Source organism: Natrix helvetica (assembly GCF_964273705.1).
Source record: "Natrix helvetica genome assembly, chromosome: Z".
In the NCBI taxonomy this organism is placed as follows: Eukaryota; Metazoa; Chordata; class Lepidosauria; order Squamata; family Natricidae; genus Natrix; species Natrix helvetica.
In genome coordinates this window covers 31,549,834-31,694,012 of record NC_138554.1, presented here as the reverse complement: position 1 = coordinate 31,694,012, position 144,179 = coordinate 31,549,834, and the positions used below count along the sequence as shown (strand labels likewise).

The window sequence follows — 144,179 nt, the reverse complement described above, 5'->3', positions numbered from 1 at the left end:
CACTGCTTCCCACCCCTCCTAACCACTCCTTGTCATGCCCAGACTTGCCTCGTCTGGCCTTTCCTCGACTTATGACTACAATTGAGCCCAAAATTTATGTTACTAAGTGCGAAATTCATTAAGTGATTTTTGGCCCATTTCACAAATTTTTTTGCCACATTTATTAAGTGAATCACTGCAGTTGTTAACTTAGTAGCATATCTGTTAAGTGAATCTAGCCTCCCCATTGACTTTGCTTGTCAGAAATTTGCAAAAGGGGATCACATGACCCTGGGGGATTACAACCATCATAGATGTGAGACAGTTGTCAACCACCTGAATTTCGATCATCTGACTGTAGGAATGCTGCAATGTTGTAAGTGTGAAAACCGGTCATACGTCACTTTTTTTCAGTGTCATTGTAACTTTGAATGGCCACTAAATGAACTGTTGTTAGTCAAGGATTACCTGTACAAAAAATACAAAAATACAAAAATACAATTAAGCTGCCCTAAATGTCAGTTTTTGGGTTAGAAATGGCTGAATACACATGGAAGATCAATGACAGTCACAGCCATCATGGAAATCTAAACAATTCTGTTCAAATACCTTCCTTTTTATCAGCAAACCTGCAACCCAGAGTGCCAGAGCATCTTGAACAGTTAAAATACAACTATAACGATAAGCAGCTAACTCTTGCTCAGAAAGCGAAACCCTTTAGCAAAGGGGTCCCCTCCAGAAAGTGGATGTGCATACTTAGGCTGCAAAATGCCCAGCTAAGGAGACAAATTAACAAAGTATTCTCCAGAACTGGTGCAAACTGGCTGAATCCAACCACTGCACTAAACTCTCTAATCATAAGTTAGTGTGGCATATGAAACACCATCTCTGTTAATAAAGTAGGTGAAGAAATTTCATCTATTATACCTTTTAAGACTTGAACAATCATGTGGGGAAAATGTTTATAAAAAGATGTTATGTTTATCCTTAACAGAATGCTGACTTTTTTATCAAAGCAAGAGCTCATACAGATGTTTCCAGGTGGAACTGGAATTTAAAAGACTCTTTTTTATTGAAAAGTTTTAGTAGAATTTAGTTATTTCCCCTTCCCCTTCCCTCCTTCCACCCCAACCCTGTCACCCCTCCAACCCTCCCTCCCCCCAACTTCCCAGAGCAAAATACAGAGTATAAACATTTAACAATCATACACTAACATAAGATAACTAACTAAAACATCTTACCTCCCTCTTGTACTTTAACTCCCCTTTTATTAAGCTAAATTTGGATAAACTATAACATTCCTTATTCATTCATAAGCTAATTGAAGTTCCTTAGTCCAATGTTTATTTGAATATAGTCAATCCATCTTCTCCATTCCAACTTGTGTTTCTCCTCTAAATAGTCTTTCCAATATGCTGAAATTTTAGCCATCTCTGCTAAATTAACTACTTTAATGTCCAATCTTGAATAGTAAGCAATTCTTCCTTCTTCCAGCAATCTTGTCACCATTATCAAATTCAGAATCAAATTAGTCTCTGTAATTGTACTGTCTGTAATTATACCTAGCAAAAACAACTGAAGAGTGAACTTTATCCTCTTTTTGAGAATATTTTAAATAATCCACCATATTTTTATCCAAAATGCTTTAGCTTCTTTACAAATCCACCATACATAATAATACATAGCATCAACACAATCACATTTCCAACATTTAAATTATAAATTTACACACAAACTAACTTTTTAAGATCTAAAGACTGTCTATAAAACATCTTATAAAAACTCTCTATCAAGTTTTAATCATGCATAACGTTTTCATTTCTTACCCAAATCTTTTCCCATATTCCCATCATTATTAGACAAAATTATCAATACCTTTCTACCATTCTTCCATATTTGCATCTTTTTTTCCTTTTTTTAAAATCTTGGTATCATTTAAAGAAAAAATAAAAACATAAACAAGACTTTCATTTTACTATTATTATCCTTCCCAGCAAAAACTATTGTAAGTTCTCCCATTTATCCATCTCTATCTATATTTTGTGCCATAATGGTCATAATTATACTTATGTAATCTCCCACTTAAAATTGTAATATAGAGTCCTAAGTGGATAACCTTTTTTACTATCTCACATCCTGTTATTTTTCTGATTCTTCTTTTGGATTTATCCTGGGGATGGTGGATATCCAGCCTTTTCCTTCAGTACTGCCACCTCCTGTCCTGCCACCTGTAGCTTGCTTTTGTAAGTTGCTTGTAATATTCCATTCATTGTTTTCCTGGTAACAAAGTAGATTACAATATCTCTTGGTAGTTGTCTCTGTCTGGCAATCCATGAATTAACACGATAATTTTTTTCAATCTGCCAATTATATTATGCTTTTGGTTCACCAATTAACTGAGCGAAAGCTTCTGCAAAGATTTCTTTCAAATTTTCTTGGTTATCTTCTTTCAGGCCTCTTATTCTCAAAGCAAATTCCATTGCTCTGTATTGTATCATTGTAACTTCTGCCTCTGGTTTTTCAATCTTGATTTGAATATCATCAACTTTATTCTCCAAATTCACATTAGACTGAGTAATTTCTTCCACCCTGTCATCCAATGATGTTACAAAAGCAAACAAACCCTTAAACGCATCCACTATATCCTCTATTATTTGTTGATTGCAGGTTTGAATTAAGTCCTTAATTTCAGACATTTCATCAGACACATCTTTAAGGGCAGATGTAATTTTTTCTTGCAAAAATGAGGCTTGTGCTTTTAAAGTGCCTTGGAGTGTTTCAAATGTCACTGTTTGTGTATCTGCTAAAGATAATAAAGACTGCAATTTAGGTGGATGGACCGGGTGACTTCCAGCACTCTTACAGGCACTTATTTTGATTTGTTTTGAAGGCATTTCTGAATATTCAAATCACACTTTCCAACAACCAAATTATTGACTCCAAAAAGTCCACTTAATCCCCAAACTTGTTCAATCTTATAGCTCATTAGTGAACCAAAACTGTTTTCTTTAATCTTGAGCTCTTGAGTCTTTTAACAATGTTAAGAAACACTTAACAAATACTTTCCTTTTAAGTTTTGCTTTGATCACACCCTTTGACATGCAGACGCACCCTTTGTTCTCCTCAATCTTCACAGAAGGAAGTGATACTGTGTCTGAGTTAAAGTTTATACTTGCAATTATAATCGCTTCTGTCTTTGCTCTGCCTGCTTCTTATTCAATTGTAGATTAAAACATTGATTGCAGGGGTGGTCGTGGCATTTTGTTTCTGCTGCAGCAGAAGCATCCTGAGATGTGGAGACTTCTCGGGCTGCTGGTGGGCTCTCACCCTTCAAGCCCCAGAATTGCTCCTGGGGGTTTATGGGGAGCTCTACCCTTCTCCGGCTGCTCTTCTCCCCCTCTTTTCCCAAGGGGAGAGTTTTCAAGCTGCTTGACAGCTGATTTACTCTGTTCTAGAAGCTTAAACGCGATCACAAGGCTGGTGTTCCCAAAGGAACGTCCTTCAATGCCTGCAGTGCCACTGGAAGTTGAATTTAAAAGACTTAAAGGAGTAAGGGCTCATTCCTTTTTTTTTCATGTAAAGTGGGAATAGGCGGTTCATGGGTTAGAAAGTAACAAACAAAAAATCAATAGAAATTTTAAAAAATTATTGAAAAAAGCAGATCAGAATATTCACATTAATGGCAAAGTATAATGTAAATGAGTAATATCCACAGGCAAAAAACAAGACAGCAAAATTCAAAAGAGGACTTAAAATGTAGAAGAAAATTTAATAATCTTTTAGCTGAAATTTCCTCACCCTCATCAAAGGAAGTTACTGATGTCACCTTGGTGATTCAATAAGTATATGGCACTTTTCCCGGGTGCACCTATACACAAAGTACTTGATGAATCTTCCATTTTATACACATTTTGAGGGTGGTGGCAGAGATATCACAAAATAGTGATGTAGTATTTGGCTTGGATTATCAACAGCCTGGATGGAATTCATCATTTCTCAAGGACATTTCATTATGATATCATCCTTGGTGAAGATATTGATGTAATAGTCTAAGCTAAAGATTCTAAAAATTTGTTTGATACAGAAGTTAAGTGTTAAGAAGTTAAGAGCCGTGGTGGCACAGCAGTTTGAATGCAGTACTACAGGTTACTTCTGCTGACTGCAAGCTGCCGGCAATTTAGCAGTTTGACTCAGCCTTCCATTCTTCCAGGGTTGGTAAAATAAGGACCCAGATTGTTGGAAACAATATGCTGATTCTGCAAACTGCTTAGAGAGGGCTGTAAAGCACCAAGAAACAGTATATAAGTCTAAATGCTATTGCTTACTGCTAAGGCATCAGGTCAGAAAGCAGGAATGTAGCAAATGGGTGACTTTGGGATAGTGCCCACTTCAGCCCTTAAAGGAAGGAATATCAAAGCCCTTCTGAAAAAACATTGCACAGAGAATTGTCCAGGCAGTCATTAGCAGTTTAGGATAACTGAAAGGTGCAAAATATCAAATTTATGGAATAAATTATCAATTAAGAAGGGAAATGTAATTGAGGCCCATGAACTTTTGGAAAAACTAAGATTTAGCTAGCTATATTATGGGACAGCATTAGAAGGAAGCTATTTTTATACAAGGGAAAACTAGGCCACAGCATTTAAAACTCCTCTAGATTTAAAGTTTTTTCCTCCATTCACATTACACCTTGATCCTCAATTCACTAAACATTCAGAATTGTCACTCTGTGGAATTATAGAGCAGTGAAACATCCATGTTTACCATCTGTAGAGTGCATTGATTGCAATTTAGGATGTTAACTCCACAATTCCCATCTCAGACACATCAACAAGAGCCTTACAACTTATCCCATCCAATTGAGCCTACCACCTCTGGGGATTACAGAAAATGAATTGAAAGGTCTATTTCACAGAAAAAAGTCATGGAAAGCACTAGATCCAGACAACATAACTCCTTCTTGTTTTAATATCGTCTGCTGACCAACTGATTCCCATCTTCACCCACATCTTTAATAAATCTCTATAGATGTGCTATGTTCCTTCTTGCTTCAAATGTTTTACTATCATCCCAATGTCAAAGAAACCCTCTATCAAGGAACTGAATGTCTTCAGACCGGTTGCTCTAACATCTATATTATGAAAACCTTTGAAAGATTAGTGCTGGCCAACCTGAAAACCATCACGGACCCACAGTAGACCCCTTGCAATTTGCCTACTGAGCAAATAAATTGACAGATTATGCTGTTTATATGACTCTGCACTACATCCTACAACATCTTCAATCTCCACAGACCTACGCAATGGTCCTCTTTATAGACTTCAGCTCAGCTTTCCATACCATCGTTCCAGTTATTCTTCTAACTAAACTAAATCAGCTAGCTGTATCTGACCACACCTGTAAATGGATCATAAGCTTCCTAAGAGACAGAAAGCAGCAGGTGAAGCTAGGCAAACCCAGAGCTGTGTGTTCCCCCCATTTCTCTTCTCTCTATACACCAATCACTGCATCTCAAATGATTCCTGCTAAAATACTGAAGTTTGCACATGAAGCAACAGTGATTGGTCTCATTCGAGACAATGATGTATCTGCATACAGATGGGAGGTTGAACAACTCACCTTGTGGTGCTACCAGAACAATCTTGAACTAAACACACTCAAAACCGTAGAAATGGTGGTAGATTTAAGGAGAAACCGTTCTATACTACCACCAATTACAATACTTGCCAATACAATATCAACAGTAAAGAACTTCAAGTTTCTAAAAGGTAAAAGTAAAAATTCCCCTTACACATATGTGGTAGTTCTTTCTGACTCTAGGGGGCAGTGCTCATCTCTGTTTCAAAGCCGAAGAGCCAGCGCTGTCTGAAGATGTCTCTGTGGTCTTGTGGCTGGCATAACTAAACACCAAAGGTGTTACCTTCCCACCAAAGGTAATCCCTATTTTTCTACTTGCTTTTCTGCTTTCGAATTGCTAGGTTAGCAGAAGCAGGGACAAATAACAGCCGCTTACTCCATTATGTGGTGCTAGGGATTTGAAGCGCAGAACTGCTAACCTTGCTGATTGACAAACTCAGCAACAAAGCCATTGAGCTACTGTGCCCCTTCAAGTTTCTAGGTTCTATCATACCTCAAGACTTAAAATGGACACTTAACATCAAAAACGTCATCAAAAATGCACAACAAAGAATGTTCTTTCTCCTCCAACTCAGAAAGCTCACACTGCACAAGGAGGTGCTGATTCAGTTCTACAGAGAATTATTGAGTCTGTCATTTGCACCTCTATAACTGTCTGGTTTGGCACTGCAACCAAACAAGACTAACACAGACTTCAATGGATAATTAGAACTACAGAAAAAACAATTGCTACCAATCTGCCTTCCATTGAGGACCTGTATACTGCATGAGTCAAAAAGAGGGCTGTGAAAATATCTACAGACCCATTACTTCCTGGAAATAAATTGTTTCAACTTCTACCCTCAAAATGACACTATAGGGCACTGCACACCAGAACAACTAGACACAAGGACATATTTTTCCCCAAATGCAATCATTCTGCTAAAAAATTAATTCCCACAACACTTTCAAACTATTGATGAAGACTGTATTACTATTCTTCTCATCCTTCCTATTACCTATCTCCTCCCACCTATGACTATAACCATGTTGCTTGTATCTTTACAGTTTATATTGTTTTATTTGTTTCCTAAAATGATTTGATTGCTTAATAGTAACCTATGACTATCACGAAGTGCTGTACCTTATGATTCTTAATGAATGTTTTTTTCTTTTCTTTTATGTACATTGAGAGCATATTCATTGTGTGTCCAATCATGATTGGCCAATAAAGAATTGTATTCTATCTATTCAACTAAGCAACATATAAAATGATATGGTTCTTCTGATTGGAGATTTTGGATTTGCCTCCATCACAATTATCTCTTTCTACCTTAATTCTTTATTCATAGAAGTAAAAAAAAAGCCAGAAAATGCAAAATTGAGGTAAATATTAAAATAATTTGTTAGAATCTCCACAGTTGATAAAGGACACGTTTGATATTTTTATTTCGCATGCTATAGATAATTGGATTGAGCAAGGGTGGAAGGAGGGAATACAGAGCACTCAATCCAAAATCTAAGTAAGATTGTGTGCTAGGAGGAGGTCTCAGATATGCAATGCATCCACTTAGTAATAACATAGACACTACTGTAAGATGGGGAATACAAGTGGATAAGGTTTTTTGCCTACCTTGATCGGAAGGGATTTTTAACACTGCCTTGAAGATCACTGTGTAAGATACAATAATAAAACTAAAACAACCTAGCGCACCAATGATACCGGTTACAACAATTCCAATCTCAAGTAAATTTAAGCCAGAGCAGGATAGTTTTAGCAATTGTGGAATTTCACAGAAGAATTGGTTAACCACATTAGAACAAAACAGAATGGAAAAACTGCCAATGGTATGCAACATTCCATACAGGAGACCAGAAAACCACACTAGAATTACTATTTCAGTGCAGGCTTTCCAATTCATCACTGTCTCATAGCGCAATGGATGGCAAATGGCAACATACCGATCATATGCCATGGCAGTCAGAAGGGACAAATCAGAAGCTTCAAAGCAGAGAAAGAAAAAGTTTTGAGTAACACAACCAAAGTAAGAGATGTGTCTGGTGTTCATTAGAGAATTGATCATGGATTTGGGGACAATGACTGAAACAATGCCAAGGTCTTGCAAAGCCAAATTCATGAGAAAGAAGTACATGGGGCTGTGTAGTCGATGGTCAAAAGCTACTGCAGAGATGATGAGAAGATTTGCTGTTACACTAGCAAGATATAACACAAGGAAGAAAAAGAAATGCAAAAGCTGTAGATGCCGATTTTTTGAGAATTCCAGGAGTAAAAAGTAAGATATTGTGGTTTGATTCCCCATCTGTCATTTAGGAGAAAGCTGCAGGGCATAACTGCAAGAAAGCAAAAGAGAGAGATGAAGTTAGATACATCTTGGTGACAATTTGATATGTGGTGAGAACACAAAACAAAAAGAATCATAAAGCATGGACCCAATGAATAGAGGATTAGACCATAGACGTGTGTGTGTGTGTGTGTGTGTGTGTGTGTGTGTATACAGGCGCAGAGTATATTCTGTCAATTTCTACCCATCAAAAATCCACTCAAGGACTAGTTGCAAATCTGACATTTTTCCTCCTTTGCTTCTTCCATTTCTACTACCCCATGTCCTGTTCAAAAAGATTAGCTAGGATTAGAAAAAACCCTATTCAAATCCATTTTCAACAGTGAAGATTATTGGAAACATTTGGTATGGTCACAATCCCTTACTACTGGTAAAGGATTATCTTAGTGTTGTAAAATTGTGGGATGTGCTATGTAGAATACTTTGTGCTTCTAATAAAAAGAAACTGTAAATCTATCCTAGAACCATAAAAGCAAACTCTTATATTTTTCACGAGAACTGCTGCGTATGTTTTTCTGTGTTTTATTTGGCAACTAGATGGAAATGTTTTTTTTTTCTCCTCTCCTCTCTTTTAGATAAAACAAAATAAATGCAAAATGCCTTTGGATTTATACATAAACAATAGTGTCCTAAACATGTATTTAATGGTAAATTATTAAAAGGAAGATAGAATTTACTTACAACATAACTGCTATTTTAATATTATTTCATTGGTATGATATACACTATTATCCTACTGTAACTATATTTAATCAAAATAAATCAGATATTAACAGAATAAATTAATCCCCTTGTCCAACTATCAGACAAAAATGAAAGCTTAGTTTTTAGAAACGCAGTCTCTCTTTGAATAGCCATCTATATTCCCTTGAGAGTTTGACTACAGAAAGATAAACAACTTATTATGGATCTAAACTCTGACATATCAGCATTTTTAAAAATGTGAACTTATGTTTTAATGATACTACTAAAATTACCATCCATTTCTTTTATCCGTATGCATGGAAATTGTGAAATGACTTTATAGATCACAATTTACCTATTATTGCACCCACTCAATTTCATTTCAAAATTCATTTACAGGCATGAAGATGTGGTCCAATTTTTTGCAAATTATAGAGGGAAAGATACCATTAATACAAATATAGAAATCTCTCTAGATTCAGTTCTGATTAATAACAACTTCAGAATTTCTGTATTAGGTCCATATTTTTAACAAATAATGTTAAAATTGTCTATCCTAAATAGCTTCTCTATTATGTTAGAACACAACCCTATGCAATCATTTGATTCAATTATCTTCCTAATGGGAGAGTTATAAAACTAACCCTGTTATAACACAGAAAATGTATTGAAATACTGTTCCTTTTCTGTTAAACTTTCAATTAATAAGTGGTTTACTTTTCTGTATAGACTATACATTCTATGCTTGAAAGACTGTTACATATCTTACCACTAAGTCAAAGCTGTACCACCAATTTTCATGTCGTGGAACATCTATCTGCAGTCATAGAGATTTCTAGTCTGAATGTTTATTAATAACTGTTTTGTTTCCCTCAAGAGACTTGTACACTAACATGAATCTGACTTCTACGTGCTTCTTAACATAATTAGCAAAAAATAAATAAAACTTATTTCTCCATGCTGATTAATGCAAATGTTCATTAAGAACACAATAGGTATCTCCAATGCTCCAGTTATAATATTGTATAATAATAACTGAGCTTGTTAGCAGAATTGGAGCCACAGCCATACCATCAGGGCAAATTGTGAAAGGTGAAACAAGAATCAGATGAGAACCATGTTTCATCACTTCTGATTCTCTTTCACTTCTCTTGAACATTTACCTTGCTCCTATTTTACAAAACATGCTTAAGCACAACATGCCTCAATAAGTTGCTTGAAACAGTCGAAAAGCTATGTAGCAACAATGTCAAAAATCATCTTTACACTAAAGAAATGAGGAAAGCATTAAAAAAATCAAAGTCTCCAAACTGTCTCTTTTCTGTATAAAAAGGAGACAAAGGAAAACACAATCAGGCATTCAAAACTATAAAAATATAATTCTGGTTAAACATGAGGAGTTGATTTCTTGGCTGTCCTACATCAAAAAGGGGCATCTGCTCAAATTCAGAATAAGATTTTATATTACAGCATGGATAATCATATGCTATAAATTTGAGGCAGTGGCAGTGCAAATGACCATTGTATTTGGATAAGTTTAGTGACACTTTAATTTCTCCAAATTAAGAAAAGTCAAAAAGTTTAGAGGCCTTTAAAGCTAACCTGTTTGTTTTGTCCTTGTACTTGCTGAATAAGGGGCTGGGAAATATTCACACAGCTCCATAGCTCCTAATTTCTGACAGTCTCAGACTTTTGATTCTTCCCATTCCAGAGTCCTGGACATCCTGAGATGGAGCTGGCATTAAAAAGACTCTAGAAGGATATTTCCTTATTCCTCCATGCTACACAAAAATATGAATCTGAGGTACATGGATTAGAAAGTAATATAAACACAATTAAGTAAAACTAGAGTTTATTGAATAAAGTAATAGCTACAACTGCAGAGTATACCGTAAACCAGAAATTGCACAAATAAAGCATGTAAACAAGAAATCAACTATCAATATAGGTGCATGAATATAGAACAAAATTTTACATTCTTTTAGTTTAAAGCTCCTCACTCTCAAAGGAAGATACTGATATTGCCTAAGTGATACAACTAAGCATATGGCACCTTTCCATAATATGCTCATACTGAGCCATTATTTGGTGAATCTTCATTTAAGAGTAGATGCTATGTACATTTTGTTATGTACCAAGAGCGTCCACCAGCAGGTGGCGCTTGGTAGCTCTACCAGCGGCTCACCCCTGATTGGCCCAACCGAGCAATCTCAAAGGCGGGACGATCCTAGTGTTCCTATTGGTTGCCGGTCTGACAGCTGTGGGTATAAATAGCTGTCAGCCCGGTATGTTCTTGTTCTGTTGTACTGGTGTTAATAAACAGTTAACCGTTGCAGTAGCCATTTCGTCATTTACCTCAGAACCTAAAACTGGCGACAAAGGTTGGCGAAACTGACCCAACACCATCGATCTAAGATGACGACCTCTTTGATGTTTTCGCCATTCCGTGTGGAGGCAGAAACTTGGGAGGCATTTGTTGAGCGATTTGAGTGTTTCCTGCTCGCTCACGACCTTACGAGTCTCTCACTAGAAAGAAAAAGAGGCATTTTCCTCAATTACTGCGGACCAGAAATGTTCGCGACCGCTCGAGCTCTCTCAGCTCCGACTCTCGTCCATACAGTGCCATGGGACGCCCTGATGGCTGTGGGTATAAATAGCTGTCAGCCCGGTAGTGTTCCTATTGGTTGCCGGTCTGACAGCTGTGGGTATAAATAGCTGTCAGCCCGGTATGTTCTTGTTCTGTTGTACTGGTGTTAATAAACAGTTAACCGTTGCAGTAGCTGTTTCGTCATTTACCTCAGAACCTAAAACATTTATCTAAAATACATTTTTAAAAAAGTATTAGACAGATGGTGGCATAGATAACACAAACCTGGGTAAGGCTTTTGGTATATCTTTTCACAAGATTGGATAAAATCCTTCTCAAGCCCATTTCAGTAAAGTATCATCCTGATATACATCTATTTATACTCCTTTTTTCAGATGTTATACAATAGAGTATGTCTTACTTTTTCCAATTTGTATCAATTTGTAATATTACTCAAAACCTATAGGATGTTCTATTACAATTTTGAATTACACATTTCTGAGAATGGTGGTTCTCAAAAAGTTATGGCAGTTAATACCAGCTTTTTCATCCTGCCCACCCTGTTAGGTTTCTCATCTTGCCAAAGGATTCTAACAGAAAGAAAGAATGCTCTGGTGCATGTGTGAACAATAGTTTCATGTAGAGTTCAATGAATGAAGGTTAAAAGCAGGAGACAGTGTGGCCTACTTCTGTGGTAGGAATTAAAAAAATGGTTGACTTTAAGGCACTCCCTCTCCCTCTTCCTCTCCTTGAGTACTAGGAAGAAAACAATGGCAAACTCCTTCTGAAAACCCTTACCAATAAAAAGTACCAATAATTGTGCAGGCAGATGCTATGAATTTAGGCTGACTTAAAGATACAAACTATCAAAATAAAGATAGGTTTGGAGCAGCTAAAGCTTTCATTTGCCATATTATGTGCAAGCAATGAAGGGGAAGCCATTTTATACATGAAAGCACAAGTAGAAAAAAAATGTAAAAAACTTCTTCTCCATTACACTTCTTTTCCACAATGGCATTACCCCCCAGTGCTCGCTTCATCCAAAATCAAGGGGGGTTACCCTGTGCCATGCCAGGGGCTGTCAAATATCCACATTTAGCACCTCAAAGATGTACTAACAATAATTAGCAATGCAGAATAGTTGCTGAGAAACATTTTGCGTTCTATCATTCTTCGGGACTAAAAGAAGTGTCTTCCTTTTTTATTTTCCTTCCCTGAATAAAAAATAAGGCAGGAAAATTGAAAACTGCCATGAACAGAATACATTGTTAAAAGAAAATTTCTAATCCACAAAATTTAGAAATAACATATTTGATATTCTTATTTCTCCTTCTATAGATCATTGGATTGAAAAGGGGTGGAAGAAGGGAGTACCGAACAGTCAACCCAAAATCTAAGTAAGATGGAGTGTTAGAGGGAGGTCTCACGTATGCAATCCATCCAGTTAATAAAAACATAGATACTACTATAAGGCAGGGAATACAAGTGTTTGAGGCTTTTTGCCTCCCTTGTTCAGAAGGGATTCTTAACACTGCCTTGAAGATCAATGCATAAGATGCAACCATAAAAGTAAAACAACCTAATCCAACAATGAAACTAGCCACAAGAATTCCAACCTCAAGTAGATTAATGCCAGAGCAGGATAGATTCAGCAATTGTAGAATTTCACAGAAGAATTGGTTGACCACAGTAGAATAAAAAATAATGGGAAAAGTGCCAGTGGTATGCAACATTCCATAGAGGAGACCTGAAACCCCCACCAGAATCATTATTTTGGTGCAGACTTCCCAATTCATCACCATCTCTTAGTGCAGTGGAGGGCAAAATGCAACATACCTATCATATGCCATGGCAATCAGGAGGAAAAAAATATCAGAATATTTTTTTCAAAGGAGAGAAAGAGAAAGATTTGAACAACACAGCCGAAGTAAGAAATGTGTCTGGTACCAATGAGTGAATTTATTATGAATTTGGGGACAATGACTGAAACATTACCCAGATTCTACAGAGCTAAATTCATGAGAAAGAAGTTCTTAGGGCTATGCAGGCGATGGTCAAAAGCTACTGCAGTGATGATGAGAAGGTTTGTTGTAAGAGTTGCCAGATACAACAGAAAGAAGGGGAAGAAATACAAAAGCTGCAGATGCCAATATATTTGATAATTCTAACAGCAGCAAGTAAGAAATAGTTTGATTACTCATTTTTCATTTAGGAAAAAGCTGGCATAACTGTAAGGAAAGAGAAGAGGGAGATATAATTACGTAAAATTAGGGAAGTGGAACTTTATATTTATTTTATTTATTACATTTATAAATAAATTTATATGTGGTATGAATAGAAAACATCAAAAAAAGCCAGGCATGGACAGAATGAAAAGAATAGCTGAGCATGTTAAACAGAGAAGTAGGATGCAAATATTACATCTTTTATAGATTTATATAATGGACAGAAAAACAAAGAATGGAAAATATAGATGCAGGATGAAGATATGAGAGCAGATTTTTGTCAATTTCTGTCCATCTGTCTAAAGAACTAATGAATAATCACATGTTTTCCCTTCTTTCCTCCTTCCAATTCTTTTTCTTCATGTTCTAATGAAAAGAAGTAGAAAACCCCCATTCAGTTTCATTTTTGTCAATAGAATCTTATTGGGAATAATTGGGCCCATCATAATGTCTCATTACTTCTACAAAATTGTGGTGATGGGAAATTAGAGAATGCTTTTATCAATTTCCCGACCTGATATTAGGCTAAATTAGTAGCATAATTAGTTTTAAACAAATACATAAATACAAGATTATTAAACATGTATTTAATAGTATATTATTAAATAGAAAATGTTAGAACCTGTTACAACATAAAGGCTATTTTGATAATCACATGGTGAATAATATAAAATTATATCACTGTTATACATTTAACCAAAGGCCTCAAATATCAGCAGAATAAATTAATAAATCCTGTTATCCAACAATCAGAAAAAAAATGAAAACTCAGTTGGAAAAAACAGTTTCCTATCAAATACAAACAATGTTTGTAGTAGAGTTTGGACAGAAAATGAGACATAACCTATTGCACCTTTGAACTCTGACAGCATTTTTTTCAACAATGTTGAAACCCATTGTGGAAATGGGTAATATAAAAGAGGTAATATGAAAGTTATGAAGAGGCTATGTGCAGCACACTACCATGTCTTAGTAACTGTTTACCTCAGATGTCTATGAGCTCACCTAATTAGCAGCATCAGGCACCGTCAGGAACTATCAAAATATGTGAGACTCTACCCTGGCTGGGATGTTCTTAAAGATTGACAAGGAGAATACATCATTAAAGATGCTGTTGCTATATGCTCTTTGCTTTCCTTCTTAAAACTGTATAAGAAGAATAAACACAGTGAAGGCAGACAGACATTTTGGATAAACCCTGCTATGACTGGTTTCTGAATCCATGAATCCATGTTAGCACATATTCAACAATAATACTTTTGTTTAAAAACAGAGAAATAAAACATATTGTTTCATGCATTTTTTTTCCATATAAAGATAGATAATGAGATGACTTTTCCAATGCTAATGCATCTACTTGGAATCAATTCATGCATGATGGTTTGGTCCAAATTTCTGCAAATTATAACTGCTTTTTATTCTTCATAATTATCATTATCACAATTATCAGTATCAAAGGTACTAATGTTTAATATGTACTTAATTCAATATTTAAAGTCTATGTAGAAATCTCTCCAAATCTCTCTTTACCACTGCTGTCCCACAAATTTTTGTGTAGTGAAACATCTATATGCAGTCATATATATTTCTATTGCAAATGTTTATTAATTTTCTTCTATTTCACTCAAGAGATTTGTATACCAAAATGAAACTGACATATATGCTTGTTAATATTGTTAGCAAATGTGAATAAAACTGATTTCTGTGTGCTCATTAACATAACTGACCATTAAGAACATTATAGCTTCCTCCAGGATCAGTTAGCATATCACATAGAATAATAATACCTCAGCTTATTAACAAAATGAGGGCTGTGGTGTAAATTGTGAGAGTTGAAAACCAATCAAGTGGCAAGATCTCCCTGGAAAATATTTCATTATTTGTGATTCTCTTTGATCTCCAGTTTTAAAAAATCTCACCCTCTATCCTGCATGCCACATGAAGGGAAAGAGCTTGACTGTAAAGACCTGCCTCAGCTATCTTCTCAGGAAAGCATGACTCTTGAAACAAATCATAGTTCAAAAGCTACTTATACTGAGAGAAGTGATAGCAGAGAAATCAGGCGGAGTCTGGGAGGAGGCTCAGTAGGTGTCAGAGGGGTGGAGAGCGCTTGGCAGCTTGGCAGCAAGGCTTCTCCGCTCACAATGTCTTCGCCTTGAGAGCATCGCTGGCAGCTGCTTCCCGCAGCTCAGGAGGTCTGTGTGTGCACTCTCTCTGCTGCTGCTTCTCAGCCTAAAAACACTTTCCTTCATGCAAGTAGACATTCTGAGGTTACTGCACATGCACTCTTCTCCCCTGCAGGGCAATCCAAAGAATGGAGAGGGATGCTACAGAAAAGGCTGTATTCCATCCGGGCCTGCGTGTCTCTAGTGCCGGCTCTGCAGGGCTCTGGGGAAAAGAGACTGGGCTATGGTGCTGCTTCTCACCACCGAAGAAGCAGAGTGAGAGGTGCAGAAGCTGCCTGCAGGTGGGTGGACAGCAGCCTCTCATGACCGGAGCAGGCAGGCAGCACTTTCCCTTCAGCCTGGGTCAAGCCCAGCCACACCACCACAGAGCTCGTGGCACTTTCCCTTCAGCTTAGATGGTGGCACTTCATCTTGGCACTGCATTCGTATTCCCATGGCCAGATGGAGCAATACATGGCACGGGCAGGGAAGCAACAGACGCCCTGCCCGGTGCCTTGCCCACTTTGCATCTATGCACTGCACTTGGAAGGGACCGCTGCCACCACTCTTGAATCCCTCCCTCCCTGGTTGGCTACAGAGTTCTGCCTGCCCTCCCAGAGCCACAGTTTGCTTTCTTTCTTCTCCCAGAACTTCAAGAAATCCATAGAAACCTAATTGATGTCCAATAGAATAAGGTGCATAATAAAACCATAGAAATCATAGGCATCTGTGGTGAGAGTGCAAACAAGTTGATAGTTCATTGTTATAATCCAAGCCATCCATCTTTTATTGCCTGCATAGACTGCAAATAAAAATCTAAAACAAGGTTCATAGAATGAGTTATAAACCCAAAGAGAACTATAAAATACCTAGAGTAGAACAATACAGTAAATTGATATGATAAATAAATCAATATGAAAACTCAAAGAAGAGGAAGCAAAGAAAATCAGATTTGGAAAGAGAGATTATGTAAACTCTCTTTCTAAATCTGATACATATTTTAGAAAATCAATGTACATATACATTGTTTTCTGGGTTAATAACTGATGCTTTCTGCAATGAATTGTTCCCTGCAATAAGGTAAGGATAGAATTTCTTCTGGGATAATAGTCACTAGCACTTCCCCAGTAGAATCAATTAAAATTCATATGGCAAAGCACCAAGAAATAGTTTTCAATCTTCTCATATTTCACTATTTTTTACTCAAGTAAAAAAAAGAAAACAAAGTAAAGTATAAAATAAATCTTAAAAATTTTAAGGAACATGCAAAGTAAGATACAAGAATAAACAGATCCCTAGAGGCAGATTGTAAGATGGCTGACTTTCTCTGTATGTAGTTTTTCTGTAGTTTTGACTGGGACAAATGGAAAAGGAAGAAAAGCTGAACATCCCAGAGGCAGGGAAGGGAATATATTGGGAAGTACAAGATATATATATATATACTATTGGACCTTATCAAGTCTCATCCAGGTGCCAACCATCAGTCTGAGAACATTCCTTTGTAGAGGCTTAATCAATAAAACAGCTGAATGACCTCTTAATGTCTGGGTCTGGTTATTGGTCCTGACAGCTAAGCAGGTAGAAAGAAAAACAACAATGTCTATAGGTAAGAGTGATCACATTGGCAACATCGGTATAACATCATTTTTATGATGCAAGAACCACTCCTGTTACATGTACACTAAAATTTATAAATCCCATTTATACATGAGAGGGATAATCTTTCACAGAATTTCTTTTTATTGAATGGGTAGATTTGGTTTTCTGCAACTCACTGTGGCATGGATACAATTCATTATTTCTCAAGGACATTTCAGTAAGATATCATTATTAATATAGATCGGTATATCTTCCTTTGTCTGTGTATTAGAGCAGAGAACAGGTCTTATCTCTTCTACATTGTATCAAATTGTAAGAGTTCTGCAATTTTATTTTTATCATTATTATTTTTATCTTCATTAGAAACATGTATCATCCTAATTTAATTTCTTGAATTTTCATTTCTCTTGACTACTAATAGGTTGTGTGATACAGTATCACTTCATACAACCTTTTCACCCTACCAGGTGTTTGGTTTTGCCGAAGCTTTTCTAAGGGAAATAAAAAATAGTCTAAGCTAAAGATTCTGAAAATCTGTTTGATACAGAAGTTAAGGCATTGGGGAACTACAAAGCAGGACTACAATTCTGACATTGGAATGTAGCCAGCTGGATGTCTTTGAGCTAGTCCCCCCAACTTAGTCCTTAAAAGAAGAATAGCAAACCCCTTCCAAAAAATGTTGCACAGAAAAGAGAATTGTTCAGGCAGTCAATTGGTGAAAAATATCAAATTTAGGGAATAAATGATTCATTAAGGAGGGAAATGCATTTGAGGCACATGTACTTTTAGAAAAGCCAAAGCTTTAACTAGCCATATTATGGTACAGCATTAGAGGGAAGGTATTTTATACAGGAAAGGAAAGAGAAAACTAACCCACAGCATTTAAAGCTGCTCTGGATTTAAGCTACTTCCCTCTTTCACATTATACCCTAAGCCTCACTTCACTAAACATCAGGAATTATCAACCTTTGAAATGCCAGAGCTGGCAAACATCCATATTTATCATCTGTAGAGTGCATTGAAAGTAATTTAGAATGCAGGTCATTTACTAAGCTACCTATAGAGTTCTATGGTTCTTCTGTTTTGAGATTTTGGATTTGTCTTCAGATCAAGAGTCACTTTCTACCCTAATTCTGTATTCATAGAAATAAAAAACCCAGAAAACGCAGAACTGTGAACAAAACATAAATCATATTAAAATAATTTGTCAGAATCTCCACAGTTGAGAAAGGGCACGTTTGATATTTTTATTTCGCATGCTATAGATGATTGGATTGAGCAAGGGTGGAAGGAGCGAATATAGAGCAGTCAACCCAAAATCTAAGTAAGATTGTGTGTTAGAGGGAGGCCTCCCATAGGCAAAACATCCACTTATTATTAATATAGACACAACTGTAAGGTGTGGAATACATGTGGATAAGGCTTTTTGTCTACCTTGATCAGAAGGGATTCTTAACACTGCCTTGAAAATCACTGCATAAGATACAATAATAAAAGTAAAACAGCCTAGTGAAGCAATGATACTGGCTATTACAATTCCAACTTCAAGTAGATTTAAACCAGAGCAGGATATTTTTAGCAATTGTGGACTTTCACAGAAGAATTGATTGACTATATTAGAACAAAAAGGGATGGAAAAGGTGCCAATGGTATGCAACATTCCATACAGAAGTCCAGCAAACCACACTACAATTATTATTTCAATGCAGGCTTTCCAATTCATCACTGTCTCATAGTGCAATGGTTGGCAAATGGCAACATACCGATCATATGCCATGGCAGTCAGAAGGGATAAATCAGAAGCTTCAAAGGAAAGAAAGAGAAAGACTTGAGCAACACAACCAAAGTAAGAGATGTGTCTGATATCCATGAGAGAATTGATCATGGATTTGGGGACAATGACTGAAACAATGCCCAGGTCTTGCAAAGCCAAATTCATGAGAAAGAAGTACATGGGGCTGTGCAGTCGATGGTCAAAAGCTACTGCAGAAATAATGAGAAGATTTGTTGTTACAGTTGTCATATATAACACAAAGAAAAAGAAGAAATGCAAAAACTGCAGATGCCAATTTTTTGAGAATTCCAGAAGCAAAAAGTAAGATACTGTGGTTTGATTCTCCATAAGTCATTTAGGAGAAACCTGCAGGGCATAACTGCAAGAAAGCAGAAGAGAGAGATGAAGTTAGATACATTTTAGTTAAGTGACAATTTGATATGTAGTAGGAACAGAAAACAAAAAGAATCATAAAGCATGGATGAAATGAATAGAGAATTAGTCTATAGACAATATATATATTCCTCCTTCCAGTTCCTTCACCTCCTGTCCTGATCAAAAAGGTAACCTAGGATTAGAAAAACCCTATTCAAATCCATTTTCAACTGTGGAAGAATATAGGAAATATTTGTTATGATCACAATCCCTTAAATGAAAGTTCAGTTTAAAAAAGCAGTCTCTATTTCAATACATATTTATATTCCCTCTACGAGTGTTTGAATACAAAATGATGCAACCCAGTCAAACTATCATACACAACCTATTATGGCTCTGAAATACACAACCTATTATGGCTCTGAAATCCTATATATCAGTATTTCCAAAAAAAATGTGAACCTATGTTTTTAATGATTGAAAAATGTTTAAAAAGAAACAATAAAAAAGACATTTAGAAATATTACCATCCATTTCTTTATTCCATATCCATGGAAATTGTGAAATGACTTTTTGGGTGACAATTTTCCTATTAGTAAATGGTTTACCTATTCAATTTCATTTAAAAATCATTTATATGTACGAAGATGTGATATATATTTTTTGCAAATTATAGAGTAAAAGGTAATATTATCTCTCCAGATTGGAATCTGATTCATAAAAACTTAGAATTATGTATAAGGTTCCTATTTTTAACAAATAATGTTAAAAAATTGTCTTTCCTAAATAGCTTTTCTATCAGAACACTATCTGATCCAATTACTTGATTCAATTCTCTTCATTATGGAAGAGTTATCAAGCTAAACCTTCTTATTACACACAAAAGGTATTGAAATACTGTAAATACCAATTTGCTCCTTTTCTGTTAAACTTTCAATTCATGTGATTTATTTGTCTCTATAGATTATTTATTCTATTCTTTAAAAGAGTGTTAAATATCTTACCATTGTCAATGCTATCCCACTAATTTTCATGTAGTGGAACATCTACAGTATCTACACAGATTTCTATTCCAAATGTTTATTAATAACTGTTTTGTTTCCCTCAAGAGACTTGTATGCTAAACTGACTTCTGCATGCTTCTTAACATAGTTAGCAAACAAAAACTGATTTCTCTGTGCTTATTAATGTATTTGTTAATTAAGAACACAATAGATTCCCCCCAAATACTCCAGGATTAGTTATAATATTGCATAATAATATCTGAGCTTGCTAACAGAATTGGGGCTACAGTCATACAAGCAGAACAAATTGTGAGAGGAAAAACATGCATCAGGTGAGAAGAGTTCCCTGAACTATATTTCATCACTTCTGATTCTCTTTCCCCTCCAGCTTTCCCCTATTCTGCATGGTTCACGTGTGTATGTGTGTGTGTGGAGCTTCAACTAAGTAAGCCTGCAAAGTTAATCAAGGGTAAAAAAAATAAGTCTTTCTGCAAATCAAAAAGAGCGAAAGCAGAAAAGAGATATCAGGAAATCCATAGAAACATAGTGAAATGCCAATGGTTAAACCCAAAAGCCAGTGACATTTAGGTGGGTATCCAAAAAAACAAGATAATTATTGCACTGTTGAATTCCAATCCACATTTTTTTTGAAGAGTGCTTTTGACTTCCTGATCAGACTGCAAATACATACCTAAACAAGTCTCATAGAATGTGATGCAATCTAAGTCTACAGATTCTTATAAAATAACTATAATAGATTACATAATCTATAATAAATCCACAGAATTTGGTAAAAAGCTCACTGAACAAGATACACAGCAAATAAGATTTAGGAAGCAAGTTGATATATATACTTGAAGTAAGTGCATCCTTAATTTTAGGTAGAAATATATTTGTGAGTAAATTGTTGAGAACTGTTAATTGCAAATTTTATTTCTTTCCCCTGTGTACAACTTCCACAGGAAAGCCAATTCAAATTCCATTACGCAAAATATCATGAAACAAATGTCAGCATTTTTTTATATTTCAGGATATGAACTATTCAGAAGCATTCACAGTAAGAATATATCTAGGGACAGATTGGTAGAATGACCCCTTTATGCATCTGGCAATTCAGTAGTTTTGGCTGGGTTGAAAAACTCAAAGACATAGCTGGAAAATTAAGGGACAAATGTACATCCCATTGGAAGATCACAGCATGTTATAGAAAGTACAAGATTCTAGTACTCTTCTAAGTTAGTAGAAAGAAAAGCTACACATTATTTGGCAAGGATGACCACAAGAATGGTTACATTGAAAAAAACAGTTGATCAATTTTTTGATACCACTCAATTGGTTAATACATACACTAAAGTCTTATATTTATATATGAAAGGGGTAGAAGATAGCTTTTATGCATGTCATAGAAGTCTTGAATATCTCAAGAGTGTCTCAGTTCCATCAGGTCTTATTGGTTATGATCAACCTCATTTCTTCCTTGTTACAGTTTTGGATTTAACCTTTACCTTGCTCATGTTTTACAAACCATGCTTAACAGGATGCTTGAAAACAGTTGAAAACTATGCAGCAACAATGTCAAAAATTATCTTAACACCAAAGAAATGAGGAAAGCATTAAAAAATCAAACTGTATTCAAGCTGTTTCTCATCTGTATAAATAGAAGAAAAAGGAAAATACAGACAGGCTTTCAAGATTATAAAAGTATTATTTCAGTTAAACTTCAGCAGTTGGTTTCTTGACTGTCTTACATCAAAAGGAAACATATGCTAAAATTCAGAATGGGATTTTTGTGTTACACCATATTCATATTCTATAACTTTGAGGCAGAGTTGTGGCAGTGAAAATGACCATTGTATTTGGATAAGTTTAATGACACATTTAGAATTCTCCATATTAGGAAAAATCTAAAAGTTTAGAGTCCTTTAAAGCTAACGTGCTCATTTTTCCCTTGTACTTGCTGAATAAAGGGGATGGAGAATCTTGACATAGTTTCAAAGTTCTTCATATTTGCAAAAGTGTCAGACTTTTGTTTCCCATCCAAGAGTCTTGGAGATCCTCAGATGAAACTGGCATTTAAAAGACTCTTGAAGGGTATGGGCTCATTTCTATATGCCACACAAAAATATGAATATGAGGTATATGGATTACAAAATGATGCCCACACAAATTAAATAAAAGTTGAAAGAGTTTATTGAATAAAGCAGAACTAAGTAATAACCACAACTGCAGAGTATTTACTAAATAGGAAGTTACACAAATAAGGCACATAAACAAGAAAAGAACCATAAATGCAGGCAGTGCTGGGATTCAAATACTTTAACAACTGGTTTGCCCAAGATCCAGAGGTGGGTTGCTTCCGGTTTTATTACCGCTTCTCAACCCACGTGCTGCGTGCATGTGTACTATTCAATGTAAATTGTTCTTTGTGCATGTGCAGAACAATTTACAGTGAACTGCACATGCGCAGTCACTAAAAACCAAAATGGTGGCGGACCAGCAGCAGCGAGGGAACCAGTTTGGGGCATGGCAGGCCTGGGTCGTTGCTGGTTCTGCAACCCAGGCCTGAATTCCACTACTGGTTTGACCAAACCGGGCTGAACCAGGGGCAATCCACCTCTGCCAGGGTCAGGTTGGCTTTGTGAGAGGCGTGGCCCATCCCCATCCTCCAACTTTGCTGCACATGTGGAATGAGCCTCCTGCGATGGCCAACCTGACCCTAGGTGAACTGGTTGTTAAATTTCCACTCTTTGCCCAAAGGCTGTTTCCTAGGGTGTTTTTCTGCACATTGGTCTTGCAGCTGTTTTAGACATCTGGATGCAGCTCCTTTAAGAGGCGAGATTTCCAAGGAATGAGGAGGGGGTTTACCATAGAGACAAGGAGTTAATGCTCCCGAGAGCTTGCGCAGGAAGGTGCATAATTGGGGGAAGTGTATGGAGGGTTGTAGCTATGTGCAGGGGCTATTGGTCAGTCTGTGGGCGAAAGAGAAAGGGGTGAGGAATTAAGTTGGCAGCATGATCAAAGTTGGGTCCAGGGGGGATGCTAATTTAACAACTGTTTCCCCCGAAATGGTGCAAACCAGCTGAACCCCACCACTGAATTCAGATGCATAAATATAGATAAAAATTTTATATCCTTTTAATTTAAAGGTCTCATTCTGAAAGGAAGGTACTGATATTGCCTAGATGATGCCACTAAGCATATGGCATCTTCCAAAATATACTCCTACTGAACCATTATTTGGTGAATCTTCATTTAAGTATAGATGTTATATACATTTAACTAAAATAATTTTTAAAAAAGTATTGGACAGATGGCGGCATAGATAACACATACCTGGATAAGGCTTTTGGTATATCTTTTCACGAGCTTGGATTAAATCCTTCTCAGGTACATTTCAATAAAATATCAACCTGATGTACATTTATTTATATTCCTTTCTTCTGGTATTATACAATAAAGCATGTCTTATCTTTTCCAATGTCTATCAATGTAGTGTTAATGAAAGCTTAAATGATATTCTATTTTGGTTTTGAATTATACATTTTGCTTTTTAATTTCTGATGTTTCCCAAAAAGTTAAGCTAGTTAGTACCAGCTTATTCACCTTGCCCACCCTGTTTCTCATTTTCCCAAAGGAGTTCAAAGGGAAAGAAAGAATGCTCTGTGTTAAAAACAGTTTCATGTAGAATTCAATGAATCAAGATTAAAACCAGAAGTCAGTGAGGTCTACTTTTGTGGTAGGAACGAAGCGAAATGGGTGACTTTAGGACCATCACTCTCCTGCTCCTCAATCCTAGGAAGGAAATTATGGCAAATCCTTTCTGAAAACCCTACCAAGAAAAAATGCAGGTACTTGTCAAGGCAGATGCTGATTTGAATGAACAAGGCTAACTTAAAGGAACAAAATAACAAAAAGAGTGAGCAACTGATCATTTAAAGTTTGAAGCAAATAAAGCTTTCGTTTGTTGTATTATCTGAAAGCAATGAAGAGAAGCCATTTTATACAGGAAAGCAAAAGGAGATTTTTTTAAAAAAAACAAACAAACCCTCTTCTCCATTGCACGTCTTTTCCACAATGGCATTACTACCCAATACTCACTTCATCAAAAATCAAAGGGAGTCACCCTATGATATTCCAGAAGCTGCCAAACATCCAAATTTAGCTCCCCAAAAGTGTATTAATAATTAGTGATGCAGAATATTTGCTGAGTGACATTTTGAGTTCTACCATTCTTCAGGAATAAAAGAAGTGTCTTCCTTTCAAACTTTTCTTTTCCTTCTCTGAATAAAGAGTAAGGCAGGTGAATGGAAAACTCTGGTAAACAGAATCCAAATAATGTTAAGAGTAAAAATAAAAATAACGTTAAAAGAATTCATTAAAACATCCAAAGTTGAGAAAGGACACATTTGATATTGTTGTTTCTCATGCTATAGATAATTGGATTAAAGAGGGGTGGAAGGAGGGCATACAGAACAGTCAATCCAATATCTAAATAAGATAGAGTGTTAGAGGAAGGTCTCAGATAGGCAATGCATCCACTTAATACTAACATAAACACTACCGTAAGATGGGGAATACACGTGGATAAGGCTTTTTGCCTTCCTTTTTCAGAAGGAATTCTTAACACTGCCCTAAAGATCACTGCATAAGATACAACTATAAAAGTAAGGCAACCTAGTCCAACAATGATACTGGCCACAAGAATTCCAAACTCAAGTAGATTTAATCCAGAGCATGATAGTTTTAGCAACTGTGGAATATCACAGAAGAATTGGTTGACCACATTAGAACAAAAATGGATGGAAAAAGTGCCACTGGTATGCAACATTCCATAGAGAATACATATAACCCACACTAGAAGAATTATTTCAGTACAGTATTTCCAATTCATCACCATCTCATAATGTAATGGATTGCAAATGGCAACATAGCGATCATATGCCATAACTGTCAGGAGGGATAAATCAGAAGCTTCAAGAAAGAGAAAGAGAAATATCTGAGCAGCACAACCAAAGTAAGAGATTTTTCTGGTGTTCATGAGAGAATTTATCATGGATTTGGGGACAGTGACTGAAACAATGGCCACGTCCTGTAGAGCCAAATTCATGAGAAAGAAGTACATGGGGCTGTGCAGTCGATGGTCGATAATGACTGCAGAGATGATCAGAAGATTTGTTGTTACAGTTGTCAGATATAACACAAAGAATAAGAAGAAATGCAAAAGCTGCAGATGCCGATTTTTTGAGAATTCCAGAAGCAAAAATTATGGCACTGTAGTTTGGTTCTCCATCTTTTATTTATGACAAGGCTGGCATAACTGCAAAAAAAGAAAGGAGGGAAATTCAGTTAGATAAAATTTTGGAGGTGGCATTTTAATATTTGGTGAGAATAGAAAACATCAAGAAACATAAATCATGGATGCAATGAACAGAGGTTCTGAAAACAGGGATGTTGGATGGGGAGAGCAGCGTACACTGTTTCCCATTTCTACCCATCTGCACTTCATGACCAATCGTCAACCTCACATTTTTTCTACTTTTCTCTTTTCAGTTGTGTTATCCCATGTAATGATCAAAACCATTGGCTAGGAGTACAACAAAGTTGGTTTAGGTCTATTTTCATCAATGGAAGATTACTCTGAATAATCTGACCCATCATAACGTGTCTGCACTCCTACAGGATTGTGATAGTGTTGGAAAATTGGAGAAATCCAATGTATGATGCTTTGTGCTTCTGGGAGAAAGTGAGTATAAATTACACAATAAATATAAAAAATAATTTGCTATATCTCTTACTTGGAAATCTTGAGCACCCACATTTCCTTTTTGTATAATGTCTCTTTGTGTGTTAAAAAAAAGTGATGGCAATGCTTTTATCTCACTTTCCTTACCAGATATTAGGGTAAAATAATGGCACAAAAATCTTTTAAACTAATACTTAAATACAAGATTATTAAACATACATTTAATAGTATAGTATTAAATAGAAAATGATAGAACTTAAGTTACAACATAACTGCTATTTTGATATTCACTTGGTGAAAAACACACAATTATACTACTGTTAAATACATTTAATCAAAGGAGCTCCAATATCAGCAGAATAAATTAATAAATCTCCTTGTCCAACAGTCAGAAGCTAATGAAAACTCAGTTTGAAAAGGCAGTATCCCATCCAATATAAACCAAACATATTTATAGAAAGGTTTAGACAGAAAATGAGACACAACCTATTGCACGTTTTTACTCTAATATCTCACCATTTTTTAACAATGTCGAAAGCCATGTTTGCATATATTCAACAATAATACTTAACTTGTTTAAAAACACAGAAATAAAAACATATTTTACCATGCATTTGATTTTTTCATATACAGATAGATGATGAGATGACTTTGCCAATGCTAATGCATCTATGTGAGATCAGTTCATGCATGAAGATTTACTCCAAATTTCTGCAAATTGTAACTGCTTTTTATTCTTCAAAATTATCATATGGAAAAGGTACCAATGTTAAATATATAGTTAATTCATTTTTAAAATCTACACAGAAAGCTCTCCAAATCTGTCTTTACCACTAAGTCAGTGCTGTCCCACTAATTTTCATGTAGTGAAAAATCTATCTACAGTCATAGATATTTCTATTCTGAATGTTCACTAATTTTGTTTTATTTCCCTCAAGAGACTTGTACACCAAAATGAAACTGACTTCTCTGTGCTTGTTAACATAGTAAGCAAATGTAAATAAAACTGACTTCTGTGTCCTCATTAATATAATTGACCATTAAGAACATTATAGCTTCCTCCAGGACCAGTTAGCATATCACATAGAATAATAATACCTCACATTTTAACAGAATGAGGGCTGCAGTGTAAATTGTGAGAGTTGAAAAACAATCAAGTGGCAAGACCTCCCTGGTAAAGGTTTCATCATTGGTGTTTCTCTTTGACCTCAGATTTTTAAAAATCTCACCCTCTATCCTGCATGCCACATGAAAGGGAAGAACTTGACTGTATGGACCTGACTCGACTATCTTCTCAGGAAAGCATGATTCTTGAAACAAATCATAGTTCAAAAGAAACTTTTACTGAGAGAAGTGATAGCAGTGAAGTCAGGCGGAGTCTGGAGATTCTCATGTGAAACGTTAAGCTAATTTCCCCTGTTCAACCTACACCAAGTGCCCCATGCCCCCCGGTAGCCATTATGATTCCACAAAAGTTTTATGAGATGGGATAGTGATAGCCTGTCATCCTTAGGGCACCATGGCTTTGGGAACAGGCTGGAACTGGCTGCTGGGAATCCATTATGATGGAACAATCTCCCTTCCTAATTCCCATTCAGTTAAAGCAAAATGAAAGCTTTCAAAGCATTCAACTCCAAGAAATATACCCACAAGAATCATACCCCCTCCTTTTCAGAATAGCAGCATTCCGGCAGGAACCAGATATTGATCTTTGCTAAATATGTCCACATATCTAGAAGTGGATAATAATTTTTCCAATTACAAGGGGGAAAGGCCAAAAGGAGTATATGGAAAGCTACAGAAATCTAATGGAATGCCAATAGTTATTGAAGGGGAATAGTAATAAGGACGAAGCCTCCCCCAGGTCTGAAAATGTTGTTCCATGGTATGTATGTGTATGTGTGCTATCATTTCCAGACCTGGAGGGAAGTTTAAATCCTTTAATAATAGAAAATGGATCTCATTGGCTTATGAACAGCTCCTTGAAATAATTGTAATGATTGCTTTTCATGAAGAAAGAACATGCAGGTGGTGGTGCGGGCTGTTGGCAATCTCTGACATGGAATGAAATGTCCCATCTTTGTGAGTATGCCCACCACCACACAGACCATGGTAAACCCCGAAGACAGAGGCAATTCCATCAGAAAGTCCACGGACATGGCTCCCCAGGGTGTGTCCGGGGCCGGAAATGGCTGAAGCGACCCTGGAGGAGTTCCCGTAGCTGATTTGGCCTGCCAACACTGTACACAAGAGCTGTACATTGTGCCGTAAGCCGGACCACCAAAATGTATGGGAGACCAGGTTCAAAGTCTTGAAAAGGCCAAAATGACCTGCTGCCAGATTGTCATGGCACTGGGAGAGAATAAGTCCCCGGAGAGGCCCCGCTGGCACATAGAGCCTGTCCCAGTACCTCAAGAGGTCATTGTTGAAGGTCCACGGGGAGGCCGGCCCTACCTCTCCCCTCTGTTGCTCCACCCACTCGTCGTACCACTGCGCATCCCGTATCCGAGACCGTAAGTCCACGGGCTCGTGAACTGCAGCAAAGGATTCGATGGGCAAAACTGTCTGGGGTGGAAGTGGGTTTGCAGTGCAATACTACTCAGGTTTCCTGGACAGGGCATCCGCCCTTTGGTTGCCCGCACTCAGAATGTAGGTCATTCGGAAGTTGAACCGGGTAAAGAACAGAGACTACCGGATCTGGTGCTGGTTCAGCTTGTGCGCAGTTTCAGGAACTCTAGATTCCTATGGTCTGTCCAGACCTCGACTTGATGCCTGGCTCCTTTCAGGTGATGCCTCCAGGCCTCAAATGCCTCCTTAATGGCCAGCAACTCCTTCTCCCATATGGTATGATTGCTCTCAGAAGGACTGAGTTTCGACGAGAAGAAAGTGCAACTGTGCAAAGACTCTACCTTGCTCGGCTCCATCGCAATTCCTTCAGGGGAGAAACGATGCTCCAGGAATGCCTCCTGCTCGCTGAAGACATCCGCGAACTCTGCTAAGTCCACCGGCAAGGACACCCTGGGCGAACTCAGCACCTGGCCTGCACAGACATGATGGGTGTGGTCGAAGCATTGCTGGGACGGGAACATGTCCAGGATTTGGGACCAATAAATCTGGGGGTCGTCGGCCCATAGCCAAGCCAAGCCCAGGAACATGGGGAAATGCAGGCCTGAAGCAATGTAAAACTGGATAGCCTCCTCATGATCCCTGATGACTAGGTGCAAGGGCTGCGTGGCGGCCTTGATAGGCCCAGACAGAAGCACCCGGCTGTCAATGGTCTCAACCAGCATCAGTGGGTCCACCGTACATAGAGGGATGGCATACTTGGTCGCAAACATCTCATTCATGAAGTTCGTGGTAGCCCCGGAATCGACCAGGGCATGGGCCGGAATCCCCAGCGGACTCCCAGACAGGGGAATGTGTATTGCCAAAATCAAGTACTGGGCAGGGCCGTCAATCTCTGTCTCAGTGTGCGACTGACCTAAGGTCTCCCTCAAATCAGGCTCCACCTATTTCCCGACAAGTTGTTCTGGAGCTGAGGGGTAGGCCCCAGACCTCGCAGCCCCCTGCTCTTCTGAGGGCAAACCTCTGCCAGGTGCCCAAGATCCCTGCAATAAAAGCACAACCCCCCCCCCTATGCACCATCTGTCCATCTTAGTTCGCGACAAATGGGGTCTGGCAGCACCCAAATCCATGGACTCCTTCCATGGAGCTAGAGTCTCCCATGGGATCAGCCCCCCTCTGGTCTCTGGGATGCGCAGCAACTCCCTCACCTCTGCAACTGGGCGTCTATCCAGAGGCTCAGGTGGAACAGCTTGTTGAACGTCAGTGGCCTATCCACCTGCACTAGCTCATCCTGCAGGTCATCTGATACCCCATCTTGAAAGGTGTCCATGAGGGTTGCCTCATTCCAGGCCGAATCTTGGCTAAGGTGCTGGAATTCATTGACATAGTCCTGCAAGGAACCCCGACCCTGCTTCAGCATCTTGTGGCTGTTTCCTCTTTAATGGGGTCCTCATACATGAGTCTGAGGTGATCGCAAAACCCCCTGAAATTGTCCATCAAAGGGCTGGCCTGAACCAACAACGGAGTAGCCCGATGAGCTGCGGAGCCAGAGAGTAAACTGATGATAAACCCCACTTTAGCCTGGTCAGTGGGAAAGTCCTCCCCTCTCAGACTGATAAAGAGCTGGCATTGTCCCAAGAAAGCTGGAAACATGGCTTGGATGCCGTCAACCTTATCAGGCACGGCAACCGGACATTTCATCTAAGGCGGGGGGGGGGGAATAGCATGCCTTTGAAGCTGAGCTATCTGGCCGGCCAGCAAGGCCACCTGCTGTTCCAGTTGAGGGTTGTTGGCACGGAGCTGTTCCATGGTGGCTTAATGTAAATTGTTTTGCAGGAAACAAACAGTTCTGACCTGCCTCTCCACACCTGTGAATAAACCAGAACACAGGCATTGCTGTTTGCCACTGTTTAATTACTGAGATAACAAATCCTTTGGCTGAGGGCCCAGACAACTCACGTTCAATAGAGCAACCCAGATAATTCAAATGAAGCAACACAGATACTCCAAACGAGCAAACATGGCTAGAATACATAGATTTTCTTAACTACTAATTCGAACAGTTGTTTCCTGCAAATGTCCCCTCACCTATAATCTCTCTTGGGAGGGGCCAATCCACAACCACCTGTTGTTAATCAACTTTTGTGAGTCTGCCTATGGAGTTGTTGCTTCTGTTTCTCAGCCCTTCTCAATCTAGCATCAGGGAAAACTGCCTTTGATGCTCTCCACTGCTCCATGCCTAAGGTGCCTCCTGGTGGCCAACCAGCCTCTCTGGTCCCTGTTCTAAGTCTGAACCCTGCACAGGGTCCTCCACATCATCCAGGGCAGACTCATATGTTTCCTCGCTATCCGAGTCCATCAGCAGCTCAACCAGATCCTGCCGGGCCACAACAGGGATCTATGGGACCTGGCATGCCACCCCCCTAAAAAAATGGCAAGTCCACCTGAAGGAAATAGAAATAGGAAAGTATACAAAACTCAGTGAGTTTTGTCAGGTGATGAAAGAAGCATATCAATTTTGGAGCATGTACATATTTCTTGTGAACCGTTTGTTCTTTGAGAATGGGAGGTGTTTCCATGCTACCAGGTATTGGGTGGCCTTATGGAATTTTCTAGACTCCAGGATTGCCTGAACTTCATAGTGCTGTTCATCTTCAATCATAATAGGTGGTGGAGTAATAATAATTTATTAAATTTAGAGTAGAGGAAGGAGTGGGATAGAGGTCAGAGGTAACTTCAGGCTTTACCAGACTATAATGAAAATGGGGTGGAGTTGCCATATTGACTTAGGAAGTTGCAGTTCCACCATGACAAGGTTAATTATGTGTATAATGAGAAAGGGGACAATGCATTTAGAACCTAACTTTTTGGATGGTTACAAGGATTTCAGAAATCTGGTGGAGAGGTAGACCTTGTCACCCACTCTGTCTGACTTAGGTTCAATTCTTTTCTTGTCAGCTTGAGCCTCATAGGCAGCTATGGCTTCATCTAGTGCCTTGCAGACAACTGGCCAGATGGTTTGTAGGTGATTTATCCACTGTTTCAAAGAGGGAATTTCTGGTTCCTTTGAAGGCAATTCTGGCATGTCATTACATTCTTGCTCTGCGACTACTCTGAAAAAGGTAATCCAGTGCTAGTGTGTACGGCATTGATATAGGCAACCTCTGCAAAAGACAATAGTTTAGCCCAGTTGTCCTTTTGGTAACTTAATAAAACAACACAGGTATTGCTCTGTGAATGAATTAGGACATTATGTTGCCCCATACATTTGTGGATGATGACTAGAACTAAATCCCTATTCAGTTCCCAGAAGTTCTAAGAAGTCTTCCCAGAACTTGGAGGTAAATTGCACCCCTCTATCTGAAATAATGCATTGAAGTGCACCATGCAAACAATATATCTGTAATAAAAATATCCTAGCTGAGGGCAGAGCTTCACATCTCGGTGACAAGATGACTTTTCCAGCTTCTCCGGATAGCCATTGAATTCGAATTATCTGGGCGGTTCAATCCGGACCTAAACTGTCCCGAAGAGATGGTGAAAAGTAGGGGGAGATCCTGTGGCCCCAGAGACACCCGCAAAGTCTCTGGTGATCCAGAAAAAGCCCCCTTTGCCAGTGATCGCGAGTCAGCCCCCAGGCTGCTAAAACTGCTGACAGCTCCTATATGCAAGCGCAGGAGAGAAGCATGTCTTTTCGTGAGAGTTTTTAAATCCTTTTTTCTATTGGAGAGAGAACACCCTAAATTTGGAAATTTTATTTAAAATAAAGGCTGACTAGAGAGAAAGCGGCAGATTTAAGTTGGCCAATTGAAGTTTTTCTTTTTTCCCTTTTTACTTTCAGTAGCAAGGCTGGACTTTCAATCGTAATTCAATGTGGATTGGCTTATTGTGCTTTTTTATGCTTTTACTTTTGAACTTTGTGGGGACACTGAATACATTTAAATCTTAATTGCTTTGAAGATTCTTTTTTCTCTTTTTTTCTGTTGGCTTTTCTTTTTGTATTTCCGATTTTTTGTTTTTTGAAGTTAAAAATTGAGCCGGGAAAAATAACCATTGAGGGTTGATACAATTAACACTGCCAACTGGTGGACTTGAACCATTATTACTAAGTTTTATTATCTGAATTGTTTAGAGAGAAGCTTTTCCCTTGAAGGCTATTTGGTTAAGAACTGATAGGGGCAGGAATACAGTTGTTTATACAGCTGTTTATTGTGGAAACTTTCAGTATCTGGAAACCTACTTTGGAAGAAACAGAAGCTCTAAGGGAAAGCTAAGAGTGACCTTGGAAAGACTTTCATCTTAAAAAAGAGACTTTGAATCTTTTTTTCTAGCTTAGGTGGCTGTGCCTATATTATCTTGCTGGGGAGAAGGGTGATATTTTTTTTTCTTTGGCTCATTGTCTGCTTTTTTTGAATCTTTGAAGTATTGATTCCTGATTTTTCTTTGCTCTCTTTTCTTTTTGAAAATATTGGAGACATATGGATGGCTTGTTTTAAAATTTGAGTGAATTGGACTGAAAAAAATTTCTTTTCTATCTTTCTTTTTTTAAAAGTAAGAGATCTTTTCTCTTTCCTCTTTCTTCTCTTATTTTCTCTTTCCATTTTATCTATAACTTTGCATTTTTATAGCTGATGCTTACATTTTTGTGATACCCCAGTGGTTATTTGGGAGTTTTACATTACTTGATATCAATTCGACTAGAATATAAACAGAAAAAAAGTAGAAGATGAGCAGAAAGATAACATCTGTTGGCTCTACAACAACAACCTCTGCCTCCTCACCTGTAAGAGGACAAAGATCAATACAGTCGATGCTTCAACAAGAAAAAGAGAAGAGAATAACCCTAGAGTCAATTATGCAAGTGATACAGAAGTTGCAAGCAGGAGCTGATAGCAACGATGAAATGAAAAGTTAGATACCATTGTAAAGAGGACTGAGAGTATAGAAAAAAGAATTGAGACAATAGAGCAACGAACAGATAGCATAGAAGATAAAACAGCTAAAGGAAGGAAAAATAGAAGATATGCAACATTGGATGATTAAATATGAGGACAGAATCCAAAAAATTGAAGAAATGTTTCAGCAAGAAGAGAAGAAGGCTGAGGAGTTTGACAGCAGATTGAGTGACATGGAAAGGGAGAGCAGTGGAATATTAGGTTGGGAGATAGATAGGTCTGAATTTTTCTTAAGATTTCAAAACATAGAAGAAGAAAGAGGAGAGAACCTAGTACAAATAATATCCAAAATTTTGACAAATGTATTAGAGATATCCCAAGAGAGAATGATGGATGGCTTAGATGAAGCGTTCTGAGTACATACAAGATATGCAATGAGAAATGCCCTCCCAAGGGAAGTCCACGTAAGATTTACTAAGAAAGCAACCAAGCTACAAATATTACAGAAAACGAGAGACAGAAAATTAGAATATAAAGGCAAGGAGATTATAGTTCTGAAACAAATTCCGAGAAGAGTGAGAGAGAAGAGAAGAAAACCCTGTTAAAGTCTACTTTCAGACATAGAAGATTGCTTCTATTACAATCTACTACAACTCAATAGGATTGTGACTGAGTTAGAAAATTGTTGGATGTGCTTCCTATGTGTGTTGTTTGTGCTTCTAGAAGGAGAACAATGTAAATCTAGCAAATAAATATAACAGTAAGTTGCTGTATCTTCTACTTGGAAATCTTGAGATGAGTTATTGCCCCCTTTTGCAATGTGGTGTGTGTGTATGTGTCTGTGTGTATGTGTGTTACATAACAGACGGATGGAATTGCGTTTACATCTACTTGACAAAAGAAAAAAAAGAAAATAGTATAATAAACTCTAAGTCTGATACATAAATACTAGAATCCTAAATATGCATTAATGACATATAATTAAACAGAAGAAAAGCACAACCTTATTTATGACATAATTTTCACTTGATATTCACTAGGTAGTATTATATATAATAAACATTGGAACACTGGAAAATATTTTTAAAATAGAAATCAGATATTGACAAAATGAATAAATAAATAAATTCCCTTTTTTCAACAATCAGAGGGAAAGTCATACCTCAATTTGAAAAAAACATTATCCCATCAAATACAAACCTCTATTCTGTCCAAGAGAGTTTGACCACAAATTGAGATGCAGCCTATTACAACCATTAACTCTGAGATCTCAGTCTTCCTTTCAGCAATGTGAACCTGTATTTTCAATAATAATACTTTAATATTTTAAAATAAAACACTTAAATATTATCATTTATTTTATTCATATCCAAGGAGATTTGAAATTACATTGCTGATGCTAATTTTCCTATGATTGATATAATTTTCAGGTAGTGAAACAGCTACCTGCAGTTAAGAGGATCTTCTTCTGAATGTTTATTATGTTGTTTTTTCTTCAAGAGTCTTGAAGACCAAAATAAAACTGACTTCTGTGTGCTTATTAACATAATTAGGTATTAATAACTTTATAGCCATTTCAAAATACTCCAGTACCAGTTATCCCATAACATTAGCCAATCTCAGAATGATGTTAACAGAAATAGGACTGCAGTGATTTCAGTGATCCAATGTGAAGGGTGAAACATGAATCAGGTGAGAAGAAGTCCCTGAACCATGTTTCATCACTTGGTATTCTCTTTCACCTCTACCTTTTAAGAAATCCCACCTTCTCTAGGAGAACAGCTGATAAGTTGGTTAGTTAAGCCCAGTTAAGCGCATATCATTAAGACATATACATTAAAATTCCCATTTATACATGAAAGGGTTAGAAGATAGCCTTAGTTGGCACTGCAAGTTTCCTTTCATTAAACTGGTAATTTGGCTTCTGGGAATTCTTGATGACCTCAGGATGTTTCAGTTTCCCAATTCTTACTGGGTCTGAAGAACCTCAATTATACATCCAAACTAGACTGTGTTGTTTCTTTGTGTCATATTGGTATATTCATAATTTTGTATTTATTTACTTATTTATTTTGTTATGCTTATATAGTGTATTTTGGAATTGGTGACCCTTTCAGAACCACTTGCCAAAGGGAAGAAAACCAATTGGATGGAATGGAATATAAACAACATTAAAAGAATATGTCAGAATCTCCATAGCTGAGAAAGGACACATTTGATATTCTTATTTCTGATGCTATAAATGATTGGATTGAACAGAGGTGGAAGGAGGGCAGACAGAACAGTCAACCCAATATCTAAGTAAGATGGAGTATAAGAGGAAGGTCTCAGATAGGCAATGCATCCACTTAATAATAACATAGACACTACTGTAAGATGGGGAATACAAGTAGATAAGGCTTTTTGCCTTCCTTTTTCAGAAGGGATTCTTAACACTGTCTTGAATATCACTGCATAAGATACAACTATAAAAGTAAAGCAACCTAGTCCAACAATGATACCGACTACTAGAACTCCAACCTCAATTTAGATTTAAGCCAGAACATGATAGTTTTAGCAATTGTGGAATTTCACAGAAAAATTGGTTGACCACATTAGAACAAAAAATGATGGAAAAAGTGCTAATGATATGCAACATTCCATAGAGAATACCTGTAACCCAGACTAGAATTATTATTTCAGTACAGTATTTCCAATTCATCACCATCACATAGTGCAATGGATTGAAAATGGCAATATAGCGATCATATGCCATAACTGTAAGAAGGGACAAATCAGAAGCTTCAAAGCAGAGAAAGAAAAAGCATTGAGTAACACAACCAAAGTAAGAGATGTGTCTGGTGTCCATGAGAGAATTGATCATGGATTTAGGGACAATGACTGAAGCAATGCCCAGATCCTGCAGAGCTAAATTCATGAGAAAGAAGTACATAGGGCTGTGCAGTCTGCGGTCAAATGCAACTGCAGAGATGATGAGAAGATTTGTTGTTACAGTTGACAGATACAACACAAAAAAGAAGAAGAAATGCAAAAGCTGCAGATGCCAATTTTTTTAGAATTCCAGTAGCAGAAAGTAAGGCACTGTGGTTTGGTTCTCCATCTTTTATTTATGACAAGGCTGGCATAACTGCAAGGAAAGAAAGGATGGAAATTCAGTTAAGTAAACTTTTGGAGGTGGCATTTTGATATGTCATGAAAATAAAAATGTAAAGCCTGGACAGAATGTAATCGATGGAGATATTAGAGTACATATTTGTCTTTTATTACCCATCTGTATTAAAGAACCAACTATCAACGACACACATTTTCCTTCTTTCCTCTTTTCAGTTGTGTTATCACATGTAGATCAAAAGCATTGCCTAGGAGTTGAACAAAGTCAGTTCAGGTCTATTTTCATCAATGAAAGTTTATAGAATATATCATCATATGTCTGCACTCCTACAGGATTGTGGTCGGGTTGGAAAATTGGAGCATCCTATGTATGGTGCTTTGTGCTTCTAGAAGAAAGGCAGTATAAACTTAGCCAATAAATATAAAAATAATTTGCTATATCTAATATTTAGAAATATTGAGAGCAAACATTGCTTCTTGTATAATACCTCTATATGTATTTATGTAAGTGATGGCAATGTTTTTTTCTCAATTTTCCTACCAGATGTTAGGCTAAACTAATAGAATGAAAAGGCTTTAAACTAATACATAAATACAAAATTATTAAACATGTATGTAATAGCATATTACTTAATAGAAAATGATATAACAAGTTACAACATAACTGCTATTTTGATATTCACTTGGTGATAAACACAATTATACTGTTAAATACATTTAATCAAAGGAGCTGAAATATTAACATTATAAATTAATAAATCCCCTTGTCCAACAATCAGAAGCTAATGAAAACTCAGTTTGAAAAGGCAGTATCTCATTCAATACAAACCAATGAAAATGAGATTCAATCTACTGCACCTTTAAACTCTGATATCTCAGCATTTTTTAACAAGGTGGAATGACATACAAGCACATTTTCAAACTATTATTTAACTTGTTTAAAGACAGATAAATAAAAACAGATTTTACCATACATTTATTTTATTCATATACAAATTCATAATGAGATGACTTTGCCACTGCTAATTCACCTATTAGTAATTAGTTCATACATGATGATTTGGTCCAAATTTCTGCAAATTATAACTGGCTTTTCTTGTTTATAATTATATGGAAAATGTACCAATGTTAAATATGTAGTAAATTCATTAATTAAAGTCTACACAAAAATATTTCCAAATTGTATTCTGTTTCTTCATATGTTTAAATATACTGTCTGAGTTCCAAATTCTGAAAAAATACCATAAAGTAACCTTTGTTCTCTTCCTCCAAATTGCGTTCCATTTTATCAGGAAATTACATTATAGAAATGAGAGAAATACTCTTTTTGTTAAACTTTTAATATAACTGAAATCTGTTTCTATATAGATGATATATTCATGCTTTTAAGAGTATTAGATATCTTACCACTGAGTAAATGCTGTCTCATTATCTGCAGTCATAGAGATTTCTATTCTGAATTTTATATTAATCTTTCTTTTGTTTCTCTCAAGAGACTTGTACACCAAAATAAAACTGACTTTTGTGTGCTTAGTAACATAATTGGCTGCTAAGAATACAATAGCTATCTCCAAATACCCCAGGACAAATTATCATATCACATAGGATAATAATATCACAGACTGTTAACAGCTTTGGTGCTGAAGTCATGACAAAAGTCCAGATTGTGTGATGTGAAACATAGATCAAATGAGAAAATTTCCCTGAGGCATGTTTCCTCAGTTCAGATTCCCTTTCACCTCCATCATCAAAAAATTGCATCCTCTATTCCAGATGCCATGGCTTTAGCAAAGAACTGAAAATTGGGCTAGTTAAACCTAGATCATTATACAGTGGTTGAAAATTTAAGCCTTCTTGTAAACAGTAAAAAGCAGAAAAGAAATATCAGGAAACCCATAGAAACATAGTGGATTGCCAATAGCTACACAATAAAACTACAGAAATCAATTGCATTTCGGTGAGTGTTCTAAAGACAGAATTATTGCACTGTTGCATTGTAAAACCGTCTCCATTTTGGTGTGCATTTGGCTTCCAGAGGAGACTCAGATACATGCCTAAAACAAGATTCATAGAATGAGACATGAGACTATGAGAATGTAAGCTCCTAGAGATTTATAAAATACCTGCAATACAATAAATACCATAATAAATCCAAGAAAAAATCAATGAAAACCATCACAAAACAAGATGCACAATGGATAAAATTTAGAAAGGGAGTAATAGAAAATTGGTGCACATATCCTCAATTTCTTTTAGATTTTTTTGTACCATTAATTGCTGATAATTGATAGTTGCAATATTTATCCCCACTCTGACTTGGCCACTTCCCCAGAAAAATCCATCCACATCTCATCTGGCAAAACATCAAGAAACAATTTTCAGTATATATTTTTATCTTTAAGCATCCTTTATTCTATTTCAACATCTTTTTAATATCTATAAATCAGTAGGATGACCAACTCTATCCATTTCAGACCATTCAGCAACTTTGGCTGGATTGAACTAATATAAACTATAAGTAGGAAATGAAGAAAAAAAACAAAGATCCCATTGGAAGGACATAGCATGTAATAGAAAGTACAAGGTTCTTATGCTCTTCTAAGTTAATAGGAAAAAAAAAAAGCTGCAGTATTATTATATGGGGGCAAGGGTGATCACATTGACAAAGTGAATACATCAGTATTTTGATACAACTTTTGTTACAACACTAAAATCTTATTCTTAAATATGAAAGGGACAGAAGATAGCCTTCCTTGGGGCTGCAAGTCTCCTTTTGTTGGTCAGATAAATTTTGTTTCCTATAAGTCTTGATTGCCAGAAATGGTTCAGCTCCATCAGGTCTTATTGGCTTTGGTCAACCTCATTTTTGTCTTGTTGCTATTTTGTATTGAACCTTTATTTTGCTTATATTTTACAAACCACACTTAAAGAAAACATATCTTAATATGGTGCCTGAAATCAGCTGAAAAACTATACAACATCAATGCAGAAAGAATCCTTATAGCCAGTAAATGAGGAAACCATAAAAATATCAAACTACCGTGTTTCCCTGAAAACAAGATAGGATCTTATTTTTTGTTGACCCCTGAAATAAGCGCTTGCCCTTATTTTTGGGGAGGTCTTATTATTTTTGAGGTGCAGGAGGGGGTGAGCATGGTCACTTCATGGCTGCTGCTATGTTGTGCTCCTACAGCAGCGAGGCGCATCACTGGACCGCTCTTTTTGCGGTGCCCATTAGCATGACAGAAGGCGCATGATGGCTGCAGTTGTGGGAGTGGCTGTTAGGTAAGAGCATGTGGGTGTGTGAAGCTTGTTCGCCCTCCTTTCCCCCCACCTCCAGCCTTGCCTCCTCATCTGGTGTTGTGTGCAACATGGGATGTGGACCAGCTGAACATGCACTTCAACATTTTCAAGGATTTTCAGGGGTGAGGTTATTTTCAGAGAAACAGGTATCTTCAAGCTAACTTTCATCTATATGAAAGGAAAACACAATCAGGCTTTCAAGAGTATATAAGGTAATGAATCCTACACAATTGAGGAGTTGGTTTCCTGCCTCAAAAAGGGGATATCTTACCAAATTCAGAATAAGATTGTGGCTTATAGCATAAGCAATCATACACCACAACTGCAAGACAGTGTAGTGGCAATGCAAACAACTCTTGTATTTGGACAAGTTTAGTGACATATTTTGATTTCTTCATATTATAAAAGTCTAAAAGATTAAAATCCATTCTGAACTAACCTGCTTGTTTTTCTTTCTTGCTTGATGAATAAATGGAGTAGGGAATCTTAACAAAACTTAAAGATTTTTGTATTCTGTAAATTTCTCATCCTCCCCTTCCAGTCACTCCTTGCCTTGCCTGAGAAGATAAGGGCGACAGTGGGGGTGGACATTCACTCCATATTCCAGAGTGGGAGCAAACCACCTCTGTACTTGTCCCATCTCTTGCTGGATCTCACATATCTTGGTTGCTCAGGAAGATCTGCGACTTGCTCTCCACTCCAAGTCACAGGCCCAACCTGGCTGCGGCCAAAGCCGCTGCTGTTGCCACCTCCATCGCCTGCCCGCTGCTCTGGCAGTGCCTTGAGCAGTACAGTGAAATTTAGTGCACTTCACAATGGGATAGACTGGGTCCCCTCCTCCTGCTGGTGCTCATTATGATGCGGAGCCACAATGTGACCCTGCCCAACTCGCTTCTGGCAACAGCATTGGCATTGGCCACAGCCGGGTCAGGCGAGTGTTTCATGGTGGAGAGCAGATTGTGTATCTCCCTGAATGACCGAGATATACACAATACTACAAGGGTTGGAAGAAGCGCCCATGAGCCCCAGCAACAGATGATGTGCCAAAGAATCGGAATCAGAGAGAGACAGAGAGACAAAAAGAGAAAGAGACAGCAAGCAGAGAGACAGACAGACAGACAGAGGAAATAAAGAAGAAAAAATTTAAGAAGGAAGGAAGGAAGGGAGAAAGGGAAGGAAGAAGGGAGAAAGGGAGAGAGAAAAAAGAGGTGAGAGAGACAGAGGGAGTGCAGGATCAAATTCTGGGATGCAAAGGAGTCTCTGAGGGTTGAACGCTGAGAGGCATGGATATTCTTCGCCTTCTGCATTCCCACACCATGCGGAAGTGAAACAAATGGACTAGGTCTCCCTTCCCACTAAGTGGTGATGCCTATTCTGCTTGCGAACTCTGCTGAGCACCACTCCAAATGTTCAGTTCATATGTCCCTCCTAGCTCCATCACACCTGCCAAGATGCCCACTTTTATCCTTCTCCACAGCACAAGTGGTTCGACTCACATGACACATAAAACTGGGCAGAAGAGGATAGATAGATAGATAGATAGATAGATAGATAGATAGATAGATAGATAGATAGATAGATAGATAGATAGATAGATAGATAGATAGATGATAGATAGATGATAGATAGATGATAGATAGATGATAGATAGATAGATAGATGATAGATAGATAGATAGATAGATAGATAGATAGATAGATAGATGATAGATAGATAGATAGATAGATAGATAGATAGATAGTTGATAGATAGATAGATAGATAGATAGATAGATAGATAGATAGATAGATGATAGATAGATAGATAGATAGATAGATAGATAGATAGATAGATAGATAGATAGATAGATAGATAGATAGAGGAAGGGAGGGGATAATAGATGAGACAGAGAGAAAGAGCAGGGAGAGACATAAGGAGAGAGAGAGAGAGAGAGAGAGAGAGAGAGAGAGAGAGAGAGAGAGAGAGAGAGAGAGAGAGAGAGAGAGAGAGAGAGAGAGAGAGAGAGAGAGAGAGAGAGAGAGAGAGAGAGAGAAGACACAGACACAGACACAGACACACAGAGAGGTGCCCATTTCCCACAGAAAAGAAAACACCAGGAGCCACAAACCTGGGAAGGGGTGGCTGAGCAGGGTTTTGTGACTGGGTGGGAGTGAGTGATATCAAGCTGGTGTTTAAGTTTGCAAACCCCTGGGCTATATCCAAATGAGATCAGTCATTGAACAAAGTATGATTTTCAAGACATTACCACACTTGTTTTACAAGTATATCCTCTAATACTCCAACTAATATTCTCCAAACAAAAGTATATTCTCTTTTTTATTTTGGGAAAATGTTTTATTTATTTATTTATTTATTTATTTATTTATTTATTTATTTATTTATTTATTTATTTGCACTTCTAGACTGCCCCCTCTCCCAAAAGGGACTCGGGGCGGTGTACAGTCCACACAGCAAATACATCATCCACAGTAAAATTCATTAAATAGATAAACAGATGAATAAATAAATAAATATGGAGGAGGTTAAAAGAATTAAAAGAACTGTACAGCAAGAATATAAATATGGCTTTAAGACCCCTAAAATCAATTAAATTTAAAACAATACCCTTAAAATACCAGTTAAAATATATATTTCCAGGAGGTAACAGTTATAACAGTTATAATTTTGCCAGGCCAGCTAATCGGAACAGGTGAGTCTTCAATTTTTGTCGGAAGGAGCGGAGGTCCGTGGTGGTTCTAATATCGGGGGGGAGGTCATTCCAGAGGGTTGGGCCCATCACAGAGAAGGCCCTACTCCTTGGCGCCGCCCGCTGGCATTGCCTAGTGGACGGCACCTGGAGAAGCCCCTCCCTGTGAGAGCGAATTGGCCGCAGGGGTGTATGTGGGAGGATGCGATCCTGCAAGTAACTAGGTCCTGTGCCATGGAGCGCTTTAAAGATGGTGATCAGAACCTTGAAACGCACCCGAAAAACCACAGGTAGCCAGTGCAGCTCGCACAGGAGTGGTGTTACGTGGGAGTATCTGGTACTCCCCATGACAACCCGTGCGGCTGCGTTCTGAACTAGCTGCAGTCTCCGGGCGCGTCCCAAGGGAAGCCCCATGTAGAGAGCATTACAGTAGTCTAGGCGAGACGTCACCAGCGCATGAGTGACCGTGCGTAGGGCATCCCGGTCCAGTAGGGGGCGCAATTGGCGCACCAGGCGAACCTGGTGGAACGCCCCCCTTGCCACGGCTGCCACATGGTCATCCATTGACAGCCGGGCATCTAGGAGGACGCCCAAATTGTGCGCCCGTTCCACAGGGGGCAATTGCTCATCCCCTATGGCCAGCGATGGAGTCAGCTGGCTGAACCGAGGTGCCGGTAGCCACAGCCACTCAATCTTGGAAGGGTTGAGCTTGAGTCTGTTGTCCCCCATCCAGACCCCGATGGCTTCCAAACACCGGGACATCACTTCGACAGCCTCGTTGGGGTGGCTTGGGGTTGAGATGTACAGCTGGGTATCATCAGCGTACAGATGATATTCAACCCCAAAACCACGGATGATCTCGCCCAGCGGCTTCACATATGCGTTGAACAGAAGGGGCGAGAGGACCGACCCCTGCGGCACCCCACAAGAGAGTCTTTTGCCCATATACATTGATATGAATACATTAAAAAAGCTAATATAGAAATAACACTGCCAAGTACTCTTGTGCTGAAAGTTCTTTAAAAAGGTAAACATCAAATGTAATAGTGACCTGGACTCCATAAGTTATTATCTCCTTATTTACACAACATTTAAATCATATTGTTTCCTAAATGTTAGAAATAATATGCTGTCATTAGTCTAGTTAATAGATTTTATAATTATGATTTATTAGTTCATTTGTTTTACATTCCAGCAAACTATAGTTGATTCCATACTAAACCAGTGGTGAGATTGAAATAATTTAACAAACGGTTCTCTGCCCTAATCACCTGCTGGGTAGGCGTGGTTAGTGGTCATGTGACTGGGTGGGCATGGCCAACTCAGCTTCACTTGCCACACCCCTCCTCTTCCCACCCCTCCTAGCCACTCCTTGTCATGCCCGGACTTGCCTCGTCTGGCCTCTCCTCGACTTATGACTACAATTGAGCCCAAAATTTATGTTACTAAGTGAGAAATTCATTAAGTGATTTTTGGCCCATTTCACAATTATTTTGCCACATTTATTAAGTGAATCACTGCAGTTGTTAACTTAGTAGCATATCTGTTAAGTGAATCTAGCCTCCCCATTGACTTTGCTTGTCAGAAATTTGCAAAAGGGGATCACATGACCCTGGGGGATTACAACCATCATAAATGTGAGACAGTTGTCAACCACCTGAATTTCGATCATCTGAGTGTAGGAATGCTGCAATGTTGTAAGTGTGAAAACCGGTCATAATGCACTTTTTTTCAGTGCCATTGTAACTTTGAATGACCACTAAATGAACTGTTGTTAGTCAAGGATTACCTGTACAAAATAATAATAATAATAATAATACAATTAAGCTGCCCTAAATGTCAGTTTTTGGGTTAGAAATGGCTGAATACACACGGAAGATCAATGACAGTCACAGCCATCATGGAAATCTAAACAATTCTGTTCAAATACCTTCCTTTTCATCAGCAAACCTGCAACCCAGAGTGCCAGAGCATCTTGAGCACTTAAAATGCAACTATAACAATCAGCAGCTAACTCTTGCTCAAAAAGCGAAACCCTTTAGCAAAGGGGTCATCTCCAGAAAGTGGATGGACATACTTAGGCTGCAAAATGCCCAGCTAAGGAGACAAATTAACAAAGTATTCTCCAGAACTGGCTGAATTCAACCACTGCACTAAACTCTCTAATCATAAGTTAATGTGGCATATGAAACACCATCTCTGTTAATAAAGTAGGTGAAGAAATTTCATCTATTAGATCTTTTAAGACTTGAACAATTATGTGGGGAAATTTTTTATAAAAGATGTTATGTTTATCCTTAACAGAATGCTGGCTTCTTTTATCAAAGCAAGAGCTCATACAGATGTTTCCAGATGGAAATGGAATTTTAAAGACTCTTAAAGAGGTAGGGGCTCATTCCTTTTTTTCATATAAAATGGGAATAGGCGGTTCATGGGTTAGAAAGAAAGTAACAAACAAAAAATCAATAGAAATTTTTAAAATTTATTGAAAAAAGCAGATCAGAATATTCACATTAATGGCAAAGTATAATGTAAACCAGTAATATCCACAGGCAAAAGACAAGACTGCAAAATTCAAAAGAGGACTTAAAATGTAGAAGAAAATTTAATAATCTTTTAGCTGAAAGTTCCACACCCTCATCAAAGGATGTTACTGATGTCACCTTGGTGATTCAATAAGTATATGGCACCTTTCCCGCCCGCAAAGTCCTTGATGAACCTTCCATTTTGTACACATTTTGAGGTTGGTGGCAGAGATATCACAAAATATTGATATAGTATTTGGCTTGCATTTGTCAGTTTGACTCAGCCTTCCATCTTCCAGCGTTGGTAAAATGAGGACCCAGATTGTTGGAAACAATATGCTGACTCTGTAAACTGCTTAGAGAGGGCTGTAAAGCACTGAGAAGCAGTATATAAGTCTAAATGTATTGCTGTTGCTACTGCTAAGGCATCAGGTCAGAAAGCAGGACTTCTATTCCACTTCGGAATGTAGCAACTGGGTGACTTTGGGATAGTGCCCACTTCAGCCCTTAAAGGAAGGAATATCAAACACCTTCTGAAAAAACATTGCACAGAGAATTGTCCAGGCAGTCATTACCTGTTTAGGCTAATTGAAAGGTGCAAAATATCAAATTTATGGAATAAATGATCAATTAAGAAGGGAAATGTAATTGAGGCCCACACATTTTGGAAAAGCTAAGATTTAGCTAGCTATATCATGGGCCAGCATTAGAAGGAAGCTATTTTATACAAGAGAAAACTAGGCCACGGCATTTAAAACTCCTCTAGATTTAAAGTTTTTCCTCCATTCACATTACACCTTGATCCTCATTTCACTAAACATCAGGAATTGTCACCCTGTGGAATTACAGAGCAGTGAAACATCCATGTTTACCATCTGTAGAGTGCATTAATTGTAATTTAGGATGTTAACTCCACAATTCCCATCTCAGACACACCAACAAGAGCCAGGCCTCCTACAACTGATCCCATCCAATTGAGCCTACCACCTCTGGGGATTACAGAAAATGAGGTGAAAGGTCTAATTCAGAGAATAAAGTCATGGAAAGCACCAGGGCCAGACAACATAACTCCTTCTTGCTTAAAAACATGTGCTGACCAACTGATTCCCATATTCACCCACATCTTTAATAAATCTCTATAGATGTGATATATTCCATCTTGTTTCAAATGCTCTACTATCATCCTAATGCTGAAGAAACCCTCTATCAAGGAACTGAATATCTTCAGACAGGTTGCTCTAACATCTGTAGTTATGAAAACCTTTGAAAGGTTAGTGCTGGCTAACCTGAAAACCATCACGGACCCATAGTAGTCCTCTTGCAATTTGCCTACTGAGCAAATAAGTTGACAGATGAATGCTGTTTATATGACTCTGCACTACATCCTACAACATCTTCAATCTCCACAGACCTACGCAACGGTCCTCTTTATAGACTTCAGCTCAGCTTTCCATACCATCATTCCAGATATACTTCTAACTAAACTAAATCAGCTAGCTGTATCTGACCACACCTGTAAATGGATCATAAGCTTCCTAAAAGACAGGAAGCAGCAGGTGAAGCTAGGCAAATCCCAGAGCTGTGTGTTCTCCCCATTTCTCTTCTCTCTATACACCAATCACTGCATCTCAAATGATTCCTGTTAAAATACTGAAGTTTGCAGATGATACAACAGTGATTGGTCTCATTCGAGACAATGGTGTATCTACATACAGATGGGAGGTTGAACAACTCGCTTTGTGGTGCTACCAGAACAATCTTAAACTAAACACACTCAAAATCATAGAAATGGTGGTAGATTTAAGGAGAAACCGTTCTATACTACCAACTCTTACAATACTAGCCAATACAATATCAACAGTAAAGAACTTCACGTTTCTAAAAGGTAAAAGTCAAAATCCCCTCGCACATATGTGGTAGTTGTTTCTGACTCTAGGGGGCAGTGCTCATCTTTGTTTCAAAGCCGAAGAGCCAGAGCTGTCTGAAGATGTCTCTGTGGTCTTGTGGCTGGCATAACTAAACGCCGAAGGTGTTACCTTCCCACCAAAGGTAATCCCTATTTTTCTACTTGCATTTCTGTTTTCCAACTGCTAGGTTAGCAGAAGTTGGGACAAATAACAGGCGCTTACTCCGTTATGTGGTGCTACGGATTCGAAGCGCAGAACTGATAACCTTGCTGAGGCATAGCCACTGAGCTATCATGCCATTTCAGGTTTCTAGGTTCTATCATATCTCAAGACTTAAAATGGACACCTAACATAAAAAATGTCATCAAAAAATGCACAACAAAGAATGTTCTTTCTCCTTTAACTCAGAAAGCTCACACTGCACAAGGAGGTGCTGATTCAGTTCTACAGAGAATTATTGAGTCTGTCATTTGCACTTCTATAACTGTCTGGTTTGGCACTGCAACCAAACAAGACAAACACAGACTTCAATGGATAATTAGAACTACAGAAAAAACAATTGTTACCAATCTGCCTTCCATTGAGGACTTGTATACTGCATGAGTCAAAAAGAGGGCTGTGAAAATATCTACAGACCCATTACTTCCTGGGCATAAGTTGTTTCAACTTCTGCCCTCAAAATGACACTATAGGGCACTGCACACCAGAACAACTAGACACAAGGACAGTTTATTTTTCCCCAAATGCCATCATTATACTAAAAAACTAATTCCCATGACACTGTCAAACTATTTATGAAGACTGTATTACTATTCTTCTTCTCATCCTTCCTATTACCTATCTCCTCCCACCTATGACTATAACCATGTTGCTTGTATCTTTACAATTTATATTGTTTTATTTGTTTCCTAAAATGATTTGATTGCTTAATAGTAACCTGTGACTATCACGAAGTGCTGTACCTTATGATTCTTAATGAATATATGGTTCTTTTGATTTGAGATTTTGGATTTGCCTCCATCACAATTATTCCTTTCTACCTTAATTCTTTATTCATAGAAGTAAAAAAAAAAGCCAGAAAATGCAAAATTGAGGTAACTAAAATATTAAAATAATTTGTCAGAATCTCCACAGTTGAGAAAGGGCACATTTGATATTTTTATTTCGCATGCTATAGATGATTGGATTGAGCAAGGGTGGAAGGAGGGAATACAGAGCAGTCAACCCAAAATCTAAGTAAGATTGTGTGCTAGGGGGAGGTCTGAGATAGGCAATGCATCCACTTAATATTAACAAAGACACTACTGTAAGATGGGGAATACAAGTGGATAAGGCTTTTTGCCTACCTTGATCGGAAGGGATTTTTAACACTTCCTTGAAGATCACTGTGTAAGATGCAATAATAAAACTAAAACAACCTAGCGCACCAATGATACCGGCTACAACAATTCCAATCTCAAGTAAATTTAAGCCAGAACAGGATAGTTTTAGCAATTGTGGAATTTCACAGAAGAATTGGTTGACCATATTAGAACAAAACAGAATGGAAAAACTGCCAATGGTATGCAACATTCCATACAGGAGACCAGAAAACCACACTAGAATTACTATTTCAGTGCAGGCTTTCCAATTCATCACTGTCTCATAGTGCAATGGATGGCAAATGGCAACATACCGATCATATGCCATGGCAGTCAGAAGGGACAAATCAGAAGCTTCAAAGCAGAGAAAGAAAAAAAATTGAGTAACACAACCAAAGTAAGATATGTGTCTGGTGTTCATTAGAGAATTGATCATGGATTTGGGGACAATGACTGAAACAATGCCCAGGTCTTGCAAAGCCAAATTCATGAGAAAGAAGTACATGGGGCTGTGTAGTCGATGGTCAAAAGCTACTGCAGAGATGATGAGAAGATTTGCTGTTACACTAGCCAGATATAACACAAGGAAGAAAAAGAAATGCAAAAGCTGTAGATGCCGATTTTTTGAGAATTCCAGAAGCAAAAAGTAAGATACTGTGGTTTGATTCTCCATATGTCATTTAGGAGAAAGCTGCAGGGCATAACTGCAAGAAAGCAAAAGAGAGAGATGAAGTTAGATACATCTTGGTGACAATATGATATATGGTGAGAACAGAAGGAAATGAAAGTTCAGTTTTAAAAAAACAGTCTCTTTCAATACTCATCTATATTCCCATGAGAGTTCGATGGTAGAATGATAAACAACCTATTATGGCTCTGAAATCTGACATATCAGCATTTTTAAAAAAGTGAACCAATGTTTTTAATGATAATACTAAAATGTTTAAAAAGAAACAAAAAAATAAAAGGATGTTTAGAAATATTACCATCCATTTATTTTATCTGTATGCATGGGAATTGTGAAATGACTTTATAGATGACAATTTACCTATTAGTGCACCCACTCAATTTCATTTCAAAATTCATTTACATGCATTAAGATTTGGTCTATTTTTATGCAAATTATAGAGTGAAAGATACCATTAATACAAATATAGAAATATCTCTAGATTCGGTTCTGATTAATAACAACTTCAAAATTTCTGTATTAGGTCCATATTTTTACCAAATAATGTTAAAATTGTCTTTCCTAAAGAGCTTCCCTATTATATTAGAATACAACCTTATGCAATCATTTGATTCAATTATCTTCTTAATGGAAGAGTTATAAAGCTAGCCCTGTTATAACACAGAAAATGTATTGAAATACTGTAAATAGCAATTTGTTCCTTTTCTGTTAAACTTTCAATTAATAAGGGATTTACTTTTCTGTATAGACTATACATTCTATGCTTGAAAGACTGTTACATATCTTACCACTAAGTCAAAGCTGTACCACTAATTTTCATGTCGTGGAACATCTATCTGCAGTCATAGAGATTTCTAGTCTGAATGTTTATTAATAACTGTTTTGTTTCCCTCAAGAGACTTGTACACTAACATGAATCTGACTTCTACGTGCTTCTTAACATAATTAGCAAAAAATAAATAAAACTTATTTCTCCATGCTGATTAATGTAAATGTTCATTAAGAACACAATAGGTATCTCCAATGCTCCAGTTATAATATTGTATAATAACTGAGCTTGTTAGCAGAATTAGAGCCACAGCCATACCATCAGGGCAAATTGTGAAAGGTGAAACAAGAATCAGATGAGAACCATGTTTCATCACTTCTGATTCTCTTTCACTTCTCTTGAACATTTACCTTGCTCCTATTTTACAAAACATGCTTAAGCACAACATGCCTTAATGGGTTGCTTGAAAACAGTCAAAAAGCTATGTAGCAACAATGTCAAAAATCATCTTAACACCAAAGAAATGAGGAAAGCATTAAAAAAAATCAGTCTCCAAATTGTCTCTTTTCTGTATAAAAAGAATACAAAGAAAAACACAATCAGGCATTCAAGAGTCTAAAAATATAATTCTGGTTAAACATGAGGAGTTGATTTTTTGGCTGTCCTACATCAAAAAGGGGCATCTGCTCAAATTCAGAGTAAGATTTTATATTACAGCATGGATAATCATATGCTATAAATTTGAGGCAGTGGCAGTGCAAATGACCATTGTATTTGGATAAGTTTAGTGACACTTTGATTTCTCCAAATTAAGAAAAGTCAAAAAGTTTAGAGGCCTTTAAAGGCCTGCTTGTTTTGTCCTTGCTGAATAAGGGGCTGGGAAATCTTCACACAGATCCATAGCTCCTAATATTTCTGAAAGTTTCTGACTTTTGACTCTTCCCATTCCAGAGTCCTGGACATCCTGAGATGGAACTGGCATTAAAAAGACTCTAGAAGGATATTTCCTTATTCCTCCATGCTATACAAAAATATGAATATGAGGTACATGAATTAGAAAATAATATACACACAATTAAGTAAAAGTAGAGTTTATTGAATAAAGTAATAGCTACAACTTCAGAGTATACCGTAAACAAGAAATTACACAAATAAAGCATGTAAACAATAAATCAACTATCAATATAGGTGCATGAACATAGAACACAATTTTATATTCTCTTAGTTTAAAGCTCCTCACTCTCAAAGGAAGATACTGATATTGCCTAAGTGATACAACTAAGCATATGGCACCTTTGCAAAATATGCTCATACTGAGCCATTATTTGGTGAATCTTCATTTAAGTATAAATGCTATCTACATTTAGCTAAAATACATTTTAAAAAAAGTATTAGACAGATGGTGGCATAGATAACCCAACCCTGGATAAGGCATGACTCAGACCTCCTAGTACTTATTTGGCAAAATAAAAATGCATAATAAGCTTGAAATCTAATACATAAATAATAGATTTCTAAACCTATATTTAATCAAATATATAATTAGAAGGGAATAAAAGCCAGAGGTGGGTTTCAGCGGGTCCGGTTCCATACGGACATACCAGTTGAAAGAATTTTGTGTCCATTCCCATACCGGGGCTTCCGGAGGTCCAGTACCAGAACTGTTCCTCCCCTAGCATGCCCCCCTGCTTGCTCCCCCTGACTGCCTGGTCACCAATCATTGTCTCTCTCACACCGCTTGCCAGTACATGCTTGACCAGCTCACCCACTTCTTTTGTTGGAGCAGAGGACTCAGCTCTTGGGAGTGGATGGGCAGGGCAAGCTACTGCTAGGGATTGCCTTTCCTCCCTTTCTAATGCATGGATTTCTCTGCAACCCATTAGAAACCATGCGGCTGTCAAAGAGAGGGAAGTGTGCGTGGGCTTCTTCCAACAGCTGAGGAAGCACAGGAGCAAGGGATTCGGCTGTTGGAAGAAGCCTTCACAGTGCGCGCTTCATTCTCTTTGACAGCTGCGTAGTTTCCAATGGGATGTGGTGAAATCCATGTGTTAGAGAGGGAGGAAAGGCTGAGCTTCATCTAGGAATGGCAAAGAGAAGTAAGTGCATACGGGCTTCTTCCAACAGCCGAGGAAGGAACAAGAGCAGAGGTCTCTCCTTCTGCCCCAGGGGAAAAAAGAGCAGCTCCACTCTCACGCTCTTCCCATTGATGTTGCTTGGCCGTAAACATGAGGATTTTGGAGGAAAGAATTTTCAGGCTGAGAAGCAGCATCCCTCTCCATTCTTTGGATTTTCCTGAAAGGGGGTGGGGGCTCTGCCTATGCAGAAGCAGAGTGGCCGCATGTGGAGCAAACTTGGGATGTCCACTTGCATGAAGGAAAGCATTTTCAGTCCAAGAAGGAACAGCAGAGAGAGCGCATACGGTGACCTCCTGAGCTGCAGGAAGCAGCTACCAGTGATGCTCTCAGGCTGAAGACATTGCGAGCGGAGAAGCCTTGGCCTCCTCAAGAGCAGGCAGGGAAGGGAATATATTGGGAAGTACAGAATATATATATAAGCTCTGCTAATGTAGGAGGCAAAACTGGCTGAACCAGGGGAAGAAGGGAGAAGTCAAAGGGGGAATTAGTCAGGAATCCCAATCCAATCCTGTTGGACCTTATCAAGTTTCACCGAGGTGCCAACCATCAGTCCGAGAACATTCTTTTATAGAGGCTTAATCAATAAAACATCTGAATAAGCTCTTAATGTCTGTGTCTGGTCATTGGTCCTGACAGCTAAGCAGGTAGAAAGAAAAACAGCAGTGTCTATAGGTAAGAGTGATCACATTGGCAACATCAGTATAGCACTTTTATGATGCAAGAACCACTCCTGTTACATGTACACTAAAATTTATAAATCCCATTTATACACGAAAGGGATAATCTTTCATAGACTTTCTTTTTATTGAATGGGTATATTTGGTTTTCTGCAACTCTCTGTAGCATGGATAGAATTCACTATTTCTCAAGGACATTTTTTTATTATTGTTTTAATTAAACAAAAAACACACAAAAAAACATTCTTCATTACATCTTCCAGAAAGCATGTCGATTGGTTACAATTAAATTTCGTGCGTTACTACAATCATACTTTATATTTCCTTCATATTGAATTGTACATTTTAAATCAAAAATCTTTATACCATCAATATACCATCATTCTCATTTAACTATATTTGTTTAGACGTGCTTTTGTCTAGAATCATTTATATTTATATTATAATAAATCTAGAGAAAAAATTTTTTCCCATTCAATTATGTTTTAATTTGGTTTCACCATTCTTAACTTTCTTATTTTACCCATAACTATTATTTTTAAGTTTTGTTACATTCGTTCATTGATTCTTGTTTCTTTCCTCCATCCACCTGTACCATTTATCCCATATCTGGTAGAATTCGGATTCTTCTTTTCCCTGAATTTCTTTAGTTAGTTTGTCCATATCAGCACTGTCCATAACCTTTCTTATTATTTCATCTTCACTTGGAGTTAGTTTGTTTTTCCATTTCTGGGCATAGGCAATCCTCTCAAGGACATTTAAATAAGATATCATTCTTAATATAGATCTGTATACCTTCCTTTGTGTATTAGAGCAGAGAACATGTCTTATCTCTTCTATATTGTATCAAATTGTAAGAGTTCTACAATCTTATTTTTATCATTATTATTTTTATCTTCATCACTTCATACAAACTTTTCACCCTACCAGGTGTCTGGTTTTGCCGAAGCTTTTCTCAGGGAAATAAAAAAATAGTCTAAGCTAAAGATTGTGAAAATCTGTTTGATACAGAAGTTAAGGCAGTGGGGAACTACAAAGCAGGACTACAATTCTGACATTGGAATGTACCTAGCTGGATGCCTTTGAGTTAGTCCCCCAACTCAGTCCTTAAAGGAAGCAATAGCAAACCCTTCCAAAAAACGTTACACAGAAAAGAGAATTGTTCAGGCAGTCAATTGGTGAAAAATATCAAATTTAGGGAATAAATGATTAATTAAGGAGGGAAATGCAATCGAGGCACATGTACTTTTAGAAAAGTCAAAGCTTTAACTAGCCATATTACGGTACAGCGTTATAGGGAAGGTATTTTATACAGGAAAGGAAAGAGAAAACTAACCCACAGCATTTAAAGCTGCTCTGGATTTAAGATACTTCCCTCTTTCACATTATACCCTAAGCCTCACTTCACTAAACATCAGGAATTATCAACCTGTGAAATGCCAGAGCTGGCAAACATCCATATTTATCATCTGCAGAGTGCATTGAAAGTAATTTAGAATGCAGGTCATTTACTAAGCTACCTATAGAGTTCTATGGTTCTTCTGTTTTGAGATTTTGGATTTGCCTTCATATCAAGAGTCACTTTCTACCCTAATTCTGTATTCATAGAAATAAAAAACCAGAAAACGCAGAACTGTGAACAAAACATAAATCATATTAAAATAATTTGTCAGAATCTCCACAGTTGAGAAAGGGCACGTTTGATATTTTTATTTCGCATGCTATAGATGATTGGATTGAGCAAGGGTGGAAGGAGGGAATATAGAGCAGTCAACCCAAAATCTAAGTAAGATTGTGTGTTAGAGGGAGGCCTCCCATAGGCAAAACATCCACTTAATAATAACATAGACGCAACTGTAAGGTGAGGAATACATGTGGATAAGGCTTTTTGTCTACCTTGATCAGAAGGGATTCTTAACACTGCCTTGAAGATCACTGCATAAGATACAATAATAAAAGTAAAACACCCTAGTGAAGCAATGATACTGGCTATAACAATTCCAACCTCAAGTAGATTTAAACCAGAGCAGGATATTTTTAGCAATTGTGGACTTTCACAGAAGAATTGATTGACTATATTAGAACAAAAAAGGATGGAAAAGGTGCCAATGGTATGCAACATTCCATACAGAAGTCCAGCAAACCACACTACAATTATTATTTCAATGCAGGTTTTCCAATTCATCACTGTCTCATAGTGCAATGGATGGCAAATGGCAACATACCGATCATATGCCATGGCAGTCAGAAGGGATAAATCAGAAGCTTCAAAGGAAAGAAAGAGAAAAACTTGAGCAACACAACCAAAGTAAGAGATGTGTCTGATATCCATGAGAGAATTGATCATGGATTTGGGGACAATGACTGAAACAATGCCCAGGTCTTGCAAAGCCAAATTCATGAGAAAGAAGTACATGGGGCTGTGCAGTCGATGGTCAAAAGCTACTGCAGAGATAATGAGAAGATTTGCTGTTTCAGTTGCCAGATATAACACAAAGAATAAGAAGAAATGCAAAAGCTGCAGATGCCGTTTTTTTGAGAATTCCAGGAGGAAAAAGTAAGATACTGTGGTTTGATTCTCCATATGTCATTTAGGAGAAACCTGCAGGGCATAACTGCAAGAAAGCAGGAGAGATGAAGTTAGATACATTTTAATTAAGTGACAATTTGATATGTGGTGGGAACAGAAAACAAAAATAATCATAAAGCATGGACGAAATGAACAGAGAATTAGTCTATAGACAATATATATATTCCTCCTTCCAGTACCTTCACCTCCTGACCTGATCAAAAAGGTAACCTAAAAAAACCTATTCAAATCCATTTTCAACTGTGGAAGAATATAGGAAATATTTCTTATGATCACAATCCCTTAAATGAAAGTTCAGTTTTAAAAAAGCAGTCTCTCTTTCAATACATATCTATATTCCCTCTACGAGAGTTTGAATACAAAATGATGCCACCCAGTCAAACTATCATACACAACCTATTATGGCTCTGAAATACACAACCTATTATGGCTCTGAAATCCTATATATCAGTATTTCAAAAAAATGTGAACCTATGTTTTTAATGATTGAAAAATGTTTAAAAAGAAACAATTAAAAAGACGTTTAGAAATATTACCATCCATTTCTTTTATCCATATCCATGGAAATTGTGAAATGACTTTTTGGATGACAATTTTACTATTAGTAAATGGTTTACCTATTCAATTTCATTTCAAAATCATTTACACGTATGAATCAAATCAAATCAAATTTTATTTGATTAGCCGCAACCCTCTCCCGAAGGACTCGGGGCGGCGTACAATCACAAGGATAAAATACACATAGGACACACATACATACGAAAAAACAAGGACAATTACATTTGTGCATGGAGGAGAGTAGACCTGCAAGTGAAAGACAATAAACACAGCTAAAAACACAGTTAAAACACAGTTTAAAATCCCCTAAATAAAATTGCTGAATTAAAAACCCCTCAGGAGCGTAACGAAGTTATGGTTGGGCCAGGCCAGATATTTGAAAAAGGTGGGTCTTGAGCTTAACACGGAAGGAGCGGAGGTCTGTAGTGGTCCTAATATCCAGGGGGAGGTCATTCCACAGGGCTGGGCCCGCCACAGAGAAGGCTCTGCTCCTAGGCGCCGCCCCATGGCATTGTCTAGTGGACGGCACCTGGAGAAGTCCCTCTCTGTGCGAGCGAATAGGTCGTAGGGATGTATGGGGCAGAATACGGTCCCGCAGGTAACTAGGTCCTGAGCCATGGAGCGCTTTAAAGATCGTAATCAAAACCTTGAAATGCACTCGATAGACCACAGGAAGCCAGTGCAGCTCGCGCAGGTGTGGTGTCACATGGGAGTACCTGGTGCTCCCCATAATCACCCGCGCGGCCGCATTCTGGACCAACTGTAGTCTCCGAGTGCATTTCAAGGGAAGCCCCATGTAGAGAGCGTTACAGTAGTCCAGGCGAGATGTCACCAGCGCATGGGTGACTGTGCGTAGAGCGTCCCGGTCCAATAGGGGGCGCAATTGGCGCACCAGGTGAACCTGATGGAACGCCCCCCTGGCCACGGCTGTCACATGTTCATCCATGGACAGCTTGGCATCCAGGAGGACGCCCAAATTGCGCGCCCGCTCCACGGGGGCGAGTTGAATGCCCCCAATGGCCAGAGATGGAATTATCTGGTTGAACCGGGGAGCCGGAACCCACAGCCACTCCGTCTTGGAAGGGTTGAGCCTGAATCGGTTGTCATCCATCCAGACCCTTACGGCTTCCACACACCGGGACATCACTTCGACGGCCTCGTTGGGGTGGTTCGGGGTGGAAATGTACAGCTGAGTATCATCAGCGTACAGGTGGTATCCCACCCCAAAACCACGGATGATCTCACCCAGCGGCTTCATGTATGTGTTGAACAGGAGTGGCGAGAGGACCGACCCCTGTGGCACCCCACAGATGAGTGGGCTTAGGGTCGACCTCTGCTCTCCTGCCAACACACGTTGCGTCCTGCCGGAGAGGTAGGAGCCGAACCACCGCAAGACGGTGCCCCGGATCCCCAACCCCTCCAGTCGGTGCAACAGGATACCATGGTCGATGGTATCAAAAGCCGCCGAGAGTTCTAATAGGACCAGGATAGAGGAACAGCCCCTATCTCTGGCCCTCCAGAGATCATCTACCAATGCGACCAAGGCCGTCTCAGTGCTGTGCCCAGGGCGAAAGCCGGACTGGCGCGGGTCTAGATAATCATTCTCCTCCAGATGTTGTGGAAACTGAGAAGCCAACACACTCTCCACAACCTTCGCCAAAAAGGGAAGGTTGGAGACAGGACGATAATTGACCAGCTCCATAGGGTCCAGGGAAGGCTTCCTGAGCAAGGGTCTCACCACCGCCTCTTTCAAGGCGGCCGGGAGAGACCCCTCACCCAACGAAGCATTCACTAGGTCCAGGAGCCAGTCGCGTGTAACCTCCCAGGATGCCAGTACAAGCCAGGAGGGACACGGGTCCAACAAACATGTGGTAGGTCGCAGTCGCCCACGCAATCTGTCCAAATCCTCGATGACAACCAAGTCAAACTCCTCCCAAAAAGGTTTCTCAAGACTCACCACTGGCGTCTCGAATGGGCCACTGAAGGGGACCCAATCCTTCCGGATTTGAGCAACTTTATCCTGCAGGTATTTCCCAAACTCCTCTGCCCTGCCCTGTAAAGGGGCCTCCCGTGGCCTCTGAAACAGAAGAGAGCGGGACACCCGAAACAGGGCGGCAGGGCGGTTCTCTGCGGATGCAATGAGAGCGGCACATGAAGATGTGATATATATATTTTTTGCAAATTATAGAGTAAAAGGTAACATTAACACAAATATAGATATTTCTCCAGATTGGAATCTGATTCATAAAAACTTACAATTATGTATAAGGTTCCTATTTTTAACAAATAATGTTAAAAATTGTCTTTCCTAAATAGCTTTTCTATCAGAACACTATCTGATGCAATTATTTAATTCAATTCTCTTTATTATGGAAGAGTTATAAAGCTAAACCTTGTTATTACACACAAAAGATATTGAAATACTGTAAATACCAATTTGCTCCTTTTCTGTTAAACTTTCAATTCATGTGATTTATTTCTCTCTATAGATTATTTATTCTATTCTTTAAAAGAGTGTTAAATATCTTACCATTGTCAATGCTATCCCACTAATTTTCATGTAGTGGAACATCTACAGTATCTACACAGATTTCTATTCCAAATGTTTATTAATAACTGTTTTGTTCCCCTCAAGAGACTTGTACGCTAATCTGACTTCTGCATGCTTCTTAACATAGTTAGCAAACAAAAATAAAACTGATTTCTCTGTGCTTATTAATGTATTTGTTAATTAGGAACACAATAGATTCCCCCCAAATGCTCCAGGACTAGTTATAATATTGCATAATAATATCTGAGCTTTTTAAGAGAATTGGGGCTAGTTATACAAGCAGAACAAATTGTGAGAGGAAAAACATAAATCAGGTGAGAAGAGTTCCCTCAACTATGTTTCATCACTTCTGATTCTCTTTCACCTCCAGCTTTCCCCTATTCTGCATGGTACACATCCGTGTATGTGTGTGTGAGGAGCTTAAAGTAGGTAAGCGCACATCATTAATGCAAGGGTAAAAAAATTAAGTCTTTCTGCAAATCAGAAAGAGCGAAAGCGGAAAAGAGGTATCAGGAAATCCATAGAAACATAGTTAAATGCCAGTGGTTAAACCCAAAAACCAGTGACATTTATGTGGGTATCCAAAAAAGCAAGATAATTATTGCAGTGTTGAATTCCAATCCATATTTCTTTGAAGAGTGCATTTGACTGCCTGATCAGACTGCAAATACATACCTAAAACAAATCTCATAGAATGTGATGCAATATAAGCCTACATATTCTTATAAAACAACTATAATAGATTACATAATCTATAATAAATCCACAGAATTTGGTAAAAAGCTCACTGAACAAGATACACAGCAAATAAAATTTAGGAACCGAGTTTATATTTATACTTGAAGTAAGTGCATCCTTAATTTTAGGTAGAAATATTGTTGAGAGTAAATTGTTGAGAATAGATAATTGCAAATTTTATTTCTTTCCCCTGTGTACAACTTCAACAGGAAAGCCAATTTAATTTCCATTGCGCAAAATATCAAGAAATAAATTTCAGCATTTTTTATATTTCAGGATATGAAATATTTAGAAGCATTTACGGTAAGAATATACCTAGGGACAGATTGGTAGAATGACCCCTTTATGCATCTGGCAATTCAGTAGTTTTGACTGGGTTTAAAGACTCAAAGACATAGCTGGAAAATTAAGGGACAAATGTACATCCCATTGGAACATCACAGCAAGTTATAGAAAGTACAAGATTCTAATACTCTTCTAAGTTAGTAGAAAGAAAAGCTACACTTATTATTTGGCAAGGATGACCACAAGAATGGTTACATTGAAAAAAACAGTTGATCAATATTTTGATGCCACTCAATTGGTTAATACATACACTAAAGTCTTATATAGGAAAGGGGTATTTCTTAACATAATTAGCCAACAAAAATAAAACATTTCTCTATTCCTATTAATGTAATTGTTTATTAAGAACACAATATATATCTCCAATGCTCCAGTTATAATATTGCATATTAATATCTGAGCTTGTTAACAGAATTGGGTCTACAGTTATACTAGCAGTGCTAATTGGGAGTGCTGAAACATGAATCAGGTGAGAAGAGTTCCCTGAACTATATTTCAGCACTTCTGATTCTCTTTCACCTCTCTTGAACCTTTATCTTTCTCATATTTTACAAAACATGCTTAAGCACAACATGCCTTAATAGGTTGACTGAAAACAGTTGAAAAACTATTCAGCAACAATGTGAAAAGTGATCTTAACACCAAAGAAATGAGGAAAGCATTAAAAAATCAAACTGTATTCAAGCTGTTTCTCATCTGTATAAAAAGAAGAGAAAGGAAAACACAGCCAGGCTTTCAAGATTATAAAAGTATAATTCCAGTTAAACTTCAGCAGTTATTTTCTTGACTGTCTTACATCAAAAGGAAACATATGCTAAAATTCAGAATGGGATTTTTGTGTTACACCACATTCATATTCTATAACTTTGAGGCAGAGGAGTGGCAGTGAAAATGACCATTGTATTTCGATAAGTTTAATGACACATTTGGATTTCTCCATATTGAGAAAAATCTAAAAGTTTAGAGTCCTTCAAAGCTAACCTGCTCATTTTTCCCTTGTACTTGCTGAATAAAGGGGATGGGGAATCTTTACAAAGTTCTTAGTATTTGCAAAAGTGTCAGACTTTTGTTTCCCATCCAAGAGTCTTGGAGATCCTCAGATGAAACTGGCATTTAAAAGACTCTTGAAGGGTATGGGCTCATTTCTATATGCCACAGAAAAATATGAATATGAGGTATATGGATTACAAAGTGATGCCCACACAAATTAAGTAAAAGTTGAAAGGGTTTATTGAATAAAGCAGAACTAAGTAATAAATACAAATGCAGAGTATACTATAAACAGGAAGTTACACAAATAAGGCACATAAACAAGAAAACAACCATAAATGCAGGCAGTGTTGGGTTTGCCCAAGATCGAAGGTGGGTTGCTTCTGGTTTTATTACCGCTTCTCAACCCACGTGCTGCGTGCATGTGTACTATTCAATGTAAATTGTTCTTTGTGCATGTGCAGAACAATTTACAGTGAACTGCACATGCGCAGTCACTAAAAACCAAAATGGTGGCGGACCAGCAGCAGCGAGGGAACCAGTTTGGGGCATGGCAGGCCTGGGTCGTTGCTGGTTTTGCAACCCAGGCCTGAATTCCACTACTGGTTTGACCAAACCTGGCTGAACCAGGGGCAATCCACCTCTGCCAGGGTCAGGTTGGCTTTGTGAGAGGCGTGGCCCATCCCCATCCTCCAACTTTGCTGCACATGTGGAATGAGCCTCCTGCGATGGCCAACCTGACCCTGGGTGAACTGGTTGTTAAATTTCCACTCTTTGCCCAAAGGCTGTTTCCTAGGGTGTTTTTCTGCACATTGGTTTTGCAGCTGTTTTAGACATCTGGATGCAGCTCCTTTAAGAGGCGAGATTTCCAAGGAATGAGGAGGGGGTTTACCATAGAGACAAGGAGTTAATGCTCCCGAGAGCTTGCGCAGGAAGGTGCATAATTGGGGAAAGTGTATGGAGGGTTGTAGCTATGTGCAGGGGCTATTGGTCAGTCTGTGGGCGAAAGAGAAAGGGGTGAGGAATTAAGTTGGCAGCATGATCGATGTTGGGTCCAGGGGGGATGCTAATTTAACAACTGTTTCACCCAAAATGGTGCAAACCAGCTGAATCCCACCACTGAATACAGATGCATAAATATAGATGAACATTTTATATTCTTTTAATTTAAAGGTCTCATTCTGAAAGGAAGGTACTGATATTGCCTAGATGATGCCACTAAGCATATGGCACCTTCCAAAATATACTCATACTGTACCATTATTTGGTGAATCTTCATTTAAGTATGGATGTTATATACGTTAAACTAAAATAAATTTTTAAAAAGTATTGGACAGATGGTGGCATAGATAACACATACCTGGACAAGGCTTTTGGTATATCTTTTCACGAGCTTGGATTAAATCCTTCTCAGGTACATTTCAATAAAATATAAACCTGATGTACATTTATTTATATTCCTTTCTTCAGGTATTATACAATAAAGCATGACTTATCTTTTCCAATGTGTATCAATGTAGTGTTAATGAAAGCTTAAATGATATTCTATTTTGGTTTTGAATTATACATCTTGCTTTTTCATTTCTGGTGATTCCCACAAAGTTAAGCTAGTTAGTACCAGCTTATTCACCTTGCCCACCCTGTTTCTCATTTACCCAAAGGAGTTCAAAGGGAAAGAAAGAATGCTCTGTGTTAAAAACAGTTTGATGTAGAATTCAATGAATCAAGATTAAAACCAGAAGTCAGTGAGGTCTACTTTTGTGGTAGGAACGAAGCGAAATGGGTGACTTTAGGACCATCACTCTCCTGCTCCTCAATCCTAGGAAGAAAACTATGGCAAATCCTTTCTGAAAACCCTACCAAGAAAAAATGCAGGTACTTGTCAAGGCAGATGCTGATTTAAAGGAACAAGGCTAACTTAAAGGAACAAAATAACAAAAAGAGTGAGCAACTGATCATTTAAAGTTTGAAGCAAATAAAGCTTTCGTTTGTTGTATTATCTGAAAGCAATGAAGAGAAGCCATTTTATACAGGAAAGCAAAAGGAGATTTTTTTAAAAAAAAAACCTCTTCTCCATTGCACGTCTTTTCCACAATGACATTACTCCCCAATACTTCATCAAAAATCAAAGGGAGTCACCCTATGATATGCCAGAATCTGCCAAACATCCACATTTAGCAACCCAAAGGTGTATTAATAATTAGTGATGCAGAATATTTGCTGACTGACATTTTGAGTTCTATGATTCTTCAGGAATAAAAGGAGTGTCTTCCTTTCAAACTTTTCTTTTCCTCCTCTGAATAAAGAGTAAGGCAGGTGAATGGAAAACTCTGGTAAACAGAATCCAAATAATGTTAAGAGTAAAAATAAAAATAACGTTAAAAGAATTCATTAAAACCTCCAAAGTTGAGAAAGGACACATTTGATATTGTTGTTTCTCATGCTATAGATAATTGGATTAAACAGGGGTGGAAGGAGGGCATACAGAACAGTCAATCCAATATCTAAGTAAGATGGAGTGCAAGAGGAAGGTCTCAGCTAGGCAATGCATCCACTTAATACTAACATAAACACTACCGTAAGATGGGGAATACAAGTGGATAAGGCTTTTTGCCTTCCTTTTTCAGAAGGAATTTTTAACACTGCCCTAAAGATTACTGCATATGATACAACTATAAAAGTAAGGCAACCTAGTCCAGCAATGATACTGGCCACAAGAATTCCAAACTCAAGTAGATTTAATTCAGAGCAAGATAGTTTTAGCAACTGTGGAATTTCACAGAAGAATTGGTTGACCACATTAGAACAAAAAGGGATGGAAAAAGTGCCAGTGGTATGCAACATTCCATAGAGAATACATGTAACCCACACTAGAAGAATTATTTCAGTACAGTATTTCCAATTCATCACCATCTCATAATGTAATGGATTGCAAATGGCAACATAGCGATCATATGCCATAACTGTCAGGAGGGATAAATCAGAAGCTTCAAGAAAGAGAAAGAGAAATATCTGAGCAGCACAACCAAAGTAAGAGATTTGTCTGGTGTTCATGAGAGAATTTATCATGGATTTGGGGACAGTGACTGAAACAATGGCCATGTCCTGTAGAGCCAAATTCATGAGAAAGAAGTACATGGGGCTGTGCAGTCGATGGTCAAAAGCAACTGCAGAGATGATCAGAAGATTTGTTGTTACAGTTGTCAGATATAACACAAAGAAAAAGAAGAAATGCAAAAGCTGCAGATGCCGATTTTTTGAGAATTCCAGAAGCAAAAAGTAAGGCACTGTAGTTTGGTTCTCCATCTTTTATTTATGACAAAGCTGGCATAACTGCAAGGAAAGAAAGGAGGGAAATTGAGTTAGATAAAATTTTGTAGGTGGCATTTTAATATGTGGTGAGAATAGAAAACATCAAGAAACATAAAACATGGATGCAATGAACAGAGGTTCTGAAAACAGGGATGTAGGATGGGGAGAGCAGCGTACACTGTTTCCCATTTCTACCCATCTGCACTTCATGACCAATTGTCAACCTCACATTTTTTCTACTTTTCTCTTTTCAGTTGTGTTATCCCATGTAGTGATCAAAACCATTGGCTAGGAGTACAACAAAGTTGGTTTAGGTCTATTTTCATCAATGGAAGATTACTCTGAATAATCTGACCCATCATAACGTGTCAGAAGAATAAATTAATAAATCCCCTTGTCCAACAATCAGAAGCTAATGAAAACTCAGTTTGAAAAGGCAATATCCCATCCAATATAAACCGAACATATTTATAGTAAGGTTTAGACAGAAAATGAGACACAACCTATTGCACCTTTTTACTCTAATATCTCACCATTTTTTAACAATGTTGAAAGCCATGTTTGCATACATTCAACAATAATACTTAACTTGTTTAAAAACACAGAAATAAAAACATATTTTACCATGCATTTGATTTTTTCATATACAGATAGATGATGAGATGACTTTGCCAATGCTAATGCATCTATGTGAGATCAGTTCATGCATGAATATTTGCTCCAAATTTCTGCAAATTGTAACTGCTTTTTATTCTTCAAAATTATCATATGGAAAAGGTACCAATGTTAAATATATAGTTAATTCATTTTTTAAAGTCTACACAGAAAGCTCTCCAAATCTGTCTTTACCACTAAGTCAATGCTGTCCCACTAATTTTCATGTAGTGAAACATCTATCTACAGTCATAGATATTTCTATTCTGAATGTTGACTAATTTTATTTCCCTCAAGAGACATGTACACCAAAATGAAACTGACTTCTCTGTGCTTGTTAACATAGTTAGCAAATGTAAATAAAACTGACTTCTGTGTCCTCATTAATATAATTGACCATTAAGAACATTATAGCTTCCTCCAGGACCAGTTAGCATATCACATAGAATAAAAATACCTCGGATTATTAACAGAATGAGGGCTGCAGTGTAAATTGTGAGAGTTGAAAAACAATCAAGTGGCAAGACCTCCCTGGTAAAGGTTTCATCATTGGTGTTTCTCTTTGACCTCAGATTTTTAAAAATCTCACCCTCTATCCTGCATGCCACATGAAAGGGAAGAACTTGACTGTATGGATCTGACTCGACTATCTTCTCAGGAAAGCATGACTCTTGAAACAAATCATAGTTCAAAAGAAACTTTTACTGAGAGAAGTGATAGCAGTGAAGTCAGGTGGAGTCTGGAGATTCTTGTGTGAAACGTTAAGCTAATTTCCCCTCTTCAACCTACACATAGTGCCCCATGCCCACCGGTAGCCATTATGATTCCACAAAAGTTTTATGAGATGGGATAGTGATAGCCTGTCATCCTTAGGGCACCATGGCTTTGGGTAAAAGGCTGGTAACAGGCTGGAACTGGCTGGTGGGAATCCATTATGATGGAACAATCTCCTTTCCTAATTCCCATTCAGTTACAGCAAAATGAAAGCATTCAAAGCATTCAACTCCAAGAAATATACCCACAAGAATCATACCCCCTCCTTTTCAGAATAGCAGCATTCCGGCAGGAACCAGATATTGACCTTGGCTAGATATGTCCACATATCTAGAAGTGGATAATATTTTTTCCAATTACAAGGGGGAAAGGCCAAAAAGAAGTATATGGAAAGCTACAGAAATCTAATGGAATGCCAATAGTTACTGAAGGGGAATAGTAATAAGGACAAAGCCTCCACCAGGTCTGAAAATGTTGTTCCATGGTATGTATGTGTATGTGTGCTATCATTTCCAGACCTGGAGGGAAGTTTAAATCCTTTAATAATAGAAAATAGATCTCATTGGCTTATGAACAGCTCCTTGAAATAATTGTAATGATTGCTTTTCATGAAGAAAGAACATGCAGGTGGTGGTGCAGGCTGTTGGCAATCTCTGACATGGAATGAAATGTCCCATCTTTGTGAGTATGCCCACCACCACGTGGATTGTGGTAAACCCCAAAGACAGAGGCAATTCCATCAGAAAGTCCACGGACATGGCTCCCCAGGGTGTGTCCGGGGCCGGCAATGGCTGAAGCGACCCTGGAGGAGTTCCCGCAGTTGATTTGGCCTGCCAACACTGTACACAAGAGCTGTACATTGTGCTGTAAGCCGGACCACCAAAATGTATGGGAGACCAGGTGCAAAGTCTTGAAAAGGCCAAAATGACCTGCTGCCAGATTGTCATGGCACTGGGAGAGAATAAGTCCCCGGAGTGGCCCCGCTGGCACATAGAGCCTGTCCCGGTACCTCAAGAGGTCATTGTTGAAAGTCCACAGGGAGACCGGCCCTACCTCTCCCCTCTGTTGCTCCACCCACTTGTCGTACCACTGCGCATCCCGTATCCGAGACCGTAAGTCCACGGGCTCGTGAACTGCAGCAAAGGATTCGATGGGCAAAACTGTCTGGGGTGGAAGTGGGTCTGCAGTGCAATAGTACTCGGGTTTCCTGGACAGGGCATCTGCCCTTTGGTTGCCCGCACTCGGAATGTAGGTCATTCAGAAGTTGAACCGGGTAAAGAACAGAGACCACCGGATCTGGTGCTGGTTCAGCTTGTGCGCAGTGTCAGGAACTCTAGATTCCTATGGTCTGTCCAGACCTCGACTTGATGCCTGGCTCCTTTCAGGTGATGCCTCCAGGCCTCAAATGCCACCTTAATGGCCAGCAACTCCTTCTCCCAGATGGTATGATTGCGCTCGGAAGGATTGAGTTTCGACGAGAAGAAAGTGCAACTGTGCAAAGACTCTACCTTGCCCGGCTTCATCGCAATTCCTTCAGGGGAGAAACGGTGCTCCAGGAACCCCTCCTGATCGCTGAAGACATCCGTGAACTCCGCTAAATCCGCCGGCAAGGACACCCTGGGTGAACTCAGCACCTGGCCTGCACAGACGTGATGGGTGTGCTCGAAGCATTGCTGGGATGGGAACATGACCAGGATTTGGGACCAATAAATCTGGGGGTCATGGTCCCGTAGCCAAGCCAAGCCCAGGAACATGGGGAAATGCAGGCCTGAAGCAATGTAAAACTGCATAGCCTCCTCATGATCCCTGATGACTAGGTGCAAGGGCTGCGTGGCGGCCTTGATAGGCCCAGACAGAAGCACCCGGCTGTCAATGGTCTCAACCAGCATCAGTGGGTCCACCGGACACAGAGGGATGGCATACTTGGTCGCAAACACCTCATTCATGAAGTTCATGGTAGCCCCGGAATCGACCAGGGCATGGGCCGGAATCCCCAGCGGACTCCCAGACAGGGGAATGTGTATTGCCAAAATCAAGTACTAGGCAGGGATGTCAATCTCTGTCTCAGTGTGCGACTGACCTAAGGTCTCCCTCAAATCAGGCTCCACCCATTTCCCGACAAGTTGTTCTGGAGCTGAGGGGTAGGCCCCAGACCTCGCAGCCCCCTGCTCTTCTTAGGGCATACCTCTGCCAGGTGCCCAAGATCCCTGCAATAAAAGCACAACCCCCCCTTTACACCATCTGTCCATCTTAGTTCACGACAACTGGGGTCTGGCGGCAACCAAATCCATGGACTCCATCCATGGAGCTAGAGTCTCCCGTGGGATCATCCCCCCTCTGGTCTCTGGGATGCACAGCAACTCCCTCACCTCTGCAACTGGGCATCTATCCAGAGGCACAGGTGGAACAGCACGTTGAACATCAGTGGTCTGTCCACCTGCACTAGCTCATCCTGCAGGTCATCTGATACCCCATCTTGAAAGGTGTCCATGAGGGTTGCCTCATTCCAGGCCGAATCTTGGCTAAGGTGCTGGAATTCATTGACATAGTCCTGCAAGGAACCCCGACCCTGCTTCAGCGTCTTGAGATGTCTTGTGGCTGTTTCCTCTTTAATGGGGTCCTCATACATGAGTCTGAGGTGATCGCAAAACCCCCTGAAATTGTCCATCAAAGGGCTGCCCTGACCAACAAAGGAGTAGCCTGATGAGCTGCGGAGCCAGAGAGTAAGCTGATGATAAACCCCACTTTAGCCTGGTCAGTGGGAAAGTCCTCCCCTCTCAGACTGATAAAGAGCTGGCATTGTCCCAAGATAGCTGGAAACATGGCTTGGGTGCCGTCAAACTTATCAGGCATGGCAATCGGACATTTCCTCTAAGGCGGGGGGCGGGGGGAATAGCATGCCTTTGAAGCTGAGCTATCTGGCTGGCCAGCAAGGCCACCTGCTGTTCCAGTTGAGGGTTGTTGGCACGGAGCTGTTCCATGGTGGCTTAATGTAAATTGTTTTGCAGGAAACAAACAGTTCTGACCTGCCTCTCCACGCCTGTGAATAAACCAGAACACAGGCATTGCTCTTTGCCACTGTTTAATTACTGAGATAACAAATCCTTTGGCTGAGGGCCCAGACAACTCACGTTCAATAGAGCAACCCAGATAATTCAAATGAAGCAACACAGATACTCCAAACGAGCAGACACGGCTAGAATACAAAGATTTTCTTAACTACTAATTCAAACAGTTGTTTCCTGCAAATGTCCCCTCACCTATAATCTCTCTTGGGAGGGGCCAATCCACAACCACCTGTGCTTAATCAACTTTTGTGAGTCTGCCTATGGAGTTGTTGATTCTGTTTCTCAGCCCTTCTCAATCTAGCATCAGGGAAAACTGCCTTTGATGCTCCCAACTTCTCCATGCCTCGGGTGCCTCCTGGTGGCCAACCAGCCTCTCTGGTCCCTGTTCTGAGTCTGAACCCTGCACAGGGTCCTCCACATCATCCAGGGCAGACTCATATGGTTCCTCGCTATCCGAGTCCTTCAGCAGCTCAACCGGATCCTGCCGGGCCACAACAGGGATCTATGGGACCTGGCATGCCAGCCCCCTAGAAAAATGGCAAATCCACCTGAAGGAAATAGAAATAGGAAAGTATACAAAACTCAGTGAGTTTTGTCAGGTGATGAAAGAAGCATATCAATTTTGGAGCATGTACATATTTCTTGTGAAGCGTTTGTTCTTTAAGAAAGGGAGGTGTTTCCATGCTACCAGGTATTGGGTGGCCCTATGGAATTTTCTAGACTCCAGGATTGCCTGAACTTCATAGTGCTGTTCATCTTCAATCATAATAGGTGGTGGAATAGAGGAAGGAGTGGGATAGAGGTCAGAGGTAACTTCAGGCTTTACCAGACTATAATGAAAATGGGGTGGAGTTGCCATATTGACTTAGGAAGTTGCAGTTCCACCATGACAAGGTTAATTATGTGTATAATGAGAAAGGGGACAATGCATTTAGAACCTAACTTTTTGGATGGTTACAAGGATTTCAGAAATCTGGTGGAGAGGTAGACCTTGTCACCCACTCTGTCTGACTTAGGTTCAATTCTTTTCTTGTCAGCTTGAGCCTCATAGGCAGCTATGGCTTCATCTAGTGCCTTGCAGACAACTGGCCAGATGGTTTGTAGGTGATTTATCCACTGTTCCAAAGAGGGAATTACTGGTTCCTTTGAAGGCAATTCTGGCATGTCATTAAATTCTTGCTCTGCGACTACTCTGAAAAAGGTAAATCCAGTGCTAGTGTGTACGGCATTGATATAGGCAACCTCTCCAAAAAATAATAGTTTAGCCCAGTTGTCCTTTTGGTAACTTAATAAAACAACACAGGTATTGCTCTGTGGATGAATTAGGACATTCTGTTGCCCCATTCATTTGTGGATGATGACTAGAAATAAATCCCTATTCAGTTCCCAGAAGTTCTAAGAAGTCTTCCCAGAACCTGGAGGTAAATTGCACCCCTCTATCTGAAATAATGCATTGAAGTGCACCATGCAAACAATATATGTGTAATAAAAATATCCTAGCTGAGGGCAAAGCTTCACATCTCGGTGACAATATGACTTTTCCGGCTTCTCTGGATAGCCATTGAATTCGGATTATCTGGACGGTTCAATCCAGACCTAAACTGTCCCGAAGAGACGGTGAAAGGTCGGGGGAGATCCTGTGGTCCCAGAGACACCCGCAAATTCTCTGGTGATCCAGAAAATGGCCCCTTTGCCAGTGATCGCGAGTCAGCCCCAGGCTGCTAAAACTGCTGACAGCTCCTATATGCAAACGCAGGAGAGAAGCATGTCTTTTTGTGAGAGTTTTTAAATCCTTTTTTCTATTGGAGAGAGAACATCCTAAATTTGGAAATTTTATTTAAAATAAAGGCTGACTAGAGAGAAAGCGGCAGATTTAAGTTGGCCAATTGAAGTTTTTCTTTTTTTCCTTTTTACTTTCAGTAGCAAGGCTGGACTTTCAATCGTAATTCAATGTGGATTGGCATGGTGGTTTTTTATGCTTTTACTTTTGGACTTTGTGGGGACACTGAATACATTTAAATCTTAATTGCTTTGAAGATTCTTTTTTCTCTTTTTTTCTGTTGGCTTTTCTTTTTGTATTTCCGATTTTATGTTTTTTGAAGTTAAAAATTGAGCCGGGAAAAATAACCATTGAGAGTTGATACAATTAACACTGCCAACTGGTGGACTTGAAACATTATTACTAAGTTTTATTATCTGAATTGTTTAGAGAGAAGCTTTTCCCTTGAAGGCTATTTGGTTAAGAACTGATAGGGGCAGGAATACAGTTGTTTATACAGCTGTTTATTGTGGAAACTTTCAGTATCTGGAAACCTACTTTGGAAGAAACAGAAGCTCTAAGGGAAAGCTAAGAGTGACCTTGGAAAGACTTTCATCTTAAAAAGGAGACTTTGAATCTTTTTCTTCTAGCTTAGGTGGCTGTGCCTATATTATCTTGCTGGGGAGAGGGGTGATATTTTTTTTCTTTGGCTCATTGTCTGCTTTTTTTGAATCTTTGAAGTATTGATTCCTGATTTTTCTTTGCTCTCTTTTCTTTTTGAAAATATTGGAGACATATGGATGGCTTGTTTTAAAATTTGAGTGAATTGGACTGAAAAAAATTTCTTTTCTCTCTTTCTTTTTTTAAAGTAAGAGATCTTTTCTCTTTCCTCTTTCTTCTCTTTTTTTCTCTTTCCATTTTATCTATAACTTTGCATTTTTATAGCTGATGCTTACATTTTTGTGATACCCCAGTGGTTATTTGGGAGTTTTACATTACTTGATATCAATTCGACTAGAATATAAACAGAAAAAAAGTAGAAGATGAGCAGAAAGATAACATCTGTTGGCTCTACAACAACAACCTCTGCCTCCTCACCTGTAAGAGGACAAAGATCAATACAGTCGATGCTTCAACAAGAAAAAGAGAAGAGAATAACCCTAGAGTCAATTATGCAAGTGATACAGAAATTGCAAGCAGGAGTTGATAGCAACGATGAAATGAAAAGTTAGATACCATTGTAAAGAGGACTGAGAGTATAGAAAAAAGAATTGAGACAATAGAGCAACGAACAGATAGCATAGAACATAAAACAACTAAAATGGAAGGAAAAATTGAAGATATGCAACATTGGATGATGAAATATGAGGACAGAATCCAAAAAAATGAAGAAATGTTTCAGCAAGAAGAGAAGAAGGCTGAGGAGTTTGACAGCAGATTGAGTGACGTGGAAATGGAGAGCAGTGGAATATTAGGTTGGGAGATAGATAAGTCTGAATTTTTCTTAAGATTTCAAAACATAGAAGAAGAAAGAGGAGAGAACCTAGTACAAATAATATCCGAAATGTTGACAAATGTATTAGAGATATCCCAAGAGAGAATGATGGATGGCATAGATGAAGCATTCTGAGTACATACAAGATATGCAATAAGAAATGCCCTCCCAAGGGAAGTCCACGTAAGATTTACTAAGAAAGCAACCAAGCTACAAATATTACAGAAAACGAGAGACAGAAAATTAGAATATAAAGGCAAGGAGATTATAGTTCTGAAAAAAATTCCGAGAAGAGTGAGAGAGAAGAGAAGAAATCCCTGTTAAAGTCTACTTTCAGACATAGAAGATTGCTTCTATTACAATCTATTACAACTCAATAGGATTGTGACTGAGTTAGAAAATTGTTGGATGTGCTTCCTATGTGTGTTGTTTGTGTTTCTAGAAGGAGAACAATGTAAATCTAGCAAATAAATATAACAGTAAGTTGCTGTATCTTCTACTTGGAAATCTTGAGATGAGTTATTGACCCCTTGTGCAAGGTGGTGTGTGTGTATGTGTGTGTGTGTTACATAACAGACAGATGGAATTGCATTTACATCTACTTGACAAAAGAAAAAAAAGAAAATAGTATAATAAACTCTAAGTCTGATACATAAATACTAGAATCCTAAATATGCATTAATGACATATAATTAAACAGAAGAAAAGCACAACCTTATTTATGACATAATTTTCACTTGATATTCACTAGGTAGTATTATACATAAAAAACATTGGAACACTGGAAAATATTTTTAAAATAGAAATCAGATATTGACAAAATGAATAAATAAATAAATTCCCTTTTTTCAACAATCAGAGGGAAAGTCATACCTCAATTTGAAAAAAAAAACATTCTCCCATCAAATACAAACCTCTATTCTGTCCAAGAGAGTTTGACCACAAATTGAGATGCAGCCTATTACAACCATTAAATCTGAGATCTCAGTCTTCCTTTCAGCAATGTGAACCTGTATTTTCAATAATAATACTTTAATATTTTAAAATAAAACACTTAAATATTATCATTTCTTTTATTCATATCCAAGGATATTTGAAATTACATTGCTGATGCTAATTTTCCTATGATTGATATAATTTTCAGGTAGTGAAACAGCTACCTGCAGTTAAGAGGATCTTCTTCTGAATGTTTATTATGTTGTTTTTTCTTCAAGAGTCTTGAAGACCAAAATAAAACTGACTTCTGTGTGCTTATTAACATAATTAGGTATTAATAACTTTATAGCCATTTCAAAATACTCCAGTACCAGTTATCCCATAACATTAGCCAATCTCAGAATGATGTTAATAGAAATAGGACTGCAGTGATTTCAGTGATCCAATGTGAAGGGTAAAACATGAATCAGGTGAGAAGAAGTCCCTGAACCATGTTTCATCACTTGATATACCCTTTCACCTCTACCTTTTTAGAAATCCCACCTTCTCTAGGAGAACAGCTGATAGGTTGGTTAGTTAAGCCCAGTTAAGCCCATATCATTAAGACATATACATTAAAATTCCCATTTATACATGAAAGGGTTAGAAGATAGCCTTTGTTGGCACTGCAAGTTTCCTTTCATTAAACTGGTAGATTTGGCTTCTGGGAATTCTTGATGACCTCAGGATGTTTCAGTTTCCCAATTCTTATTGGGTCTGAAGAACCTCAATTATACATCCAAACTAGACTGTGTTGTTTCTTTGTGTCATATATGTGGGTATATTCATAATTTTGTATTTATTTACTTATTTATTTTGTTATGCTTATATGGTGTATTTTGGAATTGGTGACCCTTTCAGAACCACTTGCCAAAGGGAAGAAAACCAATTGGATGGAATGGAATATAAACAACATTAAAAGAATATGTCAGAATCTCCTCAGCTGAGAAAGGACACATTTGATATTCTTATTTCTGATGCTATAGATGATTGGATTGAACAAGGGTGGAAGGAGGGCATACAGAACAGTCAACCCAATATCTAAGTAAGATGGAGTATAAGAGGAAGGTCTCAGATAGGCAATGCATCCACTTAATAATAACACAGACACTACTGTAAGATGTGGAATACAAGTAGATAAGGCTTTTTGCCTTCCTTTTTCAGAAGGGATTCTTAACACTGTCTTGAATATCACTGCATAAGATACAACTATAAAGGTAAAGCGACCTAGTCCAACAATGATACCGACTACTAGAACTCCAACCTCAATTCAATTTAAGCCAGAACATGATAGTTTTAGCAATTGTGGAATTTCACAGAAAAATTGGTTGACCACATTAGAACAAAAAATGATGGAAAAAGTGTTAGTCATATGCAACATTCCATAAAAAATACCAGTAATCCAGACTAGAATTATTATTTCAGTACAGTATTTCCAATTCATCACCATCTCATAGTGCAATGGATTGCAAATGGCAATATAGCGATCATATGCCATAACTGTAAGAAGGGACAAATCAGAAGCTTCAAAGCAGAGAAAGAAAAAGCATTGAGTAACACAAAGTAAGAGATGTGTCTGGTGTCCATGAGAGAATTGATCATGGATTTGGGGACAATGACTGAAGCAATGCCCAAATCCTGCAGAGCTAAATTCATGAGAAAGAAGTACATAGGGCTGTGCAGTCGATGGTCAAATGCAACTGCAGAAATGATGAGAAGATTTGTTGTTACAGTTGACAAATACAACACAAAAAAGAAGAAGAAATGCAAAAGCTGCAGATGCCAATTTTTTGAGAATTCCAGTAGCAGAAAGTAAGGCACTGTGGTTTGGTTCTCCATGTTTCATTTATGACAAATTTGGCATAACCACAAGGGAAAAAAAAGGAGGGAAATTCAGTTAGGTAAACTTTTGGAGGTGGCATTTTGATATGTCATGAGAATAAAAATGTAAAGAATGGACAGAATGTAATGGATGGAGATATTATAGTACATATTTGTCTTTTATTACCCGTCTGTATTAAAGAACCAACTATCAACCACACATATTTTCCTTCTTTCCTCTTTTCAGTTGTGTTTTCACATATAGTGATCAAAAGCATTGCCTAGGAGTTGGATAAAGTCGGTTCAGGTCTATTTTCATCAATGAAAGTTTATGGAATATATCATCATAATATGTCTGCACTCCTACAGGATTGTGGTAGGGCTGGAAAATTGGAGAATCCTATGTTTGTTGCTTTGTGCTTCTAGAAGAAAGGCAGTGTAAACTTAGCCAATAAATATAAAAATAATTTGCTATATCTATTATTTAGAAATCTTGAGAGCAAACATTTGCTCCTTGTATAATATCTCTATATGTAGTTATGTAAGTGATGGCAATGTTTTTTTCTCAATTTTTCTACCCGATATTAGGCTAAACTAATAGAATGAAAAGCCTTTAAACTAATACATAAATACAAGATTATTAAACATATATGTAATAGCATATTACTAAATAGAAAATGATATAACAATTTACAACAAAACTGCTATTTTTATATTCACTTGGTGATAAACGCACAATTATACTGTTAAATACATTTAATCAAAGGAGCTGAAATATTAACAGAATAAATTAATAAATCCCCTTGTCCAACAATCAGAAGCTAATGAAAACTCATTTTGAAAAGGCAGTATCTCATCCAATACAAACCAATGAAAATGAGATACAATCTACTGCACCTTTAAACTCTGATATCTCAGCATTTTTTAACAATGTTGAATGACATACAAGCACATTTTCAAACTATTATTTAACTTGTTTAAAGGCAGAGAAATAAAAACAGATTTTACCATGCATTTATTTTATTCATATACAAATTCATAATGAGATGACTTTGCCATTGCTAATTCACCTATTAGTAACCAGTTCATACATGATGATTTGGTCCAAATTTCAGCAAATTATAACTGGCTTTTCTTGTTTATAATTATATGGAAAATGTATCAATGTTAAATATGTAGTAAATTCATTATTTAAAGTCTACACAAAAATCTTTCCAAATGGTATTCTGTTTCATTATATCTTTAAATACACTGGCTGAGTTCCAAATTCTGAAAAAATACCATAAAGTAACCTTTGTTCTCTTCCTCCAAACTGCATTCCATTATATCAGAAAATTACATTACAGAAACGAGAGAAATACTCGTTTTGTTAAACTTTTAATATAACTGAAATCTGTTTCTATATAAATCATATATTCATGCTTTTAAGAGTATTAGATATCATATCACTGAGTAAAGGCTGTCTCATTATCTGCAGTCATAGAGATTTCTATTTTGAATTTTATATTAATCTTTCTTTTGTTTTTCTCAAGAGACTTGAACACCGAAATAAAACTCACGTTTGTGTGCTTAGTAACATAATTGGCTATTAAGAATACAATAGCTATCTCCAAATACCCCAGGACAAGTTATCATATCACATAGGATAATAATATCACAGACTGTTAACAGCATTGGGGCTGCAGTCATACCAAAAGTCCAGATTGTGTGATGTGAAACATAGATCAAATGAGAAAATTTCCCTGAAGCATGTTTCCTCAGTTCAGATTCTCTTTCATCTCCAGTTATCAAAAAATTGCATCCTCTATTCCAGATGCTATGGCTGTAGCAAAGAACTGAAAATTGGGCTAGTTAAACCTAGATCATTATGCAGTGGTTGAAAATTTAAGCCTTCTTGTAAACAGTAAAAAGCAGAAAAGAAATATCAGGAAACCCATTGAAACCTAGTGGATTGCCAATATTTACACAATAAAACTATAGAAATCAATGGCATTTCGGTGGGTGTTCTAAAGACAGAATTATTGCACTGTTGCATTGTAAGCCCCTCTCCATTTTGGTGTGCATTTGGCTTCCAGAGGAGACTGCAGATACATGCCTAAAACAAGATTCATAGAATGAGACATGAGACTATGAGAATGTAAGCTCCTAGAGCCGTGATGGCGAACCTATGGCACGCGTGCCACAAGTGGCACACGGAGCCATTTGTCAGGGCACGCGAGCCGTTGCCCTGTCAGCTGGCCAGCGCGCATGCGCGCGCTGGCCAGCTGAGATCACCTTTTTAAAAGCTATTTTTCGCCTTCCCCAGGCTCCAGAAGCTTTATAGGAGCCTGGGGAGGGCGAAAAGAGCATCCCCCGCCCCCCCGGAGGCTTTAGGAACAGTCCCTGAAGCCTTCGGAACGCTTAAAACCATCATCCGAGCAAACCGGAAGTGACTTCCGGGTTGCTCGGAGGTTTGTTTTAAGTGTTCTGAAGGCTTCAGGGAGCGTCCGAGGCTTCCCTGAGCCCTTCGGAGCGCTTAAAACGAACCCCCGAGCAACCCGGAAGTCACTTCTGGTTTGCTCAGACGGTGGTTTTAAGCGCTCCGAAGGCTTCAGGGACCGTCCGAGGCTTCCCTGATGCCTTCGGAGCGCTTAAAACGACCCTCTGAGCAACCCGGAAGTCACTTCCTGTTTGCTCGGAGGGTGGTTTTAAGCGCTCCGAAGGCTTCAGGGAAGCCTCCGGACAGTCCCTGGAGCCTCCGGAGGGCCTCCGGGGGGTCGGGGGAGGCCCTTTTCGCCCTCCCCAGACTCCTATAAAGCCCCTGGAGCCTGGGGAGGGCAAAAATGTAAAAATGGGGGTGGGGCACATTGTGCGTGCATGCGCACTGGGGGGGTCACACGTTGCATTATGGGTGCGGAACGCCCACACTCGACCCCCCTGCGCTCCCCAATTTGTGGCACACTTTCAGTATCTGGAAACCTACTTTGGAAGAAACATCACTGTCCTAGAGATTTATAAAATACCTGCAATACAATAAATACCATAATAAATCCAAAAAAAAATATCAATAAGAAAACCCTCACAGAACAAGATGCACAATGGATAAAATTTAGAAAGGGGGTAATAGAAAATTGGTGCACATATCCTTAATTTTTTTTAGATTTTTTTTGTACCATTGATTGCTGATAATTGATAGTTGTAGTATTTATCCCCACTCCGACTTGGCCACTTCCCCAGAAAAATCCACCACATCTCATCTGGCAAAACATCAAGAAACAATTTTCAGTATATATTTTTATCTTTGAGCATCCTTTATCCTATTTCAACATCTTTTTAATATCTCTAAATCAGTACGATGGCCAACCCTGTCTATCTATTTCGGACCATTCAGCAACTTTGGCTGGATTGATTTATATAAACTATAAGTAGGAAATGAAGAAAAAAACAAAGATCCCTTTAGAAGGACATAGCATGTAATAGAAAGTACAAGTCTAAAAGATTAAAATCCATTCTGAACTAACCTGCTTGTTTTTCTTTCTTGCTTATGAATAAATGGAGTAGGGAATCTTAACAAAACTCAAAGATTTTTGTTTTCTGTGAATTTCTCATCCTCCTCTTCCAGTCACTCCTTGCCTTGCCTGAGAAGGTAAGGGTGACAGTGGGGATGGACATTCACTCCATATTCCAGAGTGGGAGCAAAGCATCCCTGTACTTGTCTCATCTCTTGCTGGATCTCACATATCTCGGTTGCTCAGGGAGATCTGCGACTTGCTCTCCACTCAAAGTCACAGGCCCAACATGGCTGCGGCCAAAGCTGCTGCTGTTGCCACCTCCATCGCCTGCCCGCTGCTCTTGCAGTGCCTTGAGCAGTACAGTGAAATTTAGTGCACTTCACAATGGGATAGACTGGGTCCCCTCCTCCTGCTGGTGCTCATTATGATGCGGAGCCACAATGTGACCCTGCCCAACTCGCTTCTGGCAACAGCATTGGCATTGGCCACAGCCGGGTCAGGCGAGTGTTTCGTGGTGGAGAGCAGATTGTGTATCTCCCTGAATGACCGAGATATACACAATACTACAAGTGTTGGAAGAAGCGCCCATGAGCCCCAGCAACAGATGATATGCCAGAGAATTGGAATGAGAGAGAGAGAGAGAGAGAGAGAGAGAGAGAGAGAGAGAGAGAGAGAGACAGAGACAGAGACAGAGACAGAGACAGAGACAGAGACAGAGACAGAGACAGAGACAGAGAGACAGACAGAGACAGAGAGACAGACAGAGAGACAGACAGAGACAGAGACAGAGAACATAAAGAAGAAATTTAGGGAGGGAGGGAGGAAGAAAGGGATATAGAAAAAAGGTGAGAGACACAGAGGGAGTGTATGATCAAATTCTGGGATGCAAAGGAGTCTCTGAGGGTTGAACGCTGAGAGGCATGGATATTCTCCGCCTTCTACATTCCCACACCATGCGGAAGTGAACCAAATGGACTAGGTCTCCCTTCCCACTAAGTGGTAATGCCTAGTCTGCTTGTGAACTCTGCTGAGCACCACTCCAAATGTTCAGTTCATATGTCCCTCCTAGCTCCATCACACCTGCCAAGATGCCCACTTTTACCTGGATGGCTGAACTAAATGGAATGGTGTCTGCCTTCCCTCCTGGAGTAGGTGAAGGTGGGTGCCTGCCTGCTGAACTCTGCCTGCTTCTTCTCACCACCATCTGGCCTCTCTCTACCAAGGATGTGCTATGCTGCTCCCTCACCAACTGGCAGGGAACACAGTGTAACTGGAGCCTTCCGAGGCCTGAATGAGGAGACTGCGCCTCCAAGGTGCAGTGGCCAGAAAAGCCCCTCAGTGGCGCCTCTGCCTCCTACCTGCATACAAAAGTCAGCCAGCACCTGGGTGGTGATGGCTGCGGTGGAGAGGAAGGTGCTCGCCTCACTCTCGCCAGCCAGAGGGAGGCTCCGTGCCACTACCTCCCAGCTGGAGCATCATATTTGTTTGCTTGCTGGCCATCTCTGAGAAGAGAGCTGTTCTCAAGCCACCCAGGCTCCCACCATGGGGGGAGAGAAGGAAAGGGAGTGTGGGTGTCTCCCCAGAGGGGTCTGGGTTAAAATTGCCTTATTTTGTGAATCTCCAACACTTGGAGATGTCCAACACTTGCCAGGCTCCAGTCCTTCTCCACAGCACAAGTGGTTGGACTCACATGACACATAAAGCTGGGCAGAAGAGCATAGATAGATAGATAGATAGATAGATAGATAGATAGATAGATAGATAGATAGATAGATAGATAGATAGATAGATAGATAGATAGATAGATAGATAGATAGATAGATAGATAGATAGATAGATAGATAGATAGATAGAGGAAGGGAGGAGATAATAGATGATACAGAGAGAAAGAGCAGGGAGAGAAAGAGACACACAGAGAGATAATGTGTGTGTGTGTGTGTGTGTGTGTGTGTGTGTGTGTGAGAGAGAGAGAGAGAGAGAGAGAGAGAGAGAGAGAGAGAGAGAGAGAGAGAGAGAGAGAGAGAGAGAGAGAGAGAGAGAGAGAGAGAGAGAGAGACACCAGGAGCCACAAACCTGGGTAGGGGTGGCTGAGCATGGTTATGTGACTGGATGGGAGTCAGTGATATCAAGCTGGTGTTTAAGGTTGCAAACCCCTGGGCTATATCCAAATGAGGTCAGTCATCGAGCAGCCACAAAGTATGATTTTCAAGACATTACCACACTTGTTTTACAAGTATATTCTCTAATACTCCAACTAATATTCTCCAAACAAAGGTATATTCTCATTTTTATTTTGGGAAAATGTTTTGCCCATATACATTGATATGAATACATTAAAAAATCTAATATAGAAGTAACACTGCCAAGTACTCTTGTGCTGAAAGTTCTTTAAAAAGGTAAACATCAAATATAATTAGTGACCTGGACTCCATAAGTTATTATCTCCTTATTTACACAACATTTAAATCATATTGTTTCCTAAATATTAGAAATAATATGCTGTCATTAGTCTAGTTAATAGATTTTATAATTATGATTTATTAGTTCATTTGTTTTACATTCCAGCAAACTATAGTTGATTCCACACTAGACCAGTGGTGAGATTCAAATAATTTAACAAACGGTTCTCTGCCCTAATGACCTGCTGGGTAGGCGTGGTTAGTGGTCATGTGACTGGGTGGGCATGGCCAACTCAACTTCACTTGCCACACCCCTCCTCTTCCCACCAGTGACGTGCGGTGAGGTTTATGTCTGGTGAGGCAGCATTTTTTTTAGACTTGTGGTCTTCAACTCCCAGAATTCCACAGCCAGGCATGCTCAGTTCCGATTTTAAGCGACAGCATTTCTTTTTCTCCTTTGTGAAAGAAGTTTACTTCTTTCTTTTTCTTTTTCTTCTCCCTTCCCCTCCTCCCTCCCTCCCTCCCTCCCCCCTCTCAAACACACACACACACAAACAGAAGTTGGATTGGATTATCTCTCCTACCCCCTTCCCTCTCTCTCATTCACTCTCTCTCAAACAAACACACACACGCACAAAGTGTATGAGGGGGAGGCAGGAAGCTAGTCAAAGAGCCATACTGGAGCACACACACTTTCCCCCCGCCCCGGAAGGATCCAGCCCAGCTTCACTGATTACAGGTTTGAAAAGGCAACGTGGCTCTGCCTGCAAGGGAGAGCACAAGCGAGTCAGAGTCCTTCCCTCCAACCTTTGCCCAAAGCCCCGCACCAGCAGGATGAAGTTTGAATTCCTCCCCCTCCCTCCGACCCACACGTACCTTTTCCAGCTGTTTCAGAGAGGATTTCAACTCTGCTCTTGCCTCGGGTCCTCTGAAGAAGCCCCGCCCAAACAAGCGCCCTCTATTGTGAGGCAGGAGAACTGGGTGCCTCCCCTACATCAGGAATTTTTAGGCTTTTAACCCTTGCTTAACTTAAGGGTTAAAAGCCTAAAAATTCCTGATGTAGGAGCGGCACACAGTTCTCCTGCCTCATAGTAGAGGGCGCTTTTTAGAGGCTTTTTTAAACAGTTAAGCAGTCATCCATGGTGAGGCAGGCTCAGGCAGCAACTAGCTCAGTCTGACCTCAGCTCTCCCCTTTTTCCCTTTACATTTTCTTTTCTTTTCTTGATGACAGTGGTGAGGCTTTGCCTCCCCTGCCTCACCTGACTGCACGTCACTGCTTCCCACCCCTCCTAGCCACTCCTTGTCATCCCCTGACTTGCCTCGTCTGGCCTTTCCTCGACTTATGACTACAATTGAGCCCAAAATTTATGTTACTAAGTGCAAAATTCATTAAGTGATTTTTGGCCCATTTCACAATTTTTTTGCCACATTTATTAAGTGAATCACTGCAGTTGTTAACTTAGTAGCATATCTGTTAAGTGAATCTAGCCTCCCCATTGACTTTGCTTGTCAGAAATTTGCAAAAGGGGATCACATGACCCTGGGGGATTACAACCATCATAAATGTGAGACAGTTGTCAACCACCTGAATTTCGATCATCTGACTGTAGGAATGCTGCAATGTTGTAAGTGTGAAAACCGGTCATACGTCACTTTTTTTCAGTGCCATTGTAACTTTGAATGGCCACTAAATGAACTGTTGTTAGTCAAGGATTACCTGTACAAAAAATACAAAAATACAATTAAGCTGCCCTAAATGTCAGTTTTTGGATTAGAAATGGCTGAATACACACGGAAGATCAATGACAGTCACAGCCATCATGGAAATCTAAACAATTCTGTTCAAATACCTTCCTTTTCATCAGCAAACCTGCAACCCAGAGTGCCAGAGCATCTTGAACAGTTAAAATGCAACTATAACGATAAGCAGCTAACGCTTGCTCAGAAAGCGAAACCCTTTAGCAAAGGGGTCATCTCCAGAAAGTGGATGGGCATACTTAGGCTGCAAAATGCCCAGCTAAGGAGACAAATTAACAAAGTATTCTCCAGAACTGGTGCAAACTGGCTGAATCCAACCACTGCACTAAACTATCTAATCATAAGTTAGTGTGGCATATGAAACACCATCTCTGTTAATAAAGTAGGTGAAGAAATTTCATCTATTATACCTTTTAAGACTTAAACAATCATGTGGGGAAAATGTTTATAAAAAGATGTTATGTTTATCCTTAACAGAATGCTGACTTCTTTTATCAAAGCAAGAGCTCATACAGATGTTTCCAGGTGGAAATGGAATTTAAAAGACTCTTAAAGAGGGAGGGGCTCATTCCTTTTTTTCATATAAAATGGGAACAGGCAGTTCATGGGTTAGAAAGAAAGTAACAAACAAAAAATCAATAGAAATTTTAAAAATTTATTGAAAAAAGCAGATCAGAATATTCACATTAATGGCAAAGTATAATGTAAATGAGTAATATCCACAGGCAAAAAACAAGACTGCAAAATTCAAAAGAGGACTTAAAATGTAGAAGAAAATTTAATAATCTTTTAGCTGAAAGTTCCTCACCCTCATCAAAGGAAGTTATTGATGTCACCTTGGTGATTCAATAAGTATATGGCACCTTTCCCGCCCCCAAAGTACTTGCCTTCCATTTTATACACATTTTGAGGGTGGTGGCAGAGATATCACAAAATAGTGATATAGTATTTGGCTTGCATTTTGTCAGTTTGACTCAGCCTTCCATTCTTCCAGGGTTGGTAAAATGAGGACCCAGATTGTTGGAAACAATATGCTGACTCTGTAAACTGCTTAGAGAGGGGTGTAAAGCACTGAGAAGCAGTATATAAGTCTAAATGCTATTGCTATTGCTACTGCTAAGGCATCAGGTCAGAAAGCAGGACTTCTATTCCACTTTGGAATGTAGCAAATGGGTGACTTTGGGATAGTGCCCACTTCAGCCCTTAAAAGAAGGAATATCAAACCCTTTCTGAAAAAAAAAACATTGCACAGAGAATTGTCCAGGCAGTCATTAGCAGTTTAGGATAACTGAAAGGTGCAAAATATCAAATTTATGGAATAAATGATCAATTAAGAAGAGAAATGTAATTGAGGCCCATGCACTTTTGGAAAAGCTAAGATTTAGCTAGCTATATCATGGGACAGCATTAGAAGGAAGCTATTTTTATACAAGGGAAAACTAGGCCACAGCATTTAAAACTCCTCTAGATTTAAAGTTTTTCCTCCATTCACATTACACCTTGATCCTCATTTCACTAAACATCAGGAATAGTCACCCTGTGGAACTACAGAGCAGTGAAACATCCATGTTTACCATCTGTAGAGTGCATTGATTGTAAATTAGGATGTTAACTTCACAATTCCCATCTCAGACACACCGACAAGAGCCAGGCCTCCTACAACTTATCCCATCCAATTGAGCCTACCACCTCTGGGGATTACAGAAAATGAGATGAAAGGTGTATTTCACCGACAAAAGTCATGAAAAGCACCAGGGCCAGACAACATATCACCTACTTGCTTAAAAACATGTGCTGACCAACTGATTTCCATATTCACCCACATCTTTAACAAATCTCTATAGATGTGCTATGTTCCATCTTGTTTCAAATGCTCTACTATCATCCTAATGCTGAAGAAACCCTCAATCAAGGAACTGAATGTCTTCAGACAGGTTGCTCTAACATCTGAAGTTATGAAAACCTTTGAAAGATTAGTGCTGGCTAATCTGAAAACCATCACGGAGCCACAGTAGACCTTTTGCAATTTGCCTACTGAGGAAATAAGTTGACAGATGAATGCTGTTTATATGACTCTGCACTACATCCTACAACATCTTCAATCTCCACACACCTACGCAACGGTCCTCTTTATAGACTTCAGATCAGCTTTCCATAGCATCATTCCAGATATATTTCTAACTAAGCTAAATCAGTTAGTTGTATCTGACCACACCTGTAAATGGATCATAAGCTTTCTAACAGACAGGAAGCAGAAGGTGAAGCTAGGCAAACCCCAGAGCTGTGTGTTCTCCCCATTTCTCTTCTCTCTATACACCAATCACTGCACCTCAAATGATTCCTGTTAAAATACCTAAGTTTGCAGATGATACAACAGTGATTGGTCTCATTCGAGACAATGATGTATCTACATACAGATGGGAGGTTGAACAACTCGCTTTGTGGTGCTACCAGAACAATCTTAAACTAAACACACTCAAAACCATAGAAATGGTGGTAGATTTTAGGAGAAACCGTTCTATACTACCAACTCTTACAATACTAATCAACACAATATCAACAGTAAAGAACGTCAAGTTTCTAAAAGGTAAAAGTCAAAATTCCCTCGCACATATGTGGTAGTTGTTTCTGACTCTAGTGCTCATCTTTGTTTCAAAGCCGAAGAGCCAGCACTGTCTGAAGATGTCTCTGTGGTCTTGTGGCTGGCATAACTAAATGCTGAAGGTGTTACCTTCCCACCAAAGGTAATCCCTATTTTTCTGCTTGCATTTCTGTTTTCCAACTGCTAGGTTAGCAGAAGCTGGGACAAATAACAGCCGCTTACTCCGTTATGTGGTGCTAGGGATTCGAAGCAAGGAACTGCTAACCTTGCTGATTGACAAGCTCAGCGGCAGAGCCACTGAGCTACCGTGCCCTTTCAAGTTCCTAGATTCTATCATATCTCAAGACTTAAAATGGACACCTAACATCAATAGGTGTCTATCATATCTCAAGACTTAAAATGGACACCTAACATCAAAAACGTCATCAAAAAATGCACAACAAAGAATGTTCTTTCTCCTCCAACTCAGAAAGCTCACACTGCACAAGGAGGTGCTGATTCAGTTCTACAGAGAATTATTGAGTCTGTCATTTGCACTTCTATAACTGTCAGGTTTGGCACTGCAACCAAACAAGACGGACACAGACTTCAACGGATAATTAGAACTACAGAAAAAACAATTGTTACCAATCTGCCTTCCATTGAGGACTTGTATACTGCATGAGTCAAAAAGAGGGCTGTGAAAATATCTACAGACCCATTACTTCCTGGGCATAAATAGTTTCAACTTCTGCCCTCAAAATGACACTATAGGGCACTGCACACCAGAACAACTAGACACAAGGACAGTTTATTTTTCCCCAAATGCCATCATTATTCTAAAAAACTAATTCCCATGACACTGTCAAACTATTTATGAAGACTGTATTACTATTCTTCTTCTCATCTTTCCTATTACCTATCTCCTCCCACCTATGACTATAACCATGTTGCTTTTATCTTTACAATTTATATTGTTTTATTTGTTTCCTAAAATGATTTGATTGCTTAATAGTAACCTGTGACTATCACGAAGTGCTGTACCTTATGATTCTTAATTAATATATGGTTCTTTTGATTTGAGATTTTGGATTTGCCTCCATCACAATTATTCCTTTCTACCTTAATTCTTTATTCATATAAGTAACAAAAAAAGCCAGAAAATGCAAAATTGAGGTAACTAAAATATTAAAATAATTTGTCAGAATCTCCACAGTTGAGAAAGGGCACATTTGATATTTTTATTTCGCATGCTATAGATGATTGGATTGAGCAAGAGTGGAAGGAGGGAATACAGAGCAGTCAACCCAAAATCTAAGTAAGATTGTGTGCTAGGGGGAGGTCTGAGATAGGCAATGCATCCACTTAATATTAACAAAGACACTACTGTAAGATGGGGAATACAAGTGGATAAGGCTTTTTGCCTACCTTGATCGGAAGGGATTTTTAACACTTCCTTGAAGATCACTGTGTAAGATGCAATAATAAAGCTAAAACAACCTAGCGCACCAATGATACCGGCTACAACAATTCCAACCTCAAGTAAATTTAAGCCAGAGCAGGATAGTTTTAGCAATTGTGGAATTTCACAGAAGAATTGGTTGACCATATTAGAACAAAACAGAATGGAAAAACTGCCAATGGTATGCAACATTCCATACAGGAGACCAGAAAACCACACTAGAATTACTATTTCAGTGCAGGCTTTCCAATTCATCACTGTCTCATAGTGCAATGGATGGCAAATGGCAACATACCGATCATATGCCATGGCAGTCAGAAGGGACAAATCAGAAGCTTCAAAGCAGAGAAAGAAAAAAAATTGAGTAACACAACCAAAGTAAGAGATGTGTCTGGTGTTCATTAGAGAATTGATCATGGATTTGGGGACAATGACTGAAACAATGCCCAGGTCTTGCAAAGCCAAATTCATGAGAAAGAAGTACATGGGGCTGTGTAGTCGATGGTCAAAAGCTACTGCAGAGATGATGAGAAGATTTGCTGTTACACTAGCCAGATATAACACAAGGAAGAAAAAGAAATGCAAAAGCTGTAGATCCCGATTTTTTGAGAATTCCAGAAGCAAAAAGTAAGATACTGTGGTTTGATTCTCCACCTGTCATTTAGCAGAAACCTGCAGGGCATAACTGCAAGAAAGCAAATAGAGAGATGAAGTTAGATACATCTTGGTGACAATTTGATATATGGTGAGAACAGAAGGAAATGAAAGTTCGTTTTAAAAAAGCAGTCTCTTTCAATACTCATCTATATTCCCATGAGAGTTTGATGGTAGAATGATAAACAACCTATTATGGCTCTGAAATCTGACATATCAGCATTTTTTAAAAAGTGAACCAATGTTTTTAATGATAATACTAAAATGTTTAAAAAGAAACAAAAAAAATAAAAATAAAAGGATGTTTTGAAATATTACCATCCATTTATTTTATCTTTATGCATAGAAATTGTGAAATGACTTTATAGATGACAATTTACCTATTAGTGCACCCACTCAATTTCATTTCAAAATTCATTTACATGCATTAAGATTTGGTCTATTTTTTTTGCAAATTATAGAGTGAAAGATACCATTAATACAAATATAGAAATCTCTCTAGATTCGGTTCTGATTAATAACAACTTCAGAATTTCTGTATTAGGTCCATATTTTTAACAAATAATGTTAAAATTGTCTTTTCTAAATAGCTTCCCTATTATATTAGAACACCTTATGCAATCATTTGATTCAATTATCTTCTTAATGGAAGAGTTATAAAGCTAGCCCTGTTATAACACAGAAAATGTATTGAAATACTATAAATAGCAATTTGTTCCTTTTCTGTTAAACTTTCAATTAATAAGTGATTAACTTTTCTGTATAGACTATATATTCTATGCTTGAAAGTCTGTTACATATCTTACCACTAAGTCAAAGCTGTACCACTAATTTTCATGTCGTGGAACATCTATCTGCAGTCATAGAGATTTCTAGTCTAAATGTTTATTAATAACTGTTTGTTTCCCTCAAGAGACTTGTACACTAACATGAAACTGTTTCTACGTGCTTCTTAACATAATTAGCAAAAAATAAATAAAACTTATTTCTCCATGCTGATTAATGTAAATGTTCATTAAGAACACAATAGATATCTCCAATGCTCCAGTTTTAATATTGTATAATAATAACTGAGCTTGTTAGCAGAATTAGAGCCACAGCCATACCATCAGGGCAAATTGTGAAAGGTGAAACAAGAATCAGATGAGAACCATGTTTCATCACTTCTGATTCTCTTTCACTTCTCTTGAACATTTACCTTGCTCCTATTTTACAAAACATGCTTAAGCACAACATGCCTTAATGGGTTGCTTGAAAACAGTCGAAAAGCTATGTTAACACCAAAGAAATGAGGAAAGCGTTAAAGACAGTCTCCAAACTGTCTCTTTTCTATATAAAAAGGATACAAAGAAAAACACAATCAGGCATTCAAGACTCTAAAAATATAATTCTGTTTAAACATGAGGAGTTGATTTCTTGACTGTCCTACATCAAAAAGGGGCATCTGCTCAAATTCAGAATAAGATTTTATATTACAGCATGGATAATCATATGCTATAAATTTGAGGCAGTGGCAGTGCAAATGACCATTGTATTTGGATAAGTTTAGTGACACTTTGATTTCTCCAAATTAAGAAAAGTCAAAAAGTTTAGAGGCCTTTAAAGCTAACCTGTTTGTTTTGTCCTTGTACTTGCTGAATAAGGGGATGGGAAATATTCACACAGCTTCATAGCTCCTAATATTTCTGAAAATTTCAGACTTTTGATTCTTCCCATTCCAGAGTCCTGGACATCCTGAGATGGAACTGGCATTAAAAAGACTCTAGAAGGATATTTCCTTATTCCTCCATGCTACACAAAAATATGAATATGAGGTACATGGATTAGAAAATAATATACACACAATTAAGTAAAAGTAGAGTTTATTGAATAAAGTAATAGCTACAACTGCAGAGTATACCGTAAACAAGAAATTACACAAATAAAGCATGTAAACAAGAAATCAACTATCAATATAGGTGCATGAACATAGAACAAAATTTTATATTCTCTTATTTTAAAGCTCCTCACTCTCAAAGGAAGATACTGATATTGCCTAAGTGATACAACTAAGCATATGGCACCTATGCAAAATATGCTCATACTGAGCCATTATTTGGTGAATCTTCATTTAAGTATAGATGCTATGTACATTTAGCTAAAATACATTTTTAATGAAGTATTAGACAGATGGTGGCATAGATAACCCAACCCTGAATAAGGCATGACTCAGACCTTCTAGTACTTATTTGGCAAAATACAAATACATAATAAGCTTGAAATCTAATACATAAATAATAGATTGCTAAACATATATTTAATCAAATATATAATTTGAAGGGAAAAAACCCAGAAGTGGGTGTAGGAAGTTATCACCCAGCCTTCTCCCAGAAAAATGAAATATCCTAGGAAATATTGAAAAGGCAGAATATTTCTCTGGATGTGAAACGAAACATGTTTCAAAAAGACAAGGTAACTCTCCATGCAGCTTCCTGTCCCCATCTTTTGTCCATGAGCCATTAAAGCCTGAGCTAGTTTACTTTACATAATAAAAGACTTCTCCCCTTCAGCCCCAGGGGGATGGGAATGAAGGCATGGTAATATAAGCCTTTACTCAACTGACCACATGGCATCTGAACTCAACCAAACCTGGATTCAAAACTCAGCCTAGAGGATTGCCCTTGCATGGGCCCATGTGAGTCTGAAATCAGAATACATTTCTTACACAGGAACAGGAAACAGATAGGTGGGGCCGAACAGATTATAAAAATCCCTGCAAGCCCTTCTTCGACCCTTTTTTTCTCTTTTCTTCTTCCCTTTTCTTCTTCATCACCCAACACCTGGAAGCATGTGATCACTTTTTTCCCCAGGACCTCCAGCCATGCAGTCCTGTCCTCCATTAAACTATCTTTGTAAGCAGCCTCAATGCCTCCAGTGTATTTTTCCCTACTTGGGGGCGAACCCAGAAGGACATTTCTTCCAACATGGGTTTCAGCGGGTCCGGTCCCATACGGACATACCCGTTGAAAGAATTTTGTGTCTGTTCCCATATCGGGGCTTCCGGAGGCCCAGTACCAGAACTGTCCCTCCCCTAGCATGGCCCCCCTGCTTGCTCCCCCTGACTGTCCGGTCACCGATCGTTGTCTTTACTTTACTTTATTTGGACTTTTATACTGCCCCCTCTCCCCAAAGGGACTCGGGGCGGTGTACAGTCAGATAAAACACATCTCTCACACCGCTTGCCAGTACATGCTTGACCTGCTCACCCACTTCTTTTGTTGGAGCAGAGGACTCGGCTCTTGGGAGTGGGTGGGCAGGGCAAGCTACTGCTAAGGATTGCCTTTTCTCCCTTTCTAATGCATGGATTTTTCTGCACCCCATTAGAAACCATGCGGCTGTCAAAGAGAGGGAAGTGTGCGTGGGCTTCTTCCAACAGCCGAGGAAGCACAGGAGTAGAGGATTCGGCTGTTGGAAGAAGCCTTCACATCATGTGCTTCCATCTCTTTGACAGCTGCGTAGTTTCCAATGGGATGTGGTGAAATCCATGCGTTAGAGAGGGAGGAAAGACTGAGCTTCTTCTAGGGATGGCAAAGAGAAGGAAGCGCATACGGGCTTCTTCCAACAGCCGAGGAAGGAACAAGAGCAGAAGACTCTCCTTCTGCCCTAGGGGAAGAAAGAGCAGCTCCACTCTCATGCTCTTCCCATTGATGTTGCTCTGCCTTAAACATGAGGATTGTGGAGAAAAGAATTTTCAGGCCGAGAAGCAGCATCCCTCTCCATTCTTTGGATTGACCTGAAAGGGGGGGGGTCTGCCTTTGCAGAAGCAGAGTGGCCGCATGTGCAGCAGCCCTGGGATGTCCACTTGCCTGAAGGAAAGCATTTTCAGTCCAAGAAGCAGCAGCAGAGAGAGCGCATACGCTGACCTCCTGAGCTGCAGGAAGCAGCTACCAGTGATGCTCTCAGGCTGAAGACATTGCAAGCGGAGAAGTCTTGGCCTCCCAGGAGCTGTCAACCACTCACCACTCCTCTGACACCACCTGAGCCTTCTCTCACCACAGATGCGAGGATCATGAAGAAAAGAGCTTTTAGGTGGCAGTGTCTTCTGCACACACTGTCTTTGGAATAGGGGAGGGGATCCTCTGCCTGAAAATGCTTTCCTCCACGATCCTCACCTTTCAGGTGGCAGATCTCACCATGAGGAAAGAGAAGGATGTCTGTGGTGGGGGGAGGCTCGGTGGGTTTCAGAGGGGTGGCGAGCGCTTGGTGGCTTCTTAGGGAGCCATGGCTTCTCCGCTCACAATGTCTTCGCCTTGAGAGCATCCCTGGCAGCTGCTTCCTGCAGCTCAGGAGGTCTGTGTGTGCACTCTCTCTGCTGCTGCTTCTCGGCCTAAAAACTGAAAATTGGGGGTATTTGGAGGGCATGTGGTATCCCCTTTTCCTCTCACCCCCACCCCATTCTGGAGACCACCCATGCCTGGGAGATGCATCCGCTCCTCGGTCACAGCTTGGCTGCGAGCAATTAGAAATCTTTACCATGCACGTTTTTCCCTGTGCTTGGCTAGGCAATGGTGGGGTAGAGCAAGGTTTCAAGCACAGCTACCACATCAAGAGGCAAACTTGCCTCTGTTGTCTCTGAAGGGAGAGGTCAGGTGTGTGGAGGCAAGGAGTAGTGGTTGCTTCTGTTGCGGGTGTGAGTGGAAGGTGCAGGGCATCGGGGTGGGGGTGGGGTGCATGTCTGCCTTGAAGGTTGCCCGGCAAGTTGCCTCCAAAGAATGCTGGGCGGTACCACCTGAATCGCCATTATCTTCCTCCCTGGGCTCCGTATCCCAGGCAGAGAGAGTCCAGGGCCAAGCCCATTGGCCACAGCCGCCATTTCAAGAGCTGGTTGCTTAGTTCACCCCCTGCACATCCAGGAGACAGCAAAGACCTCTCGCCTTGCACCCCCTCCCCTTTATCAAAATTTTTACTACTGTTTCAGTTGGCCTAAATTGGTGGGGAGGGGGTGTCATATGACAGTATGCGTGAGTGACATCAAGTTGGCCATGCCCATTCAGTCACATGCTCCACCCCCACCTAGACACACCCACAGTACCGGTTGTAAAAAATTGAAATTCCACCACTGGAAAAACTTTATTTGCAGCATAACACTTAGCATTCATTAGATGGTATTTGCACATGTTAAACACACTGGAATTTTTTTTTAAAAAAAGGAATTTAGACATTGACAGAATAAAACCTCCTTTTCAACAATCAGAGGGAAAGTCTTATGTCAATTTAAGAAAGCAGTCTCCCATTAAGTACAAACCACTATTCCCTCGAGGAGAGTTTGCCCACAAAATGAGATGCAGTCTATTACATCTATGAACTCTGACATCTCAGTACTTTATTTATTTTATTTATTTAGTTTTTCACTCATGTACAAGAAAACAGGAATAAGAATAAACATGAATTAGAACACAGGAAATGGATACAAATAAATGGTAAGATTAGGATAGGGACGTTAGCACACTGGTGCACTTATGCACGGCTCTACTTCGTTCAATATTGTGGAACAAGATTTTCAACAATAACAATTTAATGTTTAAAATTGAAAAGACATTAAGAAATATTCTAGATTGCCATTTCTTTTATTGATGGACAGATAATTTGAAATGACTTAGCTGATGCTAATTTTCCTACTATTGATCTAATTTTCATTAGAATGGGCATGGCTACCCCGTGTTGCATCCAGCCCATGGGACGCAAATTGGACACCTCTGTTTTAAGAAATCCCACCCTCTATTCTGCCAACCACAGTGAGGGGAACAGCTGAAAACTGCGTTAATAAAACTGAGATCATTAAATTGAGTAGAAAATTTAAACATTCTGGAGAATAAAAAGGAAACAAGATGAAAGGAACTTCAAGAAATCCATAGAAACCTAATTGATGTCCAATAGAATAAGGTGCACAATAAAACCATTCAAACCAGAGGCATCTGTGGTGAGAGTGCAAACAAGTTGTTATAATGCAAGCCATCCATCTTTTAGGGTGCATTTCATTGCCTGCTTAGACTGCAAATAAAAATCTAAAACAAGATTCATAGAATGAGTTATAAACCCAAAGAGAACTATAAAATACCTAGAGTAGAACAATACAGTAAATTGATATGGTAAATAAATCAATATGAACATTCATAGAAGAGGAAACAAAGAAAATAAGATTTAGAAAGAGAAATCTGACACATATTTTAGAAAATCAATGAACATATACATTGTTTTCTGGGTTGATAACTGTTGCTTTCTGCAATGAATTGTTCCCTGCAATAAGGTAAGGATAGAATTTCTTCTGGGATAATAGTCACTAGCACTTCCCCAGTAGAATCCATTAAAGTCCATATGGCAAAGCACCAAGAAATAGTTTTCAATCTTTTCATATTTCAGTATTTTTTACTCAAGTAAAAAAAAAAAAAAAGTAAAGCATAAAGTAAATCTTAAAAAAATTAAGGAATATACTGTAGGAAGTTATCACCTAGCCCCCTCCCAGAAAAATGAAATATCCTAGGAAATATTGAAAAGGCAGAATATTATATTTTCCTGGATGTGAAAAAGGGAGAAACACATTTTAAAAAACTAAATTCCTGCAGCTTCCTGCCCATCCCCACTTTGTCAATGGGCCATTAAGAAGGCCAAGCTAGTCCACTTTACATAATAAAGAGTTCTCCTCTTCAGCTGTGATGGGATTAAGGCAGGATAATATTGCCTTTTACTCAACTGACCACATGGCATCTAAACTCAATCAAACCTGAATTCAAAACAGCCTATAGAGGGTTGCCCTTGCATGGGCCCATGGGAGTCTGGCAACCAATCAGAATACATTTCTTACACAGGAACAGGAAACAGATAGGTGGGACAGAACAGATTATAAAAAGCCCTGCAAGCCCTTTTTCTCTCTCTCTTCTCTTCCTCTTCTCTGCCCTTCTCTTCTTCTCCACCAACATTGAAGCATGTGATCACTTTTCTGTTCAGGGCTCAAGCCATGTGGTCCTGTCCACCATTAAAACCATCTTTCCAAGCAGCCTCCATGTCTCCAGTGTCTTTTTCCCCACTTGGAGCCGAACCCAGAAGGACATTTCTTCCAACAATACAAAATAAGATACAAGAATAAACAGATCCCCAGAGGCAGATTGTAAGATGTCTGACTTTCTCTGTTTGTAGTTTTTTCTGCAGTTTTGATTGGGGCAAATGGAAAAGAAGAAAAACTGAATGTCCCAGAGGCAGGGAAGGGAATATATTGGGAAGTACAGAATATATATAAGCTCTGCTAATGTAGGTGGCAAAACTGGCTGAACCAAGGGAAGAAGGGAGAAGTCAAAGGGGGAATTAGTCAGGAATCCCAATCCAATCCTGTTGGACCTTATCAAATCTCACCCAGGTGCCAACCATCAGTCTGAGAACATTACTTTGTAGAGGCTTAATCAATAAAACAGCTGAATGAGCTCTTAATGTCTGTGTCTGGTTATTGGTCCTGACAGCTAAGCAGGTAGAAATAAAAACAGCAGTGTCTATAGGTAAGAGTGATCACATTGGCAACATCAGTATAGCGCTTTTATGATGCAAGAACCACTCCTGTTACATGTACACTAAAATTTATAAATCCCATTTATAAATGAAAGGGATAATCTTTCACAGACTTTTTTTTTATTGAATGGGTTGATTTGGTTTTCTGCAACTCTCTGTAGCATGGATAGAATTCACTATTTCTCAAGGATGTTTCAGTAAGATATCATTCTTAATATAGATTTGTATACCTTCCTTTGTGTATTAGAGCAGAGAACATGTCTTATCTATTTTATATTGTATCATTGTAAGAGTTCTGCAATCTTATTTTTATCATTATTATTTTTATCTTCATTAGAAACATGTATCATCCTAATTTAATTTCTTGAATTGTTATTTCTCTTGAGAACTAATAGGTTGTGTGATACAATATCACTTCATACAAACTTTTCACCCTACCAGGTGTTTGGTTTAGCCGAAGCTTTTCTCAGGGAAATAAAAAAATAGTCTAAGCTAAAGATTGTGAAAATCTGTTTGATACAGAAGTTAAGGCATTGGGGAACTACAAAGCAGGACTACAATTCTGACATTGGAATGTAGCCAGCTGGATGCCTTTGAGCTAGTCTCCCAACTCAGTCCTTAAAAGAAGCAATAGCAAACCCCTTCCAAAAAAATGTTACACAGAAAAGAGAATTGTTCAGGCAGTCAATTGGTGAAAAATATCAAATTTAGGGAATAAATGATTCATTAAGGAGGGAAATGCAATCGAGGCACATGCACTTTTAGAAAAGCCAAAGCTTTAACTAGCCATATTACGGTACAGCATTAGAGGGAAGGTATTTTATACAGGAAAGGAAAGAGAAAACTAACCCACAGCATTTAAAGCTGCTCTGAATTTAAGATACTTCCCTCTTTCACATTATACCCTAAGCCTCACTTCACTAAACATCAGGAATTATCAACCTGTGAAATGCCAGAGCTGGAAAACATCTGTATTTATCATCTGCAGAGTGCATTGAAAGTAATTTAGAATGCAGGACATTTACTAAGCTACATATAGAATTCTATGGTTCTTCTGTTTTGAGATTTTGGATTTGCCTTCATATCAAGAGTCACTTTCTACCCTAATTCTGTATTCATAGAAAGAAAAAACCAGAAGATGCAGAACTGTGAACAAAACATAAATCATATTAAAATAATTTGTCAGAATCTCCACAGTTGAAAAAGGGCATGTTTGATATTTTTATTTCGCATGCTATAGATGATTGGATTGAGCAAGGGTGGAAGGAGGGAATATAGAGCAGTCAACCCGAAATCTAAGTAAGATTGTGTGTTAGAGGGAGGCCTCCCATAGGCAAAATATCCACTTAATAATAACATAGACACAACTGTAAGGTGGGGAATACATGTGGATAAGGCTTTTTGTCTACCTTGACCAGAAGGGATTCTTAACACTGCCTTGAAGATCACTGCATAAGATACAATAATAAAAGTAAAACAGCCTAGTGAAGTAATGATACTGGCTATAACAATTCCAACCTCAAGTAGATTTAAACCAGAGCAGGATATTTTTAGCAATTGTGGGCCTTCACAAAAGAATTGATTGACTATATTAGAACAAAAAAGGATGGAAAAGGTGCCAATGGTATGCAACATTCCATACAGAAGTCCAGCAAACCACACTACAATTATTATTTCAATGCAGGTTTTCCAATTCATCACTGTCTCATAGTGCAATGGATGGCAAATGGCAACATACCGATCATATGCCATGGCAGTCAGAAGGGATAAATCAGAAGCTTCAAAGGAAAGAAAGAGAAAAACTTGAGCAACACAACCAAAGTAAGAGATGTGTCTGATATCCATGAGAGAATTGATCATGGATTTAGGGACAATGACTGAAACAATGCCCAGGTCTTGCAAAGCCAAATTCATGAGAAAGAAGTACATGGGGCTGTGCAGTCGATGGTCAAAAGCTACTGCAGAGATAATGAGAAGATTTGCTGTTACAGTTGCCAGATATAACACAAAGAATAAGAAGAAATGCAAAAGCTGCAGATGCCGTTTTTTTGAGAATTCCAGGAGGAAAAAGTAAGATACTGTGGTTTGATTCTCCATATGTCATTTAGGAGAAACCTGCAGGGCATAACTGCAAGAAAGCAGGAGAGATGAAGTTAGATACATTTTAGTTAAGTAACAATTTGATATGTGGTGGGAACAGAAAACAAAAAGAATCATAAAGCATGGACGAAATGAACAGAGAATTAGTCTATAGACAATATATATATTCCTCCTTCCAGTACCTTCACCTCCTGTCCTGATCAAAAAGGTAACCTAGGATTATAAAAAACCTATTCAAATCCATTTTCAACTGTGGAAGAATATAGGAAATATTTCTTATGATCACAATCCCTTAAATGAAAGTTCAGTTTAAAAATAGCAGTCTCTCTTTCAATACATATCTATATTCCCTCTACGAGTGTTTGAATACAAAATGATGCCACCCAGTCAAACTATCATACACAACCTATTATGGCTCTGAAAACCTATATATCAGTATTTCAAAAAATGTGAACCTATGTTTTCAATGATTGAAAAATGTTTAAAAAGAAACAATTAAAATGACATTTAGAAATATTACCATCCATTTCTTTAAGCCATATCCATGGAAATTGTGAAATGACTTTTTGGATGACAATTTTACTATTAGTAAATGGTTTACCTATTCAATTTCATTTCAAAATCATTTACACGTATGAAGATGTGATTTAATTTTTTTGCAAATTATAGAGTAAAAGGTAACATTAACACAAATATAGATATTTCTCCAGATTGGAATCTGATTCATAAAAACTTAGAATTATGTATAAGGCTCCTATTTTTAACAAACAATGTTAAAAATTGTCTTTCCTAAATAGCTTTTCTATCAGAACACTATCTGATGCAATTATTTGATTCAATTCCCTTCATTATGAAAGAGTTATAAAGCTAAACCTTGTTATTACACACAAAAGATATTGAAATACTGTAAATACCAATTTGCTCCTTTTCTGTTAAACTTTCAATTCATGTGATTTATTTGTCTCTATAGATTATTTATTCTATTCTTTAAAATAGTGTTAAATATCTTACCATTAAGTCAATGCTATTCCACTAATTTTCATGTAGTGGAACATCTACAGTATCTACACAGATTTCTATTCCAAATGTTTATTAATAACTGTTTTGTTTCCCTCAAGAGACTTGTACACTATACTAACTTCTGCATGCTTCTTAACATAGTTAGTAAACAAAAATAAAACTGATTTCTCTGTGCTTATTAATGTAATTGTTAATTAAGAACATAATAGATTCCCCCCAAATGCTCCAGGACTAGTTATAATATTGCATAATAATATCTGAGCTTGTTAAGAGAATTGGGGCTACTGTCATACAAGCAGAACAAATTGTGAGAGGAAAAACATGAATCAGGTGAGAAGAGTTCCCTGAACTATGTTTCATCACTTCTGATTCTCTTTCCCCTCCAGCTTTCCCCTATTCTGCATGGTACACATGTATGTGTGTGTGTGAGCTTGAACTAAGTAAGCCTGCATAATTAATGCAAGCGTAAAAAAATTAAGTCTTTCTGCAAATCAAAAAGAGCAAAAGCGGAAAAGAGGTATCAGGAAATCCATAGAAACATAGTGAAATGCCAATGGTTAAACCCAAAAACCAGTGACATTTATGTGGGTATCCAAAAAAGCAAGATACTTATTGCAGTGTTGAATTCCAATCCATATTTCTTTGAAGAGTGCATTTGACTGCACTCAGACTGCAAATACATACCTAAAACAAATCTCATAGAATGTGATGCAATATAAGCCTACATGTTCTTATAAAACAACTACAATAGATTACATAATCTATAATAAATCCACAGAATTTGTTAAAAAGCTCACTGAACAAGATACACATCAAATAAGATTTAGGAACCGAGTTTATATTTATACTTGAAGTAAGTGCATCCTTAATTTTAGGTAGAAATATTGTTCAGAGTAAATTGTTGAGAATTGATAATTGCAAATTTTATTTCTTTCCCCTGTGTACAACTTCAACAGGAAAGCCAATTTAAATTCCATTGCGCAAAATATCAAGAAATAAATTTCAGTATTTTTTATATTTCAGGATATGAAATATTTAGAAGCATTCACAGTAAGAATATACCTAGGGACAGATTGGTAGAATGACCCCTTTATGCATCTGGCAATTCAGTAGTTTTGACTGGGTTGAAAGACTCAAAGACATAGCTGGAAAATTAAGGGACAAATGTACATCCCATTGGAACATCACAGCAAGTTATAGAAAGTACAAGATTCTAATACTCTTCTAAGTTAGTAGAAAGAAAAGCTACACTTATTATTTGGCAAGGATGACCACAAGAATGGTTACATTGAAAAAAACAGTTGATCAATATTTTGATGCCACTCAATTGGTTAATACATACACTAAAGTCTTATATAGGAAAGGGGTATTTCTTAACATAATTAGCCAACAAAAATAAAACATTTCTCTATTCCTATTAATGTAATTGTTTATTAAGAACACAATATATATCTCCAATGCTCCAGTTATAATATTGCATATTAATATCTGAGCTTGTTAACAGAATTGGGTCTACAGTTATACTAGCAGTGCTAATTGGGAGTGCTGAAACATGAATCAGGTGAGAAGAGTTCCCTGAACTATATTTCAGCACTTCTGATTCTCTTTCACCTCTCTTGAACCTTTATCTTTCTCATATTTTACAAAACATGCTTAAGCACAACATGCCTTAATAGGTTGACTGAAAACAGTTGAAAAACTATTCAGCAACAATGTGAAAAGTGATCTTAACACCAAAGAAATGAGGAAAGCATTAAAAAATCAAACTGTATTCAAGCTGTTTCTCATCTGTATAAAAAGAAGAGAAAGGAAAACACAGCCAGGCTTTCAAGATTATAAAAGTATAATTCCAGTTAAACTTCAGCAGTTATTTTCTTGACTGTCTTACATCAAAAGGAAACATATGCTAAAATTCAGAATGGGATTTTTGTGTTACACCACATTCATATTCTATAACTTTGAGGCAGAGGAGTGGCAGTGAAAATGACCATTGTATTTCGATAAGTTTAATGACACATTTGGATTTCTCCATATTGAGAAAAATCTAAAAGTTTAGAGTCCTTCAAAGCTAACCTGCTCATTTTTCCCTTGTACTTGCTGAATAAAGGGGATGGGGAATCTTTACAAAGTTCTTAGTATTTGCAAAAGTGTCAGACTTTTGTTTCCCATCCAAGAGTCTTGGAGATCCTCAGATGAAACTGGCATTTAAAAGACTCTTGAAGGGTATGGGCTCATTTCTATATGCCACAGAAAAATATGAATATGAGGTATATGGATTACAAAGTGATGCCCACACAAATTAAGTAAAAGTTGAAAGGGTTTATTGAATAAAGCAGAACTAAGTAATAAATACAAATGCAGAGTATACTATAAACAGGAAGTTACACAAATAAGGCACATAAACAAGAAAACAACCATAAATGCAGGCAGTGTTGGGTTTGCCCAAGATCGAAGGTGGGTTGCTTCTGGTTTTATTACCGCTTCTCAACCCACGTGCTGCGTGCATGTGTACTATTCAATGTAAATTGTTCTTTGTGCATGTGCAGAACAATTTACAGTGAACTGCACATGCGCAGTCACTAAAAACCAAAATGGTGGCGGACCAGCAGCAGCGAGGGAACCAGTTTGGGGCATGGCAGGCCTGGGTCGTTGCTGGTTTTGCAACCCAGGCCTGAATTCCACTACTGGTTTGACCAAACCTGGCTGAACCAGGGGCAATCCACCTCTGCCAGGGTCAGGTTGGCTTTGTGAGAGGCGTGGCCCATCCCCATCCTCCAACTTTGCTGCACATGTGGAATGAGCCTCCTGCGATGGCCAACCTGACCCTGGGTGAACTGGTTGTTAAATTTCCACTCTTTGCCCAAAGGCTGTTTCCTAGGGTGTTTTTCTGCACATTGGTTTTGCAGCTGTTTTAGACATCTGGATGCAGCTCCTTTAAGAGGCGAGATTTCCAAGGAATGAGGAGGGGGTTTACCATAGAGACAAGGAGTTAATGCTCCCGAGAGCTTGCGCAGGAAGGTGCATAATTGGGGAAAGTGTATGGAGGGTTGTAGCTATGTGCAGGGGCTATTGGTCAGTCTGTGGGCGAAAGAGAAAGGGGTGAGGAATTAAGTTGGCAGCATGATCGATGTTGGGTCCAGGGGGGATGCTAATTTAACAACTGTTTCACCCAAAATGGTGCAAACCAGCTGAATCCCACCACTGAATACAGATGCATAAATATAGATGAACATTTTATATTCTTTTAATTTAAAGGTCTCATTCTGAAAGGAAGGTACTGATATTGCCTAGATGATGCCACTAAGCATATGGCACCTTCCAAAATATACTCATACTGTACCATTATTTGGTGAATCTTCATTTAAGTATGGATGTTATATACGTTAAACTAAAATAAATTTTTAAAAAGTATTGGACAGATGGTGGCATAGATAACACATACCTGGATAAGGCTTTTGGTATATCTTTTCACGAGCTTGGATTAAATCCTTCTCAGGTACATTTCAATAAAATATCAACCTGATGTACATTTATTTATATTCCTTTCTTCAGGTATTATACAATAAAGCATGTCTTATCTTTTCCAATGTGTATCAATGTAGTGTTAATGAAAGCTTAAATGATATTCTATTTTGGTTTTGAATTATACATCTTGCTTTTTCATTTCTGGTGATTCCCAAAAAGTTATGGTAGTCAGTACCAGCTTATTCATCTTGCCCACCCTGTTTCTCATTTTCCCAAAGGAATTCAAAGGGAAAGAAAGAATGCTCTGTGTTAAAAACAGTTTGATGTAGAATTCAATGAATCAAGATTAAAACCAGAAGTCAGTGAGGTCGACTTTTGTGGTAGGAACAAAGCAAAATGGGTGACTTTAGGACCATCACTCTCCCGCTCCTCAATCCTAGGAAGGAAATTATGGCAAATCCTTTCTGAAAACCCTACCAAGAAAAAATGCAGGTACTTGTCAAGGCAGATGCTGATTTAAAGGATCAAGGCTAACTTAAAGGAACAAAATAACAAAAAGAGTGAGCAACTGATCATTTAAAGTTTGAAGCAAATAAAGCTTTTGTTTGCTGTATTATCTGAAAGCAATGAAGAGAAGCCATTTTATACAGGAAAGCAAAAGGAGATTTTTTTAAAAAACAAACAAACCCTCTTCTCCATTGCACGTCTTTTCCACAATGACATTACTCCCGAATACTCACTTCATCAAAAATCATAGGGAGTCACCCTATGATATGCCAGAAGCTGCCAAACATCCAAATTTAACACCCCAAAAGTGTATTAATAATTAGTGATGCAGAATATTTGCTGAGTGACATTTTAAGTTCTAGCATTCTTCAAGAATAAAAGGAGTGTCTTCCTTTCAAACTTTTCTTTTCCTTCTCTGAATAAAGAGTAAGGCAGGTGAATGGAAAACTCTGGTAAACAGAATCCAAATAATGTTAAGAGTAAAAATAAAAGTAACGTTAAAAGAATTCATTAAAAGCTACAAAGTTGAGAAAGGACACATTTGATATTGTTGTTTCTCATGCTATAGATAATTGGATTAAACAGGGGTGGAAGGAGGGCATACAGAACAGACAATCCAATATCTAAATAAGATAGAGTGTTAGAGGAAGGTCTCAGATAGGCAATGCATCCACTTAATAAAAACATAAACACTACCGTAAGATGGGGAATACAAGTGGATAAGGCTTTTTGCCTTCCTTTTTCAGAAGGAATTCTTAACACTGCCCTAAAGATCACTGCATAAGATACAACTATAAAAGTAAGGCAACCTAGTCCAACAATGATACTGGCCACAAGAATTCCAAACTCAAGTAGATTTAATCCAGAGCATGATAGTTTTAGCAACTGTGGAATATCACAGAAGAATTGGTTGACCACATTAGAACAAAAATGGATGGAAAAAGTGCCACTGGTATGCAACATTCCATAGAGAATACATATAATCCACACTAGAAGAATTATTTCAGTACAGTATTTCCAATTCATCACCATCTCATAATGTAATGGATTGCAAATGGCAACATAGCGATCATATGCCATATATGTCAGGAGGGATAAATCAGAAGCTCCAAAGAAGAGAAAGAGAAATATCTGAGCAGCACAACCAAAATAAGAGATTTGTCTGGTTTTCATGAGAGAATTTATCATGGATTTGGGGACAGTGACTGAAACAATGGCCATGTCCTGTAGAGCCAAATTCATGAGAAAGAAGTACATGGGGCTGTGCAGTCGATGGTCAAAAGCGACTGCAGAGATGATCAGAAGATTTGTTGTTACAGTTGTCAGATATAACACAAAGAATAAGAAGAAATGCAAAAGCTGCAGATGCCGATTTTTTGAGAATTCCAGAAGCAAAAAGTAAGGCACTGTAGTTTGGTTCTCCATCTTTTATTTATGACAAGGCTGGCATAACTGCAAGGAAAGAAAGGATGGAAATTCAGTTAGATAAAATTTTGGAGGTGGCATTTTAATATGTGGTGAGAATAGAAAACATCAAGAAACATAAATCATGGATGCAATGAACAGAGGTTCTGAAAACAGGGATGTAGGATGGGGAGAGCAGCGTACACTGTTTCCCATTTCTACCCATCTGCACTTCATGACCAATCGTCAACCTCACATTTTTTCTACTTTTCTCTTTTCAGTTGTGTTATCCCATGTAATGATCAAAACCATTGGCTAGGAGTACAACAAAGTTGGTTTAGGTCTATTTTCATCAAAGGAAGATTACTCTGAATAACCTGACCCATCATAATGTGTCTGCACTCCTACAGGATTGTGATACTGTTGGAAAATTGGAGAAATCCAATGTATGATGCTTTGTGCTTCTGGGAGAAAGTGAGTATAAATTACACAATAAATATAAAAAATAATTTGCTATATCTCTTACTTGGAAATCTTGAGAACATGTATTTCTTTTTTGTATAATCTCTCTTTATGTGTTAAAAAAAAGTGATGGCAATGCTTTTATCTCACTTTCCTTACCAGATATTAGGGTAAAATAATGGCACAAAAATCTTTTAAACTAATACTTAAATACAAGATTATTAAACATGTATTAAACAACATAGTATTAAATAGAAATGATAGAACTTAAGTTACAACGTAACTGCTATTTTGATATTCACTTGTTGAAAACACACAATTATACTACTGTTAAATACATTTAATCAAAAGAGCTCCAATATCAGCAGAATAAATTAATAAATCCCCTTGTCCAACAATCAGAAGCTAATGAAAACTCAGTTTGAAAAGACAGTATCCCTTCCAATATAAACCAAACATATTTGTAGTAGGGTTTAGACAGAAAATGAGACACAACCTATTGCACCTTTTTACTCTGATATCTCACCATTTTTAATAACGTTGAAAGCCATATTAGCATATATTCAACAATAATACTTAACTTGTTTAAAAACACAGAAATAAAAAGACATTTACCATGCATTTCTTTTTTTTTCATATAAAGATAGATGATGAGATGACTTTGCCAATGCTAATGCATCTATGTGGGATCAGTTCATGCATGAAGATTTGCTCCAAATTTCTGCAAATTATAACTGCTTTTTATTCTTCATAAAAAAGGTACCAATGTTAAATATATAGTTAATTCATTTTTTAAAGTCTACACAGAAAGCTCTCCAAATCTGCCTTTACCACTAAGTCAGTGCTGTCCCACTAATTTTCATGTAGTGAAAAATCTATCTATAGTCATAGATATTTCTATTCTGAATGTTGACTAATTTTGTTTTATTTCCCTCAAGAGACTTGTACACCAAAATGAAACTGACTTCTATGTGCTTGTTAACATAGTTAGCAAATGTAAATAAAACTGACTTCTGTGTCCTCATTAATATAATTGACCATTAAGAACATTATAGCTTCCTCCAGGATCAGTTAGCATATAACATAGAATAATAATATCTCAGATTATTAACAGAATGAGGGCTGCAGTGTAAATTCTGAAAGATGAAAAACATTCAAGTGGCAAGACCTCCCTGGTAAAGGTTTCATCATTGGTGTTTCTCTTTGACCTCCAGTTTTTAAAAATCTCATCGTCTTTCCTGCATGCCACATGAAGGGGGAAGAACTTCACTGTAAGGACCTGCCTCGACTCTCTTCTCAGGAAAGCATGACTCTTGAAACAAATCATAGTTCAAAAGGTACTTTTACTGAGAGAAGTGATAGCAGAGAAGTCAGGCAGAGTCTGGAGATTCTTGTGTGAAACGTTAAGCTAATTTCCCCTGGTCAACCCTCACCCAGTGCTCCATACTTACCAATAGCCAGTATGGTGCTACTAATATCCAATACGGTACCATGAGGTGGGATGTTGATGTTGGAAGAAATGTCCTTCTGGGTTTGCCCCCAAGTGGGGAAAAAGACACTGGAAGCATGGAGGCTGCTTACAAAGATGGTTTAAATTTTTTTTTATTGTTCAAATTTTATTAGTTTTAAAAATTTTACAAGGAAAAGGGGTTATAGGGTTATAAAACATTTTGACAGCTACATCGTGCGGGGGGGGGGGAGAAGCCCCCACAGGTCTTGCAACTTTTACAAACAAAGATAGAAAAATATCAACATTTACATAATTATTAGCAGTTTTAAGTTTAACACAAAATCATCAGTGTGTTTCAATCATTTGTTTTGTATCACTTCCATGAAAGTACATTGTAGCAACAATTGCAATAGTGTTCCAAATCACTTTTGTGATCTGAGTCTTCTAGTTGTTGTGTCCTCCCTCCCGTCCACCAGCTGAGCCTCAGCCCCTCCCTCCTTTGTTTCTTGTGTAACATCCCCCATTCCACCTAAGAGAGCAATGTGTTTTTTAGTGAAAGCCTCTGCATCCACTACTGTGTTGATTCTAATTCTGCTGCCCTCCCAAAAAATCAACATGCCTTCTGGAAACAACCACCTGAACCAAACCCCATTATTATATATTTTTTTTGCTAAGAAGGAATATTTCCTTCTGTTGTCTCTTACTTTCTTTGGGATCTGTTTAAGAATGGTTATTTCTTTATCTTTGTATTTTAATGGTCCTCCCCTTTGAGCTCCTAGAACCTCATCTCTTGTAGTTTTTCTAAGAAATTTGACATGAAATTCCCTTGGAACAGTGTGTGTTCTTGCATAGGCTGAATTAACCCTATAGATCAGATCAATGTCCCACCAAAGCTGTTGTTTATCTCTATTAATGTATTATGCTAGTATTGTGGTCATAATCTCCTTAAGATCTTCGTTCTCAACTTCTGGCAAGTTTTGGAACCTAAGAAAAAAGACATTCTATCAAATTCCATTTTTAACATCTGATTTCCAAATTCTGCATTTCCCCTTTGGATTGTCTTCATCTCGTCTCTCATCCAAACCGCCCCCTCCTCCAGCACACCTATCCTCTGTTCATTCCGTGCGGTTTGCTGATTCGTCTCTCTGAGTTGTTCATTTAAGTCCTGCAGTTGTTTTTTCATTTTGTCCTGTCCCTTTAAGATGATTCGAAGCATCTGTTGAGTAGACAAGTCCTTTGCACTCTCTTCAGAGGCTTTAGGTTGTAGAAAAGATCCCAGTTGTGACTGGTGAGCGGGGCTGGACGTGGAAGATGTTGGCGCCGATGAGGCCTTACCAGGCGGTAATTTCTTTGGACCCATCATGAGGCTCAGAGATAGTTGTTATTCTGTACAAAGACATGGCGTCTGTAGGAGAGCACAGCCGGTAGGGATCACCAAACAAACAAGTCCAAAGGAGAATAAGTCCTCTAGTAGAAAACTAGAGCAAATAGGTGGGTCAAAATATTCCAAATCCAGGGGAATAACGTACTTGAAGAGGCTCCTGGAAGTCTCTGGGGTGGAAATTAGTTGAAAGCCATAAAATTTTCCAAGGGAGGAGTCTCATTCATAAAGACAAAGAAGAAGGAGGAAGTTGCCATATTGGCTCAGCCAGTACAGGTGGTCAGGAAACAACAAAGTCAAAGTTCCCATAGATAGTTTAAAGAAGAATCAGTTCAGCCATCCTTTCTCTCGCAATTGAAGTCAAGAAAAAAAATCCCCCCATTATTTAAGGGAAGTGAAAGTAGTTTTCAAACTTTCTCTCTCCCCCATAAAAGGGAGATATTTTTCAAACGCCGCTTTTCCAAGGTGGGTGGAATTTCCCCCCCTCCAATCTAAACTCCTCCAGAAGTTGAAACAAACAAAACAGGAAAACTGCAAAATAGTCAAAAGTGTAAGAATAGTAAAAGACCTGGGGAGACCCCTCAGCTCACCGCTCTTCAGCTGTTTCATTCCAATTAATTATTTCCTTCCAGGCTGCGTTCGGAGAAGCGCGCGGTGGCATTCTGCACACTCCCTACGCTCCCCGGCTCTTGGGGCAAAGCTGGAGACACCCGCCCCCATGGCCGCTGCCGTTCCAGGGGGTCCCAGCAAGCCACCCCTAAAGATGGTTTAATGTTTTAATGGAGTACAGGACCGCATGGCTGGAGGTCCTGGGGAAAAATGTGATGACATGCTTCCAGGTGTTGGGTGATGAAGAAGAAAAGGGAAGAAGGGCTGAAGAAGGGCTTGCAGGGCTTTTTATCATCTGTTCGGGCCCCACCTATCTGTTTCCTGTTCCTGTGTAAGAAATTTATTCTGATTGGTTTCAGACTCACATGGGCCCATGCAAGGGCAACCCTCTAGGCTGAGTTTTGAATCCAGGTTTGGTTGAGTTCAGATGCCATGTGGTCAGTTGAGTAAAGGCTTATATTATCATGCCTTCATTCCCATCCCCCTGGAGCTGAAAGGGAGAACTCTTTTATTATGTAAAGGGACTGGCTCAGGCTTTAATGGCTCATGGGGGCAGGAAGCTGCAGGGAGAGTTACCTTGTTTTTTTTGAAACATGTTTCTTTTCACATCCAGAGAAATATTCTGCTTTTTCAATATTTCCTAGGATATTTCATTTTTCTGGAAGAGGGCTGGGTGATATCTTCCTACAGTGATAACAGATCATCCTCAGGGTTCCTTGGGTAACAGGGTGGAACTGGCTGGAGGGAATCCATCATGATGGAACAATCTCCCTTCCTAATTCCCATGCAGTTACAGCAAAAGTGAAAGCATTCAAAGCATTCATCTCCAAGTAGCACACACGCAAGAAGCATCCCTCCTTTTCAGAATGGCAGCATTCCAGCAGGAACCAGATATTGACCTTGGCTATGTATGTCCACATATCTAGAAGTGGACAATAATTCTGCCAATTACAAGGGGAAAAGGCCAAAAAGAAGTCTATGTAAAGCTACAGAAATCTAATGGAATGCCAATAGTTACTGAAGGGGAATAATAAGGATACAAACTTGTTGGTTTTACTAGAAATATTTGTTTTCTCTAACACATATATATTATGCTTTGTATTTGTAACATATAAGCTTGCATGCTGTAAGTGACTTTTGTTCCCTGTAACTGACTTCCTGTGGCACTGTTATTAGGGTCTGTAGAATATCTGGCAAATGTCAATTTCTTGCCATTTGAACTCTTATCAATTTGCAATCTATGGGCATAGAACTTATCCCAGAATGGAGCTGTAAAGGGCTGTAAAACTGACACCTTTGATCATCTTTGTTGCTCTTCTCTGCACTCTTTCTAGAGTCTCCACATCTTTTCTACATGTCCCCCTTCTGACACCTTTGATCTGTGCCCTTCACAACAGGTGGCCAAATGGCCAAACCTGGGAACAGAGAAAAGAGAAAATGCCAATAAGGCTAGTGAGGAGTATTGTAAAGTCAGGATGATATTCTAACTGTATAACAAGCAGCTACACCTTTGCTGAAGGGTAGTTCTTACCTGCATATCCTTGGGGTATGTTGGGAACAACTGACCATCATGTCTTTAAACTTTGATCAAAGATTAAATGCTGGTTGTTATTCAAGCATCTGTTTAAGTCTCATGTTTGGCTCGTTGTGATTTGAATGTGTTCTCAAACTTCTATGGGTCTCAAACGTATTCTCAAATCTTACATTACAAAACAAAATAATAGAATAGGTGGCATTTGTGTGATAGGCCAAAAAAGCAGGATTATTATACTGTTGTATTGCAAGCCACACTCGTTTGTAGGAGAATGTAGCTGCCTGATAAGATTACTGATACATGCCTAAAACAAGGCTCAGGGAATGAGATACAATGTAAGCCCATACAGAATTATAAAAGCTATAATGGAATAAATATTACCATAAATCCATAGAAATCAGTACAAAATCTCACAGATCAGATACATAGTGGTTAATATTTAGAAAAGGAGTTGTACAAATACTTGTTATAGAAAATCAGTGTACATACAATATGCACATGCACACATATAATACAATACAATAGCAGAGTTGGAAGGGACCTTGGAGGTCTTCTAGTCCAACCCCCTGCCTAGGCAGGAAAGCCTATACCGTTTCAGACAAATGACTATCGAACATCTTCTTAAAGACTTCCAGTTTTAGGGCATTCACCACTTCTGGAGGCAAGCTGTCCACTGATTAATTGTTCTAACTGTCAGGAAATTTCTCCTCAGTTCTAGGTTGCTTCTCTCCTTGATTAGTTTCCACCCATTGCTTCTTGTTCTACCTCAGGTGCCTTGGAAAATAGTTTGACTCCCTCTTCTTTGTGGCAACCCCTGAGATACTGGAACACTGCTATCATGTCTCCCCTAGTCCTTCTTTCTTTTAAACTAGACATACTCAGTTCCTGTAACCGTTCTTCATATGTTTTAGTCTCCAGCTCCTAATCATCTTTGTTGCTCTTCTCTGCACTCTTTCTAGAGTCTCCACATCTTTTCTACATCATGGTGACCAAAACTGAATGCAGTATTACAAGTGTAGCCTTACCAAGGAATTATAAAGTGGTATTAACACTTCACGTGATCTTGATTCTATCCCTCTGTTGATGCAACCTAGAACTGTGTTGGCTTTTTTGGCAGCTGCTGCACACAGCTGGTCATATATAAATGGTTGTCCACTAGGACTCCAAGATCCCTCTCACAGTTACTCCTAATGAGCAAGGTTCCACCTATACTGTACCTGTGCATTTTGTTTTTCTTGCCCAAATGTAGAACCTTACTCTTTTCACCATTTAATTTCAGTTTATTAAATAGTGCCCAATGTTCAGGTTTGTCAAGATCCTTCTGTACCTTTAGCCTATCTTCTGGAGCGTTGGCTATTCCTGCCAGCTTGGTGTCATCTGCAAATTTGATGAGTTCCCCATTTATTCCCTCATCCAAATCATTGATGAAAATGTTGAAGAGTACTGGGCCCAAAACAGAGCCTTGGGGTACTCCACTGCATACCTCCTTCCATGTAGATGCAGTCCCATTGAGGACTACATGTTGAGTGTGGTTGGTCAGCCAGTTACGAATCCATCTGGTGGTGATGCTGTCCAACGCACATTCTTCTACTTTATCTACTGTAGTAGTAGATTATGGTCTACCTTATCAAATGCCTTACTGAAGTCCAAGTAAACTATAGCGACGACATTGCTCTGCTCCACTAATTTTGTCACTTTGTCAAAGAATGAAATAAGATTACTCTGGCATGATCTGTTTTTGACAAACCCATGTTGGCTTTTAGCTATTACTTTGTTTGCTTCTAGGTGTTCTCTAATTCATTGCTTGATTATCTTTTCCAGAATCTTTCCTGGTATTGAGGTTAGGCTGATAGGTCTGTAGTTTCTTGGATCTGTTTTTCCCCTTTTTTGAAGATGGGAACCACATCAGCTCTTTTCCAGTCCTCTGGTTGTTCCCTGGTGCTCCAGGATCTGTGAAATATATAGTTCAGTGGTGCTGAGATCTTGTCTGTCAGTTCCTTCAATATCCTGGGGTGTAATCCATCTGGTCCTGGTGATTTGAACTTGTCTAGGGTAGACAGGTGCTCACTTACCATTTTCTTCCCAATTTCAACTTGTGTTCCTAATCTGATTTTTTTGGTGCTGTTTTTGATAGGTTGGACTGTTTTATCCCTTTGTGTAAAGACAAAGCATGAGTTAAATAGTTCTGCTTTCTCCCTGTTGCTTGTCACCTTCTTGCCACTTTCTCTCAGCAATGGACCAATTGTTTCCTTAACTCTTTTCTTGTTTTTAACATGTTGGGAGAAGCTTTTTTTGATATTTTTTACTTTTGTGGCAAGCCTTTCTTCATTGTGAGCCTTAGCTTTCCTCACTTCATCTTTACATGCTCAGGCTATTTGCTGATATTCTGCCTTAGTTATGTCCCCCCATTTCCACTTTTTGTTCTTATCTTTTTTGTCTTTCAATTTGTCAGAGAGTTATTTATGCAGCCATGCTGGTTTCTTTTGGGAGCTGTAATTTTTCTTCTTCATTGGTATTGTGCTAGACTGGGCTTTTGTAATCTCATTATTCAAAATTTCCCAAGCTTCTTGAGATGTTTTCCCCTTGAGGATTCTCATCCATGGAATTTTTCCCAAGCTCTCTCTAAGTTTATTGAAATTAGCTCTCTTAAAGTCCAAGACTTTAGTTTGACTTTGTTCTACTACTTGTGTTTGCATAATGTTGAATTCCAATATTGCTTGCCCCCAGGGTTCCTGTGGCTTCAACAACTTCTATCATTTCCTTTCTGTTGGTGAGAATTAAATCCAATATGGCTGATCCCCTTGTTCCCTTCTCTACTTTTTAGGAAACAAAGTTGTCTGCTAGGTTTGTTAGGAATCTGTTGGAATCACTTGGTGCAGAGTTTGTTTCCTAGTTGATGTCAGGGTAGTTAAAAACCCCCATGACTATTATGACTTTAGTTAGCTGACTAGCAAAAAGTTCATCTACTTCCTCTGCTTGGTTGGGTGGCCTGTAGTATAGACCTATGGCAGTGTCATTTCCCCCACAACCTTTAATATTTACCCAAATGCATTCAAGATAGTTCTCATCATTGTTGTGCTCTATTTCTGTAGAGATGTAGTTATTTCTTATATATATACACATACATATACATATACATACATGTAAGGTACTGCTTCACTAGTCTTCTCAACAAAGCAGAACTCTTGAAACAATATCCATTTCAAAATGAAACTTTTATTGAAAGATTGTGACAGCAACCGATGTAAACAGGAAATAACTTTCCCTGCCTAAAATATTAGATTAAACCAGGTGTCATCAAACTTTTTAAACAGGGAGGCAATTCACCGTCCCTCAGACTGTTGGCTGGGTGGGCATGGCTATGTGGTCATGTGACTGGATGGGCCTGGCTAGGTCATTTGACTAGGTGGGCAGGGCCAATTTAATAGTCCATTAAACAATGCACACAAATTAAACTTTAATTTGTTTTGCTTCTGGGGCTGTTTTATTTGTTTCTGTTTGCATGTTACCCTTTTGATTGACTTTTCTTTTTACTAGATAGTTTTTCATTTATTTAGGAGTCTAGTGGTCCACTTCAAGAACTCTGTTTTGCAGCAATTTTTCTCAGCCCCAAAGAGCTTACAATAAACAAGTCTCTTTCTGTCTAACTCTTTGTCACCTCTCTGTATCTCTCTCCCTCCTCATTCTCTGTCTTCTCTCTCTCTCTCTCTCTCTCTCTCTCTCTCTCTCTCTCTCTCTCTCTCTCTCTCTCTCTCTCTCTCTCTCTCCCCTCTCTCTCTGTGTCTCTTCTCTCTCTCTCTCTCTTCCCCCCCTCTGTGTCAATCTCCCTCTGTCTTTCTCTCTCCCCCCCTCTTTCTCTCTCTCCCTCCTCATTCTCTGTCTTGTCTCTCCCTCCCCCCTCCCCCCTCTCTCTCTGTATCTCTTATCTCTCTCTTTCTTCCCCCTCTCTCTGTGTCAATCTCTCTCTATTTCTGTCTATCTCTCTCTTTTTCTGTCTGTCTATCTCCCTCTGTCTTTCTATCTCTCTCTATCTTATGGAGGCAGGGGAGGTAAAAAGTGGGCCTATTTTTGACTTCTCAGGGTGTTTGTTCACCCCATTTTTACCTCCCCAACTTCCAGAAGCATTCTGCAGGCCAAAGATAGGCTAATCATGGCCCCATGTGCCCCATTTTTCACCTCACCCACCTCCATTAACACTCTGCAGGCCAAAAATGGACTAAACTGGGCCCATTTTTGGGCCTCTCAGGGTGTCTGCATACCCCATTTTTCACCTCCACTGCCTTCAGAAACACCCCAAAGGCCTAAAATGGGCCATTTTTGGCCTCCTGGGGCATCCACGTGCTTCATTTTTCACCTCCCCCCTCCAGTAGCACTCTGTAGGCCAAAAATGTTGATTTTGCCTTCCAGTTCCAGTCCACGGACTCATGAAGATAAATTCTTGCTCAGTCAAAAGGTGGCAGCTGATGGGTAGCCAGAGTTATGTGGGCGGAACAGCCTCATGGTCATGCTAGGCCAGATTAATGGCTTTGGTAGGCCATATGCAGCCCATGGGCCATACTTTGTGGATCCCTGGATTAAACTATTGCAGACAGAACCCCTCCAAAAATCCAATACATCATTGCGCCAAATCCCATATGAAGATGCTATGGGAAACTCCAGCTGAGAAGTTAATAAACGCCGGTCTCCGAGGCAATGGTGCTGCACTTCTCCAGAGATGAGATAAGGCAGCTGCTTGAGGCACATTCCTTTTTCCCCCTCCCCAGGTCCCGAAAGTTGCAGCAAAGCAAAGCAAAAAATAGAAACAGAAACTCCATACAGAAATCCCCCTAATCCCCCTGACATAGGGATCTATGGGACCTGGCATGCCGCCCCCCTAGAAAAATGGCAAGTCCACCTGAAGGAAATATAAATAGGAAAGTATACAATCAGTGAGTTTTGTCAGGTGATGAAACAAGCATATCAATTTTGGAGTATGTACATGTTTCTTGTGAACCCATTTGTTCTTTGAGAAAGGGAGGTGTTTCCATGCCACCATGTACTGGGTGGCCCTATAGAATTTTCTAGACTCCGGATTGCCTGAACTTCAAAGTGCTGTTCATCTTCAATCATAATAGGTGGTGGAGTAGAGGAAGGAGTGTAATAGAGGTCAGAGGTAACTTTAGGCTTTACCATGAAAATGGGGTGGAGTTGCCATATTGACTTAGGAAGTTGCAGTTCCACCATGACAGGGTTAATTATGTGTATAATGAGAATGCATTTAGATAATGCATTTAGAACCTAACTTTTTGGACGGTTACAAGGATTTCAGAAATCTGGTGGAGAGGTAGACCTTATTACCCACCCTGTCTGACTTAGGTTCAATTCTTTTCTTGTCAGCTTGAGCCTTACAGGCAGCTATGGCTTCATCTAGTGCCTTGCAGACAACTGGCCAGATGGTTTGTAGGTGATTTATCCACTGTTTCAAAGAGGGAATTTCTGGTTCCTTTGAAGGCAATTCTGGCATGTCATTAAATTCTTGCCCTGTAACTACTCTGAAAGAGGTAAATCCATTGCTAGTGTGTTCAGCATTGATATAGGCAACCTCTGCAAAAGACAATAGTTCAGCCCAGTTGTCCTTTTGGTAATTAATAAAACAACACAGGTATTGCTCTGTGAATGAATTAGGACATTCTGTTGCCCCATTCATTTGTGGATGATGACTAGAACGAAGTCCCTATTCAGTTCCGAGAAGGTCCAAGAAGGCTTCCCAGAACTTGGAGGCAAATTGGACCCCTCTATCTGAAATAATGCATTGTGGTGCACCATGCAAACAATATATGTGTAGTAAAAATATCTTAGGTGAGGGCGGAGCTTCATGTCGTGGTGACATGACGACTTTTCCGGTTTCTCCAGATAGCCGTTGAATTCGGATTGTATGGACAGTCCAATCTGGATCTAAACCGTCCCGAAGAGATGGTGAAAAGTAGGGGGAGATCCTGTGGCCCCAGAGACACCCGCAAAGTCTCTGGTGACCCAGAAAAGCCCTCTTTGCCAGTGATTGTGAGTCAGCCCCCAGGCTGCTAAAACTGCTGACAGCTCCTATATGCAAGCGCAGGAGAGAAGCATGTCTTTTTGGTGACAGTTTTTAAATCCTTTTTTCTATTGGAGAGAGAACACCCTAAATTTGGAAATTTTATTTAAAATAAAGGCTGACTAGAGAGAAAGTGACGGATTTAAGTTGGCCAATTGAAGTTTTTCTTTTTCCCCTTTTTACTTTCGGAAGCCAGGCTGGACTTTCAATCGCAATTCAATGTGGATTGGCTTATTGTGCTTTTTTATGCTTTTACTTTTGGACTTTGTGGGGACACTGAATATATTTAAATTTAATTGCTTTAAAGATTCTTTTTTCTCTTTTTTTCTGTTGGCTTTTCTTTTTGTATTTCTGATTTTTTGTTTCTTGAAGTTAAAAATAGAGCCAGGAAAAATAACCATTGAGAGTTGATACAATTAACACTGCCACCTAGTGGACTTGAAATATTGTTACTAAGTTTTATTATCTGAATTGTTTAGAGAGAAGCTGTTCCCTTGAAAGCTATTTGGTTAAGAACTGATAGGGGCAGGAATAAAGTTGTTTATACAGCTGTTTCCTGTGGAAACTTTCAGCATCTGGAAACCTACTTTGGAACAAACAGAAGCTCTAAGGGAAAGCTAAGAGTAACCTTGGAAAGACTTTCATCTTTAAAAAGAGAGACTTTGAATCTTTGTCTTCTAGCTTTGGTGGCAGTGCCTATATTATCTTTCTGGGGAGGTGATGATTCCCCCCCCCCCTTGGTTCATTGACTCCTGGTTTTTTTTTTTAAGCTTTGAAGTATTGATTCCTGATTTTTCTTTGCTCTCTTTTCTTTTTGAAAATATTGGAGACATATGGATGGCTTGTTTTAAATTTTGAGTGAATTGGACTGAAGAATTTTTCTTTTCTCTCTTTTTTAAAAGTAAGAGATCTTTTCTCTTTCCTCTATAACTTTGTATTTTTATAGATGATGCTTAAATTTTTGTGATACCCCAGTGATTATTTGGGACTTTTACATTACTTGATATCAATTGGAGTAGAATATAAACAGAAAAAATTAGAAGATGAGCAGAAAGATAACACCTCATCAGTGACTTGATCACAGAGGGGGAGCCAGACCTCGCAGGAATAACGGAAACCTGGTTGGGCCCGGAGGGGGGGTTGCCCCTCGGGGAAATGTGCCCTCCAGGTTACCGTGTATTCCACCAGCCACGGGCCCAGGGTAGGGGCGGTGGGGTAGCGATAATTATTCAAAAAATTTGGCACCAAGAGAATTCACTGTGTCGCAGATATCTGGGTGTGAGTCTCTAGGCGTGAAATGGGGCCCAGGGAGACAGTTGGGCCTGTTGATAGTATACCTGGCTCCCCGCCATACATCAATGGCCCTGCCCGGACTCCTCAAGCAGATCGCTGAGATGGCGGTTGAGACCCCCAAGCTATTAGTGATGGGGGATTTCAACCTTCCGTCAATGGGAGAAGCATCCGAGGTAGCCCGGGAATTCATGGCTTCCATGACAGCCATGGATCTGACTCAAGTAATTCAGGACCCCACACACGAGAGCGGCCACACACTGGACCTTGTGTTTGTCTCCGACCAGTGGACGAGTGATCTGGGAATAGGGGATTTAGTCATAATGCCCCTGTCATGGTCAGATCACTCACTTCTCCAGCTGGACTTCCCTGGCGCTACCCCCTGCCGTGGGGAGGCGGAGCCAGATTGTCCCAGATGGTTCCGCCCCAGGCGTCTGATGGAACCAGATAGGTTCCAGGCGGAGCTTGGGCCACCTCCTGCAGACCTGTCCCGCTCCCGGGCAGAGGACCTGGTAGCTGCATGGAATAGTGCGGCTGCCGGAGCCTTAGACCGGGTTGCGCCTTTGTGGCCTCTCCGATGGCATCGATCGACCCGGGCTCCCTGGTTTAACGGGGAGCTTAGGGCGATGAAACGCCACAGGAGACGCCTAGAGAGCAAGTGGAGATCCTCCCGCTCCGAATCTGACCGAACACAGGTAAGAGCCTACTTAAGGACCTACCTTGTGGCAATAAGAGTGGCCAAACGTCGATATTGTGCCACCCTTATAGCGTCCGCAGAGAACCGCCCTGCCGCCCTGTTTCGGGTGACCCGCTCCCTTCTGTCACAGGGGCAGCGGGATCCCCCATTGCAGGGCAGGGCAGAGGAATTTGGGGAATACCTGCAGGATAAAATCGATCAGATCCGGAGGGGATGGACCCCCTTCAGTGCTCCAAGGGGGGCGTCCGAGGCAAGTCTTGAGAGACCACACTGGGAGGAGTTTGACCCTGTTGTCACCAAAGATTTGGACAGGTTGCGCGGGCGACTGTGAGCCACCACATGTTTACTGGACCCATGTCCCTCCTGGCTTGTACTGGCTTCCTGGGAGGGTTCACGAGGCTGGCTACTGGGACTGGTGAACGCTTCGTTGAGTGAGGGCCTTTTACCAGCCACCATGAAAGAGGCGGTGGTGAGGCCCCTGCTCAAGAAGCCTTCTCTGGACCCAAAGGAGCTAGCAAATTATCGTCCTGTCTCCAACCTTCCTTTTTTAGCGAAGGTTGTTGAGAGTGTGGTGGCTCAGCAGTTCCCGCGTCACCTGGAGGAATCTGATTATCTAGACCCGCGCCAGTCCGGCTTCTGACCCGGCCACAGCATGGAGACGGCCTTGGTCGCGTTGGTGGATGATCTCTGGAGGGCAAAAGATAGGGGTTGTTTCCTCTATCCTTGTCCTATTAGACCTCTCGGCGGCTTTCGATACCATCAACCATGGTATCCTATTGCGCCGTCTGGAGGGGTTAGGGGTCGGAGGCACCGTGTTGCGGTGGTTCCGCTCCTACCTCTCTGGCCGGACGCAATGCGTGTTGGCAGGGGAGCAGAGGTCGACCCCGAGGCCCCTTACTTGTGGGGTCCCACAGGGGTCGGTCCTCTCGCCTCTCCTGTTCAACACATATATGAAGCCGCTGGGCGAGATCATCCGTGGTTTTGGGGTGGGATATCATCTGTACGCTGACGACATGCAGCTGTACATTTCCACCCCAAACCACCCCAACGAGGCCGTCGAAGTGATGTCCCGGTGTCTGGAAGCCGTGCGGGTCTGGATGGGGGACAACAGGCTCAAGCTCAACCCCTCCAAGACAGAGTGGCTGTGGCTCCCGGCTTCCTGGTTCAACCAGTACATCCCATCTCTGGCCATCGGGGATAAGCAGTTAGCCCCGGTGGAATGGGCGCGCAATTTGGGCGTCCTCCTAGATGCCCGGCTGGCTATGGATGACCATGTGGCAGCCGTGGCGAGGGGGGCGTTCCACCAGGTTCGCCTGGTGCACCAATTGCAACCCCTTTTGGACCGGGAGGCCCTGCGCACAGTCACTCATGCGCTGGTGACATCTCGCCTGGACTACTGCAATGTTCTCTACATGGGGCTCCCCTTGAGGTGTGCCCGGAGACTGCAGTTGGTCCAGAATGCAGCCGCGCGGGTAATTATGGGGAGAACGAGGTTCTCCCATATAACACCTCTCCTGCGCGAGCTGCACTGGCTTCCTGTGGCCTACAGGTTGCGCTTCAAGGTGTTAGTCACCATCTTTAAAGCGCTCCATGGCACAGGACCTAGTTACTTGCGGGATCGCGTCCTGCCCCACACATCCCTGCGACCTATTCGCTCGCACAGAGAGGGACTTCTCTGGGTGCCGTCCTCCAGAGAGTGTCAGAGGGCAGCGCCCAGGAGTAGGGCCTTCTCTGTGATGGGCCCTACCCTTTGGAATGACCTCCCCCCAGACATTAGGACAACAACTGACCTCCGCTCCTTCCGTATGAAATTGAAGATCCACCTGTTCCGACTAGCCGGCCTGGCTTAAATTTAGATCTTCTCCACCTCTTGGGCATTTTTAATTGTTAATTTTAATTTTAAATTTTAACTGCCATTGGGATTTTAATTGTTTCAAAGTACTGTAATTTATTTATTCATTTTCTACCTCCTCCATATTTTTATTGTTATGATGTTGCTGTTGTACGTCGCCCCGAGTCCCTGGGGGGAGAGGAGGCGACTAAGAAGTCAAATTAAATAATAATAATAATAATACCTGTTGCCTCTAGTACAACAACTCCTGCCTCCTCACCTGCAAGAGGACAAAGATCAATAAAGTCGATGCTTCAACAAGAAAAAGGGAAGGAAATAACCCTAGAGGCAATTAGGCAATTGATACAGAAATTACAAGCAGGAACTGATAGTAACGATGAAAGGTTAGATACCATTGTAAACAGGACTGAGAGTATAGGAAAAAAATTGAGACAATATAGCAACAAACTGAAAGCATAGAACAAAAACGGCTAAAGCAGAAGGAAAAATAGAAGATGTGCAAAATTGGATGATGAAATACAAGGACAGAATACAAAAAATTGAAGAAAAGTTTCAACAAGAAGAGAAGAAGACTGAGGAGTTTGACAGCATATTGAGTGACATGGAAAAGGAGAGCAGTGGAATATTAGGATGGGAGATGGATAGGGAACATTGGTCACAATCAATATAAACAGACTTAACTCAGCAATAAAAAGAAGGAAAATATTTCACAAATTAGAAAAGCTAAAACATGACATAATCAGCTTACAAGAAGTGCATATTCAAAAGAGACACGAATACCTACTAATACAACCAAAGCTTGGAAAAATGTTTACTTCACTGGCGAATTGTAAGAAAAGAGGAGTGATCTTCTATATTAAAAATAATATTCCAGTGAAGTTAATCTATGCAGATGAAGAGGGAAGAATCTTGATGGTGGAAATTATGGATAATATTAAAAAAATACTCTTAATCGCAATTTATGCACCCAACAAAAAACAAGATTAATTTTACAAAAAACTCCACAAAAAAATTTCTGACTTGGACTCTGTTGATATTTGTATGATGGGATGAAGAGAGAAACAAACTATGGAAAGAATACATGTAGGATGGACACATTAAAGTAGAAGAGTTCACCTTTAAATTCTGTCCATTGTAATCCACACATTCTAAACAACAAACATCAACCTTACATTTTCCCCTTCTTTCCTACTCCCAGTTAGATTATTTCATGTCCCATTTAAAAGGATTGTCTATGGTTAGGAAAACCCTGTTGAAGTCTACTTTCAGACATAGAAGATTACTTCTATTGCAATCTCTTACAACTCAATAGGATTGTGACTGAGCTAGAAAATTGTTGGATGTGGCTGCTATGTGTGTTGTTTGTGCTTCTAGAATGAGAACAACATAAATCTAGCAAATAAATATAACAGTAAGTTGCTGTATCTTCTACTTGGAAATCTTGAGAGAAGATTGTTAAGTAAGTAAGCTCCCCATTAGGAGAGCGAGTGTGTAGAGAAGTGTAATGAGAGTGGTATGGAAGAACACGCACAAACCAGCATACAGAGACACCAAATAGTATAAATAATAGTAGTTTACTATGTGGAAATATAGAGGTATTCAGAGTTCAATTTAAAGTCCTAGTCATACATGGTTCAGCCAGTCAGTTATCAATGTTCTCAGTTAAGGAATGATCCTTTGAACACAGTCCAGTATCAAATAATCAGTTTAGCACACAAAGCAGGTAACAGTAGCAAAAATACAGTATCTCACAAAACACTGATCAGCATCTAACTAACAGAGAGCTAACAGTCATTCTGGCTCCGTCTTATGGCTGCTTGAGGTAACAGCAACCAATCACATTTTAGCAGTACTTAAATCTACAGTACTACCATCCTGGTTTATATATTGCTAACCCAACTGTTAGCTTACATTCCTAACATTCTCCCCTTTGGGTAAGCAATATATAGAACCTTACAGTCTTATTCCATATTCATCACAACAATGTTTATGTTTTACCGTACCTTGAGCTTTGGTAAAATGATCAGCAATTTTTTCTTCAGACATACAATACTCTAGTGTAATCATTTTACTACTAAGACTTTGCCATACATTCATATATCTTAAGTCAGTATGCTTTGTCCTTGTCTTTGCAGCAAGGTTTGATGCCATTTGGATCGCTGCTTGGTTGTCCTCGTACACAGGAATAGGCTCTCGTACATTAATTCCCATATCCATTAGGAGTTGCTTGTAATAAATCAACTCAGTTCATAACAAGGATAAACATAAAAATTCAGCCTCCATTGTTGATAAACTTAAATGTTTTTGATGAATAGAATAGCCATCTAATTAACACCTTTCCTAAGAATATCACGAGACCTGATGTAGATTTACGTGTAGACACGTCATTTGCCAAACTTGTATCAGCGTATGCAGTCAATCTTAGTTCATCCTCAGGCTCTAAATATAAGGCATAGTGTATTGTCTGTTTAAGATATCTCAATACAGGGTTTAGCAGCTTGCCAGTGCCATTCAGTAGGTTCAGCATTAAACCTGGCCAATTGATTCACACTATATGCAATATCTGGCCTCGGCCAATTGCTAAGATAAGATAAACTACCAATTAGGGATTGATAAATACCTTTATCAAAGACTGGGCTTTTTATATCATCATGGCTGTAATAATCTCAATAGCCTTTTGCTCCATTTTAGAAATCAATGCTATATCATCTGCAAACAATAACAACATTGAAATCATACCATCACTTTCTTGCTTAGATAAACAAGGATCGGCCATTCCAGCTTTAAACCCTATCCTTGCTAATTCCTTCACTATGCATTGATTCCATTCATAGCCTGATTGTTTTTAACCATACAGACTCTTTTTTAACTTCCAACAATCAGTGTTGCTATCAATGCTTAACCCTTCAGGTTTCTTTAAATATATAGTATGTTGCAACAGTGCATGGAGATATGCTGTTTGAACATCTAAATGATTCTCTACATGCCCATGCTTAGCTGCCCAAACTAATGATGCACATAATGTTGTAGCTTTTAAACTAGGTGCAAATACCTCATCAGAGTCATTTGCTGACTGATTGAAACCTTGTGCTACTAATCTGGCTTTATGGGTAACAGTCCCTTAATCTTGTAAATCCATTTACATCCTATTACATTTTGACCTGATGGTAACCTTACATTCTCATATACCTCCATATCTTGTAAAGATTTCAGTTCTCTGTTCATTGCTGATTTCCAAACTATTTGCTCCTCTTTAGGATATGTGGAGAGTTCATGATATGTAGCAGGAACTTTATCTACTTGACATGCTATAGTAGCTTAATATCTGTCAGGTAGTCTTGTTACACGGGTAGAACACCTAGGCAACTCAGGGCTCACCAGTGGACTCTCCTGTTGTGTCTGCTCCTGTTCTTCTAACTCCTTCTGACTTTGCACTTCCTCCTGACTTTGCAATTCCTCTTTAACTTTTTATAGCTGGTCTTTCTATTTCACCACTAGGAAATACCTGGGTTTCAATAACTACGTCATTGTTATATTCCAGTTTATCCCAACCAAAGGATTCAACAAAGCGAGCACTAGCGCTACAATGTACTTTGTTAGTACCTTTTCCCCAAAATCTAAATGATATATGGTTTGCTTTGTAACCTACAAAAAATAATTGCCTAGCTCTATGTTGTCCCTTCAGTCTTACTTGTGAGGGAATATGCACCCATGCCGGAGCTCCAAATGTGTGAAGATAGCTTAAATCAGGTTTTCTACCATGCCAATGAGTGAATGGTAATTCACCAATTGTTGTATTTACCACATTATTTAACACATGGTTAGTACACATCATAGCTTTACCTCACAGTGTTTCAGGCAATCCTGAATCAACTAACATAGTTCGAGCCATGGCTTGTAATGTTTGTCCCCTTCATTCTACAAACGAGTTATGTTGTGGCCTATAAGGAGCAGAACGTTTATGCTCAATACCAGCTGATCTCAACATTGTTTGAAATTTAACATTTGTAAACTCAGTTCCGTTATCGGTTACAACAGTAATCATCTTCGATTTCATTTTTCTTTCAGCAAAACTTAACGAATTAAAGAAATGTTGAAACCTTTCTGTCTTTTCCTTCAGTAAACATCAGAAACCGTATCTTGAATAATGATCCATGATACTCAAAACATAACAGGCACCTCCTAAAGTGGGTTTCATAGGTCCAATTAGATCAGCAAAAGCAACTTCCAGAGGTTCTTTAGTTTTAAAACCATTTCATCTGTTTGCAGGAATACCCTTGCTTTTTTTCTTGACTACACACATTACAACTTAAATGTTTACTGCAATACTTACTCCTTCTGACAATTTAACAGTTTGTTGCAGTATCTTGAAATTAATGTGCCTCATATGCCTATGTAGCAGATGTATGCATTCATCATCTGGCTTCACATTATCATACACTGAGTTAGCTATAAACCATGTGTTAATTTGACAGTAACCCTATTACCTTCCTTTTCAATTATACAGTTATCTCCCCTAAAGATCATTACATAGCCAATATTAACTAGAGCCCTTACTGATAATAAATTACATTTCAGTTTAGGTATATACAACATGGATAAATGCTCATTTGCAAATGAACACTGTGCCATACCTTCACCAGATTCTTTCTCCCTCCAGCCATTTGCCAAAGATATATGTTGCTTGCTGGCAGACATTTTTACAAAACAATTCTTATTTCTAGTAATGCACTGTGATGCTCCACTATCAACAACCTATGAATCATGGCTTATTGTTGCATTTCTAGAGATAGTCAAAGTAGACATACCTAAATAACCATTAGCATTTTTCTTTCTGGTGTTTTGCATGTTTACAGAATCTAGCTATATACCCCTTAGCCCCACAAGAAAAACATTTTCTAACAGTATAGGCCGTTGAAGGTGACTTTTCATGTTGTGGTTTCTCTCTCAGTTGTTCTCTTTCCAACCTCTGTCTCAACTCTTCCAACAGTCGTGCAGTTATGTCAGACAATGTTAGTTCATTTCGAGTTCGGATCTCAAGGGAAGATACTAAATCATCATAACTCTCATCCAATGATGACTGAATGATGTACTAGACTTGATGTAACTCTGAGAAAATAAGTTCCTTTTCATGTAACTCTTGGAAAATTCCTTTCATAAAGGTTAAATGAGCTAACATATCTCCACCCTTCAGAAGACGTGCCCTAAACAGTTTCCAGGTAAATGTATATGTGCACCTATAGTGTCATGTACATATATCTTCTTCAAATTCTCCCAACATCTTGCTGCAGAATTCTCCCCATGAATATGAACTAATTGTTGGTCAGTCAGTCTTAGACTAATTATAGACAATGCTTGTTCGTTGCATCGCTGAAACTCTGCTATCTTCTTGGCATCATTCTCGACATTTGGATCCCAAGAAGTCACGTCTGGTGGATTCTGTACAGCATCCCATAATCCCTCAGTATTTAGGATTAGGCTGCACTTCATAGACCAGGAAACATAGCTTGTTCCATCCAACCGGGTTATTAGTGATAGTCTTGCTGATGGGGCGTGTGCCATCTTCTCCATAATAGTAACACTAACAAACTAAACAGCTGTCTATATACGGTATTGTGTATCAACACCAACTCTCTTTTTAGCTATGTCTGTTACATTCTGGGCTCATAACCAGTGTTAAGTATGTAAGCTCCCCATTAGGAGAGTGAGTGTGCAGAGAAGCGTAATGAGAGTGATATGGAAGAACACGCACAAACCAGCATATAGAGACACTGAATAGTATAATGATCGAACACAGTCCAGTATCAAATAATTAGTTTAGCACACAGAGCAGCTAACGGTAGCAAAAACACAGTACCTCACAATACACCGATCAGCGCCTAACGAACAGAGAGCTAACAGTCATTCTGGCTCCCTCTTATGGATGTTTGAGGTAACAGCAACCAATCACATTTTAGCAGTACTTAAAGCTATAGTACTACCATCCTGGTTTATATATTGCTAGCCCAACTGTTAGCAATACATTCCTAACATAGATATTGCACCCTTGTGCAATGTGGTGTGTGTGTGTGTGTTATGTGACAGACAGATGGAATTGCGTTTACATCTACTTGACAAAAGAAAAAAAGAAAAAAGTATAATACGCTCTAAGTCTGATACATAAATACTAGAATCCTAAATATGCATTAATGACATATAATTAAACAGAAGAAAAACACAACCTTATTTACAACGTAACTTTCACTTGATATTCACTAGGTAGTATTATACATAATAAACATTGGAACGCTGGAAAATATTTTTTAAATGGAAATCAGATATTGACAAAATGAATAAATAAATAAATTCCCTTTTTTCAACAATCAGAGGGAAAGTCATACCTCAATTTGAAAAAGCCATTCTCCCATCAAATACAAACCTCTATTTCTTCCAAGAGAATTTGACCACAAATTTAGATGCATCCTATTACAACCATGAACTCTGAGATCTCAGTATTTCTTTCAACAATGTGAACCTGTATTTTCAATAATAATACTTTAATATTTTAAAATAAAACACTTAAATATTATCATTTCTTTTATTCATATCCAGGGAGATTTGAAATTACATTGCTGATGCTAATTTTCCTACCATTGATATAATTTTTAGGTAGTGAAACAGCTATCTGCAGTTAAGAGAATCTTCTTCTGAATCTTTATTATATTATTTTTTTCTTCAAGAGTCTTGAAGACCAAAATAAAACTGACTTATGTGTGCTTATTAACATAATTAGCTATTAATAACTTTATAGCTATGTCAAAATACTCCAGTACCAGTTATCCCATAACATTAACCAATCTCAGAATGATGTTAACAGAAATAGGACTGCAGTGATTTCAGCGATCCAATGTGAAGGATGAAACATGAATCAGATGAGAAGAAGTCCCTGAACCATGTTTCATCACTTGCTATTCTCTTTCACCTCTACCTTTTAAGAAATCCCACCTTCTCTAGGAGAACAGCTGATAAGTTGGTTAGTTAAGCCCAGTTAAGCACACATCATTAAGACAAGAGTGGAAAATAAAAATGGAAGCAGAAGAAATGAACTTCAGGAAACCCATAGACACCTAATGGGTTGCAATAAAACCATGGAAACAGTGGAATTTGTGTTGGGAGTGCCAACACAAAAGATGATAGTTAATGGTTGTATTCCAAGCTAGATCCCTTTAGAGCCGTGATGGCGAACCTATGGCACGCGTGCCACAAGTGGCACGCGGAGCCATTTGTCAGGGCACGCGAGGCGCTGCCGTGTCAGCTGGCCAGCGCTCATGCGCGCACTGGCTAGCTGAGTTCACCTTTTTAAAAGCTATTTTTCGCCTTCCCCAGGCTCCAGAGGCTTTATAGGAGGCCCCCCCCCCGGGTTGACTTCCGTGTTGCTCGGAGGGTGGTTTTAAGCGCTCCAAAGGCTTCAGGGACCGTCTGGCGGCTTCCCCGACGCCTTCGGAGCGCTTAAAACCACCCTCCGAGCAAACCGGAAGTGAGGAGGGTGGTTTTAAGCGCTCTGAAGGCTTCAGGGACCGTCCGAGGCTTCCCTGATGCCTTCGGAGCGCTTAAAACGACCCTCCGAGCAACACGGAAGTCACTTCCGGTTTGCTCGGAGGGTAGTTTTAAGCACTCCGAAGGCTTCAGGGAAGCCTCCGGACAGTCCCTGAAGCCTCCGGAGGGCCTCCGGGGGGGCGGGGGAGGCTTTTTTCGCCCTACCCAGGCTCCTATAAAGCCCCTGGAGCCTTGGGAGGGCAAAAAAAATGTAAAAATGGGGGGTCGCGCATTGTGTGCGCATGTGCACTGGGGGGGTCGCGTGTTGCATTATGGGTGCGGCATGCCCGCACTCGACCCCCCTGCGCTCACCCCACTTGTGGCACGTGAGCCAAAAAAGGTTTGCCATCACTGCTTTAGAGAGTCCATTTGGCTGTTTGGTAAAGGTCAAGGTTTCCCTTGCACATATGTGCTAGTCATTCCCAACTCTGACTCTTTGGGTACACTGCAAATACAGATGTGAAACATAGAATGAAGTATAATGTAAGCCTCTGGGGAGCTATAAAATAGCTGTAATAGAATAGTAGAATAAGTAATACAATAAATATATAGAAATAAGAAAACTCACAGAAGCACAGCAAATAAAATTTAAAAAGATAGTTTATATAGATACATGTTTTAAAAATCAGTGTACAGATCCTCAGTTTTGTTGGTTAATAATTTTTGTTTTTCTGCCATAAATTGTTCCCTGAAATAAGGTAATGTTCTCCCCTGTGGTCTCTACCATATCCCCCAAAGAACCAATTAAACCCATATGACAAGCATCAAGAAAAATATTTCATCCTTTTTCCTATTTCAGTATTTTTTTTCCTCAAAAATTTGCAAGGATTACAAAGTAATCCCTCCCCCCCAAATAAGATATATACAGAATAAGATACAAGGATTAGAAGATCCCTAGACACAGATTTTTGAATGACTGGGAAAAACAGCTAGAAAGTGAAGAAGAACTGAACATCCCAGTGAAAGGGGAGGGCATGTACAGGGAGGTACAAGGTACATAATGTCAGAAGAATAATCATTCCTTCTAACCATGATGGTGAGGTTGGTGATGAACAAAATGAGCAGGCGGGAAAGTGAGCTGCTGTGAAAAGAGGTTTTATTTTGGGAGCCAGGAACTCCAGTGACAACAGAGTTGGATTCTGGTCATCAGGATGATTGTAAAGGAGAACAGAATGATTTTTATACCTTTCTGGACTTTTGTTTTTGAAATGCTTGGTGGGGTATTTGATTAGTCTAATAATGTGTCTTTTTATATTTTAATTGTCCCTATCTGGTTTTTTGGGGTACTATTTTGATGCAAGCACCACTCCTATTACATATACATTAAAATTCCCATTTATACATGAAAGGGTTAGAAGATAGCCTTTGATGGTACTGCAAGTTTCCTTTCATTAAACTGGTAGATTTGACTTCTGGGAATTCTTGATGACCTCAGGATGTTTCAGTTTCCCAATTCTTACTGGGTCTGAAGAACCTCAATTATTCCTTGTTGATATTTTGGATTGAACTTTTATTTTATTTTTATTTTACAGTCCATTTTTAAACACAGGATGGCTTTCAAGATTCTAAAAGAATAATTGCAACCAAACTTGAGGAATTGATTTCCTGACTGGCCTATTTCAAAAAAGCTAATATCTCCTCAAATTCAGAATAAGATTCTATATTACAGCATGGTTATAGTAACACTTGCATTTCATCACAGGGTGCCATTATCAAATCCACAATGTCATTTTCTCCAATATATTTGCCTTCCCCCACAACTAATGGCTAATGTAAATTGTGGTTGTAAAATGTGGCTGGCAAAATATATGAAAGTCACTAGAGTGATTTTCCAGATGAACTGCCCTTTCTTCACAGGACAGTTCTGGAAACTCTTTGGAAGCCTTAGATTGATGATTGATGTGCACTTATTGAACTTAATGTTGGCTTTACAAAAAAAAATGGAGGCTTCCTTTGTTTCTGAATTGGTCTTTCCATACATCATCCTTAGTGAAGCATGCAAACTAGGGTCTGCATTTCCTGCATTGGATGAGGAGAGCATATCTTTGTCCTTTTATAGAGACACAACTGAGAACATTTTAACAAATTCCATCATTGCTTCGTTTGTTGGCAGCAGTGCCTCAGATAGAAAGTCCATACAGAGAGTGGTAAGAACAGCCAAAAAGATTATAGAAAGCTCACTCCCTATTATTCAGAATACTGTGGGAGATATTCTTCTGGGAGGAGGTTTCAAAGTACTATCAGATTCTGTAATAGCTTTTTTCTTTATGCCATCCATCTGGTAAAATCACAAGATTCTTTTTTCTTGCCATATACATGTATACATCCAAACTAAACTGTGTTGTTTCTTTATGTCATATACGTGGGTATATTCATAATTTTGTATTTATTTATTTATTTTGTCATGTTTATATAGTGTATTCTGGAATTAGTGACCTTTTCAGAGCAATTTGCCGGAGGGAAGAAAACACTAGCTGAAGAACAAAGAAAATGAAACTTCACTGTTTAAGGAGGGTTTGACTTTGCACAGATTGTTTGATTTTGCACCTGGACAGTTGTGGAAGAAAAGAAGAATGTCTTCTTTTTTTTTTTTAAGCATAACTGGAATATTGGAGCTGGATTAGAATTGGAAAATAAGAAGAAACTGTGGAACTTTAATTAAAATTACACAATTGAGATTTATTAGAAAAGGGCAAATACTGTAAATTTTAAACACTATGAAAAGTTCGGAATTTGAAGAAATGTGTGAGATTACAAAAATATTCATGAATCACTAAAATTAAAAGAGAATTCTGAAGTTAAAAATTAAGGAGAAACAAGAAGCGAAAGAAGAAGGAAAAGAAGGAAAAGAAAGTAGAACTACAGAAAAAGCAATATAAAATTTAAAAAAACAGACAAAAGATTTCACTGGGTTTAACAGTGGCACAGGGAAAATTTAAAAGGGGGGATGAATATAAGTGAGGTGCATATTGCCTGCCATGTTATATAGCAGATTAATGGAGTTGTAATAAGCATTGAATAGTAATATATTTGTAATAGAAAAAATACTGAGATTATGAAGAGAGAACTAAAAACGTGGGGCATGTAATGATATATAACTATACAATATTATGATGAGAATAGCTGGAAATTGTAACCAGGCTCACACTTCGCCCAAAAAATAAGCTTGGGCGGGGGGGGGGCATAAAATATAATTGTATATGTATACCAGTATATAAGTATATGTATACTTTTTTTAAAAAAAAAGGAGGATATGTGTTAAAATTATTAATATGAAAGATGTTTATTAAAATGAAATTACTAACACCATCAACATTAAATGGAGTCTGCTCAGATGCTGAAATACACCATGCAAATGAGATGAAGAGAGTGGAAGGGAGAAGAGACAAGAGGAGGAAGAGAGGGTTTAGGAGAGAGGGAAGAAGGGGGGAAGGAGGAGAGAAAGAAGGAGTGGAAAGAGGAGAGAAGGAAAGGAGAGAGGAAGGGGAAGTAGAGAAGAACGACAAAGGGAAGAAAGGAGGTAGGGAGGAGGAGAGCGGAAGAAGAGGCAAGAAAGTGATGGATAGGGTATAAATATGGTGTATGGAGAGCAGAAGAGCAAATAATCTTTGGTGGTTGATGGTAAGACAAAGTGACATAATATTGAATAATACAAAATAGTGTTGGTTATGTAATGGTATACATATGGTTACTTATATAAAAAAAAACTTTGTAAAAAAAGATATCACAAAATAGTGATTTGGCTTTTTCTATGTTATAAGCAGCTTGGATGAAACTCAATATTTCTCAAGGACATATCACTAAGATATCATCCTTCATATATATCTATCTTCCCTTCCCCAAAAATATTAGACTAGAGAACATGCCTTATCTCTTTCATTTTGTATTAAGTTGTAAGACTTCTAAAAGCTTTTTTGATGTTCTAATAGAATTAAGCATCCTCTTAATTTAATTTCTTGCTTTTTTATTTCTCATGGTTATCAAAATGTATATGAAATTATATCAGTTCACACAGAGCTTGCACACCCTGCCATATGTCTGGTCCTGTCAAAGCACTTCTAAAGAAAAGAAATATTCTGAGCTAAAGAATCTGAAAACCGGGTGGATTTAGAAATTAAGGCATCAGGCTTTAAACCAGAAGAGAGAGACTTCTATTCCATCTTAGGAGTCTAGCCAGCTCTATGCCTTTATTCCAATCCCTTTTTTCAGACTTTGAATGGGAGCAATGGCAAACCCCTTCTGAAAAAAATGTTGACAGTGAAAGTATAGGGACTTGTCCAGGCAGTTACTAGGAGGCAATTGCTTGAGGCTATCTGAAAGGAGAAAAATATCAATGTTTGTGACGAAATGACCATTTGAAAGAGGGAAATATTATAGAGGATTATATATTTTGTAAACTCTAAAGCTTTAGTTAGCCATGTTATGAACCAATCAACCAATCAATCAGAATAGAGTTAGGAGGGACATTGGAGGTCTTCTAGTCCAACCCTCTGTTCAAGCAGGAGTCCAGTCTCTTCTTAAAGTATTAGAGGGGAGTCATTTCATATGGGACTGCACAGTGAAAAATAGAGCACATTTAAACCTCCTCTGCATTTTATCTGTTTTCCCCAATTACATAACCATCTGATACTCACTTCACTAAACATAAAGAAGTGTGAATGTATAGAATGCCAGAGCTGCCAAATATCCATATTTAGCATCTGTAGAGTACATTGACAGTAATTACAGGTGCAGAATAGAGGCTAAGCTTTGCCTCCATCCAGATTATCATTTTCTACAATATTTTCACATAAGTAAAAGACAGGAAAAAATAAAAATATATGGTGAATGGAATATAAACAACATTAAAAGAATTTGTCAGAAGGAATTCTTAACACTGTCTTGAATATCACTGCATAAGATACAACTATAAAAGTAAAGCAACCTAGTCCAACAATGATACCGACTACTAGAACTCCAACCTCAAGTAGATTTAAGCCAGAACAGGATAGTTTTAGCAATTGTGGAATTTCACAGAAAAATTGGTTGACCACATTAGAACAAAAAATGATGGAAAAAGTGGCAGTGATATGCAACATTCCATAGAGAATACCTGTAACCCACACTATAATTATTATTTCAGTACAGTATTTCCAATTCATCACCATCTCATAGTGCAATGGATTGCAAATGGCAATATAGCGATCATATGCCATAACTGTAAGAAGGGACAAATCAGAAGCTTCAAAGCAGAGAAAGAAAAAGCATTGAGTAACACAACCAAAGTAAGAGATGTGTCTGGTGTCCATGAGAGAATTGATCATGGATTTGGGGACAATGACTGAAGCAATGCCCAGATCCTGCAGAGCTAAATTCATGAGAAAGAAGTACATAGGGCTGTGCAGTCTGCGGTCAAATGCAACTGCAGAGATGATGAGAAGATTTGTTGTTACAGTTGATAGATACAACACAAAAAAGAAGAAGAAATGCAAAAGCTGCAGATGCCAATTTTTTGAGAATTCCAGGAGCAGAAAGTAAGGCACTGTGGTTTGGTTGTCCATGTTTCATTTATGACAAAGCTGGCATGACTGCAAGGAAAGAAAGGAGGGAAATTCAGTTAGATAAACTTTTGGAGGTGGCATTTTGATATGTCATGAGAATAAAAATGTAAAGCATGGACAGAATGTAATGGATAGAGATATTAGAGTACACATTTGTCTTTTATTACCCATCTGTATTAAAGAACCAACTATCAACCACACACATTTTCCTTCTTTCCTCTTTTCATTTGTGTTATCACATGTAGTGATGAAAAGCATTGCCTAGAAGTTGAATAAAGTCGGTTTAGGTCTATTTTCATCAATGAAAGTTTACTTGGGATACATCCTTATAATATGTCTGCACTCCTACAGGATTGTGGTAGGGTTTGAAAATTGGAGAATCCTATGTATGGTGCTTTGTGCTTCTAGAAGAAAGGCAAACTTAGCCAATAAATATAAAAATAATTTGCTATATCTATTATTTAGAAATCTTGAGAGCAAACATTTGCTTCTTGTATAATACCTCTGTATGTATTTATGTAAGTGATGGCAATGTTTTTTCCTCAATTTTCCTACCAGATATTAGGCTAAACTAATAGAATGAAAAGCCTTTAAACTAATACATAAATACAAAATTATTAAACATGTATGTAATAGCATATTACTAAATAGAAAATGATATAACAAGTTACAACATAACTGCTATTTTGATATTCACTTGGTGATAAACACACAATTATACTGTTAAATACATTTAATCAAAGGAGCTAAAATATTAACAGAATAAATTAATAAATCCCCTTGTCCAACAATCAGAAGCTAATGAAAACTCAGTTTGAAAAGGCAGTATCTCATCCAATACAAACCAATGAAAATGAGATACAATCTATTGCACCTTTAAAGTCTGATATCTCAGCATTTTTTTAACAATGTTGAATGCCATACAAGCACATTTTCAAAATATTATTTAACTTGTTTAAAAACAGAAAAATAAAAACAGATTTCACCATGCGTTTATTTTATTCATATACAGATTCATAATAAGATGACTTTGCCATTGCTAATTCACCTATTAGTAATCAGTTCATACATGATGATTTGGTCCAAATTTCTGCAAATTATAACTGGCTTTTCTTGTTTATAATTATATGGAAAATGTAACAATGTTAAATACTGTATGTAGTTAATTCATTATTTAAAGTCTACACAAAAATATTTCCAAATTGTATTCTGTTTCATTATATGTTTAAATATACTGTCTGAGTTACAAATTCTGAAAAAATACCATCAAATCAAATCAAATCAAATTTTATTTGATTAGCCGCAACCCTCTCCCGAAGGACTCGGGGCGGCGTACAATCACAAGGATAAAATACACATAGGACACACATACATACGAAAAAACAAGGACAATTACATTTGTGCATGGAGGAGAGTAGACCTGCAAGTGAAAGACAATAAACACAGCTAAAAACACAGTTAAAACACAGTTTAAAATCCCCTAAATAAAATTGCTGAATTAAAAACCCCTCAGGAGCGTAACGAAGTTATGGTTGGGCCAGGCCAGATATTTGAAAAAGGTGGGTCTTGAGCTTAACACGGAAGGAGCAGAGGTCTGTAGTGGTCCTAATATCCGGGGGGAGGTCATTCCACAGGGCTGGGCCCGCCACAGAGAAGGCTCTGCTCCTAGGCGCCGCCCCATGGCATTGTCTAGTGGACGGCACCTGGAGAAGTCCCTCTCTGTGCGAGCGAATAGGTCGTAGGGATGTATGGGGCAGAATACGGTCCCGCAGGTAACTAGGTCCTGAGCCATGGAGCGCTTTAAAGATCGTAATCAAAACCTTGAAATGCACTCGATAGACCACAGGAAGCCAGTGCAGCTCGCGCAGGTGTGGTGTCACATGGGAGTACCTGGTGCTCCCCATAATCACCCGCGCGGCCGCATTCTGGACCAACTGTAGTCTCCGAGTGCATTTCAAGGGAAGCCCCATGTAGAGAGCGTTACAGTAGTCCAGGCGAGACGTCACCAGCGCATGGGTGACTGTGCGTAGAGCGTCCCGGTCCAATAGGGGGCGCAATTGGCGCACCAGGCGAACCTGATGGAACGCCCCCCTGGCCACGGCTGTCACATGTTCATCCATGGACAGCTTGGCATCCAGGAGGATGCCCAAATTGCGCGCCCGCTCCACGGGGGCGAGTTGAATGCCCCCAATGGCCAGAGATGGAATTATCTGGTTGAACCGGGGAGCCGGAACCCACAGCCACTCCGTCTTGGAAGGGTTGAGCCTGAGTTGGTTGTCATCCATCCAGACCCGTACGGCTTCCACACACCGGGACATCACTTCGACGGCCTCGTTGGGGTGGTTCGGGGTGGAAATGTACAGCTGAGTATCATCAGCGTACAGGTGGTATCCCACCCCAAAACCACGGATGATCTCACCCAGCGGCTTCATGTATGTGTTGAACAGGAGTGGCGAGAGGACCGACCCCTGTGGCACCCCACAGATGAGGGGGCTTAGGGTCGACCTCTGCTCTCCTGCCAACACACGTTGCGTCCTGCCGGAGAGGTAGGAGCCGAACCACCGCAAGACGGTGCCCCGGATCCCCAACCCCTCCAGTCGGTGCAACAGGATACCATGGTCGATGGTATCAAAAGCCGCCGAGAGGTCTAATAGGACCAGGATAGAGGAACAGCCCCTATCTCTGGCCCTCCAGAGATCATCTACCAACGCGACCAAGGCCATCTCAGTGCTGTGCCCAGGGCGAAAGCCAGACTGGCGCGGGTCTAGATAATCATTCTCCTCCAGATGTCGTGGAAACTGAGAAGCCACCACACTCTCCACAACCTTCGCCAAAAAGGGAAGGTTGGAGACAGGACGATAATTGACCAGCTCCATAGGGTCCAGGGAAGGCTTCTTGAGCAAGGGTCTCACCACCGCCTCTTTCAAGGCGGCCGGGAGAGACCCCTCACCCAACGAAGCGTTCACTAGGTCCAGGAGCCAGTCGCGTGTAACCTCCCAGGATGCCAGTACAAGCCAGGAGGGACACGGGTCCAACAAACATGTGGTAGGTCGCAGTCGCCCACGCAATCTGTCCAAATCCTCGATGACAACCAAGTCAAACTCCTCCCAAAAAGGTTTCTCAAGACTCGCCACTGGCGTCTCGACTGGGCCACTGAAGGGGACCCAATCCTTCCGGATTTGAGCGACTTTATCCTGCAGGTATTTCCCAAACTCCTCTGCCCTGCCCTGTAAAGGGGCCTCCCGTGGCCTCTGAAACAGAAGAGAGCGGGACACCCGAAACAGGGCGGCAGGGCGGTTCTCTGCGGATGCAATGAGAGCGGCACAATATTGACGTTTGGCCGTTCTCAATGCCACTAGGTACGTCCTTAAATGGGCTCGTACCTGTGCTCGGTCAAGTTCGGTTCGGGAGGATCTTCAACGACTCTCTAGGCATCTCTTGCGGCGCTTCATCACCCTTAGCTCCTCGGTAAACCAAGGGGCCAGGGTGGATCGTTGCCGCCGGAGAGGCCGCAAAGGCGCCACCCGGTTCAAGGCCCCAGTAGTCGCATTATTCCACGCGGCCACCAGGTCCTCTACCCGAGGGCGGGTCAGGGCTGCAGGAGGTGGCCCAAGCTCCGTCTGGAACCTGTCTGGTTCCATCAAGCGCCTGGGGCGGAACCATCTAGTGTTCTCCGGTTCCGCCTCCCCGCAGCGAGGAGTAGCACCAGGGAAGTCAAGACGGAGGAGTGAGTGATCTGACCATGACAAGGAGTGATGGTTAAATTCACTCCTCCCAGATCACTCAACCACTGGCGAGAGACAAAAACAAGGTCCAAGGTGTGACCTCCCTCGTGTGTCGGGCCCTGAATCATTTGAGTCAGGTCCATGGCTATCATGGAAGCCATGAACTCCCGAGCCCCCTCTGATGCTTCTCCCACCGACGGCAGGTTAAAATCCCCCATCACTAAAAGTTTGGGGGTCTCAACCGCCACCGATGAGATCAGCTCGAGGAGCTCAGGCAGGGTCGCTGATGTATGGCGGGGAGCCAGGTATACTATCAGCAAGCCCATCTGCCTCCTAGGGCCCCTTTTCACAACCAGGGATTCACATCCGGATGTCTGTAGCACAGTGGACTCCCTCGGCTCTAAATCCTCCCGGATAATCACTGCTACCCCACCGCCCCTTCCCCGGGCCCGGGGCTGGTGAAATGCTTGGTAACCTGGTGGGCACATTTCCACGAGGGGTAACCCTCCCTCGTGGCCCAACCAGGTTTCCGTTATTCCCGCGAGGTCCGGCTCCCCCTCCAAAATCAGATCGTGAATGAGGGGGGCCTTATTGACAACGGACCTCGCATTGCATAACAACAGCCTCAGGCCCTGGGCCTGCAGATCCTGACCACCTAGAACGCGGGGGTTGGTACAAGCGACCGGGTGTAACCAGCACCCACGGTCTCCCAACCGACTACGGGTTGTTAGTCTGTCCTCGTATCTGCCCCTCGCTACGACTGTTGGAATCACGAAGCCCTGTATGGGAATGATATCCTCTCCCCCCTCCTCCTCTCTGCTCCTTCTGCTCAAGACCCCGCCTGGTGACCTGGCTCCGTCATCGCTCCTGATCTGGCCCACCCCCCCCAACCCCTAAACCCCTAAAAGAATTTTAAAAACATTTCACTAAAGGTTACCATAAAGTAACCTTTGTTCTCTTCCTCCAAATTGCATTCCATTATATCAGAAAATTACATTACAGGAATGAGAGTGATACTCTTTTTGTTAAACTTTTAATATAACTGAAATCTGTTTCTATATAGATGATATATTCATGCTTTTAAGAGTATTAGATATCTTACCCTGAGTAAATGCTGTCTCATTATCTGCAGTCACAGAGATTTCTATTCTGAATTTTATATTAATCTTTCTTTTGTTTCTCTCAAGAGACTTGTACACCAAAATAAAACTGACTTTTGTGTGCTTAGTAACATAATTGGCTATTAAGAATACAATAGCTATCTCCAAATACCCCAGGACAAATTATCATATCACATAGGATAATAATATCACAGACTGTTAACAGCATTGGGGCTGAAGTCATAACAAAAGTCCAGATTGTGTGATGTGAAACATAGATCAAATGAGAAAATTTCCCTGAGGCATGTTTCCTCAGTTCAGATTCTCTTTCACCTCTAGTTATCCAAAAAAATTGCATCCTCTATTCTAGATGCCATGGCTTTAGCAAAGAACTGAAAATTGGGCTAGTTAAACCTAGATCATTATGCAGTGGTTGAAAATTTAAGCCTTCTTGTAAACAGTAAAAAGCAGAAAAGAAATATCAGGAAACCATTGAAATCTAGTGGACTGCCAATAGTTACACAATAGGATATGATCTTATTTTCTTTTGACCTCTGAAATAAGCATTGGGCCTTATTTTTGGGGAGGTCTTATTATTTTTGAGGTGCAGGAAGTGGTCACTTCATGGCTGCCGCTCAGTGACGTGCGGTGAGGTTTATGGCTGGGGAGGCTGGTGACATCATCAGGAAGGCGGGGAATGGGACCACGTGTGCTGGAGGCTGAGGCTGCCTCAGCCTCCAGCATACATGATCCCATTCCCCACCTTCCTGAGTGTGTTCCGCCGGCTTGCGCTCTGCAGTCCTCGAAAGCAACTGGGGAACGACGAGAACCTTCCTGCCTCTGCTGGACTTTGTGCGCTCCTCGCGACTGCAATAGATGTCCAGAAGTGGCAGAGGCTGTTGGGCTGGAAGCCCAAACCCCATTAGCCACAAAAGCCGCTTCTGGACGTATATCCAGGCTGCCTGATCCTCCATCGCTCGCTCGCTCGCTCTTTTGTCCGCCCAGACCGCCTCGGCGTCGCTCTGGCTACATCCGGACCGCCTCGGCGTCGCTCTGGCTACATCCGTCTGGCTGCGCCCGGGAGCTACGGAGGCAGAAATGTTGTTGACGCTAATGGATGACGAAGCCACGAAAGCAACTGGGGAACGACGAGAACCTTCCTGCCTCTGCTGGACTTCGCGCGCTCCTCGCGTCTGCAATATACGTCCAGAAGCGGTTTTTGTGGCTAATGGGGTTTGGGCTTCCAGCCCAACAGCCCCTGCCACTTCTGGACATCTATTGCAGTCGCGAGGAGCATGCAAAGTACAGCGGAGGCAGGAAGGTTATTGGCGCTTCTGAGAACCCTCCTGCCTCCGCCAGTTGCCCAGCTGGCACCGCCCCGCGCACGGACCTCCTCCTCCTCCTCCCTCCTCTTCCTCTTCACTCCCCAAAAGCTCTTCTCCTTACCAGAATTTAGCGGGAGCCGTGTAAAAGGGATGGGAGGAAATATATATTATTATTATATATTATTATTTCATGAAGAGAGGTGAGGCTCTGCCTCCCCTGCCCGCACGTCCCTGCTGCCGCTGTGTTGTGCTCCTGCAGCAGCGAGGCACATCACTGGGCCGCTCTTTTTGCGGTGCCCCTTAGCATGACAGAAGGCGCATGATGGCTGCTGTTGTGGGAGTGGCTCTTAGGTAAGGGCATGTGGGTGTGTGAAGCATGTTCGCCCTCCTTTCCCCCCACCTCCAGCCTTGCCTCCTCATCTCGTGTTGTTTGCAACATGGGGTGTGGACCAGCTGAACATGCACTTCAACATTTTCAAGGATGGGCTTATTTTCAGAGAAACAGGTATCTTCAAGCTAACTCTCATCTATATAAAAGACAGGGAAAGGAAAACACAATCAGGCTTTCAAGAGTATATAAGGTAATGAATCCTACACTATTGAGGAGTTGGTTTCCTGCCTCAAAAAGGAGATATCTTACCAAATTCAGAATAAGATTGTGGCTTACAGCATAAGCAATCATACACCACAACCGCAAGACAGTGTAGTGGCAATGCAAACAACTCTTGTATTTGGACATGTTTAGTGACATATTTTGATTTCTTCATATTAAAAAAGTCTAAAAGATTAAAATCCTTTCTGAACTAACCTGCTTGTTTTTCTTTCTTGCTTGATGAATAAATGGAGTAGGGAATCTTAACAAAACTCAAAGATTTTTGTTTTCTGTGAATTTCTCATCCTCCCCTTCCAGTCACTCCTTGCCTTGCCTGAGAAGGTAAGGGCGACAGTGGGGGTGGACATTCACTCCATATTCCAGAGTTGGAGGAAAGCACCCCTGTACTTGTCCCATCTCTTGCTGGATCTCACATATCTTGGTTGCTCAGGAAGATCTGCGACTTGCTCTCCACTCCAAGTCACAGGCCCAACCTGGCTGCGGCCAAAGCCGCTGCTGTTGCCACCTCCATCGCCTGCCCGCTGCTCTTGGAGTGCCTTGAGCAGTACAGTGAAATTTAGTGTACTTCACAATGGGATAGACTGGGTCCCCTCCTCCTGCTGGTGCTCATTATGATGCGGAGCCACAATGTGACCCTGCCCAACTCTCTTCTGGTAACAGCATTGGCATTGGCTACAGTCGGGTCAGGCAAGTGTTTTGTGGTGGAGAGCAGATTGTGTATCTCCCTGAATGACCGAGATATACACAATATTACAAGGGTTGGAAGAAGCGCCCATGAGCCCCAGCAACAGATGATGTGCCAGAGAATCGGATGAGAGAGAGAGAGAGAGAGAGAGAGAGAGAGAGAGAGAGAGAGAGAGAGAGAGAGAGAGAGAGAGAGGGAGGGAGGGAGGGAGAGAGGGAGAAGGGGAGATAGAAAAAAGGTGAAAGACACAGAGGAAGTGCAGGATCAAATTCTGGGATGCAAAGGATTCTCTGAGGGTTGAACGCTGAGAGGCATGGATATTCTTCGCCTTCTGCATTCCCACACCATGCAGAAGTGAACCAAATGGGCTAGGTCTCCCTTCCCACTAAGTGGTGATGCCTAGTCTGCTTGCGAACTCTGCTGAGCACCACTCCAAATGTTCAGTTCATATGTCCCTCCTAGCTCCACCACACCTGCCAAGATGCTCACTTTTACCCAGATGGCTGAGCTAAACGGCATGCTGTCTGCCTTCCTTCCTGGAGTAGGTGAAGGTAGGTGCCTGCCTGCTGACCTCTGCCTGCTTCTTCTCACCAAGATCTGGCCTCCCTCTACCAAGGATGTGCTGCACTGCTCCCTCATCAATTGGCAGGGAACACTGTAGCGATTATGTTAAAGTTGCTAGCTGCATCACATTTCTGCTGAGCCTGCACAAAGCTTGCTCAAGGTTCTGCTTTGCAACATTTCTCTGCAACATTTTTCTGTAACAAGTGAACAAGCTTGCCCAGTAACAAGTATACGTAACAAGTGAACAAAGCTTGCCCAGTAACAAGCATTTTAACCAATCATGTAATAACACGCTGTAAAATAGAAACCCTTTGTATGTTTTCAATAAATACCGTCTCAATCAGCCAGCCGGAGTCTTTTGATCTCGCTGAGCTGGTTGGTGCATTGCAACACACCATGGAGTCCGTTCTTCCTTGGCAGTTCCAGACCCGCCTAACCTAGGCGCACCACTACGGGGGTCCCATAGCCGAGCTCAGTCAGGCTCACCTCTGCAGGGGTCTCGATGCCTAGCTCCGGCTCACCTTTGCAAAGGTCCACACCCAAAGATGAGGTCGCCGCGTGGCAGCCAGCCACGCACTCACAACTGGTGACCCCGACGGTTCGAATTGCCTTTCGGACGTCCCACGCCGAGTCCCGTGTCTACGTGTTCGGTGCCTTGATTCTCATCTCACGCACCTGGCGGGCAAGCGCATCGTGAGTATGAGCTCCTCACTTTCAAAGTCTCATTCAGATAGGGATGAACTTTCACTTTTAATCAAGAAGGCCAATAGTTTGCAAAAACTTAACGGCTCCACTGTATAAAAACAAAGACTAAAATTGCCTCAAATGGAGGGAAATCTCTCCCTCGTTTGAAGAAAAAATAAAAAAGGAATTAATTGACCTTCTGTCTTAATCATGGCTAACTCACCAATAAACAAAAAACAATTGGCTGATTTTAAAAATAATGGGAAAGTCCTGCCCGTGATATCAAAAAAGAATTTGATTTACCTTTTAAAATATATTTGGTAGATATGATTAAAGTGTGTTAGGACATAAGAATATCTTTTTATAAAACTAATTTGTTAGTAGCTGCTTCATTGCAAGGCAGCAAACCTCAAGAAAAGCGTTATTTTAAAAGAGAATGTAAAAATCCAAGGAGGGGCATGTCTGTAACATCTCGCCCTCTCTTTCATCAGGGATCAAAACCCTAGTACAAAATGATTTATGTGTCTATGGATTGTAAATTGCCTTGGAAAAAAGATACAACTCTCGCTTCCCCTTTCCTGACTTTTGCTTTTGCAATCCTCCCCCACTGTGCATTTAATTTCCTTTGACTTATCGTTTTTAGCATCTATAATGATAGTGTGTAAAATTAATGTGATTTAATTAATTAATTGCTGGCCAGCAAAATGAATGTGCTTTTGCTTTGAGGCTATGCGACACAGGCAGTCAGTTCAGGGCCCTATATCACCTTTGTGATTGAAACTACTGCCTGGGTTTTCACTGCTTTGGGGGTAAGCTAGTTCATTGAAATAAATTTAATGACTGATTTATTGCAAAAGAAATGTAACTACAGGTGTGAATGGGTGTGTATGTAGTCAGTATTGGATGCTTGAAATGTAAGATTTGTTGGCTGAAAAAGCAGAGCGTGTTGTGTTAAAAGAGGTGTTTTTGAATGAATAATGATGATTTATTTTTTCTGCCTGTATTCCCGGGAAAAGGGAGCCTGTCGTTTTAACAAAACATTTTTTCCTTTTCTCTCACCCCCCTCTTTGCCTCTGGTGAGAAGGCAGGAGGAGGGGGGGCTGTGTTCTTTTCACCATTTTTTTTTCTCCTCTCCCTGCCAGCCTCAGAAAGGCGGGGTTGAGGGTGATATTTGATGCCTGCATTTACAGTTTCAACGCAACGTTGCCTTCTATTTCAGAGTATACTCAAACTATCTTAATTGTTTGTTTTATTTTTGAAGCTGTGTTTTTTCTCTTTTATGTTTTTATGTTTGCGCGCACTTTGTATGCTTAACAGATGTCACGTCTGTTTGTTTGTTGGTCTGTTGTTTGTTTGTCTGTTTGTTTATCGGTAGCACTGGTTGCTGTCCCTTTTAGAACTTTAACAGAGATGACCTAAAAAATACAAAATGCAGTCAGAAAGAGTGAATAACATTTTTGCTAGAATCCAGATCAGTTTCACACGGACATTAGAGGAACGATCAGATATTGGAGCCAGAAAAAAGTTACTTTGTATATAGATGGGAAGAGAATGTGGTAAAAAGAACAATATGTGCTTTGTTGATTGGAAGGTACTGGAGATGTTGCAGAAACAAAAGAGAGGAAAAAGGCAAGTTGTTGATGACAGTTGAAGATTGAGATATTAAGCTTGGCAGTTGGTGAGGTCATTTTGGGACCAAATCAATGTGCATTTTGTACAGCAACTGGTCATTGCAAGAAAGGATTTCAGAAAGTGAAAGAAGGTTAGAGAAATGTTTTTTCAGACAGTCAGAGATATGTTTTTGAAGACGGAATGAATATGTGAGGACTTGTGTATGTGAGGACTTGTGAACTCTGGCATATGGATGATTCTAATTTGACCACTTATCAGAGGCATTTTCAACAAACAAAAAAAGTTTGCCTCTTCATCTGGTATATTTACACCAATTACCAGACAAAACTTGGTTAGGACCGATTACTTTAATTACATGGGGGTGGGGCTAGGCTGCTGTGTTTCCTCATCCTTCTGATACCATACATTTGAATCAGCAGCAACTTGATTCTTTGGAAAAGGTTAACTATATATTACAAACTATATGGGTGGATAGAGCACTCCCACACACTCCCCTTTCATTAGCTCTTCTTGCAACTCCGCAACTTTTGACAGGGATCATCATACAAGTAGTGATGATCCCAAAACCTAAACTTTACATTTTAGAATGGTTACATCAAGCACATACACCTCGTAATTCACTCACACCCAGAGCAGCCCAAATGGCTTTGCTCATTGAAAAGGCACGAAGAAGAACCCGTGCCTTAATGGGAATGGATTTTGTTACGCTTTATCTCCCTTTCAAGTTATCTCAATGGGAACCTCTTTTTCAAAATTCTACTCTTCTCCAAGATGCACTCACGGAATGGCCTGGTCAAATTTCATGTCATCTGCCAGCTGACCCAAGGCTACAAGTTATTAAGACCATTCCGATACAATTTTCTACACCAATAACATCACAACGCATTAAAGATGCGTTAACCATATTCACAGATGGGTCCAAAAATCATGGTGCATGTACTTGGAATACACAACAGATACGGCATAAGAAATTGACTGATACACAAACATCTGCACAACAGGCTGAATTGGCAGCCTTCATTCTGGCTTTGGAATTATTTTCTTCCGAACCTCTAAATATCATTACAGACAGTCTGTATGTTGCTCAATTAACTTTGCACATTTTTGATGCCTATATCTCACCCTCTTTAACACCTTCCCTTTTGATGTTGTTTACACAATTGCAAAAAGTACTACACGCAAGGACTAAACCTTTGTTTGTAGCACACATTCGTAGTCATCAGCATCTGCCTGGGTTCCTATCTGAAGGAAATCACATGGCAGACGAGGCCTACAAAATGATGCCTCTAACTATTGTTTCACCTCAGCCTGCCCCATTGACAGCAGGTGAAAGTCACACCTTTTTCCATCAAAATAAAAAAGCCTTGATGAAGCAATTTGGCATATCAATGGCAGAAGCAACTGCCATTATTCAACAATGCCCCACGTGTAGTCTCCAAGCTAATAGTATCCCGCAAGGAGTAAATCCAAGGGGTACTGAGGCTTGTGAAACTTGGCAAATGGATGTCACTCAGTATTCTCCCTTTGCCCCATGGAAATACCTTCACATTTCTGTGGACACTTTTTCGGGCTTTATTATGGTAACCCCGCAAAGGGGTGAAAATACCAAACAAACAATTAATCACTGTATTCGATCTTTCGCAACATTGGGGTGTCCAAAAATTTTAAAAACTGATAATGGTCCTGCCTATACCTCCTCTGCCTTTACTGAATTTTGTTATAGGTGGTCCATTACTCACAAATTTGGAATTCCTTTTAATTCAAAAGGACAAGCAATAGTAGAACGAGCAAATAAAACCTTGAAAATAGCTCTTGATCGGCATATGGGGTCAAAAGGGTTACACCCCCCCAATCTCCCGATGTTGCAAAACATTCTAAATACTTGCCTTTATACTATCAACTTTCTTAACCTTACTGGCACACCTGCCTCCTCTGCAGCCTCTCGTCACTTTTCTAAACCTCCTCTCCCTGCCTCCCGACCTCTTGTTTACTACAGGCAATTGCCGGATCCACAGTGGAAAGGTCCGCCACAATTGATCACTTGGGGAAAAGGCTACGCAGCGGTACAAATTGACGACAAGACTCTCTGGGTTCCTGCTCGTTGTGTTCGTCCGTATCACCGCATTCCCGAAGAAGATCAAGATGACTCTGCCTTTTCTTCTCCCCCTGACATCTCACTCCTTTTTCTTTAAACTTTTTCTCTCATTGTTATCTTATGCCTCTGCTCGATTTGTTGCTCACCCTCAGGTGATTTTTGCACCTCTTGACACTCATGTGACTTTTGTGTTCAAAGACACTCTTCTCACTGCTTGCCCCTATGCTTTGCAGCATCAGGGCCAATTTCTTTTCCCTTCTTTAAAACCTTTGATATTAATTCAATACTTATATCATGACTCTTGTCAAGTTCGTCTTTCCTTACACGTAACTCCTCAAACTATTGGCTCCTACTCGTGCATCGGGTTTTTGTCCAATAACACCTATTTTAACCAGTTTATCTCTACTCAACACCCTCTGTGGATTATCCTCCATTATCTTCAATTTTTCTTTCTTGGATGACTCTTGTCCACACCTCTTCACACCTCTCTTCAGGAACTTTGCTTCGCCAGTTTTCATGCTGTTTTCCAGAGCCATGCGATGTGAATACTTGT

At 39.5% G+C, this 144,179-nt stretch overlaps 7 protein-coding genes and 3 pseudogenes across 10 annotated transcripts in view; all 10 read right to left on the bottom strand.

The window, feature by feature from the left end:
* The window catches only part of LOC309401399 (olfactory receptor 14A16-like), a gene marked incomplete at both ends in the record, with an annotated part of 18,449 nt that extends 10,533 nt beyond the window's left edge, over nt 1–7,916 (bottom strand). Inside the window, one exon of the mRNA XM_081970468.1 lies at nt 7,623–7,916. Coding sequence (XP_081826594.1) covers nt 7,623–7,916 — 294 coding nt within the window. The remainder of the gene's footprint in view (nt 1–7,622) is intronic.
* A 10,509-nt stretch (nt 7,917–18,425) lies between these two features.
* LOC309382076 (olfactory receptor 14C36-like) lies at nt 18,426–19,340 on the bottom strand (the record flags this gene model as incomplete). The annotated part of the gene is made up of 1 exon (XM_081933542.1): nt 18,426–19,340. One exon carries the CDS (start codon nt 19,338–19,340, stop codon nt 18,426–18,428), a length of 915 nt encoding a protein of 304 aa, XP_081789668.1.
* Nucleotides 19,341–23,315: 3,975 nt separating this feature from the next.
* On the bottom strand, nt 23,316–49,140 carry LOC309401398 (olfactory receptor 14A16-like; the record flags this gene model as incomplete). The annotated part of the gene is made up of 3 exons (XM_081970467.1): nt 23,316–23,340; nt 24,841–25,367; nt 48,847–49,140. 3 exons carry the CDS (start codon nt 49,138–49,140, stop codon nt 23,316–23,318), a joined length of 846 nt encoding a protein of 281 aa, XP_081826593.1.
* On the bottom strand, nt 35,759–36,674 carry LOC309381745 (olfactory receptor 14L1-like; annotated as a pseudogene). Its single transcript has one exon. The product of its transcript is annotated as an olfactory receptor 14L1-like (transcript).
* A 5,265-nt stretch (nt 49,141–54,405) lies between the features above and the next one.
* On the bottom strand, nt 54,406–55,320 carry LOC309382077 (olfactory receptor 14A16-like; the record flags this gene model as incomplete). The annotated part of the gene is made up of 1 exon (XM_081933543.1): nt 54,406–55,320. The coding sequence occupies one exon, from the start codon at nt 55,318–55,320 to the stop codon at nt 54,406–54,408; it is 915 nt and encodes a 304-aa protein (XP_081789669.1).
* A 7,579-nt stretch (nt 55,321–62,899) lies between these two features.
* On the bottom strand, nt 62,900–63,814 carry LOC309382075 (olfactory receptor 14A16-like; annotated as a pseudogene). The gene has a single exon. The product of its transcript is annotated as an olfactory receptor 14A16-like (transcript).
* Nucleotides 63,815–73,473: 9,659 nt separating this feature from the next.
* On the bottom strand, nt 73,474–74,384 carry LOC309401864 (olfactory receptor 14L1-like; annotated as a pseudogene). Its single transcript has one exon. The product of its transcript is annotated as an olfactory receptor 14L1-like (transcript).
* Nucleotides 74,385–85,796: 11,412 nt separating this feature from the next.
* LOC309401397 (olfactory receptor 14A16-like) lies at nt 85,797–89,740 on the bottom strand (the record flags this gene model as incomplete). Its single annotated transcript, XM_081970466.1, has 2 exons — nt 85,797–86,711; nt 89,711–89,740. The coding sequence occupies 2 exons, from the start codon at nt 89,738–89,740 to the stop codon at nt 85,797–85,799; spliced, it is 945 nt and encodes a 314-aa protein (XP_081826592.1).
* Nucleotides 89,741–95,429: 5,689 nt separating this feature from the next.
* Nucleotides 95,430–96,344, bottom strand: LOC309401862 (olfactory receptor 14A16-like; the record flags this gene model as incomplete). Its single annotated transcript, XM_081971162.1, has 1 exon — nt 95,430–96,344. One exon carries the CDS (start codon nt 96,342–96,344, stop codon nt 95,430–95,432), a length of 915 nt encoding a protein of 304 aa, XP_081827288.1.
* Nucleotides 96,345–101,849: 5,505 nt separating this feature from the next.
* Nucleotides 101,850–131,203, bottom strand: LOC309401396 (olfactory receptor 14C36-like; the record flags this gene model as incomplete). The annotated part of the gene is made up of 2 exons (XM_081970465.1): nt 101,850–102,470; nt 130,910–131,203. 2 exons carry the CDS (start codon nt 131,201–131,203, stop codon nt 101,850–101,852), a joined length of 915 nt encoding a protein of 304 aa, XP_081826591.1.
* Between the last annotated feature and the right edge of the window lie 12,976 nt (nt 131,204–144,179).